Source organism: Diadema setosum, chromosome 21 (genome assembly GCF_964275005.1).
Source record: "Diadema setosum chromosome 21, eeDiaSeto1, whole genome shotgun sequence".
NCBI classification, from domain to species: domain Eukaryota; kingdom Metazoa; phylum Echinodermata; class Echinoidea; order Diadematoida; family Diadematidae; genus Diadema; species Diadema setosum.
The window spans coordinates 19,008,797-19,126,749 of NC_092705.1; the positions used below are offsets into that span (position 1 = coordinate 19,008,797).

Below are 117,953 nucleotides of genomic sequence, written 5' to 3' on the forward strand. Positions count from 1 at the left end.
CATCAAACCCTAACCCTAACCCTAACCCTAACCATTAACCCTAACCCAACGTTTTTCCCATAGGTTTAACACGCGCCATGCCCCAATCTGTGCCGTCTTAAAAAAAAAAAACGCACCCCGCACATAGTGTGTATATTATATAGGGCATAATATAGGAATCACTCTGAGGTCGGGTGGCAGGTCGGGCGGTTGGGCGGTCGGGCGGTCGGTCGGTCGGTCGGGCGGTCGGTCGGTCGGGCGGTCGGGCGGTCGGTCCGTTGCAAAAATTTTGTGGATCGAACTACTCTCTCATTTTTTTGAGCAATTGATCCCACATTTGGCATGTGAGACCGCTATCAAAGGTAGATGTGCAAGACACCTTTTTTGTTAGTATTGCATAATGCGTTGCCATGGTAACGGCATATTTTCATGAAAAATTTTGGATTTAACTACTCTCTCATTCTTTGAGCAAATAACCCCAAATTTGGCATGTGTGACTGCTATCAAAGGAAGATGTGCAAGACACCTTTTTCGTTAGTATTGCACAATGCGTTGCCATGGTAACGGCATTTTTTTTAAATCTTGCAAAATGTTGTGGATCAAACTACTCTCTCATTTTTTGAGCAATTGACCCCAAATTTGGCATGTTTTACTGCTAGCAAAGGTAGATGTGCAAGACACCTTTTTGTTAGTATCTCATAATGCGTTGCCATGGCAACAGCATATTTTCATAAAAACTTGTGAATTAAACAACACTCTTAATTTTTTGATCAACTAATTCCAAATTTGGCATGTGTGACCGCTATCAAAGGAAGATGTGCAAGACACCTTTTTCGTTAGCTTTGCATAATGCGTTGCCATGGCAACGACAGATTTTAAAGAAATCTTGCAAAATGTTGTAGATCAAACTACTCTCTCATTTTTTGAGCAATTGACCCCAAATTTGGCATGTGGGACCACTATCAAATAAAGATGTGCATGACATCTTTTTCGTTAGTATGGCATAATGCGTTGCCATGGTAATGACACATTTTTAAGAAATCTTACAAAATGTTCTTTGAGCAACTTGGCATGAAATTTGGTACATGTGACCGCTGCAGTACGTAGATGTGCAAACTTGATCTTTTGTCATTGTTAAACAATGCGTTGCCATGGCAACAGCATTTTTTCACTATCAAAAAGAAGAATATTGTGGATTCAATTAACTCCCTTAGTCTTTGAGCATATGGCTTGAAATTTGGCACATGGGACGGCTATGGTACGTAGATGTGCAAAAGTAATTTTTCCGTCATTGTTGAGCAATGTGTTGCCATGGTAACAGCATATTTTGATTGCAAAAATCATGCAAAAATACTATGGATTCAGTTAACTCCCTCAGTCTTTGAGCATTTGGCTTGAAATTTGGCACATGTGACCGTTATAGTACGAAGATGTGCAAACTTCATATTTCATCATGTTGTTGAACAATGTGTTGCCATGGTAACAGTATATTTTGAATGAAAATCATACAAAAATTGTGGTTCAGCTAAATCTTTCAGTTTTTGGGCATTTGGCTTCAAATTTGGCACATGTGATAACTTTATAACCTACAATAGATGTGCAAAATTTATCTTTTGTCATTTTTGAAAAAAAAAATATTTTGAATGTAAATTATGCGGTAATATGAATTCAGCTAACTCCCTCAGGTTTCGAGCATTTGGACTTGAAATTTGGCACATGTGACAGCTGTGACATGTAGTTGTGCAAATTTCATTTTATGTCACCTTGTATGTCAAACATTGTGTTGCCATGGTAACAACATTTTTTTAATGAAAATCATAGAAATTGCCAATTTACTTATCTCACTCCCTCAGGTTTTGAGCACTTGAGTATGGCACATGTGACTATCAGTGAGCAAAATATACATTTATTCAATGTTGAATAATACATTGCCATGGTTTCTTTTTTTTTCAATAAAAAACATACCAAGTAATTGCTGGTTTAGCTAACTGCCTCAGTGTTAGGTGGGGGTATTAATCACATTGAGTGATAGTTCTAGTTTTACTTGATGTCGAACTCGTGGGCTGTATAACTAGTGGGCTGTATGGCTTGTGAACCGTATGACTCGTGGGCTGTATGACGTGTGAGCTGTATGACTCGTGGGTGTCGATCTCGTGACGTGCACCCGGTGGAAAAGGAATACGGAGAACACAGAGGTAGAGAATGATATAAGTGGTGATGAAATGATTTTTATAAGAAATGGGAGGGAAATTTCTTTGGAAAAGATTACCTCCAAAAATATCTATGTTGAATTGGTGAAGAAAATAAGTGAAGATTCGTATGTGAAAGACTATTGAGATATCTATATTTTCGTGATTTTTCTAATAAATATATAAAATATATTTTCAGTGGGGTAAGAAGTAGCACTTTGAGCTCCGTTTTGAGGGATTTTCAATTTAGATTATTGCATGGAGTAGTGTATACAAATCATCACTTATTTCAGTGTAAGTTTGTAAATGATAATTTATGATCCTTTTGTCTTAAAGAGGAAGAGACGATAAACATTTATTTTATACATGTGATTTCTCTAGGAAGGTTTGGGAAAATGTAGTACTTTTTTGATTGTGTTGATTTGCAACAGTTGAGTTGGGAAGAGATTCTGTTTGGTATAGATTTACCAGACAAAGGAAAAGCTCAATTAGTTAATCATGTTATAATTTTGATGAAGATATTACTTTTCCTATAGGAAAGAAAAATAACACACCCCCAATGGAACATTTCATTAAATGTTTCGTAGAACAAGATAAGTTAGAAGAAGAAAAGTTAGCAATTATATATACGCAATACGTTTTCAATACATTTGCAAAAGTGGGAAAACTGGAAAAAGATTTGAGAATAATGTTTTGCTTTTGTTTTTTTTTTGGAGTAGGGCCCATTGCACATCCACCAGGATATGCCTTTCGACGCACTCGAACTGAAATATTATGTGTTATCAGGACATACATGTTCTAGTTGCCCCTGAGGTTTTGCTCTGATGGGTGATTTTGAAGGGGGCATGGGGTAGGAGAGTAAGGGGAGGAATTGACGGGGGTAGTTTAGTAGGGTGGTCTGGGTAGGTTTTTTTTTTTTTTAAATAGGAAAACTTCAATCAATGGTTAAGGATGAATATTGAGAAGAAAGGTTTTTGCGTCATTGATTCAGATAATACAATTCGTAAAGTAATGAATGAATATAATGAAAAAGAGAATGTGTTTTGTAGCGAAAAGTAGTAAAAAAAAAAAGAGGTATTGCTCTATATGGATTGTGTTTATGTTTGGTGAAAAAATGCATCAGAGTGTAAAGATTACGAAATTGATGTTAAGAATTTGTATATATTGGTTTGTATAATTTTGTTTCCATTGATGAAATTGATTACGAAATTGATGTAAAGATTTTGTATAAATTTGTGTGTATATTTTGTTTTCTATTAATGAAGAATAAAATATTTTTTAAAACACACACAAAAAAAGGTATCGCGTCCGTGTTGGAGCTCGATTTAAGGCCGTTGTTTTGGAGATGCACTAGCACTAGCACCGAACTTGAAATCACCCTCATCCCCAAACTATAGAAATGAGCACAATGCAAACTAAGTTCTTTAACTATTGCGTTTTTTGCTCTTTACTTATCACATTACTTGAAAAGTGTAATACACTTTGTATCGAAAAATAAATAAATAAAGGGGACTGAAAATTTCGTGGAGGGTAGGGGGCAACTGCCAACCAGAAATTCACCGAACTAGCCAGATGTTTTCAGTTACTGCATTATTGATACGGCGAATGCTGAAGACTTGTAATTCATGGTCAACATACAATATAAATACGCACTTGGGGTGCTTTCCCACAGAAATCACAATTTCAGCATGAGCAATGCGCATCCAGCTCTCAATATCCTCGCTTGATGCTCGCTACTCGTCAATGACGGGCGGGCGCGGCGGCGCCACACGTACACACACACAACTGAATATACTTTTATACTGAATATATATTATACAAATATACTTTGTCTTGAGAGTTTCTTGTTAAAACTATGGGCAGAGGTGACTCCAAAAGAACTATTCACTGAGGGGCACAACCCCTCAGTGAATAGTAACTGTTCTTTCTGAGGCACCGAGGCCTATAGTTTTACAAGAAACTCGAAATTAGGCAAAGTATATTTGTTTTATATTTTGGATCAAAAATTTTGACAGAAGATGGGGAAATAGGGGAGGGGGAATGCAATTAAGTGAGAAGTCGTATGATGGATGCGATGTTATGTTGTGAAGGGATCTTACATTGATCCTACATTCAGAAGCATGTCGCTGCGCACGATGTGTGACCTGCTTTGTGATGTTTGTTACATTTACAAGCGCGACGCGCGGTGTGAAGGTGAGAAACAACGCGCAATTATAGAATTGTTTTCATGACGTCACAATTGTTTTGTTAGAAATTGATACATTTCACAGAGTGACAGTACTAACAGTGCGCAAATGTCAAAATTGCTTTGTGGCGTCACAATTGTTTTGCTAGAAATTGTTACATTTCACAGAGTCGTCGGTGCAAAGCTGCGCACAATTTCAGAATTGCTTTGTGACATCATTTTGAAAATAGTATACAATTTGCAAAATGTCGTCATAGAAGTGATGTCATTTTGCAAATAGTACTTTGTGAAGTGTCAACTTTCTGAAATAGTATACAAATGTACTTGGCCTGGAGAGTTTCTTGTTAAAACTATGGGCAGAGGTGACTCCAGAAGAACTATTCATTGAGGGGCGCAGCCCCGAAGTGAATAGTTCTTTTGGAGGCGCCGAGGCCTATAGTTTTAACAAGAAACTCGAAATTAGGCAAAGTATATTTGTTTTATATTTTGGATCAAAAATTCACAAAAAAAAAAAGGGAAATGAGGGAAACGCAAAGCCAGAAGTCGTAAACGTAAACGTGGACGATGCGATGTTTTGAAGGGATCCTACACTAGCAGCGTAAGTACGATCAAGGAGCTACTAGCTCCTTGGTACGATGCAGAACTGCTTTGTGATGTTGTTAAAAATGTTACATTAGGGAGCTTTAGATTTTAAACGCGCGGACGTTCAAAGGGGAAAAAACATGGTCTGAGCGTGCGCAGTAACTTGACGTGCGCTACTGCGCACGCTCAGACCATGTTTTTTTTTTCCCTTTGAACGTCCGCGCGTCTAAAATCTAAGCGCGACGCGATGCACGGTGCGAAGCAATTTGCGCAATGTCAGAATTGTTTTTATGGCGTCACAATCGCTTTGTTAGGAATTGGTACATTATTTCGGAGTGACTGTACGAGCAGTGCGCATGGAAATTGATACAATTTCAGAGTGACAGTACGAGCAGTGCGCAATGTCAAAATTGCTTTGTGGCGCCACATTGTTAGAAATTGTTATATTTCACAGACTGATGGTTCAAAGCTGCGCACAATTTCAAAATTGCTTTGTGACATCATTTTGCAAATAGTATACTATTTGCAAAATATCGTCACAGATGTGACGTCATTTTGCAAATAGTACTTTATGGACTGTCAACTTTCTGAAATAGCTGAAAATACCTTTAATCACGTGAAGCGCTTTCAACCAATCACCAGAGGATAAATTTTTGATCCAAAATATAATACTGAATATACGAGAACCCAGGGCGCACCGTTGCGCCAGCACGCGCACATGCCGACTCTAACGTTATGCATAACTAACATTGTACACCGGTACCGTACGATTTTACGATCTTTGATAACACTCTGTACTCCTGGGTCCCGTTGCATAAAACTTTTTAGCAACCTTAAAAAATTCTGGTTGGGATTTGCCCAACCTGAATTTTTTAAGGTTGCTTACATAAGAATGTAAAATCCGTTGCATAAAAACTCTGGTTGGGAGCTTCCAACCAGAATTTTGTGATTTCAACCGGAAAAAAATCCGGTTGGAGTTTTATGCAACGGGCCCCTGATCGATCCCTAACCCTGACTTCACTTATACCAAAGAGCGTAGAAACCTAAGAGGGTGCACTCTCGAGATTTTGCATAGTACGCTCACGGGCAGGTGCAGGCGCCCTTTTAGGAAGCAAAGCGATCGCTAGCGGGCGGATTTTTACGTGACCCTCAATGGAGTGGTATCTGCCTCCCTTTCATTTTCTCCCTTTTAGGGAGGCATGCAGGGTAAAAGAAGAACTTCGGACCTCATTACGGCATTTATAAGTATCATTCCTGCCTAAGAACGAAACATAAATGAAGGAATGCTCTTTGATATCCAATCTGTTGTCCCTCAAAATTCGAGCTAACTCCTAATGATGTAGGGAGTATACCTAAACCATGATGTGTGATGCATGAGGGTGCTCACAGCTTCAGAGCCCCCCCCCCCTCTCTCTCTCTCCCTCCCTTCCTCCCTCTCAGCTCTTCTCTTGGTCAGCAATGTAGGTTAATATACCAAGATTTTCAATAAAGAACAACCGATTGAAATCATTGTAGGCGGTCAATACAATTTTCCTTTCTATACAGTCGTTTCCAGAAAAGCTGCAGAACATTATATTCTATTTCTTCTTTTGGGGGTTATCTTTCTGCCTTACTTTAGATGGGGTAATGTAGACATTATGATAGGTGTTAACTTTTTCGCTGTGTTGTACTTTTACAAATAGTGAATTGTATGTCTCTTTTTTTTAGTACTGATCATAATTATATAGACATGAACATGTTAATATCCCTGCATATGACCGGGTCGCTGTGTATATTTTCAACGACACCCATGTCAAATACATAGATTCCTCGTACATTTTGTTAAAAAAGTGAAAATAAAATCTGAATTCAAATCTGAATTGGAAATGGAATTAACATGGACCAAACGGATGCATTATTATTATTATTATTATCATTATTATTATTATTATTATTATTATTATTTTATTGCAATGATGCACGGACATGAGGAACAGCCCTTTTGGCTGAATCATGTGCCGTCCTGGAATGAATAAAATTATGAAATGAAATAAAAAAATATTCTTATCAATCATGGCACTCTTCTGAGTATGAATTATCTATTCTTATTTATCATAATTGTGATCTTTGTCGCCACATCACCTTACATTTTCAAATTATAATGATCCCTAAAAACAACGCCTCTTGTTAATATCGATTATTCTTGCCCTAATAGAAAAATATTCCTGGGTAAAGTGGCCATGTATTAAAGAAATGTGTGTGTGTGTGGGGGGGGGGGGGAGGGGGCGTTGAACGGACATTAATCGCCTTTCTATATGAGATCGTCTCTCTTGGCCGCAAATCAGATATCTAATCTATGAAGACTCAAAGCCACTGCCCCCTCGATACCGTCGGAGCTTTTGGATTTTTCAAGAATAATTCAACGATCTATGCGATGCCCACTTTTGTGGAATGATATTTAAAATGTTTTTAATCAAAAGGATTCTGGGACAGAGATTGGCTGAATCATATTATCTGTCACCTCTTGATCTATGTTGTCGGTCTTCACGGTATCCCCCATGTGTATGTTGGAAGTCGACAGTGGGGCCGGGGGGGGGGGAGGGGGGCGCATAGAGGATGTCTCCCTCCCGAGAGCTTTTGTATTCTCAGAATTGATACGATTTGGTGCACATTTTGTGGAATATTTGCAATTTTTAATTTAAAAAAAGGAGGAAATATAGGGAAAATGTGGCTAACTATTTTGTTATTATTCGCGACCTCTTTATCCAGGATCGGCATAATTATGCGCGTCTTCATTGTGTAAAAGGTGGACCTAAGGGGCCGGGGAGGGAGCCTATGCATTTTCAGAATTGAAATTCAACCATGGAGGTGATGCACACCTTTGGTGGAATGTTTGAGAACTTTCAATCAAATATTAATCTTCAACATAAATGTTCGCATTGCAGATCATCGTGACAAGGTCTATACAAGAGTGCTAAAAGAAGAAGTTTCAAAATACGGAGGGGGGGGGGGATCCTCAGACAAAAAAAAAATTCAGGGGATACGTCCCCCCCCCCCTCCTCCCAAAGATGTTATATAAGGTCAAAAGGGCATGGGCAAAAGAGAGGGAGAGAGAGAGAAGGAGAGATGGAGAGAACTGCGTTTCAGTAGTGCCTATATAGCTCGAACTTTGAGGGACTACAGATTCAAAAATAATCGACATTTCTTTTTTTTTCATCTTTAGGCATAAATTATGCTTCTAAATGGAAATTTGAGGTCTTATACAAATCTATACCGCTGTTTGTCCCCTTAAAAGGGAGAAAATGAAGGGGAGGCAGAATTCACTCCTATTGGTCACGCATTATACGCTCGCGATAATCCAGCGCTTTGCTTCCTAAAATGGCCGCCGTTGGGCTCCATCGCATACTACACCCACTGAACTGTAGAATCGCGCGAGTGCGCCCTCTTAGGTTTGTACGCTCTTTGGCTATGACTTATACTAATACTGTAGATCTAATTGTAAGATGGCTACTGTGTAAAGTTTCTTCAAGTCTCATTGAAGTATTTGAGATTATCTCAGTGCTTGTGAAAAGGTACGAGCCTTCCAGGTGTACGGAGTAACAATCTCATTCTGTTGTATCATTCGAGAATTTCGTAATTTCTGAATTTTGTAACAGGAGTGCGCCAAACGATTGTGTCTTCAAAAGTACGTTATCGTTAATTTACCTACGCCATACACTCCTCCCTACAACAGTTTGTAGTACAGAATTACAAGCGAGTATCCATTCTAGTACTGGATCGTACGGGCCCCGAAAACACGTCGTGGGTAACATTAACAACACTTCTCTTCTCCCACCTCCATGCTTGAACAGTGCATAACACGCGGGACGACCATACAGAAGTACGGTGCCTCACCTACCTACACGTCCAGCTGCGCTTTCTGACGGCTATGAGAGAGATCTAGAACCAGATCTAACGTTAGTCTAGTAGAAGGCATGGAAGACTTTGCTGTGGAGGTTCGGGATGCTAATGGAGCATTTTACAAGGTAACATATAGGAAGAAAATATGGGAATGTTAATCACTGTCCAGTTTGTTTGCATGTAGTAAGGTGTAAAAACTAAAGTAGGCAACCTAAATAACTCGGTCCGGGAAACCCACTCATTATTACATTAATGAGGCCTGCTCCCCCTCACGAGCACCCTTCCGCCTCATGAGGTGGGCGGAGAGGCTCATATGAGGCCCCAGGGGGGAGGGCGACTTCGTGAGAGCTCCTGTTCACTTTTCATCCGTCTCACATCAGACTAACTGCGAAACACAGCCCAACGCCGAATGTTCGGGCTGTGTAGGGAAGGATATTGAGTCATGGGCAATTGTGCACTTTACGGCCCTATAGGCCCTAGGCCCTAATTGTTAGATCTAACGTTATATATTATCGGTAGAATTTGGAAAACTACCTCATTCGCTGTATGCCAAGGTGATAGAACTATTCAGTCCCATGAACCACCATGGCAGCACTGAGCAGCTGGCGAGCTTCTCTTGCTGTATGGAATGCTGTTTGACAAGTGATAAGGTCACTAAAAGTAGGCCTAGCTAGCTAGGGTGTCTGAAGCATTTTTGTAACTTTTGAAATTCTCTGAAAAATGAATTGTGAACTATTTCATATGAAAGAGAGTTACATCATTAAGACAAATTTCAAATTTCATGGCGAAATGATGTTTCTATCTCGAGAAATTTAACTTTCAAATCACTGCAATATTACCCCCTTTTTTGTCGCGCACGCTCGAAAATGTGTCCAAATCATTATGCCAAAAAGGTGCATTCGCGTGTGGATCTCAAACGATCGGATAATGAGCGTACAGTGGTTAGAAAATACGCGTAACAAGCGCAGAAGCCACTCCCCTACAATGTCGTCACACCGCATGTGGTGTTTGTGTGTGTGTGTGTACGTGCTCATACCACACGGCGCAGTCGTTTACATTGCAGACCGACACAACCCCGTCATCGCGATAAAGCTAGCACGAAAGTATGCATGTGTGCGCTGAAACTTGTCAGCTCTGTAGCCAGCATGCGAGCGAGGATAATATGCGCCAGCCGACCGGCCGTGCCCATGCCTTCACCACAGCGCGCAGTGCTGCCTACGCCTCCGACAGCTAGCCTCGCCATAACATCGCGCGCCATGCATGTGCAGTACGCACCAGTACATGTGTGTAGCAGTATAATCTCGCCAGCACAGCACAGGAAGCATATTGTCCAGCAGCCACTTGCGTGAAAATGATGCCAAATTACCACCATCCATAAAAGCAAAGAGCCTACAGAGCCGAGCGCGACAGTGTGAGAGTGAAAGGGCGAAGGCGAAAAACATTGCACCTTTCATGCATATTCATATCGCCAATGCGCTATGTGCCTTTGCAAAGGTTTCAAAAAATGAAGGGAGGAACGGGGAGAATGGAGATAGACTCGTAGAAAAATGTTTTTTCAAGACCATGGGATCAGTCTGGAAATTAGCAAGTAAACGGCAGGTAAGAATTAGATAGGATGCGTATGTCGAGTAATTGTCCTGGTTTGCAGCCGCATTTTAGGAGTTTATCCACTCTGAAACGCAAACTTGCAAATTGCTTTCACTTACATATCATGGAGGTTGACCACTTACCAGTTCATGTTATTGTCACCATTGCAAGACCAATGTCCATCGCGATAGTAAAAAGAAGGCCACGGGTGCAATCCGGTACAGCGTTCGCCGGTTCGCGACCGTGGTAGTCCGGTTCGTGGCCTGATGTACAATTCCTATGCGATCCACGCGTGCTCAGAGATCTTCTGCTGAACGCCTTCATTTGGCTTGCGAACGTTGCGTAAGCGCCAAGTCCCATTGCGAAAGCACATGAAAAGGGCTCGCGCGCATGCACCGACCCCCAAACAGGTATGGCGGTGTTATTGTTGTCTTTCTCATGTTTTTCCTATTTTTTCGATCGTAACATCCACTTCCGGAAAAAAATGGCAGCCCACATCGGCTCGCGAAAATTCTATTTCTACATGAGGACGTATTCAAAATCCACAAACATCGGGAAAAGGACAAAATATCTAGTTTTTTAGACCCTTTATCCTTAATTGTGATATTAAGAAGTACCGGAAATGAAATTTTTGATGCGAGATGTCATTATTTAGGTGAGAAAATTTCATATTTATTGGAGATTTTTCCCTTGTCATAGGTTGATTTTTGTAGATTGGCAGTGTGTGAGTGAATGTGTGGTATACATGTATAAAGTGTGTCTCTGTGTTCAGCGTTATATTACCAAATATGCTGTAGTGGCCGCGAACCGGCGCCTGGCCGCGAACTGGGACATTTACTCTATAGTCCAAAAGTAAGCCTTTTCCTGGTGAAATACGTAACTTATAGAGCCACAAAAATTTGGGTTTGTCTTCCAATGTTTAGTGACAGCACTCTCTCAACTCCGGCCGCTCCCACAGTATAACTGACATATCATATGTTGCAACTTCGCACGGTGATTCTTTATATACACATGTCCACTCTCCATGATGAAAAGAAGAAAAAATTCTGCGCTTTTTGACAGAAATCGAGTTTTAATCAACCGATGAGCAGCGACCCATTGAAACATGGGCGCTAGCAGGTTTGCTCAATGCAGGGCTACCGCACCTAGCGGCCTGATCTGACTAAATATTTTCGGGTGCTTTTTTCTGCGGCTCTCACCTCTCCACGCACGAATCAGCCCCATGAAGCTGAAGTCTGACATAATTTTACAAAGATTCGATTATTTTTTTATTTTGGCAACCATTTTGAAAATCAAAACGGCCGCTTTTATTGAAAAACATAATGATTCTTAAAACTTCAACTCATGTATTGTCTAAAAATGTATGGTGTTTGAAACAAATATCTGAAACAAATATCATTTTGAATTTTCGGCATCTGTGTCCTACATACCGTGGAATTGCCCAGCTGTTGTCTATGGCCAGATTGATTCATCGTTACTACACAAGGCCAATGTAAGTTTATCCCGTATTTACAGCTGTTGTGTGTGTCCAGATTGATACATCGCTCGTTTATCTGTACGTTTTAATGATTGCTTACCCTCCGGATGTTGATGGGCGTAAATGGCCCCAAGTTGACCTTATAAAATTGGATGTACGTTGATTTAGAGCAGTTTTCCTCCAAAACCACTCAATTTTCTTAAAAATTGTGTGGTCAACCTACTTTTTGACGGCTGTTCCATTTCTGGGCTTTTTGGGGGCCCCAGACGACAGGAAAGACGAATTTCAGCCCGAAACCTTCGGGCTGAAATTCTTCTCTAAGGGAGAGCCGCCTTTGGCCCCACCTCCGGCGGCTCTTATACGCATAAATATGCAAATTTATATGACGCAAAAACGGTATTCTGTGATTTCCCCACTGATCACTTTGTAGGTATTACGGGTTCACTTTCTTCGTGAATTCCGATGTCCACTACAGGCGCTTTGCCTGTGATCGTCCCGCGGCATCCAGTGCAGACAGAGTGTGGGGCATGTATTCAGTCTCCTTGGTCCGTGCAAATCATGTACACGTCTTAACACATATTTTTTTCATTTACGACTTCTGATTGATTTATTACAACTTTTATGTGCTTTACTGTAAAAGTGGAAATTTTCGCATTGAAATTTCCGTGCATTTCGCACAGCCAGAAACGCACGAAAATAAAGCACGCAAATATTTTTGCTTGCCATATGTTCCTGTGCGTGATGTCTTGATTCTGCGGAATTAAAACACGCAAAACTCTTCTTACCTGGCCATGCGCGAAAAATTAGTCGCGCAAAAATATCCACTTTTACAGTATTGGTGTTAAGAAATGGTTTTTCGTGATTTTCCATTCGGATTATTTTTTCTGTTTCCAATGGCCATTTCTGCGTTGGTTCATTTATTTTTTACATGCAATATGTACAATGTAAACAGAATTTGCATATATTTTTCTATGTACAATCCCTATGGGAAAACAGAATTTCCGTTTTTTTCACCATATTGAAATGGAATTCACCATTTTCTGAAACGGAAAAGGCAATTTTTTGAAACAAAATCACTGTCCCTAGATATCCCCCTCCCAAGTGAGGGAGATTTTGCATTTTTAGAATTGAAATTCAGCAATCTGGTGCACACTTTTGGTGGAATATACAGAAATTTGTACCGAGAAAAGTGTAGTTAGTCTGTCATCTATGGAGGGAGACCAAGCAGGGGAAGGATGTGGGAGAAGGTATCCCCTGTCCATTTGAGGAAGCTTTCCAGAATTTTCAGAATTGAAATTCAGCAATCTGGTTTGTGAAAATTATGTTTAGACAGTTTTATATTAAAAAAGCAGGAAAATTTTCTGTATCTTGGGGATTACAGTATTTTTGGGGCAAAATGATATGTTTGCCCCTGCCCTCCAGGATCGACGCCCCTGCAGGCCAAGTAGGAGAAGGATGTGGGAGGAGGTACTAGTATCCCTTTTGCATATGAGGGAGCTTTTCAGAATTTTCAGAATTGAAATTCAGCAATCTGGGGCATGAAAATGTTTGGACAGTTTTTTATTTAAAAAAGAAAAAGGAATTTGGGAAATTGCCAATTCCCAAAGTGTACTAAATCTATGGAAGGGAACCACGTGGGGGAAAAGGTTAATTGAAAGGGGAGGGAAAAGGACTTTCACTTTTTTTGGAACTGACTAAAATTGTACTAAGTCTATAGGAAAGGACCCAACGGGAGAGGGTGTGAGAAGGAGATTTTACATTTTCAGAACTAAAGTTCACCAGTCTGGTGCACACTTTGAGTAAAATATTCGGACAGTTCCGATAAAAAAAAAAAAATAAAAAAAAAAAAAATACACATCATGGCAATTATTTCAAGGGCAAAACGATGTGTTTGTCTCCCAGGATTGATGCCTCTGGTTCTATACAACTGCAGGTTTATCTACTTCACATGAATGATCCTACAAAGAAAGAAGTGGATGTGTGTGTGTGTGTATAATGTGTGCATGTGTGTGGGTGTGTGTGCGTGTGTGTTTGTGTGTGAAATTACTTTTGAGGTCAGGTCAAAAAGTACATGATTTCGTAGCTCAAAGTACATAAAGATGACCAACTTCCTGTAAATACTGGATGCATAAATGGTACAGCACTTCAGTCAATATCTCCTTTAGATTGTGCAAGATATGTGTATACAGAGCTTCCCTGTATAGTGAGCGATTACTTGCAAGGCTATATTAAGTTGCCCTGTAGACTTGTTCTTATCTCACTCAGTCTCACTCTCTCCCTTTCTTAATTCCTCCTTTCCATCTTCCGAGCTGATTTGCGTGTGTTGGTAAACACAGACTTGTGCAAGATCCTGGCATGTTGTGCAAGATCCTGGCATGTTGTGCTGTCACCATACACTCGAGTCCAAATGGAGTTGGCAGTGGACAACGAGTGACACTGCATGTTGCTATATTGAGATACCTGGTCTGAGAGTAAGGCCAATGCTATGCCAAGTATCCAGCACTCGCCCCAAGCAGTCTGCGATTGTGCCACCTACAGTACATAGACTGTGTGTGTGTGTGTGTGTGTGTGTGTGTGTTTTTAATAGTACAGGTACTTAAAGGGAATGGTTGAATTGCATAGAACATACTATAATTCAATACCATGTGCAATGCTCTCATACTTTAATGATTACAGGCATGTCTCCTGGTACATGATATGTAATTTGCAACAAACTGATATCAATTGGTCTTGCTTGTGTTTTCATGGAGCTATATAACTTGCTCTGTTGTTCTGCTTTGTTCTTTCATCATAATTATGACCAGTAGTTCAGTTAAAACTCACTCTTGTACTTTTTTGTGGCTGTGCTTGGCTGGAGAAGTGGCCAAACAAGGACATATCCAGGTCGTCACAGGTCTTTCATTTGTAGCCAAAAAAAAAAAAAAAGCTGCTGAAAACTGCTTATCCAATAGTGGTGAGCCAATGGAGTAAAATGGAGTCAAAAGGGGCTTGAGCTTTCGATCCAGCAGAATCTTTGTCAGAGGCAAAATGACATACGAGCAGGGAAAGCAATAACTTCACACAACAAGAACAGTCAGGGACAGGCTGGGGACACAGAACAAAGAAAACAAAGGAGTTGAGGCCCGTTCACACACAAGGGAAAAAGTGCGATTTAAAAATCGATTTTCTTATCGCGATCAAAATTTCGAAATTTTTTCCTGTGTGGACAGAAAAATTTCACTAATTTTCGCGATCCTAATCGCGATCCAACTCGCACTTATTAGTGCGATTTTTCAGAATAATCGCAATTATTTTGCCAAGCGTCGTGTGTGTGAGCGCGATCGAGATTCGGAAATCGGTATTTTTAATCCCATCGTTTGTAGCGCGTGAACGTCAACATTATTGGGACCGCGGGGTCAGTCTTCGGTCATGCAAGTTTCGCGCATGCGCAATTTGGCCACTGATCGTTCTTTCCTTGCTGCGAAGTGCGATTTTTCCTTGTGTATGAACAGTCGAAAAAAAACAATCGAAATTTGGATCGCGATTGTAATTTCGATTTTCGTTGTGTGTGCACGGGCCTTTGGTTGGAGGTCATGGGCAAGGAGCCCAACAGGTAAAGGGATGGGGGATTAGAGCAGGAGGGTGGACAGACAAAAGGCAGAGGAGGGTCAGTAATGATCTTGAGGACCAAGGGGGCAACCATTGAAGGAAAAGGATGAATAGGGAGGTAACATCAAACAAGATAAGGAACAACAGAGAGATAAATAAAGGGAAAGAGTGAAATAGCAATAGCAAGGGGAGGTGGGGGGGGGGTCTTTCAGGTCTTTCAGTTGCAAGCTTTTGTGTTTCTAACCCCCCATTCTTTGGTAAAGCCAAAACATAGTTCTGGTACGCCTGCAAAAGTTGTCAAATTTCGCTCCCAAATGTGAACGTATGCCTAGGAAATGTGCGGAATAAGGCTGTAATAACAAGATATTCGATGGGCAACGACGAAAATGCGAAATATTAACCAAAAAGGTTCAGTCTCAGAACTTACCCGAACGGGGTCAGGCTAAACTCGAACTTGGGGATAACTCGGCCTCGCTTTGACGGCGGGCTGAGTTGTATTGGTTGTCCCTCTGGATTGTACAGTGTTGTACTATGGGAGCGGCCCGTATAAACTAGCTCTTCGCGTTCTGGCTACTCGCAGTAATGGTCCGAGTTGATACAACGCGCGCATCAAAAAACCTCTTTGGCGCGCATGCAAAATTAGTGTGCGCCAATCAAGCACCTCTACGCACAATCAAAGACGCTAAACAGCAACAAAAACTTCAAAGACAGCGCGTCTCAGCAACTGAGGTGATGTGCGTATAGGCTTGAGGACCGCGCGCTGTCCATTTGTTTTGTACAGGATTAGCACGCACTTTCCTGTCTGTTCAGTTAGGCCTCGTTGGGTATTATACAGTAGAATATGGCGATCACAAACTGCATGTAAATTGTCTGAAATAGGGTCGAGTTTTCCCTGAGACCGAGTTAGTCTGGATCCTTCTGGAATAAAAGTCGGTTTTCCGACTTTTATTATTTTTCTCAAAATACTCCAAAACGACTCATCATCCCGGCAAATCGCGTCAGCCAGGTAAGTTTCTTTGTAGACTCTTTTGATATATTGCAAGAAAATATGAAATGGTGCCAGACGGGTTCTCAAACCCTTACCAAAACTATGTTTTCACTTTAATGGGGAATAACTACATTAAAAGAATTATTGTACTCCTACCAACACATAGTGTGTATGGGGGTATAGGAATCACTTGCATGGCGGGTGGCCGGGTGGTCGGGCGGTCGAGCGGTCGTGCGATCGGTCCATTGCAAAAAATCTTGTGGATCGAACCACTCTCTCATTTTTTGAGCAATTGACCCCAAATTTGGCATGTGTGACCGCTATCAAAGGTAGATGTGCAAGACACCTTTTTCATCAGTATCAAATAATGCATTGCCATGGTAACAGCAGATTTTCTTGAAAATTGTGGATCGAACTACTCTGTCATCTATTGAGCAATTAACCCCAAACTTGGCATGTGTTACCGCTATCAAAGTAAGATGTTCAAGATGTCAGTTTTGTTAGTATTTCATAATGCATTGCCATGGCAACAGCAAATTTGTAAGAAATCCTACCAAATGTTGTGGATCAAACTACTCTCTCATTTTTTGAGTAACTGACCCCAAATTTGGCATGTGTGACTGCTATCAAAGGTATGTGCAAGACACCTTTTTCGTTAGTATCAAATAATGCGTTGCCATGGCCAAAAAAAAAGAGTAAAAAAAAGCAAAAAGTATACAAAAATATTGTGGACTTAGCTAATTCTGTCAGTCTTTGAGCATTTAGCTTGAAATTTGGCACATTTGACCGCCATGGTATGTTGATGTGCAAACTTAGTCTTTTATCATCAATTGTTTAAAAATGCATTGCCATAGTAACAGCACATTTTGAATGAAAAGTCATACAAAAATACTGTGAATTTAGCTAACTCCCTGAGTCTTTGAACATTTGGCTTGAAATTTGGCACATGTGACCGCTGTAGTACATACATGTGCAAATTTATTTTTCTGTCATTGTTGATAATGTGTTGCCATGGTAACAGCATTGTTTTCACTAAAAAGTATACAAAAATATTGTAGATTTAGCTAATTCCGTCAGTCTTTGAGCATTTAGCGTGAAATTTGGTACATGTGACCGTCATGGTATGTTGATGTGCAAACTTAGTCAATTGTATCATTGTTTAAAAATGCATTGCCATAGCAACAACACTTTTTGAATGAAAATCATACAAAAATACTGTGGATTTAGTTAACTCCATCAGTCTTTGAGCACTTAGCTTGAAATTTGGCACATGTGACCGCTATGGTACGTAGATGTGCAAACGTAATCTATCGTCATTGTTGAATGATATCTTGCCATGATAACAGCGTTTTTGTCGAGCCCACCAGAGGTGCGGGGAGACTATTAGGGATCGCCTGAGGCGTCTGTCCGTCCTTCGTCCGTCCGTCCGTCGTCTGTCCGTCGTCCGTAACACTACATAAACTTCAATAACTCTTAGAGCCCAGTATTAAGTTTTTATGGCGCATTTCTATTATGGGTCATAACTTTTGATCCATAACTCCATTTGTGACTAAATTTGGGTGGTAGATGTCCCTTGGGGAGTGGATGATCACCACAAGGTCAAAGGTCACAAGCAGGGGTCAACAAACTTTTAGAGCCCAGTGTCAAGTTTTTATGGCGTGTTTCTATTATGGGTCATAACTTTTAATCCATAACTCCATTTGTGACTAAACTTAGATGGTAGATGTCCCTTGGGGAGTGGATGGTCACCACAAGGTCAATGGTCACAAGCATGGGTCAACAAACTTTTAGAGCCCAATGTTAAAGGACAAGTCCACCTTCATATACATAAGGATTGAGAGAATGCAGCAATATTAGTAGAACACATCAGTGAAAGTTTGAGGAAAATCGGACAATCCGTTCAAAATTTATGAATTTTTGAAGTATCTGCGCAGTCACTGCTGGATGAGCAGACTACTACAGTGCATGATGTCACATGCGTACAACGATATAAGGAAGATAAGAGAAGTTCACAAAACTCACTTTTTGAATAAAGTGCACATTTCTTTGACTTGTCACTGACGTATATTAAGGGTGATATCATTCCCCCTGCCTTCTGAAAGAGAGAAGTTGAGTGTTCTTTCGTTATGCGAGAAAAATGGAAATATGTTGAATTTTCTTTATTCTTTCTTTGTATCGTTGTACTCATGTGACATCACAAGCCATAGTAGTCTTCTCATCCAGTCGTGACTGAGCAGAAACTTCAAAAATTCATAACTTTGAAACGGATTGTCCGATTTTCCTCAAACTCTTGCTGATGTGTTCTATTAATATTGCTGCATTCACTAAACCCACATGTCTATGAAGGTGAACTTGTCCTTTAAGTTTTAATGGCGCATTTCTATTATGGGTCATAACTTTTGATCCATAACTCCGTTTGTGACCAAACTTGGATGGTAGATGTCCCTTGGGGAGTGGATGGTCACCACAAGGTCAAAGGTCACAGGCAGGGGTCAACAAACTTTAAGGGCCCAATGTTAAGTTTTGATGGCTCGTTTCTTTTTTGCCATAAATTTTTACCCTTTTATATCTCTTTATCTGCTATATCTCTTTTTTTATCTGTTATATCCCATTCGCGTACAATTTCTTGTAGGCGAATGGGTGAGACACATTATGGCACTTGTTTTACTAAAAAGCTTTCAAAAATATTGTAGAGTTAGCTTATTCCCTCGGTCTTTGAACATTTAGCTTGAAGTTTGACACATGTGACCGCTTTGGTACGTTGATAAGCAAATTTAATCTTTTGTCATTGGTGAACAAGCGTTGCCATGGCAACAGTATATTTTGAATAAAAAGATAATAGAAAAACACTGTGGATTTAGCTAACTTCCTGAGTCTTTTAGCATTTGGCCTGAAATTTGGCACTTGTGACTGCTGTAGTACATAAGTACATGTGCAAATTTATTCTTCTGTTATTATTAGGTGATCCGAGTATCCTCTCGGATCACCTTCTGTATCTGTACTGATTCTTTATTCTTCTTTATTTATTTCTTTATTTCTCCCCAAAAGTTGTGCAGAGGTTAGCTCAGAAAGTACTCTGCCTATCAATTTCAAAATTATATCATGTATGCATCATGTCCTAAAGACAACAAATCTAATGTATCATTGTGATCAGTTGACCGTGACGTCACTATGACGTCATTATATGAAAACACATTCTCAATCATATCTAATTAATGGAATGGAATTTTTCAATGAAATTTGCGTCACATATATTTCAAGTTATGCGCATTCTACTCATATTCTCAAAATTCATATTTTCTCTAAAAACGTGCGCGTACGCGCGCGTTGAAATATTTGCATACTCCAATCGAGCTCAAAATTTTTTTGCACACGTTTCAGACCATTTAGAGTATTTTTTGAAAAATTGAAAAAATTGGACGGACGCGTACGCGCACGCGCATATGCGCACGCACTGCTCGTATGTCATAGAAATTTCCCGTTTTTTCACACTTATCGGATGCCTGAAATGTCAAGGAATATTTCTGCCAAGTTTCAAGTCAATCGGATTCAATATGACGTCATACGGGCCCGTCAAAGTTGAAATTCCGCGCGCGCGTCAATGGCGATATACAGTGCAACTATGCAAAAAAAACGCCAATTTTAAATCCGATTTTACTCGTCAGGATGGACGATGACCCCCCATTTTCTTTACATATTCTGAAAGCTGATGAGTTGTACATGTCATTTTATGGGTTGGCGATGCTGGCAAAATGATTAAAAGATATCAAATTTCTTAATAAAGTAAAAAAAGTTAATTTTCAAAATGACGTCATCAAATTTCAAGTTCACTCTAGCGTATCTCACTAATCCCTCGCCAATTTTCACCCAGATTTCAGTATGTAGTAGCTTATGAAATGCTCTTTCATTAATATAATAACAACATTTTGATTGGATGACGGCATCACCTCGTGAAAATGGATTGAATGTAATCTTGTCAAATTTGACCAGTTTACGTGTTATCTCTATGAGAGTACAGTTTTTCTGGAAATGAAAATTGACACGACTATCTTTTCCGAGCACTAGCTCACTTATACTTCGGTGAATTTCTCCCAGATTTTAATATGTTGTAGCTAAGACTTTGGGCTATCGTAATGTGCCCTCCATTTTTTCATACGCCATCGGCATCACGTCGAAAAACTTGGCTAAAATTGGCACTTGGCTTCGATGCAGCGTCATTTTGCTTAATACACAGGGCCTATGGAGGATGAAATAGGTCAGTGCATAGCGCATCCGACTCGTAATCCTAAGGTCCCCGGTTCGAGGCTCACCCCTGCCAATATTTTTTTTTTTTACTTTTTTTTGAACACTTTTTTTCTTCTTTTTCTTTAGTTATTCTTATTCTCCCTTCCTAACTTTATCTTTTTCTAATTTTTTAATGCTTCTTCAAATTTCTATAAAATAACTTCATTTTTTCTTTATTTTTCTTTCTTAAGTCTACTTTCTGTGCAATAGATCAATAACAACAATGGCTATCAACCCCATATTTTGCACATGTTTAGTTCGTGTCACGTACATTATTTCATAAAATAACAACTACTTGATCAGACACCATCTTGGGTATGTAAATTAGGGTCAAAGGTCATAAATGTTTCATCTTGTATCTTGGTGAATACATGTCCTATCTTTCCCATATATTGCACACGTAAAGACCATGTTACAGGGATCATTTCATAAAATAACCACTTTTTGCTCAGATGCCATCTTGTCTGTGCAAAGTGGGGTCAAAGGTCATATGTACTTCTCTTTCTATCTTCGCTATGACGTGTTACCTCTATGGGAGGGAATTTTTTAGATGTGAAAATTGACATGACTCTTTATCGAGCACTATCTTACTTATGCTTCGGTGAATTTCTCTAAGATTTTAATATGTTGTAGCTGAGACTTTGCACTATCAGGACTCGAATCATTGATTAAAAAAAAAATCGGATCACCTTAATTTGTCAGTGATGACAAATTACAATCTCTAGTTGAACAATGTGTTGGCATGGTAACAGCATGAGAGTTAAAATCATACAAAAATACTGTGGATTCAGTCTTCAGTGGACTCAGTCTTTTAGCATTTAGCTTGAAATTTGGCATGTTTGACCGCTATAGTACAAAGATGTGCAAATTTCATCTTTTGTCATTGTTGAACAATGTGTTGCCATGGTAACAATATGTTGATGAACGAAAATCATGCAAAATTTTAAATTCAGCTAACTCTCTCAGCTTTTGAGCATATGACTTCAGACTTAGCACATGTTATCACTCTATTACCTAGATGAGCTAAATTTACTTTTCGTCATTGTTTAAAAATGTGTTGCCATGGTAACAGCATAATTTGAATGAAAATCATGCAATAACGTTGTGAATTCAGCTACAGTGTGTAACTCCCTCAGCTTTTGAGCATTTGACTTGAAATTTTGCACATCGTGATGGCTATTATATATAGTTGTGCAAACATCAATTTTTGTTTAAAGTGTCAAACATTGTGTTGCCATGGTAACAGCATTTTTAAATGAAAGTCATAGATATTGCCAATTTACTTATCTTACTCAGGTTTTGAACACTTGCCTTGAGATATGGCGCATGTGACTATCAGTGAGCAATAATTTATTCAATGTTGAACAATACATTGCCATAGAAACATTTTCATTTTTCAATAACAGGCATATAAAGTAATTGCAGGGTTTTATTAAAGCTAACTCCCTCAGTGCTAGGTGGGGGAATTAATCACATTGAGTGATAGTTTTAGTTGTGAATGAAAGCCACAGAATGAGTTGTGAGACAGGTTTGTTTGTTTGTTTATATATAATCTGCGAGAGATAGCTGGATAGCCCATATTCAGCTAAGTTAAGCTGGTCTTCCATGGGGTCCAGTTGGATGTGAGGTGGGACCACTTCACGGGGGTAACCACCCTGCTCTTTGCGATGAATGAATGAAGCGGGATCTTTTACGTGCATGAGTTGTTACTCTCATACATGGGACCTCCATTTTATGTCCTATCCGAGGGACAGAGTGTTTTGCCTCTTACTAGAGGGGACGGTATGCTTACACACAACATTGCTCAGTCCAGACTCGGGTTCGAACCCGGGCCGCGTGATCGTGAGGCAGACGCGCTGCCGACTGAGCCAACTCACCGCCCTGGTGAGTTGGAGGGAGTTTAAGAAATATTTGAGGAATATTCCCAAAGCTTTTGCCTTTGGAGTGTCAGTGAACACAAGATTCTTTGGGTATTTTTTCTATTTCTCATCACTTCAGGGTGGCATCACAACTCATTCACTTGTAGCATGTCAACAGACATAGGTCACCTTGACTGTTAAAAACATATTGATGTCTTTTTGTGTGTTCTGCGAAAGAGATGGTGAGTTTTCTAGCTTCTTGATGCAAAGCAGTAGATGAAATCTCTTCATGTTCAATAAAGAAAACAGAGAAAACACAGATAATGTCATGCTTAGCATGCCATGATACGTCAGTGAGAAAGGGACTTTGATTAATTGGTACAATATGTTGCTCTTTAGAGACTGGAAGGTCCAGGGAAATCAAGAGCGTGTCATTTTTTGTCATAGACATCATCCTCTGTAATTTTTCACAGTGATTTTGATTTTCACACTCATTTCTGGCAATTTTGAATGAGTAACGAGATATTATGAAAGAAAAACTGCTCTTAGAAAGCCCCTCAAAATTCTGCCAAAACTCGGCGAACCACATGTAGTGTCAGACATCATCTCAGGAATGAGCTGTGAAAAAATATGCATGCATGGCGAACACTGTGTATACTCTATCTTTTGTCTTTGAACCTTTGCCAGTTATGACTTTTTTGTTGACTACAAAATAGAATTGATACTTGCAGTGTGTCGATTGAATAAGCTCTTTTGTTGCCATTTGCAGTGCAAGAGAATCGCAAGCAGACTGTGCTGGTTATTTGGGGTAGTATCATGGCACATGGAGGTAGCCTGTCAATCCCGTAGGTGCGCACTGTGTGCTTTGGGCGTAAGCCCTGCCAAAGATTCCACTGTATTATTTATAGTCACACAGTCATGTCATTGATTTACTATTTATATTTGCTGTGGAAAATGATATCTAGTTATACCCCACCCACACATAGTGTGTATGGGGATATAGGAATCAGTCTGAGGTCGGGTGGCCGGTCGGGCGGTCGGGCGGTCGGTTGGTCGGTCGGTTGGTCGGTCGGTTGGTCGGTCCGTTGCAAAATCTTGTGGATCGAACTACTCTCTCATTTTTTGAGCAATTGACCCTAAATTTGGCATGTGTGACCGCTATCAAATAAAGATGTGCAAGACACCTTTTTTGTTAGTATTGCATAATACGTTGCCATGGCAACGTCATATTTTGAAAAAATCTTACAAAATGTCGTGGATCAAACTACTCTCTCATTTTTTGAGCAATTAACTCTAAATTTTGGCATGTGTGACCGCTATCAAAGGAAGATGTGCAAGACGTCTTTTTCGTTAGCATTGCATAATGCGCTGCCATGGCAACGGCAAATAAAAAAAAAAGTACAAAATATTGTGGATTTAACTATCTCAGTTTTATAGCAATTCAGTTGAAATTGGGGATATACGATCAATGTACATGTAATGTGTAGTTGTGGAGGACACCTTTTTTTTGTGAATAAATCTGTTACCATGGCAACAGCAGTTTTTTGTACCAATCATACAAAAATATGTGAATTAGCCTAACTCCCTAAGTTTTTGAGTTTTTAAGGACGTTCCTCAGTTGAGTTAGCGTGCATCCTAGCTGCGCAGGTTTCAGTGACGTAACAAAGAGCGTAGAAGCGCACACATGAGTGATGAGCTGAGCTAGATAGCTGAGCTGAACAGCTGCTTGTAGATCGAGCTAGAGTGTTCATTATCTGTTCATCAACATGGTCAAGTCGAGTGCGAAGGTACTAAGGGCCTATAGGCCCTAGTCGGGGTCTGCTAGTCTACTGGACTAGGTGTTGAAAACAACAACAACAACAACAACAAAACAAACATATGAAACACATTTCATCTTTAGTTCTACAATCTGAGTATCTCTGTTAAAATCTAAATTAGGTCTAAACTTGTCATTACTAATACAAAATATTGTTTTTTTAATTTTTGTTTACAAAATACAAGGTCACGAAAGTATTATCAAACAAGTATTCATCGCTATCACCATTCAGATATTAGTTTTTGATTACCAAATCTGGTTTAACAAAAGGAGAACCCAAGATTTTTTTTTTTTTGGGGGTACATCTCCACAGCTTACAACACGCACTTTACCAACCACTGCAACAACCAACACGTGCAATCTTCAATGAACGTCATTGTATTAAGATTTGTTTTCCTTTGGAGGACCGTCAAACTAATGCCAAAACTCCCATTTCCTTATATATTTATTCTTCTTCCTGCATTATCACTTTCTGCACATTGTTACAGCAAGTGGGTAAAACAAACAAACAAACAAACAAGCATGTCAATCATATGGAGTTACCACGCTTGTGTCCACATGGCTGTGTAAGGGAAATAATAACAAAAACATACATGGACCTTCCTTTCTGAATATTTTTCACCACATCACTGCAATTTTCACACGTTTTTTGTTTGTTTGTTTTTTAAAAAATAAAAATGGGGTTTCGAGTGAACCGCATGAAATTCATGCATCCTAGCAGGGTATATCCCTACATTGGTTCCTGACCAAATTTGGGGGTCTTACGATAATTTCTGTCGCAAGGAGGCTCTGCTAGCACTAAGATGAGCACATGAACCCCCCATTTTTACAATTGTTCTGCATTAAGTAACACTTCTACAATTTGATAAAGTTTCGTAAAAATGACATGGGTTTTGAATGTACAGCATGGCATTCATGAACCCCTCCTAATCAGGGCACCCACGATAGGTTTATAACCAGATTTTGGGGTCCTAGGGTGATTTCTATCATCTGAGGGTGCTGCCAGCACAAAAACTAGGACATGAACCCCCGCTTTTTATTGTTTTTCTGGAATTATTAAGCCTTCTTCTATGGTTTGGCCAAGTTTCGCGAAAATGACATGGGTTTTGAATGAACAGCAAAAGTTTTTTGAAACCAGCTTGTCAGGGTATCCCTGCATAGGTTCCTGACTAGATTTTGGGACTTACGATGATATATGTCGCAATGGGGCGCTGCTAGCACTATGATGAGCACATGAACCCCCGATTTTTACAATTGTTCTGCATTAAAGGTAGGGAATCCCATTTGCATGCCTTACATGAAGAGTTGTATAAACACAGTGGTATGTTGAAGAGAGTATCATTTTAGAAACTCCCATAAAGTATTGAAAGTGGAAGGTAACATTTAGTACATTTTCATTGACCGTTAGATTTTGAATTGAATTCTTTTCGGGGCTCACCGTAAATTCCAGTACATTACTAGGCTACCTTTGCAGACCCATGCACTGCATGTGTGTCCATCATGTATATTTTGTGAATAAAGTTCATCAAAGCTTACAAACATTTCTATATACATTCTTGCCACACACTCTATATCGTCGGTCGCATTACGAACCGGCGAATGTTCGAATTTGCGCGGAAACACGATTTCGAGATAATCGCGTTTAAAGAATCGGGACTTCTTTAAATGTATAAAAACGTGTCTTATAACAGCACATTGATGATGATATTAAGAGAGTGATGAAAGCGGAATTTTCTGCTTTGTCTGATACTAAATATTATTTTGTAGCTGCACCTGGGGCTCTGTGGTAGTGATGCAAAGTGCGTTTGCCGGTTCGTAAAACCCCCCATTTCAGCGTTTTACGTACATCGCGTACTAAAGAGAGGGCATTACGAACCGGCAAATGTATACATTTGCCGGTTCGTAAAGCCCATGCTCAATACGTGTGGACGTAGCGAGTGCGCATTACGAACCGGCAAATGTAACATAAAATGGCGCGTATCATCACACATTCCACACGCTTAGGTGGTACGCGCACAGTGTAATGTATACATTCGCCGCTCTAGGTAGTGGGATTGTGATTCATTCATGTTCATTCATGATCATTCATGTTAGTTGTATCATAATCATGGATATTAGGAAAGTGTAACAAACACCACAGTTATTTTCTCAAACTATACAACCTACCTGTACTTTTACACATTAATTGTTGATGCGAGTAATGTTATCAAACTGTGCAATGGGTTTTTGATTGGATGAGTACCGTTCTATTAAAGTGTGCCTGGTAGTCACTATCTATAAATATTACAAGTGTTAAGTCATTATCAGTATTGAGAGAATATAATTACACCCATACAAACACAAACATACACAAACACACATACACGCACATATACCAGTAAACACACTCGAACCCACACACACAACCTACTTTCTGACACATTAATTGTTGATGCCAGTAATGTTATCAAACTGTGCAATGGGTTCTTATTGACTACTGGATGAGTACTAAAAGTGCGCCTGGTAGTCACTGTCTATAAAAAAGTGTAAATTCATTATTAAGAGTAGAATATAATTACACCCATGCAAACACAAACATACACAAACACACACTATACATGCACATACCAGTACACACACTCGAACAAACACACACACACACACACACATACCCTCTTACAAAGCAGTCATAATCACCTTGTTCTCCCAATTCTAGGTATCTGTGTCTCTCTCACTCCTCTTTTTTTTTTCTTTTGTTCTTTTTTTTTTCTATTCACCAGTCCCCAAGTTTGTGAAGAATTCTGCATTTTATTAATTCAAAATGCACCATTCCACATGTGTGTTCATAATTACATACAGTAACTACAAAACAAAGAATTCTCCTCAAACTTCCAGATATAACCTGTAAATTCAGAGAGTGATTTTTTTTTTTTTTTTGCATTTTCGACAGCTCACAATAATTACATTGCACACTATTATTACAATACATTAAATTACAATTGATACAAAATAAATGTGACATTCTCCATGATACTTCACTATGGAATCTCACTTGGAATGAGAAGTTAGGCATTTGTTGCATTTCAGAATTGTGTTCTGACCACTATAAAAGTGGTGCAATAACATGTACAAAATACAAAATTCTCCCAACACTTCACGGGATAATCTGACCTGTAAATTGGTGAGAAGTTCTGCATTTCCTTGACTTTAATGTATTACAGTAGTACGCGTGCAATAACATGATCAAGTGTACCATTCTCCTCACACTTCACAAGGTAATTTTGCCCAGGGTTGAATTAATGAAAGTGATACCCAATGTGTTTATAAACACAAGTCTACAAACTTTAACAGTCTGCCAACTACTGGACTGCTGGGAGGAGAGTAGTGTACGTCATTTGTCTCTTTTTGCTGTCCTTAGGATGGGGGACAACATGACAACATGTTAATAACATGTCTGGCTAGCCATTCTCTTTCTAGGACCAGAATTTTCAAGGCATGATAATATTGTCTGATAGACATTCTGCCATTTTCACTGAGGCAATCATAGCCAAAAGATTGATATGGTTACGTGTTAAATCACATCTTTGATGGTTAAAATGTGTTCTACCATCTACAAATATTTCTGACTTTTTGTAGGCTTCCCCACTGTTCAGCTTTTTTTTTGGACAATTCTGTTTTAGATTCCATGAATTTTTTCATGACAGCTGAAGATCTATCAGGAATAGAACTGATGTCAGTACCTACATATTCTTCCACATGAAAATCTTCTGGCTTTGCACTGACATCTATCTTCCACTCCCTCAAAAGCCTCAATGGCAGTAGTTTCCAAATTTGCAATGAAGAGACAATAAATGGAATACATACTGGAACACTACACTTTATTTCTATTGTTTCTTTTATATTTGAATAAGGTCCTCCCGAAGTGATAAAAATTGGTCGATTTGTGTGAAACTGTGTTGAAATTATTGAAAGCATGTAGCAAATATGTAACGCTGAAGATAAAATAATTACCAGAAAGTATTACAAACTTGATCGTGCATCAAGTCTATATTTGTACAAGGCACTATGAGCAAGAAATTCACCAATAATTCCCTTTCCTTTCCTTACAAGACACATGTACAATAGTTTGCCTAAATGGTCTTTATTTCAGGAAAGTTGGTCAACAGTTAGTGCACTACATATAATAATGTAAATACAACCAGATGTATACCAACAAGACTAGATAGAGGGCAGTATAGAATACATACAGCATAATATGAATATGCTTTACTTCCATTACACTTCACAAACAGTTTTCTATTGCTTTCCTGTGTCCGGTTACCATCAAAATCGGTTCTTCAATGTCTGACAGGGACATTGCTTTCTCGAGATTTAACAGTTTTCCATCATCCAGCAAGGTTCAGTATTCTTTGTAATCTGAAATAAGAGTGGAGGACTTAGTCTGCTTTCAAATTGAAATCAGGTACACCTAATGCAAGGAAAACAAATACATAATTTGATGAAACTGCCAAGTCTGGTTGAATAATTGTTACTTCATTTACTTTTTTTTTTTATAACTATTCTTTGCAGAAGACAAACTATTTTCTTTAAATTTTACAGGTTGCCTGCCACAAACTTTTTCTTACAAGAGTGAAGGATAAAAGAAAAAAAAAGATAATCAAAGTATTTATCACATGTTTAAATTATTTTACATTTATTTTGTTATTGGAAAATTAATTTTTGGCTCATAATTGCTTTTTTTAAAAGAATTTGCACCACACAGACAGATAATGCAAGAAATACAAACAACAGTTATACAACGCCCTGAACTTCTCAACTCCAGTTGAATTACCTTCAGTTTCAAAGGTAACATTGCTGCGTTGTTTCTTAGAATGCGGACACCACAGTTGTTTGTAGAGGCTCTGCTTCTGTTGCTGCTGCTGCTTCTAGCAGTGTTGCTAATGTTCCTGGAAGTGCAGATGCTAGAGACTCTGCTGCTACAGTGGTAAGTAGAGGCTCAGTTTGTACAGTTGTAAGTAGAGGCTCTACCACTGTTGTCGTACTTAGAGGCTCAGCTGCTAGGGCTGTACGTACAGGCTCCGCTGCTGCTGCTGCTGCTGCTGCTTCAAGCGGTGCTGCTGATGTTTCTGGGGATTCAGCTGTCACAAATCGACGTTGAGGCTCTGCTACTGCTGTCGCAAGTAACGATACTGCTGGGGAAGTTGTAAACAATGCATCAATGAAAAAAATTATGTGACCATCCTGAGGGTAGAATCAACAAGATTTATACTAGATATACTTGCAAACATCTATCATGGACACTAGAATCTACAGTGTATTACATGCACATAAAGCAAATTATCAGTAATTGATTTTGTTTTGGGACTGAGAAGAGACGTTGACATAATAAATTGTAAGTCATAATCAATATCAGACTTTGAAAGAAAGGAAGTGGAAAGCTAACAGTCTTCAGCATCCTACAGTCATTACAAACTGCAATTACGACATTTGTTTTATTCATTACACAGAATTGAACATTTATATTGAAATGGTAATGCAATGAAAGTACATTGTACCTACATGATACTATGCATAAAAATCTCTACATCATTTTAAAATGAAAAAAGACATAATATATCTTGATAAACTTATTGATGTAGAACAAATCAGTAACTATGTATTCAAATTACCTCAGGCAGAAAGAGGAATGCCCTCGTCATCTGACATCCTACGTCCATCCATGGGCATGTTGAAGACTTGAAGCATCCTCCCTTTCCACCAGCCATTTTTACTTCTCATATGTACGCAGGAACCTTGTTTCGGTTTGGTCCGTTGAGCATGATAGAGGTCACTTGAGCTGACAGGATTCATAGAACCATCCCTCTTTCACTTGACAAGAACATCTATGCCTACGGTGGTTCAAAAACACAAAAAAATTGTATGGACAATTTCAGTGAGAAATTTGACAGTTGTGTCATACACTATGTGATAAAACATTACAAGTACCTGCAGGTTTGAAAAATGTGAAGAAGAGTATTTCTTAGAGCTAAAGCACAATTTCAGAAGAAAAAACAAAGTAACATAAGGAAATTCTTTACAGGCAATCACTACGTCATTTTGTGAGACAAAATGAAAATAGCTACAGCCAGCATACCTATTTGAAATGCAAAAAAAAATTGTCATCAAAGTCTGCTGATCTCTGAAGGGCATAGTATTAATTCAGGTGCTATTGGTCGAGCTTTTACACCTTGGGGTTGGCAAAGGTAAATAATGATAACTGCTACACATTCTTTGATTAGAAATGTGATGTCTTTCACATAAAAACCTAACAATCTTATACACAGAAGTGTTAGTGCTTGCTTTTTTTCTCTTTTAATACATTGAGTAGCAGTCAACATTGATATACATGTATGAAATAATTACAGTAAGGCCGTTAGAAACTTCCCCCAAGTATGCTCAAGCAGGTGCCTAGGGAAGAGCTTGTAATATCAACATGAGCCTGTCCTCACCAGGTTAATATCTGCATAAGATACTTGACAGTAGAGTTAGATAAGATCGACATTACAGAAAAGGTATGACTACATTACAGTCCAGATATCAAAACAGTGATTTCTGTCAAATGACATGGTATTGTTCAATCATCTATTCCACTGAAAGTAATAAATGACCTATTCCATTCACCGTAAACTGAGAAATGTTTGTGAATACCTGGTTCCCGGTACACTTTATGGTCCACAAGTACCGGTACCTATGGTACCATAATCACTTGTTACGAATCAAACTTACCATTATAGGCAGAAGGAAAAACATCCTCATCACCACTACTCTCTGCGGTTGTACGTAGAGGCTCTGCTGCTACAGTCTGAAAGGCTCAGCTGCTACAGTTGAAAGTTAGGATCATGCTGCTACAAATGTAGAGTTTTACGGTAGCATACGTAGACGCTCTGTTGCAATAGTACTGTCGGTAGGCCTACTGTAGTACATAGAGGCTTCGCGACTACAATTGTGTGGAGAAGTTCAGCTGCTACAGTTGCACTTTACAGGCTCTGCTAATGCTGCTCCTGCGCCGAGAGGTGCTGCTGATGTTCCTGCTACAGTTGTAATGATAGCGGTGCTGCCTTTGTTTGTGGGGACTCGGCTCCTGCTTGTAGTGGCCTGCTGCTCCTAGAATTATCCCCAAGATATAAATAAGGAAAATCATGTCAGTGTTATCAGGGCACAAATAGGATACCGCGGTACCCGGTAACTTATATAGAATAAAAATCCCTGGATATAGGCTTATACTTGTACCGGTACATGAGTGTTAAAAAAAACTGTGAGTACCGGTACCTGTAATCAACTTCGTTTAATTTTTCTGAAAGTTCATTGATATCTGTCCCGGTAATCAAAATAAGTAACATACCGGTGAATACAACCTCGATCTAGCCTATAAATTTACTGTTTATGCAGGATTTTAGTTAGACAGTAAAGGCCAGAGCAGCTATTCTTGCATGCTGTATGTAACTATAACTGACTTAACACTGACGCTAAACAGTCTCATCATGCAATTTCATTCTTACTTAGGGCCTAAATACTATTTTTTTTTAAATGAAACAACATGAATCTTTGAAAACAATGATAATCATTTATTACTTTGGGCCTATTTTCAGTTCTACCTGGGTATTTGCAATTGCTACACGATATTTTTTTTTTTCAGTTTATAGATTCTACTATGCTTTAGTTTAAAAAACCATGCATCCGGGTTGTATGGGAGGATTGCTTTATCTCTGACCAAGAATAATCAAGGACCCCCTTCGACAAAAATGGTGGCTAGGTGTACGACTGTGTAGGATCTACAAGGAAATGAAATACACAGGAAAGCTACTTTTACATGATAATGTCGAGCAATTCTACTTCTCTGATGTAATATTTTATGATTACACATTAACCTGCCCCGATTATCATTACTTTTGTTTTTAAACAGAAGATTAAATAACAAATGAGCAACAAAATGCACCTAGTAGTTACATACCAGCACAATTCCGAGTGCATGGGACTGATGGTGATGACGAGCCCTCGCTCGCGGCCTCGCAAGCTCCTCGATTCGCCCCACATACCTCACGTGTGTTCCGTCTGAACAGGGATTTTACGAACCGGCGAATACGAACATTTGCCGGTTCGTAATGTCACAAATTGCAGCATTTGGACATTTTGAAAATTCGTCAAAACCAAAAATACATGTTTTCGTGAATTTTGCGATTTGATATTTTGGGGATAGATAGAGTTTGGTATGGACATTCAAAAAATGGAAAAAAGTGAATTTTGAAAAATTGACCCAAATTCGAACATTCGCCGGTTCGTAATGCGACCGACGATATGTTATTACATCAGCTCTTATACTTTTAGATTTGTGTTTACAGATAAAAAATACAGAAGACTGCAACAAAAAGGCTTAAGTGTGGCTGACACACAGAACTACTGAGTATTATTATTATTATTATTATTTTATTTGGCTTTCAATCACAAATCACAAAAAAAAAAAAAGTAGTTGAGTTTTGTGCATTATTCAAATTGTAGATAACTGTTGACTTCCAAATTTCTAAGCAGTGGCCTAAACAAGTCCCCTGAGGTTCATATTTAATGTTTTGCTGCATTTTGGGAGTTCTGTAAAAGGTATCCCCTACCTTTAAGTAACACTTCTACAATTTGATAAAGTTTCGTAAAAATGACATGGGTTTTGAATGTACAGCATGGCATTCATGAACCCCTCCTAATCAGGGCACCCACGATAGGTTTATAACCAGATTTTGGGGTCCTAGGGTGATTTCTATCATCTGAGGGTGCTGCCAGCACAAAAACTAGGACATGAACCCCCACTTTTTATTGTTTTTCTGGAATTATTAAAATGACGAAAATGACATGGGTTTTGAACGAACAGCATAAGTTTTTTGAACCCAGCTTGTCAGGGTATCCCTGCATAGGTTCCTGCCCAGATTTTGGGGACTTACGATGATATATGTCGCATGGGGGCACTGCTAGCACTAAGATGAGCACATGAACCCCCCATTTTTAGCTCACCTGAGCCAAAGGCTCGAGTGAGCTATTGCGATCGCCCTTCGTCCGGCGTCCGTCGTGCGTCGTCCGTCGTGCGTCGTCCGTAGTCTGTCGTGCGTAAACTTTTTACATTTTCATCTTCTTCTTGAAAACCCCAAGACCGATTTTCATCAAACTTGGCAGGTAGCATCCCTAGGGGGTTAGGAACTCAATTTCTTAAAATGGGCACCATGCCCCACTCAGGGGGCCCCCAGGGGGGCCCAACCCCCCCCCCCCCAACAAAATTAAGGAATCTGTAAAACTCTTCTTCTCTAGAACCAGAAGTGATAGAGCTAAGTTAATACTATGAGTTAGTACATTGATGACTGTAGTTTCAAGTTTGTTCATTGCAGAACAGGGGTGCCCCCCTTGGGACCCAGGGGAGGGGGGTGGGGAGGGGTCCTAATGGGGCTTAAATTGTAAATTTTCATCTTTTTCTTGAGAACCCCATGACCCATTTTCACCAAACTTGGCAGGTAGCATCCCTAGGGGGTTAGGATCTCAATTTGTTAAAATGGGCACCATGCCCCACCCAGGGGGCCCCTGGGGGGGGGGCCCAAACCCCCCAAAATGAAGGAATCTTTAAAAATCTTCTCTAGAATCAGAAGTTATAGAGCTAAGATAATACTATGAGTGAGTACATTAATGACTGTAGTTTCAAGTTTGTTCATAGCAGATCCAGGGGTGCCCCTCTTGGGGGGGGGGGGGGGGGGTTTGGGAAGGTCCAAATGGGGGCCTGAATTATACATTTTCATCTTCTTCCTGAAAACGTCATGATGGATTTTCATCAAACTTGGCAGGTAGCATCCCTAGGGGGTCAGGATCTCAATTTATCAAAATGGGCACCATGCCCCACCCAGAGGGCCCCAGGGGGCCCCATCCCCCCAAATTAAGGAATCTTCAAAAATTTGGGCCCTTAATGTACATTTTCATCTTCTACTTGAGAATGCCTGGTCAAATTTTAGTAGAGCTGTGACTAATTTAGATTAGTGACTGCGTGAAAGGTGAACTTGCGATACTCATGTGAGCGCTAGACCCGCGGGTCTCTTGTTTTCATTTGTCTTCTCGTCGATGTGGGGGGTAGATTCAGGATATACTTTTCCTTTTCCCCTTTCGGCCCGGTGCGATTACTCCTCGTGCTGACATTCTTTCTGCTCGTCTTCCGATTATACTGTTGTTGTAAATAAATGCGCATGGAGCCCCAGCTGTATCGAGGAAAAAAAAAAAAAAAAGTCTATCTAAAGTTGACCTTCAAATACAAGTAAAATCTGAATCAATTAGCCGTGGTACGGGTTCGCGGTTTCAATCCCCTCGAAGCCCGATATTTGCCCTTCAGCAAGACACTTTATCCACAAAAGGCCAGGGCTCCACACCAGTAACTTTTATTTTGGTGGCCCGATCGGGCCACCAAAATGATTGATTTTTATTTTTTGGTGGCCCGAAAAAAAAAACAAGCAAAACTATCGGTCCTACTAAACATAGAAAAATAAATATCAATTATTACTGAAGTGATACAGGTGCCCACGTCTGAAATAGATGAATAGAAAATTTAATCATCTTACCGTTATTCTGAGTTCTAAGATTTCGTAAATAGGCTTATAGATTATTATAAAAGTTGATGCCTATTAAAGTGGTCAAAATTTACGTTCGAAATGAGAAAGTAGGAGCATTTGCAGACATTGTAAACATCCGACATTTGTTTTAGCATCGTAAAGAGCCAAAAATTACCGTTATTTATTTCTGATTGAAATTTAAGCAATCATCCAACATTTACAAGTATTTTGACACCTTCCGGAGCCGAATGTTACCGTTAATCATTTTCAAATGTATAACCAAGCAACCGACATTCATTCTAGCATCTTACGGACCTGAATATCATCCTTATTCATTTCCGAACGTGGAAGCAAACATTTGCTCTTTATTTTATCATCTAACTGAGCCGATTGATACCATTAATCATTTCCAAATGTTAAAGCAACAATCTGTTACTTATTTTAGCATCGTACGGAGCAGAATATTACCGTTATGCATCTCCAATTTCAAAAGCAAACACCTGACATTTATTTTATGATTGTAAGGAGCCGAATGTTACTGCTGTCCACTTCCGAAAGTGAAATGAATCATCTGACATATTTCAGCATCGTATACGGAGCCGAATGTTATACTGTTTTTCACATTCAAACGTCAAGGCAGACATCCGACATTTACTTTACCATCAAACGCAACTGAATGTTATTGTTATGCATTTCGAAATGTTAAATAGCAAATGTCTGATATTTATACAGGAATCAGCGGACGGTCGGGCGGTCGGGCGGTCGGTCGGGCGGTCGGTCGGGCGGTCGGTCCGTTGCAAATCTTGCGTCGCGAACTACTTCCTCAGTTTTCAGCCGATTCCCATAAAACTTGGCACAGATGCGTGCCTTGGGTTGAAGATGTGCAAGACATATTTTTTGACAGTACCCAAAAGTACGTTGCCATGGTAACGGTATATTATGGGCAAAAATGGGTACAAATTTTGCGTCGCGAACTCCTCCCACAGTTTTTGATCAATTTTTATGAAATTAGGTACAGATGTTCATCTGAATATGTTAATGTGCAACACACATATTTCCGCAGTGGCAAAAAGTGCGTTGCCATGGTAACGGCATGTTATTGGTAAAATATAGGGCAGAATGCTTCATTGCAAAACTGCTTCATCAGTGTTCTTCCAATTCTCATGGAATTCATATTGAATGTTTGTCTTAGGATATAGGTCAGCATGACTCATTTCTTGACAGTGACAAAAAGTATGTTGCCATGGTAACAGCTCACATATTATGAGCCAAAATGATGGAAAATTTTGTGTTGCAAACTACTTCCTCAGTTTTTGCCCAATTTCCATGAAACTTGGTACAGATGTGTGCCTTTGGTTGTAGATGTGCAAGACGCATTTTTTGACCGTACCTGAAAGTACGTTGCCATGGTAACGGCATATTAATGGCAGAAGATCAAGGAAAGATCTTGCGGATTTAACTACTTTCTCAGTTTTTTGACCAAAGCTTATGAAATGTGGCACACACCTTGATCTTGGTGGGAAGATGTAGAAGACATATTTTTCGGACGTGTCGGAAGCTGCGTTGCCATGGTAACGGCATATAAATGGCAGAAGATCAAGGAAAGATCTTGCGGATTGAACTATTTCCTCTGTATTCGACTGAAGCTCATGAAATGTGGCACACACATTGGTCTTGGTGGGAAGATGTGCAAGACATATTTTTTGGACGTGTCGGAAGCTGCGTTACCATGGTAACGGCATATTAATGGCGGAAGATCAAGGAAAGATTTTGTGGATTGAACTACTTCCTCAGTTTTTGACAAAAGCTTATGAAATGTGGCACACACAATAGTCTTGGTGGGAAGATGTGCAAGACATATTTTTCGGACGTGTGGGAAGCTGCGTCGCCATGGTAACGGCATTTAAATGGCAGAAGATCAAGTAAAGATCATTCCTTGGGTAAGACTGTCGTCACGGGGCGGGGGTATTAATCACCTTCAGTGATATTTCTAATTATTTTAGCATCTTAATTATGGAGCAGAATGTTACTGCTATTCACTTCCGAACGTTCAAGCAATCATCTGACATTTATTTTGGCATCTTCCGAAGCTGAATGTTATTGAGCACTATTTCCTTTCGAACGTAAAAGCGAACATTCGGCATTTATTTCATCATCGTATGGAGTTGAATATCATTGTTATTCATTTCCGAACGTCAAAGGGATCATTCGACATATATTTGAGCATCTTCCGGAGCTGAATGTTATTGCCATTTACTTTCGAACGTAAAAGCAAACATCCGGCAATTATTTCATCATCGTACTGAGTTGAATACTGTTGTTATAATTCATTTCCGAACGCTAAAGCAAACATTCAACATTTATTTTAGCATCTTCCGGAGCTGAATGTTATTGCTATTTACTTTCGAACATAAAAGCAAACATAAGACATTTATTGAATACTATTGTTATTCATTTCCAGCGTCAAAGCAAACATTAACTTTACCATCAAACGCAGTTAAATGTTACTGTTATTCATTTCGAAATTTAAAAGCAAACATCCGACAGTTATTTAGCATCGTATGGAGCAGAATATTACTGTTATTCACATCCGAACGTAAAAACAATAATCTGACATTTATTTTAGCATCTTCTGGAGCCGAATGTTATTGCTATTTACTTTCGAAAGTAAAAGCAAACATCCGACATTTATCTCATCATTGTACGAAGTTGATTATTATTGTTATTCATTTCCGAACGTCAAAGCGAGAATTCGACATTTACCTTAGCATCTTCCGGAGCTGAATATTATTATTATTTACTTTCTAACGTAAAAGTAAACTTTCGGCATTTATTTTATCATCGTACGGAGTTGAATATCATTATTATTCATATCCGAACGTCAAAGCAAACATTCAACATTTATTTCAGCATCTTCCGGAGCAGTATTTTATCCTTATTCATTTCCGAACGCAAAATCAAATATCTAACATTAATTTCAGCGCCGTACGGAGCTGAATTTTACCATTATTCATTTCCAAAAGTATAAGCAAACATCCGACATTCATTTTTGTATTATACGGAGTCGAATATTACCGTTATTCATTTCCAAAATTAAGAGCAAACATCTGACATTTATTCTAGCAGCTTATGGAGCCGATTGTTACTGCTGTTCATTTTCAAAACTAAAGGCAAACATCCGGCTTTTTTGGTGGCCTGGCGTGCGTTTTTGGTGACGCCGGTCGCAAATTAACCATTCGCGAAATCGTTATTCAATTCGCGAAAAGACTCCGCTAAATCGCTACACTCGGCAGGGGCTACGTCGTCCTTTCACCAGGTCTCGTTACAAAACCAAAATCTCGCGTGAGTTCTTGCATTACCTATCGTTAATGTTAACGAAACATCGTTAATTTGCGCTAGGGATCGTAACTCATCGTTACTCATCGTTACTCATCGTTACTACAAACGTTGATTTTCCCGATCGTTAGTTTGCGTTACTAACGATTCAGGTGAAACCGCTTGCGTTAATGAAACGTTAATGTAAATTAACGCAAAGTTTCTTTTGGTATATACTGTACGGCAACGTATGCATGTACGCTGACGAGTACAATACTCTCCATAGCACAGACAGTTCACAGACTGAACAGCTGTAACAATACACGATTTTCTATACGTGGTATGCGTGTACGACAGACTGGAAGCTCAGTACAGCGCGCGCCAGTCGATGAAATTACACTCTTCTGCGCCACTGTACACTTTGTGGGGAGCATACTTCCGGTTTAGGAGTGAATTCTACAGACATTTCATAACGGAAAAATTAGTATAAATCATGCTTGCATCTCCTTGACTCCGACATACGATGAGCATCTAGGTTTCTTCTCTACAAAAAAGCCAAAATCAGACAACAACAGTTTCTTAGATGGGTCAGGAACCAAAAAACAAATTTTAGATGACAAAATCTTCCCTGAAAAGCAGGTGAAATTTACGTAAATTCAACTGATCATAACATTATGATAAGATCCAATATATGTAAATTTGGTATCAAAATAAAGATCAAAGTCAGGGGAACAACTTACCGTGACTTGCAGCCATGATGAACATAGTTATACAGTATGCACAAGTCGCTCTGCACTGTGAAAACCATAGCCCTGTCAAACTCTCGCAAAATCTCGCACGCTATGAGGCACCTTTGGAACGCAGAGATCGTCAAGAGATTCTGAATAAATCTTGCCGGATTTGTTCATTAGCATACGTGCTGTGGTCTGACTGTTTGATGGTACCACATGTACATGTTCCTAAAATTTGGACTATATATGGGGATCGTGCCTTCCATTATATGGCTCTATCACTTTGGAATAAAGTTACTCTCAGATAATGTTCGCAACATGCACAGCCATTGCTCACTCATGTTATTAGTTTTTTTTTTAATGATCTAATATTGTTTCTTCATAGTTTTGTTATCGTATGTATTGCATTGTATTGGATTGTTTTGTTATTGCACCTTTTCTATTTTCTATTTTTTATTTAGTACCAGGTATTATTCTGGAGAGAGCAGCAAGCACTCTGAGTAGTTTGTAACTAGATAAAACACTATAAGAAATTACTGCAGTTCATAGCCTTCATGCCCCTTATGACCATGCTATTTGTTCTTTGCCTGACACATCAGTTGGATATTAAAGGACAAGTTCACCTTCATTAACGTAAGGATTGAGAGAATGCAGCAATATTAGTAGAACACATTAGTGAAAGGTTGAAGAAAATTGGACAATCGATGCAAAAGTTATGAATTTTTAAAACTTTTGTGTTGGAACTGCTGGATGAGGAGACTACTAAGGGTCGTGATGTCATATGAGTACAACAGTATAAAGAAAATGCAAGAAAATTCATCATATTTTCACTTTTTTCGCATAATAAAAGAGCACTTGACTTACCTCTTTCTAAAGGCAATGGGAATAATATTACCCATAACATATGTCAGTAACGAGTCAAGGGAATGTGTACTTTTTTCAAAAGATGAAATTTTGTGAAATTCTCTTTATATTTTCCTTATATTGTTGTACGCATGTGACATCATACACTGCAGTAGTCTTCTCATCCAGCCGTGACTGCACAAAAACTTCAAAAATTCATAACTTTTGAACGGATTGTCCGATTTTCCTCAAACTTTCAATGATGTGTTCTACCAATATTGCTACATTCTCTCAATCCTTATGTTAATGAAGATGAACTTGTCCTTTAATACAAAGCTGTAGAACTGGTGAGCTGCAGTATGGCTTGGTGCCCATCTGACCCTGTGTCAACAGAGATGTCAGGCCTGACTCTGGCCTGGCATGCCTTCATAGCTTGGCTTCATGTTACCTTACTCACTCCATATATCATGCATAGGTCACAGTCAGTCACAGGTCCAGTGGCATACAGCTCTATGTGTGCTAGCCATGCATTCTGTCTGGTGTAAGTTCATTTAAGTATGTAAGTGTGGACTGAACTGTGTATACAATTGTACTGTGTTCGAGCAGACCCAAGCTATGTAGACATCAAAATACCAATGTGTGTCTCTCTAATATTAATGGGGCAGCTTTATTTTTGTGTGGAAGTTAGCAGTCATATGATGGCCTGAAAGAGAGCCTGGCAGTTGTATCCAGGCACAGATTTTCTCCATCTTCTAATTCTGTAGTACCGGTATCATACAAGGCAAATATACAATGTAGCTGTAGTGATGCATACTGTAAAAGTGGAAATTTTCGCGGTGTTGAAATTTTCACGCATTTCGCGCAACCAGAAACTAGTGCGAAAATAAAAGCACAGGAATATTTTTGCTTGCCATATGTTCCTGTGCGTGATGTCTAGATTCCGCGGAATTAAAAACACGTGAAACTGTTCTTACCTGGTCAAGCGCGAAAAATGAGTCGTGCGAAAATATCCACTTTTACAGTAGTACATAATGGTAAGGTTGACAGAAGCTACAATGGAGCTTAGGAGCTTAAAGGGAGCCCAAACCCAAAGAGCAATGTGGATTGAGTAAAAGCAGCAACATTAGTAGAACACATCAGTGAAAGTTTGAGGAAAATAGGACAATCGATGCGAAAGTTATGAATTTTTAAAGTTTTGGTGTTAGAACCACTGGATGAGGAGACTACAAGAGGTTATGATGTACTGTATACACTGAATATTTAGCGGTTTTTATTTTTGTGAATTTTGTGAGTCAGCTGCTATTCGTGAAATTAAAGACACGCGAAAATATTGACTCTGATCCTTATATGAAATATACATTTCTCCGTTCAGTACAGGAATACATGATCGCGAATTTAACCATCCGCGAAATCGTCGGGAAGTCTCGGTTCGCGAAAATTTAGACTCGCTAAATATATGGCGTATACAGTATTTGTGGACAACAATATAAAGAAAATATAAAGAAAATTACAACAAAAATTCACTTTTCCTAGCATGATGAAAGAGCACTTGACTATCACTAACCACTTTCAGAAAGCAGGGGGAATAATTGCTACCCTTAAAGGTAGGGGTTACCTTTTACAGACCTCCCAAAATGCAGCAGAACATTAAATATGAACCTCAGGGGACTTGTTTAGGCCACTGCTGAGAAATTTGGAAGTCAACAGGTATCTACAATTTGAATAATGCACAACACTCAACTACTCAGTAGCTCTGTGTGTCAGCCACACTTAAGCCTTTTTGTTGCAGTCCTCTGTATCTTTTATCTATAAACACAAATCTAAAAGTATAAGAGCTGATGTAATAACATATAGAGTGTGTGGTAAGAATGTATTAAGAAATATTTGTAAGTTTTGATGAACTTTCTTCACAAAATATACATGATGGACACACATGCAGTGCATGGGTCTGCAAAGGTAGCCTAGTAATGTACTGGAATTTACGGTGAGCCCCGAAAAAAATTCAATTCAAAATCTAACGGTCAATAAAAATGTACTAAATGTTATCTTCCACTTTCAATACTTTATGGGAGTTTCTAAAATGATACTCTCTTCAACATACCACTGTATTTATACAACTCTTCATTCAAGGCATGCAAATGGGATTGCCTACCTTTAACATATCAAGTTGAAGTTGATCAAGTATCAAGTTGATGAAATGTGTAATTTTCATGAAAAATTAATTTTTGTGGAATTCCTTTTATATTATTATAATCGCGTAAGGATCGCCCCCATGCCTTCCCGAGACCGGTGCCGTCGGCAGCGGGAGTGTCTCTTCTATTTCCCGTTCGGGTTTCGTCCGCGCTCCTCCTCCGTGTCGGCGTCGAGAGCGGTACAAAAAACAAAGAAAAACAAAAGACAAACAAGAACATGCAGCGTTTGCGCGCTGGAATCACGCTTCAGTGGCGAAAGCTCTATCAACGCTCTTGCAGACACACACACACGCACACGATGTATACGGGTTATATACAGCTCGCACCAGCTCGCAGGCTCAGGTCGCACACACAGAACTCTATACAATCTGTGGTAGCACAGTGAGCATTCTCGCTCGCCCAGCTGATCGTTCGCGGAGACATGACACACACACTATGGGTACCGGGTACCGGCAATATATCGCAGAGATCGAGAGAAATGTGTATGCATTGAGCCTGTCGCTGTGTTGCATTGCATATCATGATGCGTTCTCGGTACACGGGAAGCTACGAATGCCGTATTTTATTTCCAAAACTGCAGGATCCTCTGCAGCTCAGCTACGTCATTCAGTTTACTCTCAAGTCGGGTATCATTGTCAGACTGTTTAGGACGGCTAAATATCCACTTAAATTTTGTCCTTGCCGATCGTGCCTTTCCATATCAGATTACAGGCCTGCGCCTGTGTATGTATTGACAATGGTTACACGAAACACACTATCTGCGTGCACGTACGTGATATGGGCTCTCATAATTATGGTAATACACAGCTCGGTCATACAAGGGCATTTACGTATAGTTCGCCATTGGCATGCCCAAGTGAAAACGGCGAATGCTGCTATTTTATTGTATTTTGCACAACTACAGGATACTATGCAGCTCAGGTACGTCATTTAGTTTGCTCTCACGTCGGGTATCATTGTCAGACTGTTTAGGACGGCTAAATATCCACTTCAATTTTTATCCTTGCCGATCGTGCCCTTCCATTTCAGATTACACACGCCGCTGTCCATACGTCATAGCTGCTGTAAACATGAATATTCATACGACATATGCGGACGTAGAGGAAAACCTCGCTTTGCCGACTGCCTATTTTTGAAATTACCGTACAAGTGGAAATAAAATGGGTGGTTCTTTATGGTCCATCAAGCCTGGTTTTGGTGATGAAAATAAAACACAGGGAGCAGATGAAGACAAAAATATTTTTCTTTCCCCCCATAACGTGGGAAAAGAAATATTAAAGAAAAATATGAGGCCCTGAGACCCATGGATTCCAACAGGTGCCTACTTATTAACATAATGACTTCGGACATGTGTCATGGACGAATGAACTTTTTTTCCTTCCCTTCCCTAGAATAATCATTCGTCCCTTAGTATACTTTTGTTCTCTTTTTTTTTTGTGTGTGTTGTTGATTTTTATGCACATCCAGACCCTCTCGATCCTATTCCTCCACATAAAGGGGGTAAAACAGAAAAAAACAAAACGACAATACAAACAAAACACGAAAATTAGTAAAATAAGGAAATAGAAAAAAAATATTTGAAGTCAAAAACAAAAAACAGCAAAAATCCGAGTCAGATTGTCAAGTCATTTTCTGAAAGGCCTTATTTCGTTGATGCAGACACGTGTTCTCGAAAGGGGGAGAAAAAACATCGAGATTTATCGAGCTCTCTCTTCCTCTCCCTCTCTCACCCTCTCTCACACTCTTATTTATATCCTGTACAACTGAGCAGTGGAATACTTAGCTTACTTCCAGTGACAATTCTATAAACACAAAACACCACAATTTTTCGATGAAAACAAACAAACATGAAATATATAAAACATGAAGTAAGAAAATACCACAAAAGTCTGAGTCACATGAATGGGTGGTTTAATGAAAAGTCTGACTTTGTCTATTATAGACACATGTTCTCGAGAGGAAATTAAAGAACATCAGAATGAGAGAGAGAGAGAGAGAGAAGGGCGGGGGGAACAATGAACGATCCATCAAGTGCATTTCAGGAACAAGTCATAACCCTCAGATGAGATTGTCATCGGGTTGAAGGAGCACAGACGGGTTTTTCAAATAAAAACATCGGAAAAGGGATATAAATGATGATATAACCCATTTGCATCTTTTTATTGAACCGAAAAGGTGTGTGTGTGTGTTTGTGTTATGTGTGTTTAATGATCGATCAAACAGGTGTATCAACATTAGGAACGGACGACAACTTATTAGATGGGATTGCGTTGGGAGGGAAAATAATTTTTATAATGAAAATGTGGTAAAAGAAGTATGAATCATGACATACAATGTAAGCTTCTTTTAAGCTTACAAATGAAGAGAAAAGATGTGTGTCTGTGGGGGCCAGAGAGGACTCATGTATAAAAAAAAAACAAAAAAAAACATAAACAAACACGAAGTTCTTTCGCTTCAACTAATAAAACGGGGCGAAAGAAATATATATCAATCTAAAAATATGGGGCCCTCACACCCGTGGATTTCCACGGGTGCTGCTAGTTTTCTTTATATTGTTGTTCAGACATGACACCATAACCTTCCTCAAACTTTCACTGATGTGTTCTACTTAAATGTTTTCTCTCAATCCACATTTCTCTTTGGGTTTGGGTTTCCTTTAAGGAAAAGTTCCCTGATTAAATGATCAGGGAATAAATGTAAATGGTCAACATACAAAGAAGAAACTGGATATCAAGAAGATAGTAAAAAGGAAAGCGAACTAGGAAACAAACTGGTAAAAAAAACTACAGTCTCTGCACCAAGAGATGATGGTGGAATAGTCTGAAAAGATGTTGAAGAGCAAGATTGGATACAGGAGAGAGGAAGAAATGTAGGAAGAGTGTGTAGATTTTTAAAAGAACACTTTTTTTATGCAGAATCTCTAACCATAAAATTGGTCTGTACCGTGTATCTTGTCATCTGGGATATGTTCCGCAGAGACTCATTTGGCTTCACGGAATCCCTTCCTATACAGACCAAAGGCTCTCCTCCTTGCTCCTATGGGGCTGCTCTGCCCGCTGTCCCTCACAGAACAAACATTCCTTTAACCTCGATTTCATACAGCATTTTTACATTCAAACAAGTTTGACATGACATGACACATTATGCAGTGCCAGTATTTGGGGTAACTTTCCCACATTGTGCAATCGTAAAAATCACAGTAACTAGGTTAGATCGCAGAAATTTATAGCCATATTGGTGATATTGCAACATCGCCGTTCGCTAGCTGTAAGTCGCCATTTAATACATATGTACACGTAAGTCCCAGCCAGCGTCCACACTATGGTTTGGGAGGAGAAAGTCGTGCAACGCAGGACTTTCCCCCCCAATGCTGGGACTAGTGTGATCACGGTGCTTATCCTCATGTATTGTCTGGATTGTGACTAATCTGATACTGAATGTTGGAAGGTTGTAGGAAATCTAGGTTTCCAGGTGCTAGTGCAGCACACCAAGAAGGTAATGCGAAATAAATTATCATAATATGGTCTTGTTTCAGATCAATGGTGTAACTGAGGGACAAAATGGCTAATATTTAGAATTGTTTTTCATGCTTCAAAATGTTGTTTGACATTTCACTTAGGGTTGGTATTTAATGGGAAAAAAGTTTCAGAGCTCCCATTTCAGTGAAAAGGAAATTGCAGAGAGGCAAAATGAAGCATGGAGCTAATTTTATGGAAAATTCATTTTTCCATTTCTTGACATAGAAGCATAAAAATATTTAGCTTCTCTTTCCATCCTTGTCAATATTTGATGCTTGCAATATGGACTCAAAATTGTAGTCAGCATTCTTTAATAAGGAGATGTCATTTTGCATATTTGGGGAGGAAAACTGAAAATATGTCATTTTTTACAAAATGACTTTTTTAAACTCTTCCCTAAAAAATGAGAGAATATGAATCAGTGACAGTGTATAGGAAGTATACGGTACTCAATGATATAGGTATCACCAGATTTTAGTCATTTTAACTTGTAATATTTTTCTGACTCTGTGTTTCGGACGTGACTGTTAAAAGGTCATTGTTTCGGAGGTGACACATTAGTTAACATACAAGCGGCTGTACAACTTAAGTGGATTGACAAAATCCACTTAGTTTCATAGTTCAACTGCGCAGTGCACAAAGGTGGAGCTTGGTGGGGGTGGGGGGGGGGGGTAGTTTACTGAGGGTAACTTGTCGGGATAGTTACTTTTCCAGATATGGTTATTCCTCACAAAAATGTTTATTGATGGGGCTGCAGTGAAACCAGGATTGACCCTACTCATTATATTGTACAAGGAGGCAAAGAAATCTGACATCTTGATTTTCACAGTATTCTGTGTACTACAGTCTGTGTATTTACAGAAGTTGATGTAACAAAATATCAATGAAATATTAATGAAACTGATTCACTATTCACATCACATCAGCATGACAGTGACTTAAAACATACATTGTACGGCTGCAGCACACTAGAGAGTTGCTGTGCAATGTATTGTAGAATATGTGAATGTCCAATGAGAACATTATACAGTATACATGTCCATACATGTGTTGGATAATCTTGACAAATAAAGGTGAAAGAAGAAAGAAAAATGAGTAATGGTAAAGGTAATTTTTTTTTTCCAAATAGTTTGCTTTGCATTGGTACATATATTTCGATGAAATTGACTCAAAACACAATTGAATGTTTAAAAATTGTACTGAATCCAAGTAAAAAGCAATGTTAACACTGATGTGTCACGTCCGAAACAGTATTTTACTATAATGCAAACATCTGTTGCTTTCCAAATTAGCAAGACTTTGTATAACTGCAGAGAGAAGATGTAAAAAGATATCAAATATAAGTCACACACTGAAGATAATACACTTATTTTAAAACTCCACTCCCTATTTTCCCTCCATGGATGAGTTAATGAACAACACTCAGTTATCGCAATCCTAGCTTAATTTTAGGCATACTTGTGTCTCTGGGCAAGTAGGTGCCATACAATAATGTTTGGTATGGTTCATTCTACATCTTGTACCCTGTAAATAATAATGGTACAAAAAGAATGAGTGAGGAAATGTGTATTGCTGCATCTGGTCCATTTGCCTAAATAGGTTGTTAACATGTCACGTCCGAAACACAGTTTGTTTACATTTATCGCTGTAAAATGTACAAATGAACCTGAGCTGACATAATTTATGCATACATTTAACCAGTGTGTCACATAATGAAAGTCAGACAAATACCTACTTGCCTGATAGGTCTGTTAGTGGAGAACCTGACTTGAAAGTTATCATGTGTATGTTTCAGATGTGACATACCGTTTCGGATGTGACATGTGTTAACGGAAAATATGAAATTCACAGAAAATGTTTATTAGAAAATGAATACTCTCCTAATTTTCATAGACTCATATGAGAGTAAAAACGGTGATTTAGAAAGGGTGAAAACTGTTCAGTTACTATATACTTTTTGTTAGATTATCTCAATTTGAAATTTGTTTCGGACGTGACAAAAAGTTAACAGAAAATTGTTAACAAAAACGTATTTTCGCATGTTTTCTTTTCAAGCATGGGTGATACCTTCATACTGCTTCATGTAAATCTAGACATCATTGACCATGTATTAAACAATGATTTATGCTCTCTATGTGAATTTATTCCAGCGGAAAATGTCACGTCCGAAACGCCAATTTGGAGTTAGTGTCACAATATAAGACTGTATGAGTACTAATGAGATGTTGTAGAGTTCCAATGGTGATAGGTATTTAGTATGACTCCTCTTCTTCTGCAACAGCAGTAATAAGATTTTAATTTTGGAAAGCTTCATTACATAATATTGATTACCCCAAAACCTTGCAAAATTTGTCCCTGAAGAATGGCAATTTTGGACCACATATGAAGAGTTCGGTTTCAAAAGGTACTACATCCATAATTTCAAGTTCTGAGAAAAACGTGATTTTTTTATTATCATATTTAGCAAGCTCAGAATGGAATGATATGTCCCCCTGTTATACTGCTAAATGATACAACACTAAAACCACTCTCTGAGAAAATCCAGGTCCATGCATTTATTTTTAATGAATTAATGATTTTTATATTTTTGTGGATGTAGTACCTTTTGAAACTGAAACTGGATGTAGTACCATTTGAAACTGAAACTGGATGTAGTACCTTTTAAAACCAAAATTTCACATACCAGAGATATATATTCAGTGTGATATTATGACATGTTTCGCGGATTATTTTTTTTTTCCGGCAATGGTGTTGAGGATAGGATACGAGGTCAAGGGGGCCTAGGTACTTGACAATGCCCTGCCCTATTTAGCAGGAAGAATAACAAACCAATGTGCACAGCTAATGCCCCACTTCTCCCTTGCTGACCAATATTTTGAATGATTGACATTGGTCGTAAGCATTCAATCAATTTTCACATGCTTCAAATGTTCTGGATCCATCGAGCATGGGGGGGGGGGGGATCCATTATGCGTAAACGGTCATAGATAGGGAGGGGTCACAATATCTCACTAGGTGATTTCTCTCTTCCCTTTTCTCCTTTAGTTTTTTTCTCACGAGCTTTATCTCATGATTTCTTTTCTTTTTCTTCTTTGTATTAATTTTGTGGCCATTTTTTCTCTCTGTGAATTCTCCCTTCACGTGTCTCAAGAATACTGTATTCATTATCTTTTTTTCTTCTTTTCAATGGAACTTCGAAGGGAAAAGGTGGAAAAGCAGCATCTGAATGTGCTGTATTTTCTCAACGCTGTGATTAATTCATTACATGAATTTCATTCTGGTATGTTCTTTATCAGGTAAGATAAATCTGATAATCTAAAAGCTGATAAAATCAAGAACATCGATACTAAACACACATTCGGTATTACCTTTGTGACATTGTGTAAGTAAAAGGTGTCATTTACAAGAATGAATATGAATCTAGTGTTCAAAGCTTCATGCCACTACATACTTTCCGACCCTGGTACTTTACATTATGCACATATAGAATAACACAGCATACCCATGTACAGGTAAAGCACCTTTGGTAGGGATATCAGAATTTCATGCCATTGTATACAGTTAACAAAGTAACTTTGCTTTCAGACTAGTTGTCACACACTTATTAGCTGTGAAGCCATATATAAGGCATAGTCCATACCTACAAGGTGTTTGTGCTTAATTCTGGGGACAATTTATGGCTCAAACTCAACACCCTTTCTAGCAGTAACGCACTACATGTATTTGCATTCATATGAGGCTTAGAGGTCGCAGACACAAATTATGCTGTCTTGACTAACCGGCTAGAAAGCAAATCAGAGAACCCTATTTTATTATGACTTATTAAATGCGTAATTTCCATTACAAATTGCTAGATATTGCAACTGATTGAAAAATTGCCCTACATCGACATAAAGAAGTACTGACTTGATTAGTGTCTATAAAACACCGAGTGTATATAAAAACATCTCAATGGAAGAATTTCACAAATTTGAAGTTGCTAGATATTGTTTGATGATAATTGGTATTATGTTAATATTGAACTGGTAGTTGTTAACCCATTGAGGACGAGTCCCGAGTATACTCGGGCAGGTGTCTATGGGAAATGCGTGTTGTAGCAAAATCAGTCCGTCCTCAACGGGTTACATACTTTCAAAAGACTTCTACAATATTGTACATCCACTGTGCTTCCTCTTATGAAAATGTGTGACTCACCTCGCAAACATGTAAAAGAAAAAATAAAAATTAAGGGCAGTGTGCCAGTATAAATGAAAACTGTAAATGAATTGTATGAACTGTGTTCAACTTACTAGATGATAAAGGCGGAATGATATCCAAACTTGAATAATGTCCAATAGGTTTGTATACATCATATACACATACTTGGTATGTGTGATCTATAGACAGACAGGTTCTTCTCCAACTTCAGAATTTACTCTATGGTATTTTAGTGCCTAACAAAGTTGCTCTTACATTTTGTAAAAACCAAAACTGGTACATATTTGCATGTTGCACCTATTAATGTTCTCTGATCGAAGTGTTTTCAAGCCTTCTCTCCTTTGCACATTTAATATATTGTTTTGTATGATTTTCTTTAAAAAAATGACTATGCATATGGACATTTCCAAGGTAAAAAGGTACCCCTTAGGGATGTCGGGTTATTTTCTTTTTCCAATGTGCATTACCCCCCCCCCCCCCAATAAAATATGATCTTTTTTAGAACACTTTACTGAGAGATAACGTTGCCTTTAAATTGCTTCAGAGAAGCAATTTGTCCGAATTTTTGCTGAAATAAAAATTTGGGGGTAACATACATAAATGCTGGGCTGACATCTGGATGTACGCACATATGAAGGTCAAATAATTAATGTTCATTGAAAATTTGTTGTTCTTCAACTGGATGGCCTAATATTGATGAGAAAAGATATGAACAGCCCTATCAAGACTAAGTGGGGAACTTGCATTATAATATGTAACATGAGAGACAAAAATGTGACAGTTTTGTCTGTCTATGTTACATATGTTCCCCACTTCAGTCTAGAAACGGTATACACCGTGCTCAATAGAATTTTAGTGCTGTTATTATTGTTTCTAATCAATATTAGGCCATTCAGCTGAAAAACAAATTTTCAGTTAACATTCATTATTTGACCTTCATATGTTAGTTCACTTATAGTTGTCTGTCCAATGCTAAGTACATCACCCCAAAAGTTTCCATTTGGCACAAATTCTGATAGATTGCTATTTTGAAGCAATTTTAGGGCAAAGTTATCTCTCTTTAAAGCGTTCTAAAAGATTGTATTGTATGGGGTAATGCACACTGGAAACAAAAAATAACCCGACATCCCTGGAATGTATCCTTTTACCTTGGAAGCACTCATGTGTATATTACAAATTTTGAATAAGCTTGGCTATGAAACTGAATGGTTTTTATTACACAGTTCTTGTTTTTCAACATAAACTTTCTCTTCAATTTACAGGCTGTACTGAAGAACATCTTTGAAGAGGAAGTCAGTATTGCCTTTGAAAACAAGTAAGTCTGTAGTCATCTAACTTTGTCCATACATATATAACCAAGGCGTGACATTAGCAATGGTGTGGGACCACTAAGAATTGATGCCAGGTCACTAAAGTTCCAAAAGCTTCATCTTTTGATAGCCCAATCAGGTAAATAAGATTCAAAATATATTGTTATGTTTCCCTTTCTTTTGGGCCACTATACTTCTTTTGGGACAACAAAAATGTCAAATTAAAAGATGTTAGCCACCAGAGAGAAAAAAAAAAGTTAGTGTCAAGCCCTGATACAGCTGTCACAGATGTAAGACTGGGGAAATGCTTCATATGTCATTGCAATTTCTACATTAATTTGTGTTGGAAAGTCAACAACTTATTCTACATAGGGCCGAAGGCTCAAGTGAGCTATTGCGATCACTCTTCATCCAGTGTCCAGCATATGTTGTGTGCAAACTTATTAGGTGATCCGAGTATCCTCTCGGATCACCTTCTGTATCTGTACTGATTCTTTGTTCTTCTTCTTCTTTTTCTTCTTCTTTCTCCGCAAAAATTGTGTATCGCTAATCTCGGAAAGTCCTCTTCCTATCAATGTCAAAATTATACCATACATGTATCATGTCCCAAAGACGATCCTCCTAATAAAATCATAGTGATTAGTCGACCGTGACGTCACTATGACGTCATTATATGAAAACACATTCTCAATCATATCTCTTTAATGGAATGCAAATTTTCAATGAAATTTACGTCACATATATTTCAAGTCAAGCGCATTCTACTCATATAATCAAAATTCATATTTTCTCTTCAAACGTGCGCGTACGCGCGCGTTGAAATATTTGTATGCTCAAATCGAACTCAAATTTTTTTTGCACACGTTTCAGACCAATTGGAGCATTTTTTGAAAAATTGAAAAAATTGGACGGGCGCGTACGCGCGCGCACATATACGCACGCACAGCTCATACGCAATAGAAATTTCCCGTTTTTTCACACTTATCAGATGCCTGAAATGTCAAGGAATATTTCTACCAAGTTTCAAGTCAATCCGACTCAATATGACGTCACACGGGCCCGTCAAAGTTGAAATTCCGCGCGCGCGTCAATGGCGATATACAGTGCAACAATGCCAAAAAACCGCCAATTTTAAATCCGATTTTACTCGTCAGGATGGACGGTGACTCCTCATTTTCTTTACATATTCTGAAAGCTGATGAGTTGTACATGTCATTTCATGGGTCAGCGATGCTGCAAAAAGGATTAAAAGATATCAAATTTCTTAATAAATTACCAAAAGTAAATTTTCAAAATGACGTCATCAAATTTCAAGTTCACTCGAGCGTATCTCACTTATCCTTTGCCAATTTTCACACAAATTTCAGTATGTCGTAGCTTATTAAATGCTTTTTCATTAATATAATAACAGCATTTTGATTGGATGACGGCATCACCTCGTAAAAATGGATTGAAAGTAATCTTGTCAAATTTGACCAGTTTACGTGTTATCTCTATGGGAGTGCAGTTTTTCTGGAAATGAAAATTGACATGACTATCTTTCTCGAGCACTAGCTCACTTATGCTTCGGTGAATTTCTCCCAAATTTTAATATGTTGTAGCTGAGACTTTGGGCTATCGTGATTGTCTCCTCCATTTCTTCATACGACGTCGGCATCACGTCAAAAAATTTGGTTGAAATTAAAGCTTATCTTCGATGTATTGAGATATTTCTTCCTTTCTGCAACTTTCTTTGCAATAACTCAAGAAACACAGCCCCCATCACCCCAATATTTTGCACATGTTTAGTTCATGTTATGTACATGATTTCATAAAATAACAACTACTTCATCAGACGCCATCTTGGGTATGTAAATTAGGGTCAAAGGTCATAAATGTTTCATCCTGTATCTTGGTGAATACATGTCCTATCTTCCCCATATTTTGCACACGTAAAGACCGTGTTACAAGGATCATTTCACAAAATAACCACTTTTTGCTCTGATGCCATCTTGTCTGTGCAAAGTGGGGTCAAAGGTCATATGTACTTTTTTCTATATCTTCGTTATGACGTGTTATCTCTATGGGAGGGAATTTTTCTAGATGTGAAAGTTGACATGATTGTCTTTATCGAGCACTAGCTCACTTACCCTTCGGTGAATTTCTCCCAGATTTTAATATGTTGTAGCTGAGACTTTGCGCTATCAGGAATGTGCCTTTTGTTTTTCATACGATGTCTGGATCATGCTAAAAAACTTGGTTGATTTCAAACTTATCTTCGATGTATTGAGATATTTCTTTCTCTCTGCAACTTTCTTTGCAATAACTCAAGAAAAACAGCCCCCATCACCCCAATATTTTGCACATGTTTAGTTCATGTTATGTACATGATTTCATAAAATAACAACTACTTCATCAGACGCCATCTTGGGTATGTAAATTAGGGTCAAAGGTCATAAATGTTTCATCCTGTATCTTGGTGAATACATGTCCTATCTTCCCCAAATTTTGCACACGTAAAGACCGTGTTACAAGGATCATTTCACAAAATAACCACTTTTTGCTCTGATGCCATCTTGTCTGTGCAAAGTGGGGTCAAAGGTCATATGTACTTTTTTCTATATCTTCGTTATGACGTGTTATCTCTATGGGAGGGAATTTTTCTAGATGTGAAAGTTGACATGATTGTCTTTATCGAGCACTAGCTCACTTACCCTTCGGTGAATTTCTCCCAGATTTTAATATGTTGTAGCTGAGACTTTGCGCTATCAGGAATGTGCCTTTTGTTTTTCATACGATGTCTGGATCATGCTAAAAAACTTGGTTGATTTCAAACTTATCTTCGATGTATTGAGATATTTCTTTCTCTCTGCAACTTTCTTTGCAATAACTCAAGAAAAACAGCCCCTATCATCCCCATATTTTGCACGTGTTTAGTTCATGTCACGTACATTATTTCATAAATAGCAACTACTTGATCAGACACCATCTTGGGTATGTAAATTAAGGTCAAAGGTCATAAATGTTTCAACCTGTATCTTGGTGAATACATGTCCTATCTTTCCCATATTTTGCACACGCAAAGACCATGTTGCAAGAATCATTTCGCAACATAACCACTTTTTGCTCAGATGCCATCTTGGCTGTGCAAAGTTGGGTCAATGGTCAAATATACTTCATTCTGTATCTTCGTTATAGTGTATACCGAATTTGGTACCAAAGATGGCAGACCTGACTCTCTTTTCTAAATGAGAATCCAAATATCACACGGCCAATGTCTCTAAACACAGATGAAACCTATATGGTCATGCCTATTGCAATCAGGACTTGAATCATTGATTAACAAAAAAAATCGGATCACCTAATTTGTCAGTCTTGACAAATTCCGAGTCTAGTTACATTTTCATCTTCTTTAAAATAACAAGATGGATTTTCACCAAACTTGGCTGGCAGCATCCCTAGTGGGATAAAATTGCCATTTGTTTGAATGAGCACCACTTACCCTGCCCCCCCCCCCCCCATTAAAGAACAAGTCTACATTCATAGACATGTGGATTGGGTGCAGGCAGCAATATTAGTAGAACACATCAGTGAAAGTTTGGGGAAAATCGGACAATCCTTTCAAAAGTTATGAATTTTTGAAGTATCTGCGCAGTCACTGCTGGATGAGACGACTACCACAGTGTATGATGTCACATGCGTACAACGATATAAGGGAAAAAAAAAGAGAATTTCACAAAACTTCACTTTACGGATAAAGTGCACATTTCTTTGACTTGTTACTGACGTATGTTAAGGGTAATATATTATTCCCCTTGCCTTCTGAAAGAGAGAAGTCGAGTGTTGTTTTGTTACATGAGAAAAGTAAAAATATGTTGAATTTTCTTTATACTTTCTTTATGTTGTTGTACACATGTGACATCACAAGCTATAGTAGTCTTCTCATCCAGTCGTGACTGAGCAGAAACTTCAAAAATTCATAATTTTTGAACTGATTGTCCGATTTTCCTCAAACTCTCACTGATGTGTTCTACTAATATTGCTGCATTCACAAAACCCACATGTCTATGAAGGTGAACTTGTCCTTTAATGAATCTTTAAAAATCTTCTTTAGAACCAGAAGTGATAGAGCTATTAGTTTAAATACTATGAGTAAGTACAAGTTTGTTCATAGTGGATCCAGGGGTGCCCGAGGAGAGTGTTGGCGTGGTCCAAATTGGGGTATAAATTGTACATTTTCATCTTCTTCTTGACAATGCATGGTCGAATTTTCACCAAACTTGGGTAGTATTATCGCTTGGGTGATAGAGCATATATTTGTACAAGTGGGCACCATTCCATACTTTGGGGGAGGGGGCCCTTGAGCACAATGCCCAAGGTGGGGGGAGACTGCCAAACCCCCAAATTAAGTCCTGAGTCTTTACAAATCTTCTCTCAAATGTTTAAGCTATGGTAGTGCTACAGTATGTGTAATTTAGATTAGTGACTGTAGTTTCAAATTTGTGGCAGATCGGGGAAACCACCACATTTGCTTCTTCATGAAAACACATAGTCAAATTTGTCACCAAATCCAGTGGTTTATCACAAGGGTGACAATTTATATACTTAATACAAGGACCCCAGAACCCCCATTAGGAAAAAAACAAAACAAAAAAAAAACAACAAACAAACATTACAATTATGTCCTTTTTTTAGCTGCAAAGTCAAATTTTCTAAATACAGTGTACTTGGTAGGTATTTTTACCAGTGTGATGGAATATTGTGAATGGGCACCATGCCCGCATGGAAGCTCTGAAAGCTGCTAAAGTTCTTGCTTTCAGTTTCAGTCAGTAGTTCTTTAACGGACAAGTTCACCTTCATTAACATAAGGATTGAGAGAATGTAGCAATATTAGTAGAACTGTCACAAATGTACACACAAGTAGTTATGTACATGTATCAAGGCTGTATGCATGGTTGTTTTAATGTGTATGTACACAGGTGGACCAGATTAATGGAGAACATTCTATATGATATAGATATAGTACATACAGGCTGACCAGATCAGTAGAGAATTTTCTAGGTGGTATACAATGTAACTACAGTACATGCATGTGACAGGAAATACATTATAGCTCACTCAATCTAGAATGAGTTAACCCATTCCAGAAAATTCTAGGAAGTGCTAACATACTTGGCTGAGTGAGGCACTATCCCTGTAGCCCAATGTGATTGGTAGTTAATTTTGGCAATGATGTTATGCACATAGTTAGGCAGTGAGTCATCCAGGATTCCTGGAATTTGGACTTGCTAGTATGTTCAGGTATGTGGCCCCAGGTTGGAGAAAATTACAGAATGTACTAGAAAGGGGTGAATGGATAGTATATAAGCTGGAGAAATTCTGCAGTAGGCAGAGTACCCAACACCTCTGCTCTGAGAGTTACGTCACTTCTGGCTCTGAAGCGACTTGTTATAGTCAGTCCTGTGTTACCTGCTGACCTGCTATACAAACTGTGTTTGTGGAGATAAGGCCTGGGAGACATTTTGCCTGCAGAGAATTAATTTGCCTACATTGGAGATAGACTCCATATTTTAGTGTCAACGGACATTATTACGGCAAAGCTGTGACGGGCTGGATTCCTTGCTGGACATTATAAAGTGAATCATCATTCAACGCATCAACTGGACGTGGTCGTCATAACATTTGGATTCTGCCCGTTTCCTGTGGATTCTGCACGTTTCGCTGTGGACGTATATCCTGGATTTTTACCCCGGATTAATACAATGGATTAACGCAACCTGTGCCTCTGGAGTTACGTCGGAGGAATCATTCATCGGCACGTCAAGGATTATTCATTTGTGCACCGAACATCGCATTTGGACCTTTTCAATTAAGGGATTACCTGATATCAGATACGTGTAAGTGATTCCACTACTGATTTATAATTGTTTTATTGATCATTATTGTACTGATGTGAAAACCGATTACGAGTCTGTACCCACAATATCACTGTTAATAAACCGCCTGAACATTAGTTGATTGTTTCTTTTGTGCGATCATTCTCAGAGTGATTTTGGTCGTAACAGAACACATCATTGAAAGTTTGAGGAAAATCGGACAATCCGTTCAAAAGTTATGAATTTTTGAAGTTTTTGTGCAGTCACTGCTGGATGAGAAGACTACTGCAGTGTATAATGTCACATGCGTACAACAATATAAGGAAAATATAAAAAGAATTTCACAAAATTTAATCTTTTGAAAAAAGTGCACATTCCCTTGACTCGTTACTGACATACGTTATGGGTAATATAATTCCCATTGCCTGTAGAAAGAGACAAGTCAAGTGCTCTTTTATTATGCGAAAAAAGTGAAAATATGTTGAATTTTCTTTATATTTTCTTTATACTGTTGTACTCATATGACATCACAAGCCTTAGTAGTCTCCTCATCCAGCAGTTCCAGCACAAAAATTTTAAAAATTCATAACTTTTGTATCGATTGTCCAATTTTCCTCAAACTTTCACCGATGTGTTCTACTAATATTGCTGCATTCTCTCAATCCTTATGTTAATAAAGGTGAACTTGTCCTTTAAAGTTTCTATGCCTTTGCCATGAAGTGTCGCTGGAGGCACTATGTTTTCGGGTTGTCCGTCCGTCCTTCCGTTCTTCCGTCTCCCCGTCTCTCCGTCTGTAATCAATTTTGTGGACACAGTAACTTGTTGTGCCAATCAACTTTTTGTTGCACATGCTCAAGGTCAAAGATCAAGGTCATATGCTCAAAATTTCACAATAGGCGTGTCTTCATCAGCTCGAAGTTTCAAAATAGCGTGCTATTTGTGTAGTGAAGACGCAAATAGCTTGCTATTTGATCGGGAAAATTTTCCCCAAAATCTTGGGCTAGTTCGTGAACTAGCACGCTAATTCATGTGTGTCTCAATCAGCCCGTAAATTTCTCGATCCTACCATACATTCCGGGGAAGCACTGGCTGGTGCAGGTAAGCAACAGATGTTATGAACTATTCCCTTCATTTTGCTTCCCGGCGAAGCCTCCATCTACTTATCGTGGATACGGTGTCCCACAAACTGTCTATGTTGATACGATTTGCACACTAATGTGCCAAGAGAATGTTAGAAAATAGACCTGAAAGCTGATTTTATGTATTGTGTACACGATCGAGATCGACGTGACGAATGTGAGTTGATCGAGTTTGTTACTTCTGATACCTCTTTACAGGGGAATCCTGTTATAACGAGATCGGATACAACGAGAATCCGCTTATAACGAGATAAATTGTCTGGTTCCAAATAACTTTGTATGTTAGTCTATAGGGATTCGAAGTTCCGGTTATTGCGAGATAATTTTTGGGCCTAAAAACAAAGAAAAACAGAGACGAATTTGTGCGGATATAACAACAATTTTTTCCTAAACCGAACTAAAAAGTGAGCAACATCACACACTATCTTAAAACCAGAAAAGGTCCATCCTCCGTGCAGTTGTCTGAATTATCGTTGCGTGCAAGCAGAGACTAACATCTGTTGGTGCCAAACAGAACGCAATCAAGGCGCACGCGCGGCAAGTTCATAAAGTCCTTTTCCGAGGGCTGTGATGGAACAGCATCGGAATATTTAGAAGATAGCATTCGCTAAAGAATAGACCTAAATGTTATCACAAACGCTGCAATTCGAATTAGTGTTCTTTAGTGACTTAAACAAAAAAAAAATGATGGAAAAATATATATTTTGTATCCGAAATGTTTCTAAACTTTTCCAAAGATACGTTAAAGGGAAGATAAACCCCAAGAGCAATGTGGATTGAGTGAAAGCAGCAACATTAGTAGAACACATCAGTGAAAGTTTGAAGAAAATCGGACAATCGATGCAAAAGTTATGAATTTTTAAAGTTTTGGTGTTGGAACCGCTGGACGAGGAGACTACTAGAGGTTATGACGTATGAGTGGACAACAATACCAAGAAAATATAAAGAAAATTCTACAAAAATCCATTTTTCATGAAAATTACAAATTCCATCAACTTGATATTGACATATGTTAGGGGTAGCAATTATTCCTCCTGCTTTCTGAAAGAGGTTGGTCCATTGCTCTTTCATAATTCTAGAAAAGTGAATTTTTGTTGAATTTCCTTTATATTTTCTTTGTATTGTTGTCCACTCATACGTCATATCCTCTAGTAGTCTCCTCATCCAGCGGTTTCAACACCAAAACTTTAAAAATTCATAACTTTTGCATCGATTGTCCAATTTTCCTCAAACTTTCACTGATGTGTTCTACTAATGTTGCTGCTTTCACTCAATCCACATTGCTGTTTGGGTTTACCTTCCCTGTAAGGGATTATCTACAGTAACTACGAGTGGCGATTGTTTGCGAATGTAGCGAATTGTAGGTTTCAGCAGAAATTTTGAACATGTTCAAAATTTCTATGCGATAAGAAAAACTAGTTGCAACTTGCAACAATGAGAACTGTTTTCGAGTTTGATTGCAACTGTTACCGATCCCTGACGAAATTTGAAATCCGCTATTATTCGCTACTTTTGCAAACAATAGCCACCCAATCATATACCCAATTAACATATCTTTGATTATGAGAAATTGAATTAGATGTCCAATTAAGATATGATGAGTTCGTACGCTAAAATTGAAATTAACTCAACTCTAGCTAATCTAAAAACTATTTCAGTCAATTTTGCAATCAACAGTTACCGGGTAGGCCTATTAGTTTTTGTTTTTGTAAACGGCATCGGCATGCATCCGTCAATCTTGTCGAGTAAATTAATCACACAAAGCATGCATTCAACCTGATGCATCGCAACAAGATGGAAGCACATGACACTCTGGCAGTAAAAGTCATGTGTTTCACGCACCGCACTGTACTGTAACAGTGAGAGAAAAATAGGATGTTTGGCACAGTTTCCTTGAAGGAAATTAAAAAGATGAGATTATAAATTGTGATGTATGTAATGTAAACTTTTACCATAATACGATTTATATCAATAATTTGTCAAAGAATGAAAGGTAAATTCGGACTCTAGTCACAGCTTTCATCCTCGCGAGTTACGCTAAACGCAGCGTTAACAGTGCGGTGACCTTCCCTAGTTGCATACGTTTTCTTCATCTCTCTCTTCTCGGATGTGCAGATTCGGATAACAAAAGGCAGGTCCCATCTACAATATGATTGTATGATTTTTATGCCTCCGCTGTGAAGTGTGGCCGGAGGCATTATGTTTTTGGGTTGTCCGTCCGTCCTTCTGTCTGTAATCAATTTTGTGGACAGCATAACTAAAAGACCGTTTGAGGTATCCTAATGAAACTTGGCATGTATATGTATGAGTGGGCGAAGTTGTGCCTATCAACTTTTGGGCACACATGCATGAGGTCAAAGGTCAAAAGGTCAAGGCCAAATGCTCAAAATTTCACTATTTCCCCCATATCTATGCAATGCCTGAAGGTATTTTCTTGAAACTAAGGGTGCGTTCGAGCGCTCTCCTAAAGCGAACTGTACCATACCGTACCCGCGCCAGAGGAGCATTCGAACGCTCCTAAAGTGTACCGTACCGTACTGTACCGAGCCAAAAGTGGACCACTTCCCGATGTGCTCCAAAAGCGTACCAAAGCGTACCAAAAGTTCGTTGTAAAGCATGCGCGTATCATGCGCATACGTCACAATGCAAAAACATCATTCTCTTTGTTCTGGACAGCTGTAAATAGTTCAAGTGCCAGGGGTGAATGACATTCTTGCTACAAACAAGCGTGACCTTTCTAAAAATAACTCGTGAGTACGCTTTCTCCACAGAGCGCTCGAACGCTCCAAAATTGGCACAGTTCGGTACGGTACGCTTTAGTTCAGTTCGCTTTGGTTCGCTTTAGAGCGTTCGAACGCACCCTTAGTGTATACATGAACTACCAAATAAAAATTCTCCAGAGAGAGTTTTGGGTCATGAGGGCAAAGTTCAAAGGTCAAGTGAAAATGTTAAAGTTTTACTTTTATCTCCATATTTCACAAATGGTTCAAGGTATCTTTATGGAACTTAGTACATATGCATGTACATGTACTGACTGGCAGTGATTATATAGGGAATTTAGGGGTCAGGGGTCAAAGGTCGGGGGGGGGGGTCAAAGGTCAAGGTCAACTCCTCAAAATTTCACTATTTCCCTCTTGTGTATGCAATGCCTGCAGTATTTTTATTGAAACTTAGTGTATGCATGTATTACCCAATAGAGATTCTCTTGGAAGTTTCTTGCCAAAAGGTCAAAGGTCAAGTGAAAGTGCAAAATTTTTATGAAGGGGTCAGAAGTCAAGTAAAAAATCTTCAAATTCCCAAATACCTGCACTCTTATACAATATAGCCATTCATCCAAGTAAACCTAATTCAAGGAAAGTGAACAATCAACTCATTTGTGACAAACCTGTCATTTTATATTTTGCCAATGTTATGTGAAACTGTCATCACACATTGTCAAGACATTGTACTGTAGACCTATTAGGAGAACCATGCATTGTGGCAGAGGTATACCAGTCACCATAGCAACATTTCTAGTTCAAATCTAAAACATTCGATAACAAGTGTCAGAAAAAAAAAATGATTATAATTGTAATTATTGCGAGAATGCTCTTGCATTTTCAAGTCGCATTTCCTATTTTTCCATTCATCAACATGACGTTGTGATATTATGCAATGTGTTTAACCCAATTTTAACAGAGTATGTTTATATAAAGTGTACTTTCCACATGTGTTTGGATACGAGAATCCGGATACAACGAGAAAAATCACCCGGAACCGACGATCTCGTTATAATGGGATTCCCCTTTACCTAAACGCGTGTCCGTTTCTGTTGTGTATCGTTGTCACATGGGTTACACTAGAGTCAAATAATCATACATGCCATTTACTGATTTAGTGTCTCAACCAAACAGTAATGTTTATTTGGACATAACATCCTCTGTGCTTCACAACTTCAAAACATCTTTAACCATATTAAAATATCTCAACTTAGCTCCTCAACCCACATTCATGTACACGAATTCTGATTCTCAAATCCATACACTATTGGATACCTCAGGTTCCTGGAATGAACCTGCTGTGATATCTTTACATCAGCAGCCACTCCGTCACCATTACTCCTGTTACAACTGGTGCAGTAAGTTTTGCATAATTTCCGCAACTCACCTCTCATGTAAAGGGTGAGCATGGGACCTAACTAATATGGGCTAGTATACTCACAAGTAAAACCATTTGATAGTACTTCTAACGCTTCATCTCAAAAGGGGGGGGGGGGCAATAATTATAACTATAACTACACACTGGTAGTCGTCACTCCATTAAAATATACCCCACTTATATGGTCGTAGCGGTACGCCCAAAGCCACTAAATATCCCCCCCATGAGATATCATTGAGAGTTTAACTTCTAAGAAATCGGTGTTATTGAACACACAAAATCTTCACTCAACCTCCAAATGCTACAAAAATAGCATCAAAATGGATAGTTTGGCAACTGTTCCTTGTACATGAAACGTTCAATTGTCAGTGTACGTCATCAGTTTTTGGTGGACACGACAGTAGTGTTGACAAGCTGTTGGAAGAGCGTGGTTTTGCCATCGTTCAGCACATCCAGTGAACTGATTTCCACTGGCCGGCATTGCAGTTGGCAGCAGCCTTCACCGCATCGTGAATGACCTTGCTGAATTTGGGGCGTAGTCCTGAAACCCAGTTGCCATTGCTGGTTGGAGAGTATTTATCTCTGTGGAGAGGAAAAAGAACCCTGGTTTCATGTGGTCCAGACTGGCTTAAAAAGATCAATAACTGAAGAGGTTCTACCATGACTCCTCCGTCGACCACATCCCTGCTCAGTCTGCCACACCCTTAAACTTTCCTTCCCCTATTATGTATAGAAAGTCTACGTAGAAACCCTGGACGGCTCGCCCGTGGAATCTGGCACCTGTGGAAACTATTTTCCTCCCTTTTGTCCCATCGCTGCTGAACTGCAATCGCATTCCCCACACAACTGTCTGTAGTGGGCTACGGAAAACACACTTGTCATTTTGTTACAACACAAGTTGCACTTCATCACATTTCAGCACGATTACATTATACCAGTAATGGCAACTGTTCCTATTTTATTCACTGGTATTTACTACTCTCCTAAAGAAAGAAAGAAAAAAAAAAACATTTCTCCTGTGACAATCGTACATACGGTGATACAGGAGATTTGCACAGGAAAATCTACTTTCGAATTTAAGAGTGATGCAAAGTACACATGCGTCAAATTTTGGGCTAATTTCCCTACATAAGCAGGCTGTTTCGAGCTGATGAAGATGCACATTTGCAATATTGGGCTATTTTCCCAAACCGCAAAATATCCCCCTAGTTTGAACTTCGGCTGATGGGAGACACGCCTTATTTCTCCCATATCTCTGCAGTGCCTGAGGGTATTTTCTTGAAACTTAGTGTTTACATACATGTAATACCCAATAAGGATTCTCTAGAGAGAGTTTTGGGCCATGAGGTCAAAGGTCAAGTGAAAATGTTAAAATTTCACTTTTTCCTCATATCTCGCAAATGGTTAAAAGCATCTTCATGGAACTTACAATATTGTAGTACATATGTACTGACTGGCAGTGATTATCTTTGGAATTTTGAGGTCATGGGGTCAAAGGTCATGGCCAACTCCTCAAAATTTCATACTTTTCCTCATATCTGTGCAATGCTTGCAGGATTTTTCTTGAAACTTGGTGTATACATGTATTGCCCAATAGAGGTGTTTTTTTTTTCCCCAAAAAAGTCAAAGGTCAAGTGAAAATGCTAACTTTGACTTCCTCCATATCTCGGAAGTGGCTCAAGGTATCATCATGACACTTAGTACTTACATATTTATGCATATTTTTGCCTGACGGTGATTTTCTTGAGAACTTTAGGGTCATAAGGTCAAAGGCCAGGTTGAAATGCTAAAATTTTATTATTTAATACTGAAATTATACTTTTTCTCCATACCTTGGAAATTGCTCGATGCATAAACATATAAAAGGGTCAAATAGACAGTATAGCCATTCATCCTATTAAACCAAGTTCAAATAAAGTGAGCATATTCAAAACATTTGTGACAAACATGTCAGTATTTGCCATTTTTTTTGTGTGTGTAAGTGTTGTCACACATCAAGACATTGTACTATAGACCTATTGGGAGAACCATGCATTATGGCGGAGGCATACCAGTCGCCATAGGGACATTTCTAGTTTCTTTTTTTTTGTATATGGTTTTTGATTTGTTTTAAGTAGTGGTTATTTTCATTATCTGTCATCCATGACACCTTGCATGTATGACTGAGGTGTATATGACATCAAGATTTGTCCTTGTGTTGTTGTTTGTGTAGTTGGACAGCTGAAAGGAGGGTTCCCATCAATGTTGTGAGGCTACCACCAGAAGCATCTCCCAGGGATGGCTTGGAGCTTAAAGCAGATGAGGAAGTTGAGGTAAGCGAGTACAATGTTGATGCGATCTATGAAAAGGAAGCACTCGGGTTCAAAATGATGAGTTGGCTGCAGCTGTCAATGTTAGTTTGAAAAAGGAAGATAGAAATTGCATACAAGGTTTTTAACGTTGCTATTCATTCCTTGATCAAAACGTATGCACTCCCTACCTAGCAAGATCATTTCACTTTCAATTGAAGTTCATGAGTTCAGGCCTTACAATCAAGAATTCTTTGTGGATGCTGCTGCCCCTCTCTATTAAAACATTGTGTTGGTCTTTGATTAGTTTTGTGTAAATTGCAAAAAAGATGCAGTCTGGTGAATTATCAGCAATGATGGGTAAGGAACACAGCATAATGTTGCAGTGAAGGTAGTATGCCATTGGCAGTTATGTGATTAGTTGGAACATCTGTTCAATTTGTACAAGGGTGAAAACCACAAAGAAGAGTTTAGGGTCTTACCCATGTTGCTGCTGTGTCGTGTATGACAGGCAGACAGTCGGCATGAGGCAAAGGGTTGGAAAAGTTCTTGCTTACTTCAAAATTGAATCGCCAATTGAACTTTTGTGCAAAGCCTGCATGTCAGTCAATGCTTAATACTAAATATCAAGCATCATATGTGACCCGCTACAACAAAATGGTCCTAAAGTCGCGCATGGTTGAAGCCGTCAAAATCGAGTTTGAAGTCAGAGCATCAAACTTGGTCAAAACTTACGATTTTCTGAATTTGACATATTATTAGAGTCTGACATGTCTTCTATCATCTGTCCAAATTTTGAAGCAAAATGATGAAAGGAAAGACCAAAAAATAGCGTTTTTCTGGGCCATGTTTTTTTGGCGTTTCAACGAAGCAGAAACTGGTTCGAACATTTGGATTGAGCGCCACACATAGGCTCCGCCCCTAACAACGACCAGAGTGATCTCATTGGTCAGTTTGCTACTTGCCGTTAAACGAAGCGTGAAGCTCGCACACTGCCCAGTCGACTGGTGCGTGCTGGCGGGGTGCGCTATGCCCAGTCGCTTCTCCTGGCATCCTAGTCACTGATTGGTCGGTGAGGAGACCGCCGACGCTGTGTTTGAATGCGCATTTCGGGGGTTGCTAGGGCTTACCTTCTATTGTCCGAGGTGAATACTGACTTGCGTGTCCCTTGATCGTTATTAAGTTGGAAGGAGAACTTTTAGGGCGCTTTTCTCGAAACAGTGATTTCCCAGACGTCTCGACATGCTCTCTTTTAAACATCGATATCTCCGCAGACGATTATTTTTATAAGATGTGTTATATATCAATTTAAAGCAGAAAGATTAGGGAATTGTGTCATGCAATTTTCAAATAATCGACCTCGCCCGACTTTAGGATCATTTTGTTGTAGCGGGTCACATATGTGTGCCCTTTTTGCACTGGTTTAGTCTCTAAACTAGATTTAAACCATTTATTTAAAACTACTGTGGTGAGTTGGGGCTGAAAGGGGCATTCCAGATGATTTTCATAATTTCACATCATGTAGTACATAAATTGACAGTTTCATGTATCGATTTGTGGAATTTATTGTGGTCCTTGAGCAGAGAAACCAATACTCTGAAAATCTTAAACAAATTACACTGAACAGTGTTTTTGACATAGGAGCCTCACATGTTTCAGAAATTTAGAAGTGTAATTCCATTACAATACCGCTTGTTTAACAAGTTCACCTGTGTAGAATCTGTGCATGCCTTCTTCTTTTGTTCTGCTTCCTTGAGGCCCAACTCGTGCATTCTTATGGTGAGGCTGCCCTGTCATCATCCTTGTTCATTGCAATTTGTTCTAAAATTTTGAAAACATTCTTATTCCTCATCCCAACCACTATAAATTCGAAAACTCTATACTCAGTATAACGGATTTATAGTTGTTCAAATGTATAAGTCTGAAAATCATCCTGAGGTCTCCTTTAAGCGTTTGTAACATTCTCTCAATAAACTCATGTCCAGTTTTCATATGAATTTATTTGTCCTCTGATAGGTTTATTCAAGGTCATTTGAAGGAGAGCCATGTGGCTGGTGGCGAGCTAAGATCCAGATGGTCAAAGGCGAGGTGGGTTTTGGGTTTTTACTGTTAGGAAAGCAACCACACAATTTGTTCAGCTCTCGCTGTGTCCAGCCTAAATGATGTTATGGAGATGAGTGATTGTTGTCATGACACATGTGAGTTTCAATACAGGTTACCAGAATAGATTAAGGCTCTTGGAAAAAAGAAAAGAATCTTGAAGAGTATGTAATAGAATATCCTCCAGTTGCCTAAGAATATGAAGTGCCTTCTATCATCAGTAAGTATGATTTTATTTCCAATATATCTATGCTTTGACTCTATCAATCACATACATGTATACTGTTAGGTATTGGCAAAATGAACCTCCATCCCTACAGCAGGTACTCCCCAATTTTAACTTTTAAATGTTGACATCTATGTTTGCTGCTCACCCAGGGAGTGACTTGTATTTGTTCATTGTAGGGATGCTCAGGATTATTTAGACAAGGTGAGAATGATATGTTTTGACACACACTGCTTACTTGGCTCACTTTAAATTTAGTTGTATGGTAGGGAATATATTTCAATAGAAAAATGTTTGTGAATGGTTACTGTATTTATTTGTACTCTTTTTTTTTTTTTGCTGCTGCTGCAGTTTTATGTCATAGAATATACAGGCTATGATGCAACATACAACGAAATTGTTCAGGGAGACCGGTTGAGGCGAGTAAATCCTAAGTGAGTATTTATTTTCTTGTTGAATAATGAACAAATATATTAGTACTCATTTGTTCACCCGATATAGATTTTTACTTTTGTTTTTACCAGACCACAAAGAAAAAAAAAAGGAGTTACAGATAATCTTATTTCACATTCAAAAGCTTCTAAAACCTTTTCTAAAATGGGCATTGTCATTATTTTGTCAATCTCTTTACCTTGAGCAGTTGAAGATATTGCAATGATTGCTTGCCTCTCCCATTAAGCAGGAAAGGCCCATGTAGTGTAGTTACTGTTTAAATTTGATTGCTTGTATATACTAAATTGAATTTTAAATGGTAATGTTGCAAAGGAATAAACTGAGTAAAATCTAATAGGTTTTCAATCACTTCCTGATAACTGAATTTTTATGCATACCAGCATATATGGTGTCAAGGAAGTACTTGAAGAGTTTGTTCGCAAAAACCGATAAGTCTATATTTGCCAAATGGAGATATTTGCGATTAAAGATCAAGAAAAATAAAGAGAATAATAAGAAAAGTTTTGCTTCTTTTGACCATAACTTCAAAAATGTACCTTTATATGTAATGACCAATATATCATTTAAAAGGTATTATTTTGTACTTTATGAAAGAGACCGTACTTCAAAATCTTCGTAAATGGACTTATCGGTTTTTGCGAAGAAACTCTTCATAAGTGTTTCCCTAATGGTGATGAAATTCTGCTGCAAAAATTATATAAGTATTACAAGCATGTTTGCTTCTTATTGATTGATACATAGCCACGAGGCACACACAATTTTATCATATGCTATGCTATTTCTACTACCTTAGTGTCATGAGCTACATTATCTTTCCTGAGAATATTGAGAAAATACAGATTGAAAATATGTGTTATATGCATCATGTTTGGTTTCTTTGACTTTATTTTGCCCCCACAGCCATTGTCTGAGTAAGGAAAGCATTCACAAAGCTGTCATCAATGTACCAGTGGAACTGAGGCAGTTGTAAGTATGACATTAAAAATAGTTGAGGGATGGTGGACTTTTTTCTTTGCTAACAAAATGAAGTTTGGGAAATTGATAGCAGTTGTGTAGAAAAAGAGTAGGTAGTAAGTCATTAGTTTCAAGTTGATATCATTTCTTCCAAGCAGGAACTACTGCTTTTTTACTTCAGTTCAGCAGTGGAGTCACAGTCACTATGTAATATAAAGGGGGGGGGGGGGGGGAAGAGAAACCAACAAACAGACAACATAGAAATATAGAATACTTCAGTTTCTGTATGCCTTGTGTTTGTCAGAGTACATTGACCACATATTTGACAGTGCTCACTGTGGCTAAAATTTATGTGTAGAAAGCCTACAAGAAAGATCCTGTACTGTAGACATTCTGCAGTGGAAAACAATTTTATGTAGATAGAATGTAGCAACAGTTGTTGCAGTCAAGCTATCATTTTTTGATTTTAGAAATTACATGTTCAAGAGCTTGTTGTGTGAAAATTCAGTGCATATTGATGAAAGTGTATGAATTATAATAGTTTGCTGTATACGCCATATATTTAGCGAGCCTAAATTTTCGCGAATCGGGACTTCCCGACGATTTCGCGAGTGGTTAAATTCGCGATCGTGGAGTACTGTACTGAACGGAGAAATGTGTGTGCGTCACATTCATATCAGGATCAGAGTCATTATTTTTGTGTGTCTTTGATTTCGCGAATAGCACCTGACTCGTGAAAATAAAAACCTCGCAAAATATTTGGCGTATACAGTAGTTGGTATGAATGTCCCTCATATCAACATGGTCATAGTAAATCCTTTTGTCTTACTCAGTTTGACACTTGCATGTGTAGTTCACCAGTATGATAGAATATACAAATGGACACCATTCCCCCCCCCCACCATGAAGGCCCCAAACTCCTAAGGTGAACTTGCAATACTTGGGTGAGCGCCAGACCCCTGGGTCTCTTGTTTTTAGATATTTCACTCACATTTTTGCCTATTATGACAGCAACACAATCTTTGTTGTATGTGAGGTTTTCAGGGATTTTGGTATCCTTGAGTTCTTTCTTCTCCTTGAGAGGAGTGAAACCCAGTATGTATACCTTCGATTGAGTAAATGCAGAAATATTAGTAGAATCTATCAGAGAAGTTTAAGGAATTTTGTACCAGCTGTCAGAAAGTTGTGAGAATGCCACAAAATTTCATTTTTCATGAAAAATACACATTCTTCCACTTGTTACTGACATATGCTGAGTGTCATATTATCCCCCATTTATTTTGAAAGAAATAAGCCAAATACATTGTATCTTTCATTATGCTAAAAAAATGGAAATATCTTAAATTCCTTTAAATTTTTTTTTTCTATATCGCCCTACTATGACATCACAAATTTTTGTAGTTTTATTATCCAGCAATGGCAATACATCTACCATTTGATATATCATCAAACATGCTCCAACATTCTACCTCTTGAAATGTTTGCTACCAAAATAGTCTGTTTGGATGATCCCCTGCTGCCACAAATTGTTTTTTGTGAGCACCAAATTTGCAGTTACAGTATACTAATCATTCTCAGTATTTTGAGTGTATACTTGTCAGCAAAATGTGATTAATATGCCAAGAAGAAGTGAAATCTCCTTTATAATGTGAAATACTTGATGGGTTTTGATAACACGTCTATGAAAAAAAAATGAAAATGTAATTCAGTGACGAGAAGACAGGTTTGCAAAATAAAGTACAAATGTAATTGAATGGCTTTGTGTTTATTTGTGCTTTTTAAAGCAGTGTAGTAGAAAGACACTCTTGTCAATGACTGATCTTGTGCATAAAAAGGCTTCACTGTAATTGTAATCACATGTTCTGTATTTTATCCTTTGTCTGTTATGCAGTTGTAAAGATGCTTCAAATCACAGAGACTTTGTAAGAGCCACAGGTGCCCTTTTGGTCACATATAGTGAAGAAAAGAATGCATTGATAGTATTTGTAAGTATCCCATCAAATGGTTACATTGACTGTCTTGTCTCCTTGACTCAGTGGTGATGAACTAGATGGTTATGCATTGCTCATTCATTTTCTAATTTGGGATATTTTACCTTTCACCCTGAAAGCCTGTCCTGAGGAATCACAATAAAAACTGATCTTTCTGACATAACTATGACCAGATTAGTTAACTCTGGTCACCACATAAAGGGTTAACATCAGGGGCCAAAACTCATTTGCTTTTGCCATACAATAAGTTATTAAAATGTACCTAATCAGAGAGAAAAACCACAAAGAGTTACATGTGTCAATATGATTTGAGAATAGATTTGGAAACATTTTTTATATTGTAGACTTTGTTTTGTTTGAGTGCCATTGCACATATGAATTATCAATATTACAGTGCAACTGACTATGCATGTTTGACACAGTTATTTTGATAGGGTGAGATGGAGACTAATGTGTGATAGCATAGAACTATCAATGAAGACAGGGATATCAGGTGGTGTGTTGCCTTGTGCTCTCTGTGAAGCTTAGATGTTAAGATTGTAAACCTACATGTTTTCGTACAATCATATATCTGAAGTGTTTGACATGAGTATGATCCTCATGAAAAATTATATCAGTGAACTTGGTAGCAATATTTACACTCTTCTTATATCTCCTACACCACTGGCACCCATGATGCAGGCATTAATACAGTAAAAATAACTGACTTCCTTTTGACTGAGATGTCCATATTTGGATGCACATAGCATGTTCTGAAATACAAATTCTTGCCTACTTTCACACCCCAGGCTTCTCAGTGTTATCATAGGTCAAAAAGTTATAGGGCTCCTTGTCCTAGCTTGTATCACTGTATGGATTCTAAGTCTAGTAGGCCAGTAAGTGTAACATAATAAATAAGGCATTTTTCTTCCACTTTGATAAATCATTGTAATAAAATGACTACAATAGACATTAAATTCTCTTGTACTGTGGAGTGCAGTGGAAAATGTCCTCTTTTACTAAGTATATTCAAACCTGCCTTTGCTTGTTTTGTCTAGTCAACATCATCTGATGGGCTGAAGAAAGCTCAGATGCTTAGTGACATGCACATACGTAATCTGAGGGAGAAAATTCTGATGTTGTCAAGAGCTGAAGAAGCGGCACAGCAACTGGAGGTGAGGTGATGGATTAGAATGTTAATCTTGGATCACAAAGCTCCCTTCACTTCAGCAATTCTTGAAAATGTCACTTTTTACTTAGAATACACCACTTAACTCTGTTCTTTTGACTACAGACTGTATGCTTTTTTTTTTTAGGTAACATTGAATACATTTACTTCATAGAATATAATGCTCTATTGGTATGACAGGACTTACTGTGTAAATGTACATAGCCAGTGACTTTGTTGTTAACATTGAAGTGATTATGCCACAATACTCGTAGCATATTTTTCCTGGAGGAAGTTACAAAAAGTCTGTACAGTTTGTTACATTGAAACAAATTGATGAAAATATCTGTTTAACTAGTGGCATTTGGTGAACTTGGTGTCTCCTCTTCAGCAACTTTCCTTTCTTTCCAGACACAAATATATTTATTATATATTTATCTGGGACATGAATATAGGGCTGTAACTGGGGTATTTGTTTGCCAATATTTAAGTGTGACCAACACTTACAAATTGCATTGTTGGTTATGTTTGCAGGTTACAAAACAACAGTCAGAAAGTTTTATGGAAGAATTCAGCGTGCGAGAAGAACTGATGGGCTTGGCAATTGGTAGCCATGGTGTCAACATTCAGAATGCACGGAAAGTCGATGGCATCAAGAGGATTGACCTTGATGAGTCAACGTGTACTTTCAGAGTCTATGGAGACGTAAGTGGGTTTGAGTGATGGAGTGTTCAAGGAAAGTTACACAAATATGCTGGTTTCATGTGATCAGTTAGGTTTAAGAGGGTGGTTAGATTTACTAATGAGTGGGTCATCATGCTTTTATTTTTCTGGAATTATTTTTGGACCTGTTATGTGCAGTGTGCTATGTTCCCTTTGTAGAGATATGTATAATATTTATGTATAGATTGTGTTTGCCTGGAGTCACATTCAAAAAAGGTTTAAAATATAACAAATAAATCATACTGTGTTAATCTGTCCTTTCCCCCTGCACTAAATTCAAACATAAATCATGAAACCATCTGTAATGTATGGCCCTGCACTCATAAGCTCTTTAAGATCATTGTAATTGTGTGTACTCTATCAGGATTGTAGATAAAAGGGAAGAAGGGGATGATTAGTGGAAGAATAGTGTTTTTTCAATTGAATTTTGAATCAGCACTATACATAAAATGTTACTTGTAATAAAATGTGTACAGCATGGTACATACTTGTTTAAACACTATAACATTTCCTTTATATTAAGCACTAAAGTGAAACAGATGTGAGAAGCCAGGGCAAATATGTCTCATGATCTGTAGGTGTACTAATGCAAGACACTCTTTGTGTTTGTACTGGACAAGTTGTTGCCATGGTGACTGCATATTTTCTTGAAAATGTGGGGAGCGAACTACTTCCACAATTGTGAAGCAATTGAAATTAAATTTGGTAGACATTATGGCATTGAGGTATAGATATGGAAACATGATTTTTGTGTTTGCCAGACAAAAACGTTGCCATGGTAATTACAATTTTACCCAAACCTTATGAATCATATTCCACACCATTAAAGCAATAAAGGTCATAATATTTGTATTTAGTATTTAGGATGTAGAGATGTAGATATATGCAAGACACCATTATTTTGATATCAGAAAAAAAGTGTTCCCATAGTAACCACATTTTTGTATTAAACTGAAGCATTTAAACTATTAGGATCAAATTTGGTGTGAATGAAGATCTATCTCGTAGGTGTATTTGTGCAAAGTGGCCTTTGTGTTTCTACCCGACAAACCCTGGTTTAATTGGTGTTCATAGGAGTCTGAGCTGCTGGAGCAGGGGTATTAATCACCTTCAGTGATAGTTGTAGTTACAAATGAAACAACAGGAATGTTTCAAGACAATATTTAGACATTTCAATAGTACAAGAGTCACAGGCAAAGATTGGAAGGTTGCTCCACCAGTTAGAGGCACAAAGAGAAGGAATTAATGCTGTACTTGGTGTGAGTATAAGCATCAGGGCCCTATTTCACGAAAGATGTTAGGATACCAACTCCTGGAATGGCACAATGCTCACACTGTCAAGACGTAGTCTAGACCTATTGGGAGAACCATGCCATGTGGTGGAGGCATTTGTGGTATTTTGTACTGTTTTATGCCAAATTACTGCAAGATTCATGGAAGATTTTTTATTTTTTTTTTCCAAACTGAAATGAACCTTTTCAGCCATCAGAATAAGCCAGTTCAGAGTTAGCTCATGTGCACATTTGTATAAGTGGCCTTTCTTTTTCTCAGTTGGTTTTCTTAGTTGACATGAAGTTGCCTAATTTTTTTTTTTGTTCTATTTTCCAGTCACAAGAAGCAGTATCCAAAGCCAGAAGTATACTGGAATTCACAGAAGATTACTTCTCAGTACCAAGACAGTTGATAGGTAAGAGTGTGTGTGTGATCTTGAAGAAAGAGCAAGGGTATATATATTCATAAATATATACAGTATTCATCGCATAATCGGGACAGGTTGGGAGTAGCAAACACGGCCCCTTTAAGCGGAGTGCCCGATTTCGCGATGAGCACTCACCATACACTAACGGCATACGACATGTACATGTAGTGCACACACACACACACACACACATGCATATTGACGTACTGTACATGTACATGAATACACGACCACGCTACCCCTCGGCGCGACCCTCTAGCTCTCCCTGCACATGGCTTTGCTTATATGTAGGGGAGAAGAATGTTCGCGAAAGCATGTGTTTCGCAATGGCATCGATACTTATACACGGCGCTTTCGTGGCTATGCATGTATGTGTACTGGATGGACGGAGGTAAAAACACACTAGTCCGAAGCTTGCTTTGTAAGTTCGATGTAAACGACAACTGATAGGGAATCTTTGAAATATTGTTGTGGTATTTTGGTAGATTTTTTGTGTAAAATATCAACAAAATCAAAGATCGCTTGAAGAAAAATTGTCCCGTTTATCAGAGGTCCCCGCCTGATTATCCAGTGAAAATAACATGCATTGGAAATGTTTCTGGGAAGCGTATGTCATTTAAGTGAGGTTCCCGATTATGTGATGAATACTGTAGTAACTTTTTTGAAAATTTGTATTTACTACTTCTCTTATGGATGGTGAAACTTTACACTGAAGGGGGGAATTCCCTTTGAAGGATATTTTGATGTTTTGATGTACAACATACACCGCAGCGAGACAGATGGAGACACTTTCTAGGTAGATTTTATTTTGGAATAATATTCCTGTCACATTCCCTTTAAGAGCAGCAATTCAAACCTGAAATATGTGGACAAGAAATCAAGCAAGAGCTTTCTAGTTGGAATGCAGAGACCTTTTTAAGGCTCATAGTTGAGGCAGATGGAGACAAATGGGAAAAAAACCAAAACTGTCACAGTACCATGCTTCATGAAATCTAAAAAGAAACTGATTTCTAAAGAAGTAGTGTAGGCTTTCAAATGCAGAAATGATATAGTAAAGATTTCAAATTCACACTTCGTAGTTTTGTGTTTTGCAGCAAAATCACTGTTTATGGCAGTTTTCTTGACTTTTTCGACAGGGTTATTTATTGTTGTGGACACATCCAGATGAATTGAGTTATCTCCTAGAAATTATAAAAGTTTCATACGGTCTACCTATGAGATTGTTTAAAAAAAAAGAAAACTTCATTTTTGATGATCATCTTGGTCCCATAATAGCCGCATGCACACATCCAAATCTCAAGATTTTTTGCAAGCGTTCACATGGACAGAAATATCCCGCTATTTGCCAATCACAATACTTAGTAATTTGCCAACGAATCTGCCCGTGCATGAAATCTGCCAAACTGGGGCACACAGTGCGCTTCTCTTTTTTGCCCTTTTGTTATTATGCGTCACAGTGGTGTGGTGCGCGTGCTGTTGTGATTTGCACTTGGAGTGATGGGATATAAAGTCTCGAGATTATTTGCTCCTCCTGCGTTCACACAGTCACTGCATGGCAAATAATGGCGATAATTCAGAAATAAGCGCAAGATTCCTAGGGACTTGTATTGTGATGCTCATCGTAATAATTTTTTGGATTTTTGTGTCCACATGGGCAAAAATGTTGAGATTTCGATTGCGATGCAAATCTCAAAATTTTGTATCCCGCTAGTTCGCCTACGTGTGAATCCCACTTTTGATATGGACATGACTTGCATTTCTAGCTTACGTGAGGCAAGTGAGCTATGGCGATTGTTCACTGTCTGGCATCTGTGCGTAAACATTTTCACATTTTAATCCTCTTGAAAACTGGTTTCAAGATTTTTGCCAAACTTGGCAGGAGTTACCAATGAAGGAAGGAGGAGGGAATCATACATTGTACAGATAGTGGTGGTGTTCCATTGGGGGGCCCCTAGGGTTGGGTCCGAATACCCCAAATCAACAAAATAAAATGTAATATTTTACTCCCTTTTTTATCTTCTGGAAAACCAGGGGCTAGATCTTGACCAAACATGGCAGGGATCAATTGGGGGAGGATCACATTTTGTACAAATTGTGGTAGTGCCCTCAAGGGGGGGGGGGGGGGTGGTGGACATCTAGGGTGAGGCCCAAATAAGCTCTTATTTCATATCGTAATTTCGTGAGAGATTACGTCATACATGAGACCCCACTTGTGCGCGCGCCACTCAATTCGTTAGCCGCCGCCATCTTGCTCACACTCAAATTTCTGTGCTCGGAAAATTCGCTGGTTTTACTTGCAATTTTAGCACAACTTTTGAGTTTTCATGGAGTTGGATCGACGATATTGTCAAAGTTACCTCAACGGGAAGTTTTTCTGGTTTTGACGATCATTTTCTCCAGCCGAGCCGCCAACGAAATTAATGACTTCGACCAACGTTCCCAATGTGGGCGGCACTGCTGACACCAGTCGCGTCCCTGGCAGCCACTGGTGGGGGTTGCGGTTGCGGAGACCAGCACTCACAGCAGCAGGAGTGCAAGCAGAAAATTGTTCGATCTCGGACAGCCAAAACGCCTGCTAAAGCCGGCAAGGTAGGTGCTTGTAATAATACTACTACAACTACAAGCAGTGCTAACCCTAGTGGTAGTACAGGTGCAAACAAATCAGTGAAAAACCCTGCTAAACTGGCCTCTAAAGTTTCAACCTTGGAGGATAGACTCGGCAAGCTCGAGGGCCAAATAGCTGTGATTGTTCAATTTGTGGAGGCACAGTCAGCAAAGCAGACACCAGCCCGTGAAGGCGATGGCAATGGAAAGAGTATCAGGACTCGTTCTGAATACTCCCCTTCAGACTCTGCAGATACTGACTGCCAGTATGATGATGAATATGCGGCACCATTTCTAGGCTGAGATATGGATGAGAACTCTGTGATAATCCAACCAGGTCAAGGGGATAGTCATCAGGATGACAAATTTGATATTGAAGAAGGCAAAGTTCCCCCTTCTGTAGTGGAAAAAGTCCCAAACATTGCAGTCAAATTTGCTGTGGCTGAGGAAGTTGGTCCCCTCATTGACCCAGAAATTGCTAAGTCTACGGCCTACCTTTTGACCCACTAGCTTGAGCCCAAAGTGGTAGATGAAACGATCACTAAATACCCCATTCCCAGGAACTGTGAGCTGGTGGATGTGCCGAAAGTCAACCAAAGAATCTGGAATGGGCTACCTGCCTTTTCAAAGACACGAGACCTCAAGTTTCAGAGACTCCAAAAGAATCTCACGAGAGGCATCAACGCCTACATACATACAGTGTCAGCACAGGATGTCACTGAACAGCAACAAGATGCACTAGCACTTCCGTGCAGTGCGAACTTCGAGTTGAATTCCTTGCGTAAGGAATTCATGAAACCAGATAGTGGTCATCAATTCCAGCATCTCTGCAACCCTCTACACCGTTCCCCAAATTCCTTTTTGGTGACGACCTCGGAAAGCAAATGAAAGACATAAGAGAGGAACAAAAAGCAACTGAGGGTGTCCTCAGGAGTGAACATAACAGACAATGAAGAAAAAAACCAGCGTTTCAGCCCATATGACTATGGTAGGAGTACATATGGCTAGGGCAGGAGCAAGACTACTCCATTATCAGGAAGCTCGTATTTTCTCCAACAGTACTGCGATGCGGGCTAGATATGGCTAGGCCTAAAGGCGCAAAAGGACCGTGGACTGGAGCTACCAGCCATGCTTTTTTAGGCCAGCGCCCCAAGGGGAGGGGGAAGCCGTGGGCTCCCCACACATTCACACATCCCAGCGAGCACCAACCACACTGCGGCAGCAAGCAAGGCCCAGGGATGAAGAGAGCATGATAACCTCCAGTTCAACTGACGAGGTGAATATGACATCTGATTCCAATGATGATGCAAAGCTATGTCATAATGTAGAACCTATTGTAGGAGGTCTACTGAAGCAATTCTTCCCAAATTGGCGCAAAATTACTACAGACCTACAAGTGTTAAATGCTGTAAGTGGTTACAGGCTTGAATTCAGTGAAGAGATGGGTGCACCATCTAGAACTAAACCCCCTTACCTATTTCGGTATGATGAAACCGAAGAGGCTGGTATTGATCTTGAAATTTCTAAACTCTATGGCAAGGGAGTAATTGAACCATGCCACAGGGAAACTGGAGAATTTGTGTCTAATATTTTTTAGGCAGCCTAAAAAGGATGGGGTACACGCATTATCCTAGACCTATCTGACCTCAACAAATATCTCCAGTACTAGTACCAGCATTTTAAGATGGAAAATATCCATACCGCTATCAAACTCATTTCAGAAAATAGCTTTTTAGCTTCAGTCGACCTTTGGGACGCGTACTATACAGTACCTGTACATCTAACACACAGGAAGTTCTTGAAGTTCTCCTGGAAAAATCAACTTTGGCAATTCAAAGTACTGCCTAGTGGCCTGAGCACAGCGCCAAGATTGTTCATTAAACTGCTCAAACCTGTATTCACATTGCTGAGAGAGCAAGGGCATGTAGTAATTGGATACCTTAACGATATACTCATTATTGGAGAAAGTGAGAATCAAACTATGCAACAGGTTTGGAAACCACTAGCATCCTTGCACAACTTGGGTTCTTGGTACACCCAGATAAATCAGTACTATGCCCCACTCAAGAGATACAATTTCTTGGTCTCATCCTCAATACTCAGACCATGACAATTCGACTGCCTGATAACAAATCAGGGGAAATACAGTCCTTGTGTACTGAACTTCTGCATCCAGCAAACCCCAGCATCAGGCAGGTGGCTAGAATTATCGGGAAAATGGTAGCATCCTTTCCTGCAGTCCAGTACGGACAGCTCTATTACAGGGCTTTAGAAAGGGACAAAATCAAAGCACTCAAAATGAAAAAAGGGCATTTTGACAGAAAAATGAGCGTATCTTTGGAAGCAAAACAAGAGCTGCAATGGTGGATAGACAATGTGCAGTCAGCTTTCTCACCCCTACAACACCCTAAACCCATGCTCAAATTGTGCACAGATGCCAGTGGCAAGGGCTGGAGGGCATCTGATCATACCACCCATACAGGGGGTAGGTGGAATGAAGACGAGCTGCAAAACGCCAGGGAGAATAAGATTAATTATCTGGAGACCCTGGCTGCTGGCATGGGACTCAAGTCCTTCTGTTCTAATTCACAAAACATCCATGTCTTGTTATGGCTAGATAACAGAACTGCCGTCATGTACATTAACAACATGGGAGGCATTAAATCCCTCGACTGTGATCGGGCAGCCCGAGAGATTTGGCAGTGGTGCAAAACTCGTAAAATTTTGGTCACAGCTGCACACTTGCCAGGAAAGCTGAATGTGGAGGCAGACTGCATGTCTAGAATTTTCAGTGACCGCACAGAATGAATGCTAGACCATGCAGTTTTCCAAGAAATAACTTAACATTTTGGGACACCAGAAATAGACCTATTTGCCTCCAGACTTAACAAGCAGGTAGAGAGCTGTGTCACATGGCTGCCCGACCCACATGCCAAAGCTGTTGATGCCTTTACCCTCGATTGGGGAAAGTGGTACTTTTATGCATTTCCTCCTTTCTGCTTAGTTGCTAAGTGCATCCAAAAAATCAGATCTGATAATACAACTGGGATACTAGTAGTCCCAAAATGGCCAAGCCAGCCATGGTTTCCTCTCCTTAACAGGATGATGGATGAGGAGCCATTTGTTATTCATAGGAGTGAATCCTTACTAACATTACCAGTTTCTAAAACACTCCTCATCCACTTTACACTCAGATTGATCTTCTTGCTTGCAGGGTCTGTGCAAGCCCTTCAGAGATGCGGGATTGAATGCACGGATGATTGTTGTTATGGCCTCTTCTTGGAGAAAAGGTACTAAAAAGTGTATGCAGTGTAAATAAACAAATGGAAAGCATTTTGTGACAAGAAATTCATCACCTACTTGTACTCAGATGTTCAAGCCATCCTTGAATTCCTGAGTGACATTTTCTTCGATAAAGGAGCAGGTTACAGTGTCATAAACTTAGCACGGAGTGCTCTATCTTCCTTTGTGATCCTTTGAGATACTACGTTTACAGTTGGAAACCATCCCTTTATCCAGAGGTTTATGAAGGGAGTCTTTCAGCTACGCCCACCCAAGCCTAGATACATGGAAATGTGAGACGTTAACTTTTTAGATTTTCTTCGTTCTTGGTCCCCAGTACACATATTGGACCTGAAAAAAATTATGTGTGATTATTGCATTAATCTCGGCACAAAGGATTCAATCATTACACTATCTAAGCTTGGATGGTATGGTGTTAAGAGATAATGCAGTCACTTTTCACTTTCATGACCTCCTAAAACAGAGCAAGCCTGGAAATTACTCACACAGTGTTAAGCTCCAGGCATACCCACCAGACAGGAGACTTTGTGTGGTCAGGTATTTGCAGGAATACATCCATAGGACCTGCAGGATCATAGCTAGTGAGCGGTACCTTTTTGTTAGCTACAAGAAACCTTATCACAGGGTATCCTCTCAAACAATCGCTCGCTGGATTAAGGAGGTTTTGGAAGCTGCGGGTATTGATACAGGAATCTACTAGGCGCATTCTACTCGGGCAGCATCTACATCCGCAGCCAACAAGGGAAATTTCCCAGTATCTAAGATACTAGCTCAAGCAGGTTGGGCCAACGAAAGAACCTTTTGCAAGTACTACAACAAGCCCTGTCCTGCTGAGAAAATCTTTGCAGAAACAGTTATCAAAAAATAGACTGTGAAGCCCTAAAGATTTGGGCAGACACGTCTTTGAACTGCCTGAACTAGTGAACTCTTGGAGACACAATATTTGGGCAGACACGTCTTTGAACTGCCTGAACTATTGAACTCTTGGAGACACAATATTTCTGCAGCATTCAGCCCTAATGAGAGTTGTAACGGGACCTCTATCTAAGGTACGCTTCCTAAGGTACGCTTCCTACCCCCTTTTTTTTTTTTGGGGGGGGGGTTGCCTTGGGAATGTAACCACTGGCTTTGAAATCTCATGTATGACGTGATCTCTCACGAAATTACGATATAATATGGAAGATTAAATGAGAACTTACCGTTTGAACTTAAATAATAATTTCATGAGTAATTGGAGGATGAGATTACGTCCCACCTCACCCTCCCTCAATTTCAAATGGTAACTCAATATCTCTCGTTATCTTCGTACATCAGTGGTCACATTCTTGCTTCTAATATTGAGTGGCGTGTGCACTAGCCGGATCTCATGTAAGACGTAATCTCACTGTCCAATTACTCATAAAATTAATATTAAATGGTAGGTTCTCCTTTAATCTTCCATTTCTCATAATTGTGTACATTACTGTAAAAGTGGATATTTGCGCGCGACTAATTTTTCAGGCTAGGCTGGGTTAGAAGAGTTTCGCGTGTTTTTAATTCCGCGGAATCAAGACACCAAGTACAGGAACATATGGTAAGCAAAAATATTTGCATGCTTTTATTTTTGCGCTAGTTTCTGTTCGCGCGAAATGCACAAAATTTCAACATCGTGAAAATTTCCAATGATGATGATGATAATAATAGTGAATATATATGTCATGGCTCTTCAAAAACAAATGAAAAGTTAAAAATATATAAATGCTCCAACATAATAACAGGGAAGAGAATGACAATCGATAAGCAGACACATACCTGTTAAAGAACACAATTTTTCTGAACATTATGGATTGCAATGTGTGGTCCTTGGTTGCCAGTTAAAAGGCTTTTCTGTTTTGATCATGAATACCAGTTGTTTGAAGTCAGTTAGACAGGTGGACAAAAGTTTTGTGTGGAAACACAAGAAACTCCCTAATCACTAAGTTCTTGTTTTTATTGTAATCATATCATGTTCTGCACAGAGAGTTTATTGTATATGTCTCTACAGGTAAGGTGATAGGTAAGAATGGACGTGTCATCCAGGAGATTGTAGATAAGTCAGGAGTAGTGCGAGTCAAAATCAAAGGTGACAACGAAAGGGGTCAGATGGAGGATGATGAAGTGGTGCCCTTCCTCTTTGTGGGCACTAAAGACAGCATTGGAAATGCCAAGGTCCTCCTCAACTACCATTTAGCACATCTCAAGGTCAGTTGCTTTGTTTCGCTTTCAGTATTCTCAAGATAAGAGACTATAAGTACAACACCAAACATTTATCTGGTAAACGTATACTCTCTTTGGAAAGATGTGCAAGTACATATGTAAGTCATGTCGTTGGCTTATATGTACAAGATAAAGAAGTGTTATTGTTTTTATATGAAAAGCAGGAATGAGCAAGATTTCTTTCAAATATACACTTCAGTTTGGAGAATAGAATGAGAAAAACAAAGATGAATGTTCAAAAGATTAAAAGCTGTGACAAAAAGGAGAGTAAACTGAATGGTGATAGGGATGGGTACTTATATCCACTCTAGGCCTGTTGTCAACACTTCTTTATGCCTCTCAGGAACAGCTGAACTGATGCAAAAGTCAATAAATGCTTTTCTGAGTCAAACAGGTGCAGCATACATAACTTCAAACATGCATACAATTCTCTGTATAAATCACAAGTACCTTGACAGCACTTATCCTATGGTGCAGATTTATGTATTATGTAATCATAGTAAAAGGTTTCATACATCTAAATCTTTTTCAATCTCCATATTTCCTCACTTCTTTTGTCAAATAATGGAATGCCTGGAGAAAAAAAAAAAAACAAACAAACCCAGAGATATGAGAAGTTTGAAAATCATTTGTCAACTACAAATAGAACATTACAATCGAAGACATTTCTTATTTTAATAGTTGGGTTACATTCAAGCAATTGTCTTGATAATATGTGTGTCTCACATATCTTTACACATAAGCCAGATGTCAAAGAGGGACAAATCAGATGCATTGCAGAAAGGGAAGTTGGTTTTTGAGAAAAGAAAGTCCTGTAAAATAACATTTTGACACTAGGGAGTTGCTGCATGGCAAAACAAATTCCTGTGGACTTTGAGTACAGCATCCATTGCATTCTTCAAATTCCCAAAGTATGACAAGGTACAAGAAGTATACTCCTTTGTCTGCTCTGTGTGCTGGTTGGCCTCATACACACTATGTCAGTGGAAAGCTCATTGCATTGCCAGAAAGCTCATTATATTACCAGATAACCTCTCCTTTTACCTCCCTTTCTCATCCCATTACCAGTATCCTTAAAAGATGGTTGGGAGGTGTGAGCATCTTTGTGTAGAAAGTACTTTGTTGTAGTGACCACAAGGCAATGTGAATTGATACATTCCCTTTAAATTTTGTTGTATTGGTGGATTCTTGGTGTTTTGCTTTTGTTGTGTAGACAGGGCAATGTGCATTGATATATTCTGTTCGAGTTTATTTTATAAGTAAATGTATGATGTTCTATTTTGTTCTGTGTGGAAATGGAAATTGTTATGATTCTGTATTCTCCAACTTATTTACATAATAAGGGAAGGGAAAAGTACAAGTGTCTGTGTTTCTATATCCTATATGCTTATGATGTTGTGTCTCATACTCAGTTAACATTGACATTGATACATACAATATACACCCACAATTCTAGGATGTATGCACCAGTGAAATGATAACATTTTGTACATTGTAAGTGTACATTGTTAGATTAATCATTTGATTTTTTTTTTTTAATGATAGGACATGGAAGATCTCCGCATCCAGAGGTTACAAATAGATGAACAGCTGAGGTCCATGGGTCACCCCTCGGGGCCATACCCACCCCCTACAAGAGAAAGGAGGGGAGAGAGGGGCTATGGGTCTGACCAATCAGAGGAGTTTGGAGGCTTTCGAGGCCGGGGAAGGGGAATGCCTGGAAGGGGACGAGGTGGAAGAGGACGTTCATTAGCAGGTGGGTGTTGATGCCCATGTGACAATGTTTTGTTGGCTGAATCAATTATCTCTGTATTTTCTCTTGTTTCACTGTCAGTTCAGTTGTCTTTCATTTCACATGTGATATATTTTCTTTCATATTTACCTATTTGTCTATAAAATTTTATTGCTGTCAAAAACAAGCTAATTTTCAGTGATCTTTTTAGGTGCGTGCCAGACAAGCATTTTTCTCGTGGTAATTATTTGTGTGGCTAATAGCCACTTCAGTATTCATGTTCTAAACATCCTTGAAGTTATAGATCTGTCATCATTTAAAATGGGATGATCATGTGATATTGAATTACATTTAACAATCAAGAATATGTGTGAACCTAAATATCTTAAATACTTAATTATGGCCAGTTTAGAATGATTTTGATTTTGGATGGGAAGGGCAAAGTGGCCATATATCATATCAGGCGCAGCGATACGGTGCAATTAACTCGCCAAAAGCATATGACTGCGAAGCCTCATTTGCGTGAAGTAAACAGCTTATGTACACAAAACCGCCGGGGAAGTGTTGCAGGACAATCGCAATATCTCGCCTCAGAAGCCATCAAATGATAAAATCTATACTGCAAATTGAAGGAGAAACTATTCTCTAACTGGCAATGATAGTTATTTGGGGTTTTATTTAGGATAAACCTGTGAAAATAAAGTCAAAACTTAGCCTCCGAACAAGAAAATATGGTCTCTAAAAAAGTGCTAATTTTTCACATTTTCCTTTATTGCCCAAAAATGAAACTTCGGTATATGATTTGTGGTAGTATGTCCATACTGTATTCCAAATATCTTTTCTGTAATATTTGGTGCACGGTTATGTTGGGAAAAAAAAACCGAGACCACTGTCATTTGTGACCCACGTAAAATCCATAATGTAAGCATAATGCAGTCCGATAGATCGGTTTTTGTGCTGCATGAAGCAGTTGAAGCATATTGCAGGGTTCGTCTCTCACCCACTCGCCACCCTGTGGACCGAAACCGAGCTCTGTCTCCGTGTGCAGAACCCTGACACCGCTGATTGGCTAAGTGTGCACTGACCAGTAGAGAATGCATGCGCAGGATGATGATTTAATTGTGCAGGTCTAGTATTTTCTCTAAAATTTGATTGTCTTTTTGCTCTGGTTTTAACCTAACTACTAATTGCACAAACATGAAACTTCCCAGGTAGTGAGTCTGGGGTATACAGACTAGCAATATCTTAATCAAATGCATATTTATGCTGGCGCAGACTTGTGTTGGGAAATAATCGTAATGCTTTCCCACGGTCGACTCGAACAGAAAAATACAAATATCTCGAAAGATACATTAGCATTTTCTCCCAAAATTCATATGAAGGATGATATATCCATATAAGATACAAATGTGAAGTTTCAAGGGATTTGGTGGTAAAATAAGGGAGATACGAGGAGGTGAACTTTCAAGATTTTTGTCCTTCACTCCGCACAGTGCTTCGGTGACCGTTACGAATTCAAAAGCTTTGGCCTCTTATCGTGGAGTTAATTACACCGTATTGCCGGGCCTGATATATTGGAATATAAATATCCTTGGAAAACTTGTAAGATTGTAGTCTTGACCACAATGATAATTGTAATGACTGTCAATGACACCACATGGCGCTTCCCATACCTTACTAGTCAGGACAAGCACAGCACACTGTCCACAATTATTCATGGGACTGATACACGATGATTCTTCAATTCAGGTAGAATTAACATCACTCTCTCAGTTCTTTATTGATCACCAGTTACGCATGTTACCAAGTTATCAAATCATCACTTCAACTTGTTATACAAACCAGATTTGTGTAAATTTATGCGGATTATTTCTGCAGAATCTCTGTATCATTTGCGTGTTCTAGACTGTCGTGTTAAGTGTACAGTGTGTTATAGTGTACATGACATTCCTACATAATTCACTGTAAATTCAATGTAAATTCTAATCTTCCATCCCATCACACACAATTTTTCAGACTCTAATCGCAGCGGATCAGAGAGGGATGATACAAGATCAAACTCCTGGGCTGACCGTGCCACGGTGTCCGATGACCAGGGTTACAGACGACAAGACGAGCTCCCTTTTCGCAGGAATGGCTCACAGGGCAGTGGCAGAGGGTCATATAGGGGACGGGGGAGGCCCCCATACAGAGGAGGAGTGAGGTCACAGGTTTCAAGGGGTGTGTCTCCAGCCTTCACATAAATAACCATTATGGATAGTGGTTTGCAAATCATTTAAATGCCTAGAAGTTTTTCCTCAAATAATCTAACCACAACAAACTTCACAATGAGTGCCAGATTTATATGACAATGCTCTGTAGTTACATGTCTGCACTGGATGATGAAATACTGAAATATTCAGTGTCTGCTTTATAGTAGGGAGAGTTTTACTTGTAAGGATCATACCCACTGTGAGACATGAGGCTGAAACAGTCATTTTGCAAGATGTGCCAAGCAGTGAGAATTCTTTGGTTCATCACTGTACAGTGTAATTAACCTGTTCATGTGTATTGCCTCCACAGAGCCTGCAAGGGCAGCATCCCCTTTGTCTGAGACTGACGATGACTTAAGTCGTGACCGACGGAGAAGGCAGGATGACGAGGAAGACACAGTGCTGGAGGACACAACAACAGTGGATGAAGACATCACAAACAACAATGGAGAAGGTTTTAATTACTTCCTCTAATCTATGTTGTACAGTAACCCCCATTAACAACACACTTATAATATTTTCTGTATAAGTGGGTATTTTTTCACGCTCAGCCGGGTATAATTAATTCCCCATGATTTTTATTCCACATAATGAAAACATAAGATAGTGTTACATATCATTGATAAAAATATTAGTGTGCTTTTATTCTTTTGCTAGTTTCTGGTCACATGAAATATGTGAAAATTTCCCCTTTTATAGTACTTGATACAAGTACTTCTGCCATTAAGGTAAAATGCAACTCTTGATGAAAAATGTTTAATGTACTACTTTTCACAAATTCTTCAATTTATCTGTGCCATGCTTCCATTAAAGTTTAAAGGTTAGGCTCTGTCTAGCAAACATGTTTAAAAGTAAAACATTACTCTGAATCTGATTTTCTTGTATGCATGATGATTGGAATATGTTCTTGTGAATTGCATACAAGATGTTGAGAGTTATGTTTAAAAAGAAAATTAAAAGATAAAAAGGATCAAGTGTAAAGTTTGTGCACATGACATTCCATGTGGGTTAACATAGTATCTCAAGTTCCAGTTCTATTACCAAAAAAAAAAAAAAATGATAATAATAATAAAGTTTTTAAATTGTAGAAAATGTCTGATGACTGCTTGTAATGACAGTGATAAAACATAGTACCATATTTACCTATCTTCCTGACAAAGTGGGATGTGCTTACAGCAGAGCTGCCAAGTCTCCCTGATTACGCAGGAGGCTTCTTGAAAACTGATGTTTCTTTGTGTCCCAGCTGAAAAATATGAATATCTTTCTGATTTTGGCATTATTTTTGCCCATTGAGATGCATGTAGCACAAAAGTATTTCCCTGACTACTGTGTGGAATGTTCCTGATTTTAATGGGTGACTGTTGCCGCAAAATATGTTCACAAATACCAAGTGTTTCTGTGTGGGAAATCACCTCAAGATAGCACTCTTTGGTAGCAGAAATGTGAAAGGTTGTGATTGTAAGTCACCTTTCAACTCTTCCTGAACTCGTGACCACCGTGTGGTGCACACTTTTATTGCCATGATAAGCAAAGCTAAACTAACTGAAAACATATGAGTAGGCCTATGTAGACAGCAGAAATGCAGCCAGGCCCACTGACTTGGTCGGAATACATGTAGGCATGTGCTTTACTAAACTCGCATTTAAATGCATTTGACAGAAATGGATTAATAAATCAGATTTGAAGTTATTTGTGAGCAAATTTAATACATAGTGTGGCGTTGTTTACTGGATATTTCTACGAGCAAAATTGCGATTTAATTCAATATACTGTTTGATTGCATGAACATTGAAGCAGGATCAATCACTAATTACGCTTGGAATAGTAATAGTAGAGCTGTCTGTAGATTTTGGTCAAAGCAGTTGGCAAATTAGCAAAGACAAAAGCAGCGGATGTCTGCGAGGGGAAACCCTTGTAATGGAGCAATCATTGTCATGTGATAAATTGAAAGTCATAAGTCCAAGAAATGAAAATGTGATGCACCATCAATGTCCAAAATATTATGAATTTAAACTGAGATAATGGGATGTATTTGTAACTGAGTACCAACACATAATAAAGTAACTTTACACTTCACTCTACGTAAGTAACTGGCCAAATGTGGAGTGCAGTAAATATACTGGCAAATAAGTAACTTAACTCTGCAGACGAGTTTTTGATATTCAACTGTATTAATCTGCCTTTATTTTAGATGGTGTCAGGCAAGCTTTTCGTTTCAGAACTCACCTTGAGAGGGATGAGTTTTTGAATGTCTGAATAGGTGTAGAAATGAAGAGTTACACTTGCTTCGCACATTTACATGTACCAAGCATGACATGAGGCACTTTCCAGTTGCCTTTAGTACCATTTTTTATTTTTTTCAATGTGGCATATATCAGTGTACTCTGAAATTTTTCTTGCTTACTTTACAATGGACCACTAACCTTAATATTGTGAAATAAAGAGTTCTGTTCCGTGTTATGTTTTCAGGAGACCAGCAGAACAGAAGGAGGCCCAGGAAAGCCCGCAAGAAGCGTCAGCGAGGTGCAAGGGCAGGACTGCAGCCCAACGAGAGGGGAGACTACCAAGAGGATACTGATACCAGCAAGGCTAGCTCTCCGCAGCTCAACAGACGACCGTCGGGTGAGGACAAAGGTGTTGTATAGGTGCTATCTTTACTCTACACATAGTACATTCATGTAACTAGCATTGTGGGCAGTATCAAGTTTTATGTGTACTGAGGCTCTTGCTTAACCAGGAGGGGTTGGGAGACAAGCATGTCTCTCATTTAAGCAGGGCCCTTGCTTAAGTGTTGGCTGGGGTTGACCTGTGCAAATTACCAGTGATACTCCCCATGAAACCCATCATGTGGGCATTAAACAAAATCATGCAGTTGTTTTACCCATTGATATTCCCATGGCAGCAAGAATGCACTCAGAGACAACCAATAGAAATGACAAAACAATCTCATACATTGGGAAAAATCATCACTAGAGCAAACTTTATTCATATGTCTTTATTCATATGTCATGCACAATGCATTCAAGTCACAGTGCCTACAGCCCTGCCAATGCGGAAAATTAGATAGGCAGTGCTGCTAGTTACATCATGTTTTGTGTATACCATTGAAGTGAACAACTTGTACACTTAAACTCAATGAAGAACTCCATTAAATTTCTTTTCTTGTGTGTGATCAACCCCTTTTTCTTTCTCTGGCTGTGACACACACACACAGACACAAACACACACACACACATCTATTTAACACACACCGCACATACAGATGCACACAGAAGGAGAGTGTGGACTATAATGGAGAAAACCAAATCCATATTGGCACTTAAGGGGCAATATTTTTGTTGAGATGAGGATTCAGCTTGTAACTTTTTGCGAGATACTTAGAAACCACTTATAAAATGTTTAAAAGCATACAATTTTAAGAGGAATTCAAAGTTTATTTGACAAGTTGACAGTTTTCAAATGGCTGAGATATCCAAGAACCAGGTAAAACAAAGTGATCCTAATTAAAGGTGGGCCCCACCTTGTGTTAATATAGTGTTATTTTGAATATCTGAGCCATATTAAAACCAGTTTTCATCAAATAAACCTGAAATTCCTCTTAGAATTATATGCTCTTTCATATTTCGTAAGAGGTTTCTCATTACCTTACACAAAAAGTTGAAAACCTGAAGCCTCGTCTCAACTATACCATTCCTTTATCGATTGACGATGCTCAATATGACTGCCACACAATGCCAATGAATTCACTGTGATTATTTATATATATATTGTGGCGGCCCCCTTCGCCTTCTACTCTATCGTCAACGTCGTTGTTCTCCTCGTTCATCATTATTGGAGGATCGGAAGTGAAACCTATACCATCTTTGGCTAGTGTTGTATCATGTTCTGTCTTGTGTTGTCGTTTGTCAGGATTCATCGTGTGATCAGGCTGTGTGTAAGATTGTTAAGTCCTGAGCGGAAAGACTTTAACTAATCTTTGAAGCTAATTCTCGTATATGACAAGGGGGGCACTATCCACTAAATGAATAAGTTCGTTTCGATCAAGATATATGATCTTGATGCATAGAGGTACTTAGCTACTCAGTTCTTATAAATTGGACTGTGTTATCTGAGTGTATACTTCAATGAAAGTGATTTATACTAGTTCGAATTGAATTAGTATAAATTCAGTAACAAACTTGAGTATGGGACACAAAAATAATCATTCAAAGTTTGTGACTAAGATTTCAGTTTCAACACAAAAACAAAAATGTACACTTTATTCACAGAATGTACAACATGTGTAATGCGCCACTGTTACAAATCAAACTTATAGCATTTTATAAGCCCGGAAATTTATAATTGGTATGAAATTAGCCCAGAGGAATTATTGAGTAAACTTGATAGAATTTCTAAGAAGCCTAACTTAACCAAGTAAATTAACTAGGATACACTAAATGGCGAAATCTATATATGTGTCTATTGGGGGAAAGTTATGGCATCTAATATCTATGGACTGGACTTCAGAATTTTATCCGGCGTCTCGTGTAGCATTCCGGTGTCTATTATCTGTAGGTTCCTATAGTACCACGTCTTCTTGGATTTTTCCGGCGTCTAAGTCCGAGGAGTTATAACATCTTTTATTAGGGACCATTCATCTGGCAAAGTATGGGGGGGGGGGGGTTAACTCTTAGATATTTTCATAATTTCCCATCTTAGTCATCTTAGTCATCTAAGTGCGTACATTGGTATTCGTCTTCCAGGTCTCTAGAGAGTTCTTCTAGTTCCGGCGTCTCTCCCCCGCTCTGCCTATCCTCAAAAAAATTGTACGGTATTTATACACCCTATGCGGACGTTGGAGAGAGCACTCCTACGCGGACGCGGAGTCCGTACGTTCGACGCGTAGAAATGGCAATACAAACTAAAATGTGTTTCTTCGACTACCAAAACTTCCTTAATATCAAAAAGTGGAATTATCTATGATGCTACACATACATCAAAGGAAAGAGAAAAACATTCTCTCTCAGATTATTGTCCCCGCCGAACGAGTTCGAGCAGGGGACTATGAAACGGGCTCCGTACGTGTGTGTGTCTGTGCGTCCGTGCGTCTGTGCGTCCGTCCGTGCGTCTGTGCGTCCGTCCGTGCGTCCGTCCGTGTGTGCGTCTGTGTGTGATCAAAATGTTCAATTTGCTACTTCTCTGTCATTTATGAGCCAATTTTGATTCTGTTTGCTTTATATGATAGCACTACACGGGAGCTTTAAAACTTCTACACAGAATTTCAGTTGTGACCTTTGACCTTGACCTTTGACCTATATTGTACATTTTGCTACAAAATGCTACTCCTTCGCCATTTCTAACCCGATTTCGATTCCGTTTGCTTTATGTGATGGCATTAGGTGAGGGCTTCAAAACTTCTACACAGAATTTTGACCTTTGACTTCTTTGACCTTTGACCTTGATTTTTGACCTATATTGTACATTTTGCTACAAAATGCTACTCCTTCGCCATTTCTAACCCGATTTCGATTCCGTTTGCTTTATATGATGGCACTAGTTGAGGGCTTCAAAACTTCTACACAGAATTTTTACCTTTGACTTCTTTGACCTTTGACCTTGATTTTTGACCTATATTGTGCATTTTGCTACAAAATGCTACTCCTTCGCCATTTCTAACCCAATTTCGATTCCGTTTGCTTTATGTGATAGCACTAGGTGAGGGCTTCAAAACTTCTACACAGAATTTTGACCTTTGACCTTGATTTTTGACCTATATTGTACATTTTGCTACAAAATGCTACTCCTTCGCCATTTCTAACCCGATTTCGATTCCGTTTGCTTTATATGATGGCACTAGTTGAGGGCTTCAAAACTTCTACACAGAATTTTTACCTTTGACTTCTTTGACCTTTGACCTTGATTTTTGACCTATATTGTGCATTTTGCTACAAAATGCTACTCCTTCGCCATTTCTAACCCAATTTCGATTCCATTTGCTTTATGTGATGGCACTAGGTGAGGGCTTCAAAACTTCTACACAGAATTTTGACCTTTGACCTTGATTTTTTTACCTATATTGCACATTTTGTTACAAAATGCTACTTCCGGCAGGGACATATATTACGCACCGCGTAATTTCTACTTTTCCTTGTTACTATAATTATTCCGAAAAATCTTCAAATTTAAACTTTAAGGGCAAAAACGAGGAAATTTCCCCGTACCTCACTACCGTACAATGCGCGTCAATACATGCCTCCAATACATAGCTATACACGGGCTTACAACCGATCCGTCATAACATGTCTTAATTCATAGAATTGAAATAACTGTACGTTAATCCAATCAAAGACATCCGTGGAAATATCCTTTATGTCGGTAACCAGATACTTCCCTCAGTGTATAAGATAAAATTTAAACAATTGAGTTTTAATTTTCTAGGTTTTGGATACGGAGTCAATCTCTGCTTTCATGCATAAAACTCCGCACTACTGTCTACGCGCACTGTCCGCTATAGGACGCGCGTAAATGTGTAGTGCGTAAACGACTGCTACGTAAACTCTGTCATTTCAAGGTTACTTCCGAAGGAGAAACACCTACTTTTCTAGCGGCTCCGTTATTCTAAGGAAATATCAAACCGTTAAACACATGGATTTATCATGAAGGGAATTTCCTGATAATACCTCACAATGAAGTTTCCAACTCTATAACAATAATTATCAAAGTTATCAATGTGAAATCTAATGGAGCCTATAAAAGTCTATTCATCATCAATGACCACAACTGGATACATTGACTATAGTGTCAACACTGGTAAGTGATACCTAACGATAATCGCTAAGTTTCAGAGAATATTTCAAATAAGACACAATAATTATAAATCGATCAATGTCATCTATTGTTGTAATAATAGATGCCACTATACCTTGTCTGAAGTAGTGTTCCACAGGGACAAAGATAGCTGGATCGCCAAAGCAAATTGAGGTTTCTTTGACACTGACCTATACACTCTAGTAGATAAACGTAGTAAGGTTGGAGATAAGTATAAGTATGAGCAGTTAAGCAGACGATAAGAAAATGTAAGGAGGTAAAATTTACGTCATAATAGATTCCAAGAGAAGCTAGTCTCCCTCCCTAACCTACTGTACCATAGGGTGGTTACACAATATATATATATATATCGTCGCTGGGGCGATAAGACCTCGTCTCTACAAAATGTCAATTGTTCAGGAGAGCCAAAAAACATGGCGGCCAAAGCACTGTGGCGAATGGGATAGCCTTTCCTTTGACATGCCGTGGTGGCTTCATTTTTGGAGTAAGACAGTTGGTATTTGGACAGGACATCACTTAACCCATTATTTGACCATTAATCCAAAAAACTCATTTTCACCAAAATTCACCAGGCTCTGGTTGACTCTGTATGTGCAGTATGTACATATGTACAACTGTATGTGTAATTTAACGTCCATTGAGGTAGCTCTTATGCACACAGTTAAGCTTTGTGAAGCATAAAATAACATAACCTAATGGCTTTTACTGGATTGAGATAGTGAAACTGACTATTTTGAAACGTGCTTTGTAAGTACAACCTTACGTATATTGATATATAAACAACAATTGATAGGGAATCTTTGTAAAGTTGCATTGGTTTTTATCTAGCTTTTTGTGTGCAATGTATAAAAAAAAAATGTATTGCTTGAAAAGAATAGTGTCCCATTTATCTTGGGTCTTGGGCCTGATTATCCAGTGAAAATAGCGTGCTCTGGAAAAGTTTCTTGGAGGCGTACACCATTTAACTGATGTTCCCAATCATTAGGTGCCCTGTTATGCGGTGAATACTGTTTCATGGTCATGCTGTGGAGCTTGGTAGCTCTTACCTGTCATTCTCGATACATAGTGTGCTTGACGTAAGCGCTTGTAAACCTATAAACGACTGCAGCATCGCTTAGCTATATTTGCCTTGGGACATGACCTCTATTTTTTATTGGACATGTGATTTGATATCTCCTGTGAAGAGATAGATAATCTTTTTTTTTACAGTTTTGAATGACAGTTCACTGTTTTCATTTTAGGCCAAAGAAAGAAAAAATTGACTATATTGATGTCTGCAATATTGCCAAGGGTTCTTTACTTGCAACTACTGTAGCGTCTAGACATTTTGTCGCTAATCCCATGCAAAGAGACTTCCTTGAAGTTGTCACACTCCCTATTTACGTTTTGTTTGGAACTCGAGGAATGCGGATCTGGGGCATTCTTTTGTTCGAAGGTCTCCCTCTCTCTACTCCCGAGTCTGGCACTTTGTCTTTTGTGAAAATTATTGCCAAGTTAGTGTTCACTTTTGTTAATGTTCTTTGTTTCCATTGTTATGAACATGTTGCTTCAAGAGATAGCACATGGTCTTTTTTGTTCATAGGGAAGTAAAAAAAAAAAAAACAAACAAACCCAGAGTAATGTTCAAGAGGAGAAATTTAAAGATGGAAATGCTTCCTCAGCCAGTCATTAAGAGGCAAACACATTACTACAAAAAGCTCAACCCAAAAGAGCTAACAGACATATGTATCACTGATGTGACAATAAACATAACATACTTGAAAAAAAGATGACTGTTCTTCCGAATGTAATGGGAAAGGATAAAGTGACGTAAAAGAGAGAAACTGAACTACATGTAAGAGATATGAGAAAGGACTGTTGAATGAAGCTTAAAGTAAATGAAGCTGCAGCAAAGGCTAGCATATTAGACTAGATGACAATATTAAACACATGTACTTGGGAAACATGTTGCATGTTGGCTCTAATTTAAACTTATTTCAAAATCACTTTGATCAATTTGATTTGCAATGATAATGATGTACACATAACTGCTGAAGTTTTGTTTCAGTACGTGGTAGCACTAATATTGCATAAATTATTTTTCATGATCACAGAATCCTTCTCTTACAAGTTTAGGTGTCCAGGGACAGGCTCTTGAATGGTTTAAATCATACCTATCACATTATTCAGTCTGTTCTTTTGAATGGTGTCACATCGTCCTCAAAGCCATTAGGCTGTGGTGTACCTCAAGGCTCCGGGGGGCACGGCACCCTTTTTTCTATGTATTTGATCGGTCTACGGAAAATATTTCAACGTCATTCTGTTTGGTATCATTTATATGCAGATGACATAGAAGTTTCTGTATCTCTTCCACTGCATCAAATCCAAGCATCCCATGCACTGCGCAGTCTAGAAAATTGTTTCATTGATATTGATGCGTGGATGAGGTCTAACTCATTGCTTTTAAACCATAGCAAGTGTGAATTTATTCTTTTTGGTTCTAAATCTCTCTTGAACAAGTTGGATATCAATTCCATTTCCATTGAAGGCAACGATATCCCTCTGTCAAAGTCCTGTCGCAATCTGGGTGTTATGTTTGACTCTCACATGGTTATGTCTGATCAAATCAACATTTCTAAGTCAGTCCGTTATCAATTGCGCAAAATTGGTTTCATTCGAAAGTACTTGACTCGCACTGCAACAGAAAAACTTGTTCATTCACTCATTTCTTCACGCTTTGATTTTGGTAATGGTCTGCGTTTCAATTTACCAAACTCACAAATTGCCCAATTACAAAAACTACAAAATGCTGCTGCATGCATCGTTTCTTTGTCAAGCAAATGCAGTCATGTCACCCTTATCTTAACCCTAAAAAGACTGGGCTATTTTGGTAGCTCGAAAGACTGGGGGGGGGGGCCTAAAGGGCCCCCCCTTAAGATCTCGGCCGTGGATTGCGCGATCGCCGCGGAAATTTGCACAATGGTAGTGTGCGATGTAATCTACAAGATCGTATATTTAAATTTTCCAAAATAGTCTTCTTTTACTTTATTTTGATTAATTATGCTAATTTATGCGAGAAATCAGACTCTTTGATCTAAATCAGTAAATAAAGCTCCAAAAGTGCTCATTTTTGGTCTAATTATTCTTTGTGGCATTCTTCGCAAATGTGCTTGAAAAAAAATTCGGTATCAAAATAATTTCTTATTCATTTTATTGTTTTATGAGTTTCTTATGTATTTCTTTGTTTTTTCGACCTTTTGTTTTTGCTGTTTTTTTAAACAAAATTTGTGGCAGACACTTTTTGAAGCATAATACTACTAAAACAAATTAATTTTAGCCATTGAGAGTAAAAATAAGCATACTTATATGAACCATGTGAAAAAACTCAATTTGCATTGACTTTGTACACAAAATCACATTTTTGAGCCATTTTCGGTCTCGCGTGCATGTACAAAAAGTTATGTAACTTCAGAACCGTACCCCCGGGCGTCACAAATTTGGCGTCAAAATGTGCGGGAAACTCGTAAGAAAAAAGTCATAGAGCATCGCAGCAAGAGCATTGCGTGTTGCAGAGTAATCGCGCGAAATGTCGAGGGGGGGCCTTTTAGGCCCCCCCCAGTCTTTTTAGGGTTAAAGAGTCTTCATTGGTTGCCTGTAAGGGAGCGTATTAGGTTTAAGATACTTCTTCTGGTTTGAGGGAACAGCTCCTGATTACAATATATAATTGTTTCGTCAATACCAACCCACACAAACTCTTCGATCCTCAACTTCTGGTCTCTTATATATTCCGCTTTCTAGGAAATCTTTGTGGGACCAACTCTTTGGAATTCACTTCCACGTGAGCTGAAAGACTCAAGCTCCATAACATCTTTTAGGAGTAACCTAAAATCCTATTTGTTTGACAGTGCGTTTTGAAGACAGACTTTCATGTCTTCTTTTACGGTATATGTATTTTCAGTGCTTTGGTGTAAAGGGCCTTGAGCATTCAATCAGAATGGAAAATGGGGCTATAGAAATTGTATGTACGTATGTATGTATTATCATCATCATCATCATCATCATCATCATCATCATTATTATTATACCCACACCACACATAGTGTGAAGGGGGTATATACAGTGTAGGAATCACCGCGATGTTGGTCGGGCGGGCGGTCGGGCGGGCGGTCAGTCGGTCTGTTGCAAAATCTTGTGTCGCGAACTCCACCTACAGTTTTGAAGCAATTTAAATGAAACTTGGGGTAATATTGAGGTATAGATGTGCAAGACTTTTTTTTTTGTGGTTGTCGGACAATGCGTTGCCATGGTAACCATAATTTTACCAAAACCTTGTGGATTGAATAACTTCCATAGTATTTAAGCAATCAATTTCAAAATTGGTATCTATGATGATCTATAGGTGTAGCTATGCAAGACACTCTTTGTGTTTGTACTTGACAAAGCGTTGCCATGGTAACCGCATGTTTTCTTTGAAATCTTGTGGAGTGAACAACTTCCACAGTTTTGAAGCAATTGAAATCAAATTTGGTAGGCATTATGGCCTTGAGGCATAGATGTGGAACACATAATTTTTGTGTTTGTCAGAAAAAGCGTTGCCATGGTAACCATAATTTTACCAAAACCTTGTGGATTGAATAACTTCCACATCATTCAAGCAATTTAGGTCAAATTTAGTATATATGATGATCGGGAGGTGTAGTTATGCAAGACACCAATGTGTTAATATAAGAAAAATGTGTCGCCATGGTAACCACTCATTTTTGTATCAAATTGAACCATTTAATCTATGAAGGTGAAATGTGTGTATGATGCTCTTTAAGTGTAGTTTTGCAAAATGTCCTTTGTATTTGTATCGGAAAATGCGTTGCCATGGTAACCGCATGTTTTTTTAAAATCCTGTAGAGTGAACTTCTTCCAGAGTTTTCAAGCAATTGAAACCAAATTTGGTAGGCATTATGGCCCTGAGGTATAGATGTGGAACACATAATTTTTGTGTTTGTCACACAAACTGTTGCCATGGTAACCACAATTTTACCAAAACCTTGCAGATCGTATAACTTTTCCATCATTCAAGCAATTACAGTCAAATTTAGTATGTATCATGATCTAGAAGTGTAGTTTTGCAAGACACCAATGTGTTAGTTTAAGGAAAATGTGTTGCCATGGTGACCACTCATTTTTGTATCAAAATAAACCATTCAAGCTATGAAGGTCAAATTTGGTGTGTATGATGGTCTGTAAGTGTAATGATGCTGGGGGAAAGCATGTTTCCATTTGCTGTAAGTTTTATACTCAGTGTCAACTCTGTAATTTTAAAGTTATTCTGTTTCCAATTCGACAAATGCTCAAACTTGATATTAACGTCATTGCCCTCATGACATCACATACTATAAATCAACGCTAGGGGTGGGGGTATTAATCACCTTCAGTGATAATTCTAGTTATTATTATATTTTGTCCTTTCAAGGTCCACGGGGTAGAGTCAATGGACATCCAAGTAACAGTGGCCGAGAAGACAACTCAGCTGGTGAGCAGCGTACATCGGGTCCCAGCCAGACCACTGAGGTCCCTAATGGCCGGGGCCCCACCAGTAGTAAGCCACCCCCTCCTCAGGAGCAACGTGGGAGTGGGGGTGGAAGAGGGCGGACTCCACGGCGGTATCGCGGGCCAGCCGCAACGAATGGTAATGCAACTGGCAGTGATACAGAACGTGTGCCTGCTAAGGGCAAGGGAACAAATCCAGCTTCCTCACAGCCAAAGGAAGGCCTTACCAATGGTACTATGTCATAGATAATCTGGAAGTTACATGACTAGAAATCATGCCTGATTAGTGGAAAATATACAGAAGAGACTTGCAAACAATAAGATTTAAAAAAAAAAAGAGAAAAAAAAAACTTGTCTGTTTTTACCTACTTTGATAACTTGCTGTGACTCTAGAGAATGGAATGATTGCAATGGCATCCTGTACACCTATGCTGGCTATGTTCTACTTGGTATTCATGATGGAGATTTACCGTACTGAACTGTAAATTCTCATTTCTAAGCTGAAAGCTGCCATATACTTTTGACCTTGTCTTTGAAGAAATAACTTGCTGTGTTTAAGTAGAATGTTGTAATGTCTTTGAAAATCAACCTGAAGATTACTGAATTGTCGTTATAGTATTGCATGCACCATAAATGGGTTTATTGTACAACTTTCATTTTTCCCTTCTGAGATTTCTGTGACTACAATTAAGACACTGTAGCATCAAATCAGTTGTGTGTTGGCATTGATGTACCTACATGGGCTTGACATGGCACAACAGTTATACCGTAATTCAGTATTTTATCATATTTGGATCAAGCCAGTCATAAGGTGTATGTTCCCCCCATCTTCTGGTTCTACATTAATCTTCTGAAGTTCACAATGACTTTGCTCTGAAATGTCTTTCTAAGTCATAAAAGTGATGGTTTGGTGAGTTGTGTGATGGTATTCTTTGAAAGATCTGAATGCTTGTTTGTTGGGGTTTTCTCATGCCTCTGCATACACAGAGTACCACAATCACTGAGGTTTTGGTTGTAGGTCAGTCATCCCATTTGTGTGTATGTCTGTCCATCTATTATTCAAACAAGGTGTACATAGACTAAATCCTGTGAGGACAAAAGTCAGTCACTGAACTTAGGAGTAAAAATGTTATGTACAGCCAGGAGGTCTAGTGGAAATGAATTTAGTAAGAACAGGTACAGAGATACGGTGCAATTACCTCGCCAAAAGCATATGACCTCGAAGCCTTATTTGCATCAAGTAGACAGCTTGTGTACGCAAAACCGCTGGGGAAGTGTTGCAGGACAATCGCAATATCTCACCTCAGAAGCCATCAAATGATTAAATCTATATAGCAAATTGAAGGAGAAACTATTCTCTAACTCGCAATGTAAGTCATTTTGGGTTTTATTGAGGATAAACCTGTGAAAATAACATCAAAACTTAGCTTCCAAAACAGAAGTGTTATTTTCTCACATTTTCCTTCATTGTCCAAAAATGAAACTTCGGTATATGACTTATGGTAGTGTATCCATACTGTGTTCCAAATATCTTTTCTGTATCATTTGGCGCACGGTTATGTCGGAAAAAAATCCGAGATCACTGTCACTTGTGACTCACGTAAAATCCATAGCGTAAGCAGTACGCAGTCCGATGTATCGTTTTTTGTGCTGCATGAAGCAGTTGAAGCACATTGCAGGGTTTGTCTTTCACCCACTCACCACCCTGTGGACCAAAAACCGAACCCTGTCGCCGTGCGCCGAAGCTGACATGGCTGATTGGCTAAGTGTGCGCTAGCCAGTAGAGAATGCATGCGCAGGAGGATGATCTAGTTGTGCATGTCCAGTATTTTCTCTTAAATTCGGTTGTCTTATTGCTCTGATTTTCGCCTAACTACTAATTGCGCAAACACGAAACTTCGCAGGTAGTGAGTCTGGTGTATACAGACTAGCAATATCTTAATCAAATGCATATTCATGCAGGTGCAGACTTGTGTTGGGAAATAATTGTAACCCTTTCCCACGGTCGACTCAAACAGAAAAATACACATATCTTGAAAGATACATCGGCATTTTTACCCAAAAATCTGATGAAGGATGATATATCCATATTAGATATATGCGTTAAGTTTCAAGGGATTTGTTGGGAAAATGAGGGAGATACAAGGAGGTGAACTTTCGAGATTTTTTTTTGTCCTTCGCTCCCGCACAGTGCTTCAATGATCGTCATGAATTCAAAAGCTTTAGCCTCTTATCGCGGAGTTAATTGCACCGTATCGCCGGGACTGAGAAGGATAGAACTGAGTAAGTGAATAGATTCTCCATCAAAGGGGGTGAATACTTAATCTGCAAGATGCAAGTTCAAAATTAGGGAATTTCATCTACATGCTATTCAACAGAGGGCTGTGCCTGGGCATTTTACTGGCTGAAGAAGATTGCAGCATTCCAGTGCGCTGCAGACATCAGTAGAATCACTCTATTTTCTTTTCTTAAAATATTTCCTTGTGGTCTCACCAAAAATCACTTTAAGATGCCAGAACTTTTATACTTTATAACCTGTGACATACTGGATTTGCATTGACTGTCATTTTACTCTGTTTGAATTACTATGTAAGAAAAGATACAACATGAAGGGCAAGTGCTCTTAATGGCTGCTGTTTTATGCCCTTCATAACGGACCTTACTACCTAAAATTCTGCAATACCTCAATATATCTTAAGATGTAAAGCCCACTGGTTACAAATCTTGTTGCTTGGATTGCTGTTGTAGCAAGAGATCTGTGCCCATTTGTCTAGGATATCAAATCTTTGCCCTTGTCAATAACTATAAAGAAATTTCCTTGGATACAAAATTTTAGCCTGAAAGTTTGTGCAAGATCCATTTTCCCACATGAGCCTCAAATGTGGCAAGCTTACAAGTATTCTATCTTCTGTGCCGAATTTATGACCTGTGCAAGTATGGTACTTTACTTTTTGTTACAGAGCATCAGATGTGAAGTGAACGTTAAGAAAATTGCTAAGATTCTTTAAAGAGGAGCAATTGGTGCCATAGTAACTAGGGTCACACACAGGAAGACAGTGCATTGAAATGAAAAAAAAAAAAGTGAAATACAGTTATTATCTGGAAGAGTTCAGTAGCTGCTTTTCATGTAACTACTTGAAACTAGATTATTATGTACTTAAGCAAGAGGCAAGTACTAACTATTAGTTAGAAAGAACTAGCAATACTTGATATTTTTGTAGGTGTATCTTGACTATGAATGTTATTTTCAATTGTTTTTTGTATGTTTTATACTGATTTTTATAATGCAAGCTTTTGCAGAAGATGCAGCATATGGCCTCGAAGGTTTAGGATTCTCATCTTTTACTTGCACACTCCACACTACATCCGTTATACTCTGAAGAAATACAGTGTAGAAAATCCTGAAGTAAGTATCCAGAAGCAAACACTGAAAATTTGTGCTCTTATTCTGAAAAGAGACATACTCAATAGTAGAAATGCTTGCATTCATGTTTTAACAAATATCTAAAGAAGGGATATACTGGTATGTTGAATGTGGTTCATCAAAATTGACAAGACTCTCTGATCAAAGGAATGACAGTACACACACACAAAAAAAGTAAAATACATGATTGTTATACCCCCCGCCACACTTAGTGTAGCCTTTAAACAAGGCGACTCGCTCTGCGTGCCCCCGTATAGCGCGTTTACCCCATAAACAGACAAACCTGTTGGCCGGCGAGTGGAGCGAGCCGCCTTTATCCACTCGTTCATCAGGGATGTGTACTTTTGTCGTTGTTGTTGCTTTATATTCTTTGACAAATTTGCGTACAAATTTAACGCAGAAAATACACACGGCACCAAGGCAAGCCGCGCGCGCTTGCTAACAAATTTGTACGCAAATTTGTCAAAGAATATAAATTTGTTAGCAAGCGCGCGCGGGTTGCCTTGGTGCCGTGTGTATTTTCTGCGTCAAATTTGTACGCAAATTTGTCAAAGAATATAAAGCAACAACAACGACAAAAGTACACATCCCTGAACGAGTGGCTAAAGGCGGCTCGCTCCACTCGCCTGCCAACAGGTTTGTGGGGTAAACGCGCTATACGGGGGCACGCAGAGCGAGTCGCCTTGTTTAAAGGCTACACTTAGTGTGGAGGGGGTACAGTTCGACCTCGATTATCCGGCCATGTCGGGACCGGCGCTCATCCGGATAAGCGAATTGGACGGATATGGGAGACACAATGTTAATGTATACAGCTGCCATCCAAGCTGCCGTCCCAGTGCACTGGCAGCTAGGCAGGTAGCGTACCCCGCAACGGTGGTGTAATCTATGCTAGCCTGCGCAAAATTGTACTCCCTTCTTCACAAAAATAAAGTACAGTATTCATCGCATAATCGGGACAGGTTGGGAGTAGCAAACATGGCCCCTTTAAGCGGGGTGCCCGATTTCGCGATGAGCACTCACTATACACTAACGGCATATGACATGTACATGTAGTGCACACATACACACACACACACACACACACACACACACATACATAGTGACGTACTGTACATGTACATGAATACACAACCACGCTACCCCTCGGCGCGACCCTCTAGCTCTCCCTGCATTCTCGCAATGATGTAGAGTAATCGCAACCGGGTTCTTCTTCTGTCACCTCTCTTCGAACACAAAATTTGTGGATTAAAAGTTAGCACTTTCTTAACCATTCGTAGAATTCTTGGACACGTAGGGCGTTCCGTATAAATACATATCCACAACCATGGGAAATGATTGCCCAGAACTGATGTGGGAACGTCAATAAAAAGTCCTTCAATCATTCAGTCATCACGGCTTGATTGTTTACTTGCCGCGATCACTGCACTGTACATGTGTTGTCAATATGTAGCGATCTAGCTCGCCATATATACACATGTACAGAAAAGCGAAGGCGGGCAGCGAGCTGAAATGTACATGTACTGGATGGACGGAGGTCAAAACACACCAGTCCGAAGCTTGCTTTGTAAGTTCGATGTAAACGACAACTGTTAGGAATCTTTGAAATATTGTTGTGGCATTTTGGTAGATTTTTTTGTGTAAAATGTCAACAAAATCAAAGATCGCTTGAAGAAAAATTGTCCCGTTTATCAGAGGTCCCCGCCCGATTATCCAGTGAAAATAACGTGCATTGGAAATGTTTCTGGGAAGCGTATGTCATTTAAGCGAGGTTCCCGATTATCAGATGCCCGATTATGCGATGACACCATCTTTATGTGAAAACCATACATGTTTTACCCCATTAGATATTGAGAAACCTATCATGCACATCTTATGAAATTAGTGAAATAGATCCATGAAGGTCACTGTTTTTTCTCAATATTTGGATGAAAAAAAAAAGTCCTTCACTGCGTGAACGCGTCCGGATAATAGAGATTTCCGGATAAAAGGAGGCCGGATAATCGAGGTCGAACTGTATATAGAAATCACCGTGATGTTGGTCGGTCGGTCTGTTGCAAAATCTTGCGTCGCGAACTCCTTCTACAGTTTTGAAGCAATTGAAATGAAACTTGGGGTAAATGATATTGAGGTATAGATGTGCAAGACATGTTTTTTGTGTTTGTCGGACAATGCATTGCCATGGTAACCACAATTTTACCAAAACCTTGCAGAGGGAACCACTTCCATAGTATTTAAGCAATCAATTTCCAAATTGGTATCTATGATGATCTATAGGTGTAGTTATGCAAGACACTCTTTGTGTTTGTACTTGACAAAGCATTGCCATGGTAACCGCTTGTTTTCTTCGAAATCCTGCGGAGTGAACAACTTCCACAGTTTTGACGCAATTGAAATCAAATTTGGTAGGCATTATGGCCCTGAGATATAGATGTGGAACACAAAATGTTTGTGTTTGTCAGACAAAGCGTTGCCATGGTAACCATAATTTTACCAAAACCTTGTGGATTGAATAACTTCCACATCATTCAAGCAATTAAAGTCAAATTTAGTATGTGTCATGATCTAGAAGTGTAGTTTTGCAAGACACCAGTGTGTTAATATAAGGAAAATGTGTTGCCATGGTAACCACTCATTTTTGTATCAAAATAAACCAAGCTATGAAGGTCAAATTTGGTGTGTATGATGGTCTTTAAGTGTAGTTATGCAAAATGTCCCTTGTGTTTGTGTCAGACAATGCGTTGCCATGGTAACCACACTTTTTACCCAAACCTTGTGGAACCAACTGTTACCATAGCACTCAAGCAACTGTGGTCACATTTTGTTTGTATGATAATGTATAAATATTGTGCAAGACACCACATGTGTTCATGCCAGACACATTTTTAGACAATGGCAAAAAGTGTGTTTAAGGTAACAGCACATTCCGAAAATTGAAAAAAAAGATAATGCATTTGAAAATAAGGTTGTATACTCTAAAGCAACACTAGGGGCGGGGGTATTAATCACCTTCAGTGGTAATTCTAGTTTACCTTTGCTGCTAAAGAAAAGGAAGAAAGGGAAGAAAGAGGTTGAAAGAGAGTGGTAAGAACTAATTAATATCATAGCGCAAAAGATATTTCACTGTGGTCACGTAAGATTAATTCAAACTGTGATTACAAGTGTAAGTGTGTGCACTCAGCAGTTTGTATATGAGGGAAAGAGAGGATGTTCAGGCTTAGAATAATTGGTTAAGAAATGCTATTCACTTTGTATGTTCTCATATTGGTGTAAGATGGAGCAGGCGCCCTGTGTCATGCATTCACATCATACGATAGTTATTATCAGGGCTGCAGTCTTTGGTTTGAGAGGACTTCATTACATTATTCAATCTTTTGATGATGTAGACTCAGCTTCAATGATGTAGACATTCTATAATTCTCTCACTGGCATAACCCAAAGAGCCTTTTAATATTGGTGGTAAGAGAAAACCAAGCCTTTTTTTTTTTTTTTTTTTTTTTTTTAAACAGTTTGGCCATTTACTGACACTGCAAGAGAAGCTCGGGAGAGTGTGTTTCACATGTACCCAAGTGAGACTGTGATAATGGGTGCAGGACTATACCTTTGAGTACCAAGTGATGACTCCTTTGCACAATAGACCAGTTCGTAATTCCACTTTGCGCATGAGCAGAAAAAGGTCATTTGTACCAACAGGCATTTTGGTTTATTAATTCACTGAGATAAGCATCTGTGATGTGATGATTATTCATGAGATCCTTATCTAAATAGTGCTTGCCAGCACATCCACCTGACAGCAAACCTGGTATTTGGCAACATCAAAAGAAAAAGGTTGTTATTGCATTCAATACGAAACAATGAATTAGATGCCTGCTGAAGTGTCAACTGACGGACTATTCTGGTCACCTGGTCTAAACTCAAGTTCATAATTTGTTTGAACACGAATTCCATAAATTGTTATGTCGGGCAAGCTTATGCATTATACCGCTTTGAAAACGAGTGAAGTGCCTAACCAACTGAGAAAAAAGAAAGGTCATTTGTACCAAGGTGTACATGAGCTAATTACGAACTGGCTTATGCTACTTACGCTGTGTTTTTTCTTCTTAAAGGGGAAGTCCAAGCAATTTTCATAATTTTACATCATGTAGTACATAAATCGACAGCTCCATGTATAGATTTGTGGAATTAATCGTGGTCCTTGAGCAGAGAAACCAATACTCTGAAAACCCAAAACAAATTACACTGAACAAGGGTGGTGACATAGCAGTTTCACCATAAGAATGCATGAGTAGGAGACTTGCATATTTTAGAAATGTAGCAATGCAAATTCATTACAGTACCGCTTACTTAACAAGGTCACTTGTGGAGAATTTATGCATTCTTTATTCTCTTCTGCATCCGTGAGCCCCCACTCAATATGCATTCTTATGGTGAAACTGCTATGTCATCATCCTTGTTCGTTGTAACTTTGAAAACATTCTTATTCCTTATTCCAATCACTGTAAATTTTGAAACTCTGTACCCAGTATAACCAATTTATAGTTGTTCCTTTGTAAAAGTCTGAAAATCAGCTGAAGTTCCGCTTTAATATGATATCAATTAGAAGAAAGGGAGTAGATATCACATTAGGGATGAGTGCAACAATTTGATTTGTCACTATAAAGGGACTGCATTTGTCTCTGTCTGATGCAGTGTCTGCCTGTGTATCTTAGAGGCTTGGTGATGTCTCTTGTGTCTGTGTTTTGGCGGTATATGATCAACACACATGTCTAGATATGGATCAGGTTTTTCTCTTGCACAATGAATATGAATGATTAGGAATAGCCACAATTTCTGTTTAGTCTAAATTCAAATTTGTCTACATTACATGGTGGCATTCTTGTTTGTAGTAACTAGGTTGCATAAGAAACAGGCTGTTACTGTACATGGACTTTTTTTTTTTTTTTTTTTAAATTATCAATGGCATTGTGGTTTAAAACAGCCCATAATAAGAGATACACTGTAATTGTATGTTGGAATAAAGTGACAGGAGTTAATCACTTGTATTCCATTATTGTCAAAGATTGGACGCCTTTATATACAGATGCTGGATCATTTTTCTACAATGATGCAGGTTTTTTGAAAAGCTTCAGTTTTCTGAGTGAATTTAAAAATTACCAGAAAATGTAAATCATGATTTCAGATTGAAAGAAATGGAGGAGTAGAAGGAAGCAAAGCAAGAAGAAGAAGAAGAAGCAAAAGAAAAAAAAATTATAGGGAGGAGGAGGATCATGGGTTTTTACTGCTTTGAAATTGTGTGTCTTGACTACTATAAAACACCATGTTTTCATGGTATAAAATTCTCGCGAATTGGAACCGACAGCTTTTTTCATGGCTCGCAAATTGCCACTGGTATTCAGTGCAAATAGTGTAGGCAAGAACTTTCGTGTGCATTTTAATTTGCAAATCTTGGCTCTCTCAAAAATTGTGAAATTAAATGCACATGGACATTCCTCATGTTACAGTAATACTTGGCAGTGCACCCGGGTTTGCAAATGCCCGACAGAATTCAGCCCAGCCTTGCTGGCCATTAGCAGAGCATCAACTTGTAGATCTCCTGAATTTTAGTGCAAGAATGCTACCAAGGTTGAACACATGTGATTGTGGAATCTAAAGCAATTTAAATGGATACAATTTTCCTATGCAAATTGTTTCCATTAAGTAGTCATGCTCTTTTCTCCCATGTAAGATTAATACACACTGGGAGGAATATTTGGATTAATTGATCTAAATCTCCACATTTTCAAGTTAACTTTTGATTTATCAGTTTGCCATTTTGCTGTTACATCTTATGATGAGAATGCTTGAAAGCTGTGATATTTTTTGTCTGGTTTGTATTGGTTTTGGTGGGATGAGGTGCACCTTGATTGCATGACCCTTTTCATCTCATTTGATGTAGAATACTTAGTGTAAGATTACTTTGTACATTGAAAGTAGTATTAAACTACTAGTGTTTGATTAAAATTACTAGTGTGCATTTTAAGTTATTGCCCAAATTCTGAGAACCAAAAGAGTGTGCAAATTCTGGTATGGTGTGTTTATTTTACAATAATTTGCACTGTGAGAAGTTAAAAAAAAAGATAGATTATACCATATGCAACATTATTACTCTTACCAGGAGTAACTTATATTTATCAAGATTTGATATTAACCCCACATTTAGGAAATGACATAGACTATGAAAAAGCAGAGTGGTGATGTAGAAATCTGCCATCTACATTAACTGGCAAAAGATTTCATCTACAAATTGTGACAAAAGCGATCGGATGTGACTGAAAACAACAACTGTCCTTACAATGCTATCTTCTTGTGTGTACATGACCATCTAGTGAGATAGGAATCCAAGTGGAAATTGTCTATCACTGCAGGTATATGTTTTGTATTATATTCTGTATATTCATCATGAAGAAAGCAGATATTGGATTGTTGTTTTTTATTAATTTTTTCCCCTTTCACAGTGCCTATGTAATCATATGTTAAAAGGATGCATTAAGTGCAGTTTTGATATTTATTTTGTTGTGTTACAGAAAATCTTCTCAGAACAGGAGCAACTTGGATTTAAGAAAAAATGCACGAAGAAGAGCAGTACCAAATTATCAATGTGAATGATATCAACAAATGATATTCTGAATTTATATACAAAGTCTCTTGATCAAACAATGTTTCACAAGCATTAAATGCATTGAGAGAAATTGTTAACATAAATAGAAGAGTGACAAGTACTAGCTGTGTGTTATGTAATGTACCTTTCCAATCCTGGTTGTTTTGCAATTGTATTTAAAAAAAAATGTATGAAAAAAAAAATTAATGTGGAAAAACATGAAAATACTCACTGAAGCAAGTGTGAGAAGTGGTCAAACTGTACATGAGTTTGAAGATATGCCCTTGTGCAAAAGAAGCACATGCAAACAAGTATTTGGTGAAATAAATGGAAGTACCTTTTCTTGACAAGCTCTTCTGGAATGTCCATGCTTGTTGGAATAGCTTGTAGTGATTGGGTGCCATGTGAGACCCCCAGACTGATGACGATGATCATGATGACAGAGTCATTATAACAATCTTACATTTATGGTGATAATATTAAAGTAATTTTGGACATATTAGATGGCTATCATGGATGTGAAGATCTGGCTTGTTCCACAGCTCATGTGATTTTGACTGCAAGCATCACAATCACTTGTACATCCCATCTTTACACTTTCAGAAGTTTAATTTACCAACCAGTAAACTTCATGTTTGACCAGCAGAAGCAGAAGGGAAATACAAATGTATTAAGAAATTTTTGTAAGGTCTATTTTGTTGATCAAAATTCCTTGAAGTGCTTCAGAGTTGGCATGGATCACGCTCTCTACAAATTGATCTTATGGGTGTACAAATCTAATGGAAAAGTAGGTTGAAATAAGAATGATCTCAGCCAAGCAATGATAACTTCTTCAATTTTAGGACACCTCGTCTAATAATGCATGATACACATCTACATAGAATTATGTTTTATATCTTATTTATCTTGAAAAACTGAGGTTATTCATAAAGTTTAATTATTACCGGTACATAGTGAACACTAAGGCTAATCTATGGATTTTTATACGAATGTTTTAACAGTCAAACCTGTGTCTAGCAGGCGCTACAGAAACTCAAGTGGAAAAAGTGGCCTTTGTAGACTGGTGGTGACTCTTGACATGTTGGCAGCCATTTTGATTTTGCTGCACAAAGTACAGTGCACTCCCGTTATAACAAACATGGTTATAACAAAATTTTGGATACAACAAAGTACAGTTCAGGGCCCAAAATTATCATCTAGATATCTTCATACACTTCATTTATTCAGTCGTAACAAATTTAGATATAATGAAAGAAAACTGCCGGTCCCTGAGGACTTTGTTATAACAGGAGTCACCTGCAGACATGTACATGTGTAAAGTGTATGGATGACTGCTACATACATTGTAGAAAGAAGAGAAAGAAAAGAATAAAACTGGAGCTCCGTTTAATAATAATAATAATAGGTAGTTTTTATAAAACGCATCTCACACTTCTATCTCAACATCGTGATTTCACGGAGCACGCGAACGATTTGCGAAGGACGCGAATGGCAAAATCCAGCATTCGTATTTTAGTCTGCAAAAGATCGCCAAACGAACGTGAGGGTTCGGAAGCGTCGTCAATTGTTCGCGAATGTCGTTTTTACTTCGGCGAGAATTTCAAAAAAGTTTGAAATTTTTTGCGAACCTTTTCCGCACACTTGGTCGTGATTTGCTCTTGAATTGTTCTCGAAAGTGTCTTTGAAGCCTCGTCATATGCGCAAGACCTTCGCAAGACACGTGCGATGTCGCAAAATGTTCGTGAAACCCCAAACAGACTCCGAATCTTTGGAGAATGTCTCGCGTATGTTACGCGAAATCTGCGAAGTTTTTCCGATCATTTTACGACGTAATCGCAAACTGTTCGCGTACCTTTTGAGACACTCTCGCGAACGTTTAGCGCACATTTGGGGGAATGTATGACCTATACGTTTTCTACAAATAAAAATCGTAGCATACACCTAAACATCAAACAAATATTAACAACTATAACAAAAAAAAATTAAAGACTAGCAAAGAGAAAGAAGTGTTTGATACACACACAAAAAAAAATCGCAGAATATACTTAAAATTAATCTAAAGTATGTAAAATTTCAATTGAACTGTAGAGATTATGTGTTGGAGGAACTGCAAAAAAAAAAAAAAATCAAATGCTTTACTAGTGGAGATAGGTCCTAGGAAAAAAAATGTAGGAAAGCACACGATAGAGAAATGAGAGAAAAAGAAAGGAGAAATAGAGGAAAGAAACAAAAAATAAACTCAAGACAGCTTCCATCTCTCCTTGGGTACATTTTCTCCCATGATTATTGAAAATGTTTCGTTGTTCACATTTCCGTCGCGTGTTCGTCGTGCACGTAACATGCCGTACTTTAGCAATGATACACACAACATTCGCACATACGTCGTGGAAACTTCGCACAAATTGCGCAAGGGTAGTTTTCGGCTTCATTGTGGGAACACACTCGGAGAAAAACTTTTCCGAATGTTGGATTTTGTCATTCGCATCCTTCGCAAATCGTTCGCGTGCTCCGTGAAATCACACCTTTACAGACTATTATTACCCTGGTCACTGGATATATTATTTCCAACCAGCACTGACAGTGCTCACTCTCCACTCACTGGGGAGCATTCCAGCCAGTCGCAGAGCTTTTCAAACTAGAGTTACGATGTACTGCTTCAATGTTCGGGTAACATCGGGGTAATCTATTTTCACCCTGTCTGTTAAAACAGTCCATGCAAAATGTTGCTCGGACGTTGTCACGGTAACTTTTGTCAAATTCTACCCTAGCATTACACTGAGGTTACCATGACACTACCCTGACAACCCTTCTATTACAATGCAACTGCAATAGCATTTTCCTTTGATACACTGAATCCGCATGTGCAACATTGCAGACAAGGGAATGATTGACATGCCGCATGCCGATCATTGATGGTCATATCATATATGACATTATATATATCATTGATGATCATCGATATGATGGTCATATCATTGACATATGATCCTTCCCTCCCTTTGCATTTCAAAAATCCATTTCCTTCATGCCTTCCTCTTTCCCTGCCACCAATTCTAACAGCTCAATCTCTTCCACAAGTACTTGAAATGAAAGTGACCCCTCTTGCCTTGCCCCTCTCTTTACGTTAAAATAACCTGTGGGTTGAAAATTGGCCATTCATTACATGAACAGTGCTACTACCCATGTACAGAGTCTTCATCCAAATGCACAACCAGCACTGAGTCATTTTAAAACCTTGAATAAGAAGAGACCCCCCGATACAGAGATGGAAATGTCAAAAATAATAGAAATTAGCAAATGGAGGTGCCCCAACCTAGAGGCCCTCCTATGGGACACTACCATCATTTGTACAAACGGTGATTTCCTCCATCCCTCCCCTTTTTGTTGATTTCTGCCACGTTTGGTCAAAACCAAGCTACCTGTTTTCAAGAAGATGAAAATAACAATGCATGATACATAATGATCATAATCATTTCATTTGAGCCATTTGACTCGGTGAGCTGAAATCAATGAAAAACTAAATTGAATGCTTTTTCAAAAGCTACTGCTAGGATGAATTATTTTGTTTTATGCAATAAAAATCATATATTACAAAAAAGTTTGCAGTTACTGGAACATTTATTACACATTCATCAGTACATATATTTGTTTGCAACAACATTTGTTTGCAACAACACTTCCATCAGTGAATGATCAAAATTTGATAAATGTTTTACATGATTTACAATATCAACAAATGTACAATTTAATAATAGATCTAAAGTATATACAGGTCCATGAAAGCATACTGTTTGCTGCTTGAATCAGTAAAGTTCTTTTGAAATAAAAAATATTGTTACTTTCTCTTTTGAGAAATCTTACAATTAACCTTTACACAATAATATACAAACATGTTTAATGAACATAAGTAGGAGGCATAATGAACAAACAGTATACTCCTTCATGAGTGCACATCATTTCAACAAATATGTGTTCATGTTTTATGCAAGGTTAATCTTTTCCTTCCTCTGCAATACTGATGAGACATATGGCATGTTGGTGAAACAATACTGACGAAAAGACAGATAAATTTTGCTGCGCTCCACTACAGATTCTAGTTGTATATGCAGTGTTTCCATTTTGTAGGTGGAATGTATAGATCCCACAAGAACTGCTCTACATTTTCTTTCAGTCCAGTGTCAGAGTCTTTACTAAATGTAGGACACATTTCCTACATATTGGAACAAGTGCATGATTTGTTGGTTGTAGGCATCAGTTAAGTTGCTAGTTGACAAATCATCATAACCCACAGAAAGCATAGCAACATTTTGGGGTCATCCCACGAGACCGACATAAAAAATAGGTCCATGAGTCATACAGCCCATGAGTTATACTTCGACACTACACACAAAAGGCTCACGAGACCGACACTAAGCAAAGAAAGCCCACAAGATCGACACTACGCAATAAAGGCTCACGAGACCGACAGTATGCAAAAGAGGCTCATGAGACCGACACAAGGCAAAGAAAGCCCACGAGACCGACACTAGGCAAAGAAAGCCCACGAGACCGACACTAGGCAAAGAAGGCTCACGAGACCGACACTAGGCAAAGAAAGCCCACGAGACCGACACTAGGTAAAGAAAGCCCACGAGACCGACACTAGGCAAAGAAGGCTCACGAGACCGACAGGATGAACAGCACCATCTACATGTTAATTGCAAATATGTACCTGTACAGGGTGTCCCATGAAGGGGAAAATTACATACTGGCGGGTGCAATTTCGTCACGCTATCGAGTGAGAGATTTTAACTAATTGAACAGCACTATCTACATATCAACGACATCAAATATGTATTTCTACATGTGTGGCTTTTAGGGGCAGTTCTGTCACGCTACGGGGAGCGACATTGTTATCATTTTTATTAAAAATAAAATTGTCCTCTTCATGGGACCCCCCCCAAAAAAAAAAAATGTATGAAATAATAATAACAAGAACGATGTATAGTTTAATTTTAGATGCCATTGTGCTAGTTTTAATAGGCTTTCCTAATTTCTAGCTAGACGGTGGACAGAATGTAAAACTTTTTTTTTTCGCCCTTTCCTTTCTTGCTTCACTAGTTAAGTAGGCTTTATTAGATATCCTAACCGCCTGCTTATACTCTCCTGCCTAGAGTTCAATTTGTAATTTTCTTTGTAACTATAATGTATGACATTCAATGGATGAAAATGTTTTACATCGCGATTCACCTCGATTTAGGGCTTGTGTTTGTAAAATTCTCATCAAAACGATACATTTTCATGAAACAGAATAGCTGTTTAATTCATGGACACATCTTCTTTTCTGAATCCTTAACGCTACCTTGATTTTATAGACAATTACATTATTTTCTGTGAATTTATACTAAATCAACACCTTTGCAGATGACTACTCCCCCTCCATATCATGTAAAGCAGGTGTGCACTGCAACATTGACCACTTTGTGAAATATTTTATTGTAAACTTAATTTTACAGCTAGGTATTTTTCTAGTTGCTTGATCTGAATGTCCACATCATTTTATTTATTTCTTTTTTCTTAAGCAGGTGTATACCAGTATGTGTTTTGCGGAAAGGGAAACAAGGGTATTATGGCATTTTTGAAATTAATGTGGAAAGATCTCATGCATACTTTTACTGGATTTTGTTAATTTTTTCACAAACACTCACACACGCAAACACAATTTAAGATCTTGAACAGTTCAGGGGGTGAGAGAGGGCAACTGACGGGGTGATACCCTAGCATTGAACAGTCCAGCCCAATATACTGGATAGTTATGGGAATGCACAAAACTATGCTGCATATGCTGTTTCATAGGTTGTAAGTAATAAATATGCAATGTATAGGTTCTGCATCGGTTGAGCATGAAACAAACTTCCCCATCAGTGTACAAGCCACATATATTGCACATATACATAGAGTACTTGCTGTGCAGATAGAATGCAAGCTGAATGAACTCAAAGCAAAAGCCAACATATTGCACAAATAATAACTGTTCATCTGGCAATTAGGGTGTGCATTGCATCTATCTGTCACTTATGAGAAACACACCGATAGCATGCTTGTCATACATCATGGTAAACTTCAGATTTAGTACAAATACAATGACTCCTCTAGCCACAAGGGTAAACAGACCTGTACCGGCCGCACAGAAACGCTGTTAGTGGGAGGTTTGTTAGCGCTAACAAGTCACTAACAAATCAGCCACTAACAGCACAGGCAAAATGACCCTACAGAAAGCGCTGGTAGACATGTGCGCTGTTACGGTGCTGTCAGTGGATTTGAGCCATAGAGTTAGGCAAAATCTATGCGATTTGTGCGTAATGATTTATTTATAGATCGATGCATCTTGTTGATGCAGTGGCAGCACTACACAGTGCATTGTTGTCTTCGTGAGTGGCGTGTATTCATATCTTTTCGATATCATCCGTTATTTCGATATCATCCGTTCATTGTCGCTTTCTTTAGAGCATGGCTGACGCCACATTTTCAAAAGTGGGGGGGGGGGGGGGCACTTCTGGGTTTTCGTGAGCTAACAAAAACAAAACAAAACATAAAAAAACAAAAACGACTTCAGCGCAACATCGGGTGCCACTTCCGAAAAATAAAATAAAATAAAATAAAACAGGTCTTCAGCGCATCTTTCTCATTCCACTTCCGGGTTTCTTCAGATGACATTAAGCAAAAAAAAAAAAAAAAAAAAAAAAAAGTCTTCAGGGCAAAAACAAAGGCCTTCAGAGGTTTCATTCCTTTTTTTTTGTTTTTTGTTTTAGTGCCACTTCTGGGGTGGGGGCGCCAAAGTGGTGACACCCTATACCGGGTGTCCCCAAAAAAGCGGAACGGTGGATTTTCAGTACCTTGCGTTCTGAAAGTGATATATTTTTTGACATCATTAGAAAGAGCATCTTCCGCAAAAGACAATGATACCAAAATCATTAAATTTGGTTCAGTACTTTTTATTCTACGTCAATTTCTGTAAATGCAGTCATTTTCAAATTTTGCCGGATTTTTGCGACTTAAAATAATTTGGGCACGACACGCGATCCATACGGTGAATATTGTGTACTGTAAGCTCGGTGATCCATGTCAACAAAAGATACAGCTTTCACATTGGGTGCAGGCCAGGAAAAAAAAACCCAATGTGTGTGTGTGTGTGTGCGCGCCCAATGTGAAAGCTGTATCTTTTGTTGACATGGATCAACGAGCTCACACAATTCACCGTATGGAATGCGTGTCGTACCCAAATTATTATCTCATACGTCGCAAAAATCCAGCGAAATTTGAAAATGACTGCATTTACAGAAATTGGCGTAGAATAAAAAGTACTGAACCAAATTTAATGATTTTGGTATCATTGTCTTCTGCGGAAGATGCTCTTTCTAATGATGTCAAGAAATATACCACTTTTAGAACGCAAGGTACTGAAAATCCACCGTTCTGCTTTTTTTGGGACACCCGGTATAGGCCCTACTCCTTATGTCGTCCTACGGGTGCAAAACAGGCCCCCCCCCCTTTTCCACTGGTCCCGCAGAGCTGTATTTGAATTGATCATAATGGCGCAGAATAAAGCGAAGAGAGTTTGATTTGGTATGGTGTGGTTTGGTTTTATTTCCGCATTTCCTTTCTCCAGATACAAACACAAATGAAAACAAAGTGATGAACACTATGCAAAAGAATAAGGAGAGTATAATATACAAATCAATGTAAGAATTTGTCAATATGGGTTCAACGTCAATTTCTAATAACGTATGTTCAAGCATACTGTGTTCATACTGTGTTCCTGTGTGAACAAAGGAGAAATCAATACCCCAGGGGACAGTCATCATCAGCGGAGCTTGACATGGATGAGGCCCTATCTTGTATACGAATATAACACACCACCAATAAACCTACATGAAAAAAAAAGCCCCATAATCTTAATGTTATATACCAATGTACCCCCCCCCCCCAAAAAAAAAAAAAAAAAATATTCAATCCGCATTTATACGAAGGTGGTCTTGTCCTTTAATTTGCATTGATTGTATTCAGGGTATGATAAAAGAGATTCAGAACCTCTTTGGGTATGATATGGTAAAAGTGGCACAGGTACCTACTCACTCACCGTAGTGTTCTTTCCTGAGCAAGACCTACAATGTCAAAAAGCATACATTTGGAAAACTGATATTTCAGTTTGGAAAAAGTCCCCTTTCACTTTCTTTTCGAAAAATATCAAATCTTGGTCTTCTCGTGTCGTCATCAGCAAAATCTAAGTCGCCCACTACCCGCCGCATTTTTAATTAGGTCTTGGTTGATCTATTTTGAAGTACAGTAAACCTCGCTTAAGTCGACAACTCGCTTAAGTCGACATGATAAAAAAGTCCCAATTTTTGCCTTTGTTATTCCTTGACAATTTCTTCGTCTTAGTCGACATTTATAAGTCGACAACTAGCGTAAGTCGACCTGATTTTTGAGTGCCAACTGAGCTGAAATACGTGTTAATTCCCTCGTCTAAGTCGACATAATTTTTTAGCTCAAAATCTTATCGCCATTCTCTGAAAAAGAATTGTTTTCCCGCTCCGATTTGCAGCATTTCTACTCGGTATTTCGCCAGTGTACGGCGCGGTAGCGTTCGCGCCATGCGTCCATTGTCTTGTACTCCAATTTACATTGGAGAATTACATGTAGTACCCAAAGCAGTTCACTTTCCCCCTTTTCTCCTTCTCATTATTCTCAAAACGCACAAATTTTGTACACCTATTGGTCCTAGTACAATCATTATTAGAACATGAAAGAGGTGTTTCTGAGGTTTACTGTATTGTTCACATTTTGTATATTCAACAATACTTAACATCGATTTTACCGATTCAAATTTTTACAGTGGTTGTTTCTACCCCTAACTCATATGTTAGAACTATTTTAAAGCACTAACGCTGGGTTTTTGTTTCATATGAACTATTTTAAAGCACTAATGCTGGGTTTTTGTTTCATTTGCAAATGGTAAATTATGCCTTTAACTTAACACTCAAGAACATTCTGGGATATTCTTTCATGGGAGAACATTCTTATGCAAACAAAATGCAAACAATACCTTCTTTTGTTTTTATATTGTCATATTGAAAATATGTGATCCGCCACGACAAAAGGATCCGAAAGTTGCTGACAGCTGAGCCAAGGAAATCAAGTTTGAAGTGAGATCATCAAAATCGGTCAAAACCATCCAATTTGTGTTTTTGGCATAATTTTGTTCACGTATATAGTCTAATGTTTCGTCTATCATCTGCTACATGAGCAAAGGAAAGGCAAGAAATTAGCGTTTTTCTGGGCCATGATTTTCTGACTTTCCACGGAAGAGAAACGTGTTTGAAGATTTGGATTTAGCTCCGCACATAGACTCCGCCCCTAGCAACGAAGGAGTGATCTTATTAGTCAGTGCGTGGCATCCTGTTACTGACTGGTCCATGGACCGCTAGCGCTAAGCTTGAATGAACATCGCAGAGGTTGCTAGGAGCATGCCTCCTATTGTTACTAGGTGAAAACTGTCTTACCTCCATGATCACCATTACATTGGAAGGAAAACTTTGAAGAAGATTTTCTCGAAATGCTGATTTCTGAGACCACTCGACATGCT

The 117,953-nt window shown here is 38.7% G+C and overlaps 1 protein-coding gene across 1 annotated transcript; it reads left to right on the top strand.

Annotated features, from left to right (window-relative positions):
* The first annotated feature begins 8,419 nt into the window (after positions 1 to 8,419).
* Positions 8,420 to 101,869, top strand: LOC140244947 (RNA-binding protein FXR1-like). Its single transcript, XM_072324555.1, has 17 exons — positions 8,420 to 8,486; positions 8,766 to 8,939; positions 51,055 to 51,107; positions 64,446 to 64,545; positions 66,538 to 66,609; positions 67,199 to 67,281; positions 68,201 to 68,266; positions 70,146 to 70,239; positions 71,283 to 71,399; positions 71,927 to 72,097; positions 73,724 to 73,802; positions 81,745 to 81,941; positions 83,502 to 83,712; positions 85,705 to 85,908; positions 86,251 to 86,394; positions 88,410 to 88,562; positions 98,194 to 101,869. Exons 2-17 carry the CDS (start codon positions 8,889 to 8,891, stop codon positions 98,514 to 98,516), a joined length of 2,118 nt encoding a protein of 705 aa, XP_072180656.1. The 5' UTR covers positions 8,420 to 8,486; positions 8,766 to 8,888; the 3' UTR covers positions 98,517 to 101,869.
* The last annotated feature ends 16,084 nt before the right edge of the window (positions 101,870 to 117,953 follow it).

What these genes read in the sequence shown, in the direction of transcription:
- LOC140244947 (XM_072324555.1), top strand. Translation starts at nt 8,889, where the DNA reads ATGGAAGACTTTGCTGTGGAGGTTCGGGATGCTAATGGAGCATTTTAC. An exon ending in AAGCAGATGAGGAAGTTGAG is followed by an intron (nt 64,546 to 66,537) that starts GTAAGCGAGTAC and finishes GTCCTCTGATAG; the next exon opens with GTTTATTCAAGGTCATTTGA. An exon ending in ACCATTTAGCACATCTCAAG is followed by an intron (nt 81,942 to 83,501) that starts GTCAGTTGCTTT and finishes TTTTAATGATAG; the next exon opens with GACATGGAAGATCTCCGCAT.